This window comes from Aquila chrysaetos, chromosome 7 (assembly GCF_900496995.4).
Source record: "Aquila chrysaetos chrysaetos chromosome 7, bAquChr1.4, whole genome shotgun sequence".
Taxonomy (NCBI): domain Eukaryota; kingdom Metazoa; phylum Chordata; class Aves; order Accipitriformes; family Accipitridae; genus Aquila; species Aquila chrysaetos.
The window spans coordinates 45,081,401-45,225,579 of NC_044010.1; the positions used below are offsets into that span (position 1 = coordinate 45,081,401).

Genomic DNA, 144,179 nt, shown 5'->3' on the forward strand with positions numbered 1-144,179 from the left:
GTTCAGAAGAGCAAGCGGGGCCGCGTTTGACTTTGGGTCATTGCAACCGCAGCGTACCCCGATTCAGCCAACTTCAGTGGCGGAGCAGGAACACTCCCCCCCCCCCCCCCCCCCCAAATCCACTGTACTAAAGGACCACAGAAAGTGAAAATGGCATTTTGACACCAGTCTTTAAAAAGGACTTTGTCTGAGAGAAATCCTCTGCTGTTCGTCTGAAGCACTGACACGCGTATGGATTAGGGTGATTTGGTTGGTACGGTGTGCTCAGATTTTCCAAAAGCTTTTGATAAGCTCCTCAGTCGGAAGATCCTAAAGAAGCAAAACTGTAGCAGGATGAAAAGGAAGATCCCCTCTGGAACTGATGTGAGGGGTAAGAATAGACGGTCAGGTATTTCAGTGGGAGATAACAAGGGGAATCCCACAGGGATCTGCACTAAGATCTGTGATGTCTGGCATATCCATAAGTGGTCTGGAAAACATGCTAAATAGTGATGTGCTGGATTTTTTTTCAAATGGGTTATGCAGGATAGGAAAAGTAAAAATCTACTTTTAAAAATGTGGAAGAATCTCACGATACCGAGTGGTGTTGAAGTAAAATTGCAGCCCGCATTTGGTGCCAATAAGCACAAAATAATGCACATGGGAAAAAATAAGCCCGACTGTACAATGCTGAAGATGGGTTTTAAACTACCTCTTACCACTCAGGGAAGAGAGCTCAGAGCGGCTGTCAGTAATTTTAAGAAATGTTGGCTGAGGTCAGAGCAGTGCTCAAAAAAGCAAATAGATTGTCAGAAATTGCTAGGGAAGACACAGAAAACAAAATAATCATTTTGCTGTGCATTCACCTCTTGATTAGCGCGTGCCGTTCTGGTCTCCCCATCTGAGAAAAGGTATAGCAGATCCTGAAAGGGACAGAGAAACCTGACAAGTGTTTTCAGAAATAGAGAACGGATTCTGAATTGAGATTGATTAAATAGACTCTTAGACGGGAAAAGAGAAGGTAGAAAGACATGTGATAGCGGTGTTTAAAATCATGAGTGGCATGGAGAAAATAAGTAGCAAATGATTATTTGCGTTTCTCCTGGAACAAGAACAAGGGACATCAGTTGGAATTACCAGGTAGTGGCTTAAGCAAACAACAGCAAACAACTTGGTCCTTGCGGTGTTTGATTAAACTGGAACCAGTCTCACAGTATCTGCCGGGTGTCAAGAGGTTAGATGGGCTCAAAACCGATCAAACGAATTAATGGGAAAAAAAACCATCAGGGGCTATTAGGCAGCAAGATGACATTCCTGCCTGAGGAATTGCCTGTGTGGCAGGCTGCTGGATGCGGGGAGGAGAGAGCAGAGAAAATGCCTGCGTGGTTACTGCTTTTTAAAATTGTTTCCCTTGGTATCTGCTCCTGTCTGTCAGCGGCGGGATACTGGACTAAATGGACCTTTGATCTCATCCGATACAATTCTTCTGTGTGATGTTTTTATGAGGAATCAGTCTGGGAGAAAGGCACTTAAAATACCCCAGACATCCACAGGGTCCTGAGGCTTGATCTCAACTTAAAGAATTTAGACCTAGCCTGGATGTCCATTCGGAGTCTCGGAAGAGAAAGTATCCAGAAGGTCGCACTGATCCAGCCACCTGAGGAGCAGAGAGCCCTGAGGACTACTGTAATGAACCAAAATGACACCCATGCTTTTGGGTATCGAACTCCATTCCTTGTGGGATGAGGAAGTAAAACGAAAACCGGTGCTGCACCTTGCACGTTATCCCGTGGTGCATCTTGGTGGGATGAAGAGAGTCACTTGGGAAAGGTAAAGTGTGTTGAGTAATGCATGATACATGGCTTTCCTCATCCTGTAATTGGATGTTCTGTAGTTCTCTGAAGAGTTACTGCTCCACCTTTTGCATTGTACAGTTTATTGTTCTGCTTTCTGAGCTTGTGTGTAACACAGATGTGCAGGAGCAAGCCAGTATGTTGTCATGGGTTAGAGAATGCCACTGTAAAACAGTGACAAAATTACTCGAGAGCTAAAAGTGCAACCATGAGAACTGTATTTTGGTATGAGGATGATGTCGAGCTGGAGTTGAATTGAATGTCTGTTTCTTCGGGGAGGGTAAATTTAATCAGGTGCTCAAAATCAAATTATGGTGGAAATCAGTTTGGAAAAACACAAGAATTACAATCCAGCTAATGACCTGAGGTAATACTGGCAAGAAATTTGCTTTCACATTGTAACATGAAAAATCGTTTCTCTGAGAGGGAGCTGCTTGTAGCTCGCGATTACCCAGGGTAGTTCAGAGCCCCGCGTTTCCTTGAGAGAACAATTACAATGTGCTGCCCTTGCACCGTTTACTTCCCCTCCTTTATAGTGATACCAACAGTTACTACACTGTGATCAAGCCTCTCAGTGTTTCTATCATAGTGTTATTTTCTAACTTGGCCGTTAAGCTGGAAATGTTTTCCCAGCCCAGCCTGAAACAGCCTCTGTGGCTGGTGGCCCGTGAGCGATCCAGAAGTGTCATATCTTCTGCAGAAACGCAGGCTCTCCTATGGCACGAGTCCTTGTAGGAAACGTCTCTACATCTGGAAACAGAAAATGGATCCTGCATTTAGCTGCAACCTTGCTGCAGAGAGGGATTTGGATTTTAATGTACACATTATTCTGATTAACGTAGGTGAGTAGAGGGGCTTTATTCAGTGTGGTTGGAAGGGGCAAGGCCTTCCCCTGCCCATCTCCCTCCTGTGAAGAGGGAAGACTTTGAAGCAGCTGTGGCTCAAAGGTTCTGCTGCTGTTCTCATCCCTGAAGGTGTTCCCTTCTGGCATAAATTTGTCTCTCTTATTGACGGAGAATTTGGAGATGGTGGCCAGAAGCTGCAGCCATGATTCAATAGGAAGGGGGAAACTGCTGCTCTGATATCACCTGGAATTGCATTTAACTTAAACCAGCACGATCTTCTGTGACCTTTACCCATCAGGAGTTATTAGCTAATTGAATTCAGAAGGTAACTCCCTAACTGTTTTCAGACTAAATTAACTTGCTTCAAGGGACCAACTTATGTTTGTATTTCCACAGAGATAATGAGTTTAGGCTTCAACTGAAACCTTGCCAGATAATGAGGAAAAAATAAATCAATGACCTCACTCTTATCTGGTCTTAACAGGCAGGCTTTCCTTTGCTAAAAGTGACCCTGAAATGGTCTGGATTGATTCACACAAATACCGAGCCCTGCGTCCTGCTAAGCAGAGCTGTCCTGGGGAATGCTTTGCTTCACGAGGAGATCTAATCCGAACATCAGCAAAGGTGCAAGTATTTGAAATGCAGCTTTTCTTAGAGTCAAAACGAATGCTTCTGATGAATTCAAATGAGCAGTGAGATAAAGAGTTAAGGAGGAAATTAGCTTCAATACTAATTGGAGGAGGAAAAACCATTCTCACACTTGTGCCTGGGACTGAACAATCTTCACAGGCATATACTTCTCTGATTATCCACATATGTTTCTCTGATTATTTAATTATCTGGCATTGTTAAATAAGAAATGCTTTTCAGATGTTAAAGAGAAATCGTTGCCTGGTGAGAACTGGAGTAGCTGTATTGGTGGAGATCTTTCCTTTGGTGCCTTGATTAATGGAAGAAGTAGATAGCTCAGCAATGTACCCCTCCAACAGTGTACCTCCTTACTCTCTGTATGGATCTCTCAAATGAAGGCTTAAATATTCAGGTAATAAATGTGATTATTAATAGTTTAACAGAATATATGGGGCAATGTGTTCAAGTACGCAGAGGTAAGAGGCAGGGTTTTTTAACTACTGGTAAAAAATCTGGAAAACTTACTCTTAAAGCCCAGATAAGATGATTGAAATTTTGTAATAGCAATAGCAGTGGTACTAGTAGCCACCATTTTGGTCTAATAAGAGATGTGATGTTTTAGGGGGAGTTGGTATCTTTTGTTAAATCTGTTGATATAGGTTTTATAGTAGCACCGCTTCTTTTAATGTTGAACTTTATAGGGAAAAGTGGCCCTAGGCAAAGCTCATGCCTTTCTGCTAAAAGACAGGTAAATACTGATATTCTACCCAGAGAGAGATTTTTCAGTGCTTTCAGGTGATTGACTGGTAAAATTGGAACTGCTTCAAGAAGGGGGCATCCATATCCAAGGGTAGGTGGTTTGCAGACACTACAAAATTGGGAGCAGCGGTTGATACACCAGATGGTTGCGCTGCCGTTCAGCGGGACCTCAACAGGTTGGAGAAATGAGCTGACAGGAACCTCATGAAATTCAGCAAAGGGAAAGGCCAAGTCCTGCCCCTGGGGAGGAATAACCTCAGACACCAGGACATGCTGGCTGGAAAGCAGGCTTGCAGTAAAGGACCTAGGGGTCCCAGTGGACACCAAGTTGACCGTGAGCCAGCAACGTGCCCTTGTGGCAAAGAAGGTGGATGGTGCCCTGGGTGTCATTAGGGAAAGTATTGCCAGCAGGTCGAGGGAGGTGATCCTTCCCCTCTACTCAGCACTGGTGAGACACAGCTAGAGTGCTGGGTCCAGTTCTGGGCTCCCCAGTGCAAGAGAGACACAGACATACTGGAGAGTCCAGTGAAGGGCCTTGAACATGATTAAGGGGCTGGAGCATCTGACGTACGAGGAGAGGCTGAGAGGTGGGTGTGCTCAGCATAGAGAAGAGAAGGCTTGGGGTGGACCTCATCAATGTGTCTAAATACCCGATGGGGAACATAAAAAAGATGGAGCCAGACTCTTCTCACTGGTGCCCAGCGACAGGGTGAGAGGCACAAACCGAAATATGGGAAATTCTATTTAAACATAAGAATAATTTTTTTTTTTTAAATTTTTTTTTCTTTTACTGTAAGGATGATCCAACACTGGCACAGGTTTCCCAGAGAGGTTGTGGAGAATATCCTTGGAGATATTCAAAACCTGACTGGACACAGGCCTGAGCAACTGTCTCTTGCTGGCCCTACTCTGAGCACAGGGTTGGGCTGGATGATCTTCCTTCCAACCTCAACCAACCTATGACTTTGTGAACCCGGAATACATTTTTACTCAGTGGGTAGGACCTTCTCATGGGAACAGGAGCAGAGAACAGAGCCAAGGTGTCCTGTAGGGATAGTTGAAGACAACTCCAAAACCAGTTTCTTTCTATTGAATCAAACTGGGCTCCTTGAGATCCTTAGCTTTTTGCCCTTCTCCTGAAAAAACAAAGTCCCATGCAGCTTTCAGACAACTTTATTCCTGGGGACTGGCCGTGGTTCCAGATTTATCAACCTGCCACCCATGCAAACTGTGAAAGATTGGCCTTTGCCCATAAGTGACTTGCACTCAGAGCAATCTTCATTTCTGACAGATTTTTGTAAATACTAATGCCAGCTTTCCTTATCCTTTAAGATCATAGAATCATAGAATCGTTTAGGATAGAAAGGACCTTTTAGATCATCGAGTCTAACTGTAAGCCTAATGTTGCCAAGTCCGCCACTAAACCATGTCCCTAAGTGCCACATCTACGCGGCTTTTAAATACCCCCAGGGATGGTGACTCCACCACTTCCCTGGACAGCCTGTTCCAATGCCCAACAACCCTTTCGGTGAAGAAATTGTTCCTAATATCCAATCTAAACCTCCCCGGTGCAACTTGAGGCCATTTCCTCCAGTCCTATCACTAGTTACTTGATAGCAGAGACCAGCGCCCGCCTCACTACAACCTCCTTTCAGGTAGTTGTAGAGAGCGATGAGGTCTCCCCTCAGCCTCCTTTTCTCCGGACTGAACAACCCCAGTTCCCTCAGACACTCCTCATCAGACTTGTGCTCTAGATGTCACACGGGAGGCAGCAAAACCTTTCCAGCCCCTCTTCATCAGTGCTCATCAGGAAAATTCCTTCTTGGCCAACATGAGATCCAGTGACTGTCTCTCGGTGGTGCATCACCCGACTGTCACTGTCCACTTGGCGCGGGGGGAAGAAGCTCAGGCTAATCCGTCCTGTCTTGGACCTAAAGCAGGATGGTGGCTTCCCACTGGAGTGCGTGTGCGATCATCCTTTGCCCTGGAGCGTACTCAGCTTCTGTCGTGTTCCTTATTCCTGTGGGCTGATTTATCCTCAAGTGGCCCTGGTAGCACCGGCTGCAAACGGCAGAAGCAGTGAGGCATGCGAAAGGACAAATGCTGGGGTTTGTAAATCCAAGTTTGAGGTGGTCCCCGTCTGCTCAGCACTGTGTGGGCATGCTCAAGGACTGAACTTTAGGCACCGGAGGAGCTTTAAGGCTGAAAATACAGTCGCCTATAGACAGGCGTGTAGCACTAGACAGTGAGTGTGTGAGCGAGACCCTCACTCTTTAGTTTTTGAGGCTCTTGGTATTGGACTGAAGTGCCTACAGGGGCCAGTAGATAGCTAATTTCCATCTAATCCCATCACAGATAGTTTGGCATTGGGTTTTTTCCCCCCACGGGAAACACCTGCCTGTTCTGTTCTGCAAGTGCAGAGGTGCCCGAGCCGGTGAATGTCACATTTGCCACAGACAGGGAACTGTTACGGTAGTGTGAGCATCGTGTTTCACCTCACCTGGCCGAGGTACAGGGCTGTGCTGTTGTGGCCGCGTTGTTTTTTGGGAGCAGAAGGTGTTGCGCTGGCTTGGATGTGCTGACTCAGCAGTTTTGGCACTGTGCTCTGGAGCACCGGCAGTGTGGCCAAAAGGATAAACGAACCTATTAGGGATGTGGTTTGATCTAAGCTTAAAATTAATTCATTCCAACAATATCACGGGATAAAGTAAAATGGACAGAACACTCCCATAAAATAAATCAGATAGATACGGAAATTAAATATCATGACTCTGAGACAGAAGCTGAAAATGTTCTATGTAATGCAATTTACTTTTCAAGTATTTGCAGTGGAAATTTTTCTTTTGAAAGGGAGGCTTTTTGAAAATCTTTTGATTAAAGAAATTAAATTAAAATATCACCTGCCCTACTTAAAATCCTTTTATATTTTGCTTCTCTAGAAATTAAGATTATAAGAAATGTAAGATAAAAAAAGTAGATGTTTGAAAAGCTGCTTTCGGTCATTGTCTTCAGGCAGTTGCCATAGTTCCTAAGTCACAACTTGGAGACCTTTATGTAGTCAGAGTGCTGCAGGAGTGTGAGAATTGAGGCTTGAACTTTAGGGTAATTGTGGAAGATTTTCAGCCAAGGAAAGTGAAGGCCTGAGTCCCTGCATCTGGTGGAGATCGTCAGAGACCACACAGAATGCAACATGTTAACATACAAAAAAAAATCAAAACCATATTCACTGTGAAGAAGTTCATAAGAAATTGGCTGCTATTTGATTCTAAATTTGATTAAATAGATAATTTTATCAGAGTCAAAGCTGATCTATTCAGCTGGATAACATCTCCACACAGAAGCAGAATATTTATCTAGTATGTCAACCACAACCACAACTCCTATTATAAAGCTTTCATCTTAGTTTTATGGTAACCAAAAGCTTCCTTTCCTTTCCTGTAGGCTGTTGCCCTGCCTGTATAATATAGTCTACTCAACAACAAGGGCTCCATCCATTTTATCAATGGTCATCAACTATCAGCAGCTACAAATGGCAATTCCCCACTCTCAGGACAGTTAAAAATACACGAGTAATTTAATGTGTTATTTGAGGCGTGTTTCCTTCCTGCATGAGGCTTATGTGGACTCACAGATGCGCACACTTAGACCCCAAGGACAAACACATCTGGTCCCCTTCTCATTTCAGGTCCTGAAACTAAAAAAAGATCGAATTATCCCAAATGGTAAGACCAAATGTCGAGACATATGAAAAAGGAAAGTTTGGATTCCTGTGGTTTTGAGCTTTCTGCCTGGGTCCTCTGCAGACTACTAAGGTGAGAGTGCTCAGTGAAGTTTTTCCCACACTTGAGATATTCCTAACGGCTTGTTTTCTCTCTCTTGTGTGCAATCTGGTTTCTAAAGAGGTGGGAGTCTGTTCGACAGCCTTTCCCTCACAGGCAGCATTAATGAGGTCTTTCTCTTCCACCCACACCCTATTTTCTGGAAACTTGTAGGAACTTAATGACTTTAAGACTTCTTCTGGCTTGTCTTATTAGAACAAAATCGGCCGACGGGCTCACGAAAGTTTAGGGAAGAGACACCGAAACAAAAGACAAACAGGCACGGATGCAGACACCAAGAGCCTTGTTTCCTTAAGAAATGTGAACGTTTTAGCTTTCACTCTTAAAATGAGAACCAAAGCTGACTAAAGGAACGTCTGGAAAGAAACAGTGCTTTTCTGCTCACGCGGTTCTTGAGACCTGGGCACCTTCAGGACAGGTCGGTGGCTGAAGGAGTCTGGCTCTTGGTGTCAAGGTCTCCTCTCCCATGCTTGATCAGTCCGGGCAAGACTGAACATCACCCTGTCCCTGCTGACCCACGGCGGGGCTTCACGGATTTCCTCTCCCATTTGCAATCTTTGCTAACTCTCCCTTGCTCTCCATTTCCTTGGGGGTCTTGGTTTTAATGTCTGCCAGGGAATCCGCTCTGAGCTGAAGGAGGACATCATTAACACGTGTCAATGTGGAAAAATGTTCTACTAATTCAGTCCTTCAACAAATTATTCAGGGTTTTGCTTTCCTCAGCAGCTTGCTTGCAATGATCCTTCTTTCTCCCCCTTCCCACTCCCAAGTATGAAAAGCCTGAACAGATGAAACCCCTTGTGAAAGAGCTGGTGTCCAAATAGTTAGGTGAAAAAGACTTCCATAATTGCTGCTGGTGTCAAGCTTCTTCCCTTGGAGGCTTTAAGCTCCTCTTCCTCTTCCAGCTCCTGAGTTTCCAAGTGCAGATATCCCGTGCTGGCAATAACTCACTGCTTACAATCACACACCAGTGCTATAATCACTGATCACTTCTCTGGACAGGTTCTGGATACTCTTTCAGCCACAGCCGTGTCTTATCGCTGGTGCCTGATGAGTCTTTCGCAGGTACCTTCAACACTGTCCCCTAAAATACTTGCCGGCAAACCTTGGCTCCCTGTTGTCCTTGCCCGGCTGCTGGGGCTGGCAGGAGGAAAAAGTCCAGTATGGCTCCCAGCAAACCACTGGCCAAAGCGGCAGCCCCAAAGTCGGAGCAGTCTTGTGTCCCAACAGGGGTTCTCCTTTTATATAACCCCATGCTTAAAATAACAGTCACTTGAAATTTTATCAGGGGGTATAGAAGGATGTACGTTCTGGAAACAGCTGTGCTCTGCAGGTTGTGACTGCGGTGTGGGAAGTGTCAGAGCTTGGGCTCCGAGGTTTCATTTTGCTTAAAAATAATTGAAATGAAAGGAAGTAATAGTGCTTAAAATATTTTCTTTAGACTTTTTCCTTTTTTATGGGGGAAATTAAAAAGTATATTTTAAATTCTAAAACAGAAAGGATGTTTCTTTTCAGAATTACCTGAAGATGTGATTTTGGACCCATTTGGTCCCAAAGTCAAGATTACTTGTCTGGTAGTTCCTATCAGCTCCTTGTGCTATGTAAAGCAGGGACTGTTAGCTTGAAGGCAGCACGTAGTTACAGATGCTGTAATATTTAACTTTGAGTGATACTGTTGAAAGAAAAGCAGAGATAGTCTTACAGGTTGTTAGACTTTAGGTGGTTTAGTGTACCATCAAAATGACATCACAGCAGCTACCTACAACTTACTGAAGATGGAAAACACCAATTTAATGTGGAGTCGGTACTCATAATTATGTTCAAATTCTTCTTTAATAATGTTGTCCATATTTGCAATAATGTAAATGTGAAAATGAATTTGGCTGAAAGAGCGCCAGTGTGAAGCAGCATATAATTTTGTTTTTGTTTGTGCTGTACTCCGCATAATTACTGTAATTATGCATATTAGGCTGTTCTGTGTAATGGCACCAGAAGGTAGATAATTTTGTCAATAACTGGCTGTAGCAGCTTATATACATTTTGCACCATTCGCAGAAGTGCTTTGAAGATCATTTACTACCGCTGATTTGCCCATAATAGGTCAGAAATTATTGCTGCTGTTTCCAGAATGTGTATCTGGAGATGTCTTCCAGAAAAAAATCAGGTGCTACTAAAAAAATCAGAACTTTGTGTCTGAGAAAACAGAGCCAAAAAAAAGGGCACACATTTTTGAAGCGGGTAAAATCTTTAATTAGCTGGTAGGGTTACTATCAGTGTGATACGACAAGGAGCTGCAGCAGCTTTGAAATCCTTAGAGGTGTGTTTCAGTTCAGATTATACTTTGCACGAGAAATTGCAAATATGCTCAATGCCATTTACTTCTTTTTCAACAGAACAAGTTTAGATCAAGATACTTTAATGAACTGACATGAAAACTTAATTTTTAAATGAGACTAAGCAGAAGCACATTGATAATAGAGGAAACAAATCGGGGAAGGGAATGCAGGTGGGAAAACCGGGGTCAGGCAGGGTGAGGTGCTACCTGGGTAAACTCAGAGGTTTGAAAGAAAGGTGGTATTTAGGAGACGGTTCCTTCAAACGTTCAGGAAAAATACTTAAAAGTTGCCTTTTCCGATGTGCAAGATGCCGGCCGTAGCCGTTTTCACAGCTGCGTTGCTCCCTCTTGGCCCGATGGAAGTTGCACAAGGCTTTTTTTTTTCTGCCGGCAGAAACACGGGCGGGTGGGTAGTGACTCATTTGTTAGGAAAGTTTGGAAACTAGTCACCGAAAGCAGAAGCGGAGGTGTCTGGGGAGGTGAGCGGGGCACAGGGTACAAAGCTGTCGTGAGTCGCTTCTGCGTGTTATGCTCCGCATATTCGTCAAATTAGGGCTCAGTTCTGTGGGAAGGGACGCCTGAGTGACACTGCTGGTTAGATGCATTAAAAACGTCCTCAGCCCTGGCGAAGCAGGAATGCTGCTGCTAGATAAGAGCAGTTTCTCTGAGAGGATCCGCTCCTGCTTTATGTCTCCTCGGGTTGAATGGGTTCGCTCTGAAGTGCAAGCCGCGTGAAAAATTTCAATGTAATTTTTAGCTCTGCTTCAACAGGCGTGGTTTGGCAGGGCTGATTTAAGATAGGTGGTCTGTGTGGGATACACTCTTATTTATCAGGTATTGATCTGGCAATAATAACCAGTCCTTTCCTGAGATGTAACGCTTGTGACTCCCTTCTTGTTTGGTAAAACTGACCTGCCGCTTGCAATTCACTCAAAATGCAGCAGCACACCTTATCGGGGGGTTGAGCTGGCACATTCCTCCTGCTCTGTTTTCTTTTTTTGCCCCAATCAGAGTAGTTATAAATATATATAGCTCCAAAAGGGACTAGCATTGGTTGTACACAAGATCCTGTCCTTGATCTCTGTTTGATGGGACTCTGCACTCACATGCCATGTGGGATTCTGGGTTTTGCCATCATGCTAGAAGTCAGAAAGTAATTACGATTTTGCTATGGCGGCTCTGGCAAAAGGTCATTTATTCCCCTCTGAAATTTGGCTAAATTAATTTCTACTCTTAAAAGCAGCCACAGATAAACATATTTTTCCCTGAGTGATTTGAAATGATGATTGTTGCTTTATTGACTGATGTGTTTTTCAGTCAGCCCACTCTTACTGTGTTGACTTTGTAGAATATTTAAGTTAATAAGATATGTTTTGTCTTTGTTGGTCACCTCAAACATTTTTGTGCTCTTCAGATAAAATTGTTATTGCTTTGGCTAGTATGTAAAAAAAAAGATTACAGAAATTGCATAGCATTGTTTATCAGCCCAGGGAATTATTATAGTCCCAGGGAAGAATGCTGTAATAATTTAAAACTCAAGTCAAACTCTCTCCTTAATAAGCAGGGTGAGAAAGTCCAGTCAAATGACAGAACATTGGTAAGAAAAGATAAAATTAATCTGAAAATTCAGAATTAAATCAGATGGCGAGATTTAACTGTGGACTAGTCAGCTAAGGAAAGTAGCTGGGCTGTCATTGTGAGAATGCTGAAGAACAGAATTTGAGCTCTACAAGTTAATAAGTTGTCTATCAATTTCTAGTCTAATTAGAATTTGTAATAATAAGTTGTTTTGCTTTTTTATTTTTTTTGCTTTTAAATCACACTGACATCTAACAGAATGATAATTCAAATCCACATTTCAAAGTTACTCTCCAACAAGCAATGAAGGTGTTCCCTGAGTAGGTTGGTTCCTTCCCGATGCATTACCTGCGGTTGCTTCACAGGGATTTAAGCATGTGTTTGCGACGAGCTGGTGTCCAGTCCCGTTTCTTCTTTGCAGTTAGCAAATGTGGGATTTCGATTTAGCATTTGGGGGGGCAGAAATCTCTTGGGCACTCCTTCTCCGGGATGAGTGGGACCTGCAGTTGGGTACTGGGATGGAAGCTGTAGTTCTCTGTGGCCTTCTGGAGTCACTGGTACAGCTGGGACCAGTTTTGTTCAGATGAGCCTGAGGTCTGAACAAATTCCTCAGCTGCTGCCCACCTTATTTCCCCAGGAAGTTTGCTAATGGAAAAGTCTCTGCGCTGCTTTTTTCTGATGGCACAGTTTGTAAACTTTGCTAGCGGCTGCTCTGCTATTAAGGCTCTTGTTCCGAGAACATCTTGGCCCCAGTTTTTAATCTGTTCTTTCATTCCTGAGATAATTTTTATCATTCCTGTAGAAGTGTATAGCAAAGAGGAGGCCACACAGATGGAAGCATAGCCTCACTCTGTGCTGCACTTCCCTGGGTGATATAAGTAGCTCTCAGAGTGTTTCCCATGAGGTCGAGCAATCCAAGTGTACTTGAAGAGTTTAGACATACAGTTTCACTCTGTTTTTCGGGACATCTCAAATGAAAGTCCGTCTTGTTTTGATGCATGCGACTTAGTGGTACTGCTTGCCTAAACTAAATTCTGCAGCATAAGATCAATCAGATATTCAAACTTGTACAGTGGAAAGTCTAAATGTCATTCATTTACTTGCAGGGACATGACAATCTTTATTGACTTCTTAAAAATAGGGAGTTATTTGCACTCCTTGGAATATCAAAAAAAGAAGGAAAAAAGGGATCTAGGGAAACTGATGTCACCTCATTCTTGTTCTGAATTCTGGATATCAGATTATAGCCGGTACTCCTACCTAACATAAGCAAAGCCATACTGTGTCAGACCAGAGACCACCTAAACAGGTATCCCGTCTTTCATCCAGGAGCAGATACTCAGCGAGTGAGGAAGATCAGAGAAAGTACACCGTGATACTTCCCTGAACACTTTCCCCAAAACCTAGGGATTTGTGGCTTAGGGTCTGCCTCACCGCAAGCCTGTCGAAGTCTGCGGGCAGGTTTCGTACCCTCAAGCCAAAAGTCCCTCCAGACCTGCTGCAGAAAGAGCCCTAAGGTGCGAGGAGCTCTTGAGCCTCCTGCATGTCGCAGGCCATCCCGGAGACCTCTCCTGCCCACGGGAGGAAAGTCACCTCCAACTACGTGTGAAAGGCTGATCTTGGCCCGGTTGGAGGAGAAATTGGAGCTGCGAGGCAGAGAAAGCCAGACATTAAACATTATAAGCCACATCGCAGATGAGCGATTGGTCTGGTCGCCATCTGCACAGTGAAGTGCACGGTCTGCACGAACCCAACTCAGTGTCACCGCAGGTGGAAATCCTGACAGCATCGCTTCCAGCGTGCAGTGGGCCTTCTCTCCTCGTTTCATGCACAGTTGTTTATTACTGGAACTATAAAAATTGTTGTAGAATCACCTGTTTAAATAAATCAGTGCCAATTTTTAAACCTGAAGAGTTCCTTTGTGTTAATAATGTTAAATGATGATAGCAAAGTTGTCCTTTCTATAAGAAGTACAGGACAGGCTTACACAAGTTTTTAAAGAGAGTTGTGACTCTCAAACTAAATTAGGAGCTTTGGGGTACAAGCCCAATAGAGCTCAATAAGTAAAGACTTGATTATTGGCAATGCTTAAATTGATTTACTTCAAGTAAACAATAATATATGAAATAAGTTATATGCTGACTAGATCATGGACAACTAAGTTTCTTAGTTAAATTTGCCAGTGTGTTCCCAAAGAAGGACATTTTAGTTTTTGATAGAAAAGCATTTTAGTCTGGTTTTGAATGAGTCAGTTTATTTTTTGCTTACTGCAGCTTTGCTTGGAGTGGATGATAATCAGTTGAAAATTGGACAAAGTACCATGAATTCTTTTGTTGTCAGTCTTATGGATTATAGCTCTGACTTAATGAAGAAAATCAATGTCCCCACATTATCAATATGTGAGAAACATTGGCCTTAAAGCCCAATGTGCTCCCAAATAAGATTTACAGGGAGAAGTTTAGACAATTTTTCAGGAAAAACACTAGGTCTCCTCCATGTGTTCTTCTTGCTAATGTGATTTCTTTTTCTTGTATGTTGTGTATATGTATAGCAGTACCGTATTATGACTTGCTTAATTATTTTTTTCACCTTACTTCTTTTGTCTTCAGCTATTACATCAGCATGTCCTGGGTGACATCTAAGTGATTTCAAATGTACTATCAGTGACTGAATTCTGCTACTTGTTTGGGGTCAGTGGTGAAACCTAAAAGGTAAGAAGTTACTACTTTTTTTACTTTGCCTTTCATTAGTTGTTTTCATTTTGCAATGTTTATTAAATCTCAGGTTAATTTTGGACTGAGAGAGATCTCCAGATAGATGTAGAAGAATGCTGCCATGCATACATGGCTACATCAAGCACCCTCTGAACCACAGTTATACTTCATTAAAATATTTAATGTTTTCAGAAAATATTTTCAGATTCTTTAGTGCTGTGAGTCTTCACATGATTTGAAGGCTTTATCTATGTTTTCATGTAAAGAGAAAATCATCCCTTGGGAGATTTCTTTAATCATTTACCACCAGAATATGCAGCAGTATTCTAGCTGTGAGTCATTAATAATATCTTTATTTCATTATGTTTGTATATAAACACAATCACACACACACATATACAAACACACATGTATAAAAAATTGAAATTGTCATATGCAGTTATGCACAAGGGATAATTTTCTATGTCTATGCACACAGTTATAAACAGGATTTCCTCACTTTTATTTAATGAGTTTCTGAGTTACAGACTGGATGTTCTTTCAGGAAGGGCACTTGGGGAACAGTCTGATGTCCAAATGAGAAGGCATGTAACTCTACTGATACTGAGACACACAGGGCATTTTGAGTGAATAGGCCTTTGGAAGCATAAATCTTGTTCCACAATTTGTTAAGCTTTTGTCATTTTAAGAGGAATCATTGCTGTCCCTTCGTAGCTTCTGCCAGGTAAAAATGAAAATTATATTTAGGAACAATATACAAGAGTACATATAGTACAGGAATATTTGACTTTCTTGACCTCTTTTTTTTCTTTAGATGGTTATGTTCAAGGTTGAAAATGGCAACATGTACTGATGTAAATGTTTTACCAGTTCCCTAACAGATTATGTTGAGAAGAAAACAACAAATCCAACAAGGAGAAAAAGCAAGAAGGGAATAGATGCAAATTTTTATAGGCTCACAAGTGAATAGAGATACAGATAATTCATGTTGCACTCTGTCTTGCAAGAATTCGTATTAGAAAAGTTCAGGCAATATGGAAATCCAAGTGCTTTTGAACACTGTAAATGAGCTTCCTCCTCTGAGGCCCCGCTGAAAGGAAATTAAGCCTAATGTAAGAGTACCATATTATCATTAAAACAACTTCATAAAATAACATCACTTACATAGCAGAGGGCAAAAGTCGTGGGGAGGGGCCTGCAGATTTACCGAGGTCCATTCAATCGTGTACGGTGGAGATAACAGCAACTTGAGTTCCTGTTTTTAAAGCAGCACAGATGGTCAGATAAAGGAACAGAGAAAGAAATAAAAAGTCTAGACATTTTTAACAGATCTTAACAGCACTTACTTGATTTTTGACTCTTATTTAATTTTTAAATTAACAGGGCAAGGCCAGTGAGCCCAAATGCCAGTGCCATTCACACTGGTGATGATCCTGCTCTTTCTGACCGCTTCTCGAGGCACATGATCCTTTATGGGTTTTGGTTTTCTTTACTGTGCACTTGGAGTTCACTGTAGTTTGCTGGAGTGCTTCATGGCTTGTGGTGACTGGAAGGGAGCAGTGGTCTTCCATGGCACCTGTGATTGCTGGGGACTGGACTTGAAGTGATCCATAGCTGGATTATGTCTCTCCTTGAAGCTACCATCTCCATTTTCTTGTCCTGTGTCATCTAAGTTCCTCATTGGCTTTTCTGTCTACCAGATAGAAAAGGAACTTAAAGTTGAGGAACACCGCCAGGACCTGTTTTAAGGATAAGACCCAGACCCAGGAGGCAGCAAGACAGTGGTAGGCAAGGCTTATCTATCATCTTAACTGTTGTGTGTGTCAACTGCAGCTTTGGCTCTGCTAAGAAGTTGGATACTCTTCTGGTCCTGTCCTGTTGTGGCTCTGGATGGAAGAAGAGCGGTTGTCCCTGAAAACCTGCTCCTTCAGTCCCACACTGCAGCCTCTAGCGAGACTCAAATGCCGTGGAGGGTGGTTGTGCATCTCTTCCTTGTGTGTTTTATGTGACCTGTTGTCAGGTGAAGAGAAGTCTGGAGTCTTGGCCTGATCGGAGGCATGAGTTACAAATGTCCCACACGGAGTCAAACCTCCCACTCCAAGGTGTGCAGGAGATGCACGGAAATCAAAGCAAAATTTTAGCTCTCAGGCTGTGTCTTCTTCAGGCTTGAAAAGTAGGGCAACATTTTTTACTTTGATAACTTTTTTCTGTGAAGAAGATGGGATGAAACGTACTGAAATTATGGATGAGCTGGGGCTAGGGAGAGTCCTTGCTGTAGCATGAGGCGGTGCCAGTACAATCATTGCTGGTGCCAGCTCAGGCTCCGAGCTGACAAATGCTGACTTCTAAGAGGAACTCTGAAGACTGCAGAGAGAATTGAAGTTATACACAACCATAAATATTTAATTCCTATTATTGCATGCTGAGAATTGCAGCACTGTCTGCAAAACACTATAAAACACAGCAGCGTAAAACATATCAGCAATGCAAATATGCTGTAAATATTGTAGGGAAAACAGAAGCATAAAATTAACTCTTAAGCTTATTTATAACTATAGACCTCAGGATTCTCTTGTGCATTGTGGTGATATTTCGTAATTATACCAGCAGTTCAAAATGACCAATTTTCTCCTGGCATAAAATATGTTGCGATTTAATTAAAGCAGAAAGCTAATTTAAGTGGAATTGAGAAAGACTAAATCAATTATGAAGAATGCTATTATTAGATTTGAAAGTCTAGCAAAATTAGTCAAGTTATATAGCACCACATTTTCTCCTTTTTAATGTAAGAAGAAAGATTAGGCCATCATTGTTTCCTATGGTTCAAGGAGGGTAATTCACAAAATTTGAGGAGGTAACATTTTCAATCATTAAGATGTAATAAAATAATCACTCAGACTTCAATGGCGTTTTGACGGAAATAAGTACTTTTCATTGAAAACAGAGGTAGTCCAGCCAAAACCTGTGCCTTTGGTTTTGGAAGTGCTGTGCCAAATCCTGAGGAAAGCTGTCGTTTATTTTCCTCATGCCCCCCTTCTGCCCTGCAAGCCAGGTTTCCCAGAAGTAACGATTTTCATGAGTAAGGGGGAATGATGTCTTCAGGCATGACGGGACATGCAGTTGGACCACGGAGCTTGGCCTACAGCAGGAGCAACGCGAGTCACTCATATGACACTTACTAGTTCTGCTTGGGCAGTGTTTTTGCTGAAGATATATTCTTTTTTATTTGAGATTTTGCTTTTCTGTAGCAAAAGTCAGAAATAGTAACCTGCTTTTTGACTCTTTCTGTTTTCAATCAAATTTCTTATCAGGTAGTTTTAAAGAGTTCTCCTCCATCGCCCTTACCCCGACCTACACAAGCTGTGTATCTGGATTGGTGGTTACTTTTCAAATACATCAGTATGTTAAACCTATTGATCAAGTAGCCAGTGAAAGCGCTAGAGGTGCATTTATCATTCCTGAATGTTATGATGTGCCAGTCTTTCCACATTGCCCGAGAAGAACATTGTGTCTTCTCAATACACATCCTTTCTTCTGCTCTTCCCTGCCCACTCAGGGGCTTGCTCATAGAAAGCTAATGATTGCTCAACTGAAATAAGGACATGATCAACTTTGCTAGGTGAGGAAAACTCCCCAGGGGATAGTTTAAGAGGCTGGAGCTGCTAACCGAAGTCGTACCAGTGTGGCTTCAAAGAAGTCCTATGGCCAGGGAGCTGAGGTCTGGTCGGGTCAGAGGGGCAGGACCGAATCTTTGGTGATCCGTGGTTTGGGGGCTGATATTTCTACCTGTCCATAAGAGGGATGGAGAAGTGACCATAAATCCTGGCAAAATGATGCAAGTGGAGCCGTAGGATGTACCTTGTTGGGTCATGGCCATAGGCTGCTCTAGAAGACACGTAGTGTAGTGGAGTACCTTTACTGCCCAGCCCTCTTACGGTATCATCAGACAAATGCAAAATCCTGAGTGGTTCAGAAGGTTTTCAGCACAGAAGCTGTGACTGCTTAGCTTGCTCTCAGACTGAAAGTTGTTTGGTGTGCGGGTGGTGATTTCTACCTCAGTATCAGTGCTATCTCAAACTGTCTGAGTTGGAATAATCCAAGCCACTGCACTTTGTACTAAACTGGACTGAGGATATGTGCAAAAACCATTCGCTACATCTCAGATAATCGCTAGCTGAGCAGCAGTAATTTCATTGCTTACAGTTGTGTAATACAGCTGGACTCTTTATGAGCTTCTAACAGCAAAAATTACATTTGGCATTCTTATTTATACCAGGTGTATGAATAAAACAAGCGGGGTTAGCTAAAGTGATTTTCCAACAGAAATACATCTATGCTGTCAAGTCTAAAAATGTCGTATGATCTCATTTCTCCTCTCCCTTGTCTCTTCCCTCTCTCCCCTCCTCGCTCCCTCCTCCCCCATATATACGCAGGAGATGATTATACTGGCAAATATTGCAAGAGTGGACCTTGCCTTAGATGAGGTGACAATAAAACCCCACTACAGGGAAGGAAAACTCAAATAGGTATTCCCACTAGGCAATTTAACTGAAATGTCTGTATGCTTTCATTTTTTTGCAGTAAATCTGTGTCAGTCTGAGTGAACACTTTAACACTAATTCTGAATGGTCTTGCTTCAGATGGACAGTCTCACTTACCAACACCATTCTCCGGCTTCACTTTCAAGAGTTTCTTTCTCCTGTAATAACAAAAAAAATTCTCCCAAAAGTTTTTAAAATGCTATCTAATGATTGGTCGTACGAATTCATATGTTAATTTAAAAAACTGTGCTTGGAAGCTGGTGGATGTTCAATGACCATTTAATAGTCCAAGCTTAAGAGGGTGTAAGTTCTCAGTATCTTTTATCAGCAAAAAACTTTCCAGTATTCAGACAAAAACTGCTTTGCAGCACTCAAGCAAAGAGCCAGCCACGCTAAAGTGAAGCCTTACAGTGCTTTAGAAATGAATTTTAGAAATAATAGTGGTAATAATAAATCTTCTCACAAGAAACAAAAACCTTGCTCATAAGTTTATGTATCTTGCTGAGAAGTTGCTTTTTCAAGGCTTGCATGAAATCAGCTAATGGTGTGCTGACAAGGCTCTGATTTTACTTCGGCAATGGTTTATATTAATTTTTTAAAAATTTACTATGAACTGGCTTAATCTAAACTGAGAGAAAATGCTCTCAATTTAAATAACACTGTCTACAGATGATTGTGCAATAGTGCGATATTGGCTATGAAGTTGATTTAATTTAATTGGTACAGCCAGTCCTTTGGGGCCCTCATTTTAGGAGACAGCAATATGCATTTCTTCTGCACAGCACCCTCGACTTCCATTCCCCAGGACTCATTTGCTACATTTATTTGGCAGGAGGAGCAAGTTTCTCAGTTCAACTCCTGCTCTCCAACCACTAATCCTTCTGGATTTGTCTGCAATTTCGACTGCAAACCGCCGTCACGGTACCCAAGCCAAATGCGCTGATTCGGCACAGGAGACAGCTTTGCTCTAGCAGCGTGCAGCTCCAGGTAAGGTTGTTCGCCCAGCTGAGAAGCAGCTCTGGCGTGACGGAAGGCAGCACACCGATGTTGTGGACCCTGCTCGTATCTGGCATAAACTGGCTATGGTACTTTGGTATGCAGGTGCATTGCAAAAATGTCCCACTACGAGTAGGTCTATGAACGCATAATTAAACCTTCTCTGGTATTTAGAGTCTTTTATTACTAGAAAAAAGCCTGTAGTGTGCAGCACACTTCTAATGTCCTGAGATTTCTGTTAAATATTAATTTCTCAGCAGGTTCTGAATCTACACTCCAGGTAAAAACTCGAACGTTTGACATTACAACTTAAACTGGTGCTTGTTGCAAGTCACTCGGAGATGGTGGGTTTTTCTTTCTTCAGTTTACTTTCCCACAGGAAAACTGGTGAAGTTCTGGCCAGTGGTAAAGACAGGGGATATTTTTATGTCATTCTAAAAGCTCCCACCCAGGCTCTCCAAGGTTGCCTGTTGGGAGAGTCCTTGTTGCTGGTGATGACAAAATGATATTACATAGTTAGTCTTAAAAATTAGCGGAATATGTCTACTGTCTGCTCAGAGCTGTCCCTGCTTCAGGCTCTGCCAGGCTAAGAGCCATGGAAGGCCCTTTCGAACTGATGTGAAACCATTAGTAACAAAATTTGTAAGGATGAAAATGAACTACTGTGATTTTTTGTGGTTGGTCCATTTGTTAAACGCCAAAGCTGTTCAGGCTGTGGCTGGTTCGTGGTCCACCTGCCAGGTCCTCATGAGCTGGGATGTACCTGAGGTGCACAGCTGGAGCTGAGGAAGAGGGTCATGCTCCTGGTTTGCAGAAGAGATGTCAGTGCTCAGGTCTTCTAGTCTTCACTCCTTTTACCGTTTTAGCCTTTTGCTTCCTTGGACTCTCTTCCTGCTGGTAGCAACTCTCCTGCCAGCCTTAGATGGTCCTGTTTTTCCATACGCGCTCAGGGTTGTCAGCCTTTAGCTCCTGTGCTGACATCCTGCCAGCCCATTATTACTTGCAAAACTTAGAGGTGAAAGTCCGCAGTAAAATATCAAAGTAGCTAACGTTAAGTTTTCTCCCTGAAAAGCGTTTCCTCCTCTTGTTTTGAAATGTAATGGCTGTGCAGGTCCTAAGTGTTTACAGGACTCACTGGATGGCTTCAGGATTGCTCTTGTTCCAGGATAGGATCCAGTACCCCAATCCTTATTTGAAGGTTGAGATCTAAATTAGGAATACTGGCGTCTCTCAGTTCACTAATATTAATGAGATGTTTTCAGAGAGTGTCCCGGCAGCACCCGGTCTTTTCCCAGCAACAAGACGGGTGGATGTTTATTCAAGACACTCCCTGTTGGGTCTTGTTCCGCCACTGCCTTTTATTGCTGTTGTTTCTCCAAATTTTTCCTATTTCTTTTCCCTGCCTGTTTCTCTTCTGTCTTCCATCCACTTCTTTTTAAATTTCCCCTTCTCAGAGGGTTTCGCTGACCACAACCACTCCGACAGTGTTCAACCCCCAGATGGCTGGTGCTGACACTATGGTGTTATAACTAAACCTGGTTTTGCTAAAACCAAATGAACAAAACTAAATGCACGTTAGCTCACCATTTCAGGCTGCCTGTGGACTGCAGCTAACAGCTCCAAATCCATTAGTGCTCAGCCAGCAGTAAAACACTTTTCATCATATCCATGAAAGTTAGAAACGCATATTACAAAACATGTGGTTAAGGCTCCTGATGATCCGAATGCCTCCTCCAAGCCTCGTAAATACGTAAAGTTGTCACATATTTCATGCTCATAATTTGCAGTGGACATGAACTACCAGTTTTTGCTTATGTAAGTTGAAGCAGAAATGAGAACTTTCATTTTTTTTATTTCAATGTGTTTGTCAGGAAACAGGATGGAAAGAATGGCAAGAACACTAAGTGAAGGATGATTTGTGCTTCTTCCTTTTTTTTTTTTTTAACCTTACTTTCCTTCCCAGCTAACCCAGGTGGCATTTATTGGCTAATAGGCTGACTACTCAGTTTTATCAGCTGTGCTGTCATAGCTAAATACCTCCTCAAGTCAGGGTGGTGACAGTTGTTGTGTGATGTCTGCTGTGTTTCGGGGTGCCCTGGGGACCCAGCTGAACAATTTACAGCGCTTACAAGGAATCTGCCATTGCTGGTGGTGGAACACCAGGAGCTCATATAGAAGCCAGGAGGCAAACTGTAATATAAGCTCACCTGGGGGTTACACTTGACCTAATGTTTCATCCAGTTCTGTATAATGGAATCGAGAGAGAGGTGCTTGATAACACTAATTAGGAAGTGGGTATTAAAATGGATATCGCTAAGCAGCAAATGCAGTCGCAACAGAGAGGATTAGAGGAACAGGCACAGCTCAGAACTGAAATATTCATCTAATTATTTCAAATTCCAGTTATGCCCAATGTATGCTCTGAACCGAGTATTTAGCAGCACCTAGAGTGTCTGTTACCCACTGAGCTCCCCCCCTGCAGCAGTAGTTTGCACTCACTTGAGAGATTTTTTTTTTTTTTTTTTAGGAGATCCTAAACTCTATAGTGCAGCTGCCCGTGCTGTAAACCCAGGGACAGAAGAAGAACCCCAAAGTGTCAAATAATTTCCATGATATCTGTGTCAGGTGGAACCCTACAATGTCTAGCTTAACATTAAAAATCACAAAACCAAAACTGAAGCTTTTGTGGACAGGTGATAACCAACACACAATGACAGCAAAATAATAATGTTCTTAATAAAGGTTCAATTGAAACATGCTAAGAAAATATTGCATCTTCCTGGAAGCTGTACTAGTGCAAAAATGGTAAGCAAGTCTTCAGTATTTTGCATTTCTACTGGGGTATTATGCAGTTGACTTTGAAAACCCATATGCATATGAATAAGTTTTGAGAGTTTTATGTTTTGCACTACAGGTTTTATGCAAGTATGTTTTGAATATACATACACTCGTACTTTGTGGAATACTCTCCAAAGGTGATGCAGAGGACCCAGTATAGAGAGAATAAAATTTTTTATTGTGTGAATAATTCAAAAAGTGATGAGCCAAGCATTACATAAATGTTAATTTTAGAGATTTGCAAGAGATTTGATTAGGCAAGGTTTAAATGGCCTGCAGAAGAGCAGTGGGTCTTTTCACCATAACTTTTAAAATAAATTTGTGTTTTTTTCTATCAGGAAAGACAGATTTAGTGTTAACTAATGACAACACAATTGCTATAGGCACGATTCATCCTTGGAGAAGGGAATGGACGTTTTGATCCCTGGAGAAGTGAGCAGATGCATGTGCTTCTTATTGCCCATCTAGTGTGTGACTCTACTCATGTAAAGCGTGCTGTCTGCTTTGCTGGAGCACCACCTCCTTCCCAGGAAATGAGGAGGAACTGGAAGCTTCACTTTCTAGAGCTCTGAAGCCTCTACAGCTTTTGTGATTGCAGCAGTGAAAGTGTTTGTTACAGACATTTTTCCTTTCTGGTTTTGTTATCTTCTTGCTTTGGTATCCCTGAGGCAACTAGCGTGGTGGATACAACATGGATACAAACTCCTTGCTGTTCAAGACAACGTTAGGTTGAAAGACCGGGCTTGCAAAGCCAGTGTCGGACTGCGGTGTTGGTGATGCGTTTGCCCTCCGTGCTCAAGGCGGCTGAAGTGGCACTCGGTGAGTCGTGCCCTCCTGCGGGCCACGGAGCTGCACGGTGGCCTCGTGGCATGCACGCCGCGCTCAGGAAGGCATCTTCCAGTCATCTTGCTCGGCAGACGTTGCTTAGCCTGACCCATGTGGTTAAAGATCCTGGGAGACTGGATGATGAACGACCCAAATGGAGCTGGATTTGGCCAAGAGAGCGGAATATGCCCGAGGGGATTTGCTTTGTTTTGTTTTACTTATTTAGGTACAAATGAAAGTAGACCAAGTGTCGTAGAAGCCCATGGGAGCAACCTTCAGCTCGTCTGGGTTTGCTGTTTGAGACCTGATTAACCATGAAGAGTTACTGCAAGAGTCACCCCTTGCTTGTGGAAACACGATCTCTATTGGCATGCTTCACTCTGCCAGTTTGCACGTTAGAGAACTGAATGGGGGTGGAGAATATCTAGAGGCAGCGCCTGCCTAATGCTTTTTTTTAATTCAGTTGTGCCCCTGGTCCCCACAGCGTGCTGTGACGGTGGGTGGCACAACCCATTTGTCCATTTTTAATGGTGAAATTCAGTTCAAAATGAGAACAAGTTGAAATCCTATGCTTCCCTATGTCAATGAAAACACTCTCAGTAAGTTCAAATAACCTAGTATTTATTATCCCCCTCAGGCAAATGATCACTTTTTTTCAAATTATATCTTGCAGAATAATTTCCATATTCTATAGCTGAGATGTAAATGTGATGGACGTGACGGATGTACTGTGTTGACCAACACATTAAGTAGCCATAATGAAACTTGGATTAGTTGTTTGGGTATACTTGCTTTGTCTAATTTTTTTACTTATGATCCTGCCTTACCATTGTCTGTGTGCTCCTCTGTTCTTATTCTCCTATACCTCTATGGAGAACTTCTGTCCCTGACCCCTTAAAATGGGTGCTCAGTCATACACGCAGTTGGATATGTCCTGGGAAGGCTGTTGCTCATACAAGGAGCAGAGAGAACGGGAGAAAACAACCTGCAAACCAGAAGTGTGTTGAAGACAGAAACAGGAATTCACATAAATTAAGTGTATGTGAGGAAAATGTCTGTTCTCGGGGAAAAACGGTAACCAAGTTGAAGACAAACCTGTGCTGTGTTATTTCAGCCCATATTCAGAAGATGAGCTAACAGCTCATTTTGAGGGCCTGATTCCTATGCTGGGCAAACTGCGAGTGGTATGGAAACAGTGGGATGTTGATACCTGAGGCTGGAGCCAGAAATAGATACGAGTGGTTGTGAACATACAGAAATGCAGATTTACTATGTGTAATATTTTTGCAATGGTCCAAAATGATGTGATATGGAATCAATGGATTTAATAATTCTAATGAGAAAAGTGATAAAGATTACTGATTCTAATGAGTTCTTACAGGAGAGGCTGAAGGCTTTGATTCTACTATTTGTTCACATATTTTAGAGAACAGGCTGCTGCTTTGCACACACATGTAGCATACTAATAAGGTATTATTTTCCACCTCTCAGATCTCTTTTGAATTGAAATATATCTATTAGCACCTTTACAACACAGCTTATGCATATCACAAGCCTATACGATTAACTATTTCTACGGTACCATTTGGTGGGTGGCATTGCAAATTACAGAAAAATGCAAGGAGACAGAGTTTTCATCTGTGGGTCTTAACACCCTGGATGGAAAATGCAGGGAGAAAAAAAGAGAGATTTAAAGTCATTGGGATCTGCATTATTGGAGCTGGCAGGGATCCAGGCTTTGCCATTTTAAGGCTGTATGAATATGGGTCAGGACGGTGACTGGCAGAGAGAAGCCTCAATAAGGGTTTTAAAGGCTGTTTCAAGAGTAGAGGTCAGTACCAGTAAGAGTGGTGCCTGGTCTGGTGGAGGAAATGTGTGAGTAAGGCTGAGAACTGTTACCCAAAGGAAGATGCAAAGAGAGCGCTGGCTCGGGGCAGTCAGCAGGGTAGGCATTATATTTTGCTGACTCTGGGCTACAGTATTTAGCTGTTTGTGCTATGGCAAGATGATGGTAGAAGATGGGGACAGACCTTGCATAGGGAACCGAGGGAGGAAGAACAGGGGAAAGCTAAGAAAAAAAGCTTGTTTTGTTGCCGCTGTGAAATGCATCAGAGTGATGAGGCTCTTAGCCCATACTAGCCATCAGCCTGGGCACCCCGATGCCACCTTTGGGACCAAATGCCTGCCTGGCTTTTGGGGGCCCTTGATGCGGGTAAAAAAAAGCAGTGAGCTCTCTCTGGTGCTCCTGGTCATTGCTCTTTCTCCGCTTTGTGGAGGCCTGAGGGCTGTCCTCACTTGGCCTCCAAGAGAAGCTTTGATATCCGAACAGTCCTGTCGGGTTTTACATTTCCAGGCGACTCTGAAGGCTGCACTCCAGTCCTGGGAGGGCATCGGAGGTCTTTCTGCTGAAGACAATGATTGCTGAATCAGGCCTGCAAGGTTTTTCCTATCACATGCAAATTTTTCTAGCAGCTAAAATTGAAGCGTTGGCTTTTCTGAAAAAGAGAGCTGATGTGATGATCCAGCTCTGGCAGGAGACCTGGGGTATGGCAGTATTGATTATCAACCGCGGCATTTGTTCTCAGGCTGTTTTGTGGTTTGAGGGAGCGCTGCATGGATTGCTTCCTCGCAGAGGCATCTCTGGATTGAACATCCTTTTTTCCTGGATCGAAATAGGCTAAGCAGTTGCAACTCGGTCACGGGATGTGTCCACACCGGGGCTGTTTCTAAGTCCGTGCTTCAGCCAGCAAGGTACGTGGTAAGAAAGAACTCAGCACAGACTGCAAAAGCAGGGCAGGTATTTATGCAAGCTCTCAGACTCCCGACCACTCTCCTGCTAGTGTTATCTAGGCTAGCTGGCTTAAAACTGACCTGCCTTGATGTTTTACTGCTCTGAAATTTTGGCACTGGGGTCAAAGAGGGGAAGATCAGTCTGCCAGGTGGTGGTGCCTCTGAAGTGATGGGGTATGGGTCTGCACCGCTAACTGCAAGAGTATAAAAACGGACCGTTTCCTTACCTCTCTTTTGAATTTAGTACTGGGGCTACACTGTCTTCTGGAGCGGTGACCTGCTCTGCCTCTCATTTCTGAGGGCTGGCTCGGGCAAACATCTTTGTGACCCCGATCTCAAAGTGTTGCTCTTTATTACAGTCCAGATGGGACAAGGACAATGTGCTCTTCTGTGCTTTCTTCCAAAGGACTGTCCAGAAACTTCAGGGAAGTGTTGACTGTGGTTTCTAGCTACCTGGGTGGGACAGATGTTGTAAAACATTTGGATCCTGTCCCCAGATTATGGGGTCGTTTTTAAAGATGTTACTTTTTTTTGGTCCTAACACTCCTTGTTGCTGATGAAGCTGCTTGCCTTGCACCTTTTCTAGAGTAGTGTTGTTTTTTCTGTTGTAACATGCTGACTAGCTGTCTTCATGAGCTATTGCCATAGAAAAATGTCTGCCTTAGCATTTACAATAGTGATGCTTAATGGATTTGACAATTAACTGGAGTTGCAACATGAACAACTCCTGCAAGCTAGATAAGCCTGAGAGACTAATTGTTTTCCTAAACTCCATTAGCTGAGTTTAGCTTGGGTGCTCTTTAGTCACCTTCTGGTATAAGACTCTGAAGCCAGTGTCAACATTTTAAAGTATATCCAATTCATGACTTGTCAGATTATAAGAATAGACCCATTATGCTAGACCAAAGGCCCATCGAGCTCAGTATCCTGTTTCTGACAGTAGCTGATAATTAAGGAAAGGGTGTAACGGCAGGGAAAGTATTGAGTTATATTTCCCCAGTATGCTCTCCCACCCCTCAGCACTTTATGGCTTAAAGATTTTCTGATCTTTGTGTTTAATAACTCTTTGTGGACTTTTCTTCTGTTAATTTGTCAAATCCTACTTATGCTTTCAGCATCTGCAGCATATTTGTGGCAAAGAGCTTGGCAATTTAATGATTCGCTCTGTCAGAAAGTCCTTCTTTGCTTTTGTTTGTTTTAAAGCCCTGACTGAAGATTTCATGTGATGCCCCCCTAGTTCTTGTATTTTGAGAAACAAAATTCCTTATTCATCTCCTTCATGCCACTCATCATTTTACAGAACTCTAATGAGGACCTAAACTGAATGAGTGTCAGTGTATGATTTAAGGCTCTGTATTATGGCTTATGCTTTCTGGCTGTTTATATTCCAGTTGCTTTTGCTTTATGTTTATTTCAACTTTATTTCATTAATTTAATCAGTTTGAGAAGATTATTTGGTCTAATTAAGGTAGAATTAATCCAGGGACAGTGATAATTTGAGAGCCAGGATTTGAAGGTAGTTTATTTAATCTATGTGTCTTCAAATCCTTTGGATTCAATTTGCCCAGCTTTCATCCTGATGGATGCTGTATTAAATTATTTAAATAGATGAATTAAATTTGGAGCAAACAGAGGCTAATGCATTTCACCCTCAAATAACATGCTACTGTAGCCAGAGAGCTTTTCTAGAAGAACTGAGGAGACGGTCATGAGCTGGAAGCACTGTATGCAAAACAGGGGGCAAAGGCCACACGAAAACCCCTTTGATTTATTCTCTAGAATTAATTTGCCAATTCCTTGTGGTCAGATTAGCAGAACGGAGCCAAGAAAGAAACCTCACAGAGATCGACCATGAGAGATGGAATAATAAGCAGCTGTTGCTCAAGAGAAACTCGGACTAGACTTGCAGAAATGTAATTAACAGTGAACTGGCCGAGCTGTTCGCGTGCCCAGAGCTTGCACAACGCCCATCTGGTGGGCACTGGGAATTTTTAGTCTCTCACTCGGTGAGAAGAAAAATCCACCAACTTCCTTCTCACTAAGAATCAGGACGGCTGGAAAGGGATAAGAGATGGAAAAAGAGCAGAATATGCTCTTCAGGACTCAGGGACGCTAGATGGAGATATTTGCTCACTTTGCGACTCTTCGTAACCCATACAGCTTCGGCGTGGTGGTGATGTTAGTGAGACATTTAGGCGAGGAGCGTACCCTGAGGTGGTGGTAACTCCGGATTAAAGTTATCCCAAGGAGGGACGGTGACATCCCAAGGAAGGGATCGATCACAGCGGGTCGCATGGCACTCGCGGGGCAACCTACGCCTTTTGTTGCCCTTTCTCACTCTTCGGTCTCCGTCTCAAACAGAGCTGGTCTGTACAGCTCAGGACATGCTGAGGTCTCTCTTCTGGCTGTGAAACACAGCTCAGCATCCTGGGGGAGGGCATGACCATTGGTGTCCCTCTGCAGCTGGAGGAAAAAGGGAGAAATCTTTCCTGTGGAAGAGGGAGAGCCAAGACCACGGCATGTCACCTTTGTGGACCCAAAGCATTGCCGCTGCGGGTGTCATTGATGTATTTTGGGGGGCGGGGAAGGGGGACCTGAAGCTACTCTTTGTACTCCTTTCCTTTCCACATGTTTGGCTTGCCAAGGGGACGTCATTCAAAGCAGGAGACTCCTTCCCTGAGTCCGAGGTCTTGGCTGCTCGTCACGCATGACCCAGGGTGAAGCCGAGAAGGCTGGCTCACAGGGACAGCACTGCCGCCTCTGCAGGTCCTCGCGGAGCCGCTGGGTTAGGTAGGCTTCGGGAAGTCCCGGAGAAGAGCATGGGCACCAACACAGGGGACCCCCATGTCAGTGGTACCCAGGACAGATTTCAAAGGCGACCATGGGGTGCAAGGTAGATCTGACAGGTTCTGGCTCTGTGGGATGCTGGTGGCAGTGTTGGTTAATGCTGCTGTGCGCGTTTTGTGCGTTGGTCAGGCTGCAAAAAGGGCTCTAAAGAGAATAAGAAAGCCTTGAATTGTCTTATTAGGCTGATGAGTAGAAATTGAGAAAAAAAGTTGTGTTGTTGCCAGTCTTCAAAATCCATAAATGATAGACCATGGCTCTTAGTAACATCTGTGGGACAGATGTAATAGAAATAACTCGGTTGGATCAAATGTCTACACGTAGTGAATTAGGAAGCTCTGTTGATCTTTTTTTGTTTTGCTTGCTTAAGTGCCTGTGCTATGCAATATAGTGGAAATCCTAGAGGAATAGTACCAAATATTTAACTTAATGCCTTATGACTTTCCGCAGGCTTTAGGAGGGTTGTACGAGAAATTAAGTCAGTGCAAAAGTTTTCTGCTAATATAGAAAACTGAGATCTTCTCCAAGTTCCTTTCTGTATTCTAGAAATTTTAGAAAGTTTAGGCTTCATTGTAGTAAAAGGTATAGTTGATTTTCAAAAGCAGCAAATATCCTTTTTCCCCACGTACGTGTACTAGCTTCATTCTACTTCTCTTAAAGTTTGCCTGTTGTAGGTTTTGTGTACTGCCTAGCAGTTCAGCATTTGAATCCCTTTTGTGTAAAATTAACAGCGGATGTGAAGCCTTTGGCTGAACTAGTGGAGATTTTGGCATTTCTCTTTTCTCGGGATCGGAAGGCTGCCTGAGCTAGATTATTTTCTTGGTTTAGTATCCGACTCTTATTTTTTGCTCTTCTGCTTTTGCTTTGAGAGTAGATCTTTAGATGAAAAAAAGGGGTGGTAGAGGTTTGTGAGTGGCTCCTTTGATGAGGATTTGTGATGTGAAACGTTAATTGATATTAACATGTGCAGAATTAAGCAACTGCTGTTATTGAAATAGGATCTCTATCCTTTTTGGATAAGGGCCTGTATTTCGGAAATGGATGGATTTCTTAAGCTTATTTGGTTTGGATTTTTTTTTAAGTGGAAACAGAGTTTTCTCTTCAACAAACTCCTGTCTCCAATCCCTGACTTTGGACTTGCCTACATTTGGAAATGTACCAAAATAGCTATTCCCGAATAAGCTCCCGGGAGGATATTTTAGAACTAGATTAAATTAAATTGGAAATAGGAACTCTTATTTTGGAATAAGAGTGCCCGCTTTGGGATTTATATTGAAATAAACCATCTCGGAATAACTGTAGCTATTTTGGTATATTTCCAAGAGCAGACAAGAGCTTAGCAATGTTCTGAAATAATTATATTAAAATCTCACACATTTGATGGATAATGGAGAAAAATGTCAATACTGAGTTAGAACAAATAGCAGTGAATGCGTCTGATAGTGGCATACACTTGTTCAGTGGGTTTTTTTCAGTTTAAGCAAAAGGTCCCACCCTTTGGGCTATGTATATAATTTGTTATTAATATTGTAGTAGCAACCCCACTGTGCTAGGAACAGTCTTACAGCCACAGGTCCCACCTCTGCACGACCTGCAGTCTAGAAAAAATCCAATTACTTTCTAATGCTATAGATGTCAGCAAGTCTGTTTTGCAGATAAAATATAGGTTCTCAACTCTTTATAACACTCCTTGTTTATAACACTTGTTTATAACACTCCTTGTTCAGGCAAAAGTGCTACTTATGATTTTTTGCTTGAAGGAGAGCAGAAGAGGATAGTTACAAGAAGACAGAAATTATGAAAAACACATATTTGTTCCATTTTTGTAGTTATTGTGCCTCCCCTCTCTGCTTACTTTACTATACATAGTAAATGAGTCATTATTTACAATGGCAAATGCAACGTGCTTCAGTACAACCTGTGGCAAGGAACTAGTATAGATGTGAAATGAATATGTCACCCGTATTTGCATACACATAATATGTACAGAGAGATAGCTTAAAGTTACACTTTCTCATTCTATAAGGCATGCTCATGGCTGAGAAAGTTTTGCTGTCTTTTGGGTATGTTTTTTTTTCTCCTCTTGTTAGGCATTTTCATTTGTGCCTTGACTCCCAATGAGCAGAGGTTGCAGGGGCTTTCTCTGTGCAGAGAAAAGGTCACACTCTGTATTTACCCGCATTCTTCCTCAGTTTAATCTTCCGTGTACTTTCAACGCTATTTTGGTTCCATCCTGGAGATCTAAAAAAAGATGTAGAAATTCCGTGGCACAATTTCAAGGTTATCCCATAGGCCAGCAAATCCATAATGTGATTTTTTTTTTTTCCCCTTTATGGTATATCATAATAAAAGAAGTTGATATAATATGAAAGGGAAAGGCAGTTTCTACTTATCAAATTATCATATCTAGCATCAAGCTCGTGCTTGAAGGTAATTTCAGCTAATCTTTTGTAGCAATAAATATCTATTACATTTATCACATTGAATTTGTTTCCCCTTCACTTCATCCAATTACCTTTTCTATGACTGGAAAATATATCAGAGCTGTCTCCACACTTTTTTTATGGATGTTACCTCACTATTCTCTTCTTGATCTTTTGTCAAGATGTGCTTTAATTAAAATGTTCATGTAACTTGTCCAGGTTTATCCTTCCATATCCAGATAATTGTTGCGTTTGCTTTGAGAAGTGGAATACAGCAGTCCCAAAAGCTGGGCTAGGACTGAAAATCTGTGGGCGTAGGAACTTCTACGTAGGTTGCTATAATGCCACAGTTTAGGTTGTTATAGTCAGAGGTCTGTCAGCATTTCTATTATAAATCTCTTTATCTCATGGTTTGCTGTTTGGCTACTAAAATTTGCATAGGAAATACGGATATAAATAGCCTCAAGCAGGCAATGTTTTTTTAATTAAATACAGTTTCATAGTGTAAAAATGCAGTTGGTGCTGCTCACCAGATAGGTAGCTGCCACTCAATAGCTCCATATGGGAGTGACACTGTATCAGCTTCTTGGAGAAAACAGATTTTCCCACTATTTTCTTCCAGAGCCTGAGCTGTACGTTCCTCACACAACGGCATCTCAGGGATTCCCGTTTCTGAAGGGAGTGTGTTTGTGTGCACAGTGCGGAGACGGTGCTGCTTTCTTACCGGTTGTAGGTCAGGTTTCTTGCAGCTCCTTATCCCCAAACACGTGCAAACTATGGCGTTATAGAAAGATGTGTTGCTTGTTCATATCCCAAAGGGGATTTTTTTGCTGGGGTCGGTTGGAGCCAGAAGACGGATTAAGACAGAACGAACTGAGTGATTCAGAAATCTGTGATAGGTAGAGTTGTCATTAAATGGGCGAGTTTTTATTGGACTCTGCAGCCTTGGCTGCTTTCCTCCAAACTGCTCACCAATCCTGACAGTAACAAATAAGGTAAAAATCTTTGTGATAGATATCTTGTAGATATCATGGAGGCTTCCCCGTGCTAAGTAGCGATGAAGAGAGGGCTGCTGGGCAGAGCTATCCAAATTGCTTGGCTGTACATGTTGTTTCGCCAGGTGTACACAAAGCTATTCTGAAAACACGTTGGAATAAGGAAGGAAAACAGCTGGGGGCTATTTCAGCCAAGAGATCTTGAAAGAAACATCTACAACATCTTACACAACTGCCAAAAAACTAGCTCCTCCTTCAGAGAGGGGAAACAGTAGATGACCAAAGGCTCAACCATTGGAGGGTTGTCAGCCATCAATGCAAAAGTTTTCTCTTTCTTCGGGCCAGCCTGAGGAAAGAAGAAAAGGTATAGGAAAAAGGGCTAATTTCTTTGAACTTCTTTATTGCCTCCTTCTCAGTGTATGTCCTTTAAAGGAGATGATACAGGAGACTAATTTCTGAGGTTAATGTCCTGAAATGCTTCCTTACTCAAGGCTATTATGTTAATATCTGCAATCAGTCACAGATTCACAGGGAACATGCTGACCTTTTGGAGACTATGGGGTTTCAACAGAGTCAGGTGTTGCCCCAAATCCTCTCTTTTTATTTCAACCATCATGGAAATCTCAAAGGGGTTGATTGCAATCAAACATTTGCAATACGAATGCAAGAGAATGCAAATCCTGACTAAAAAGGGGTGCATCTCTCCATCGGTTCTGATGTTTATTTTGAAACATTCCAGTTTTGGGCAGATATTGGCAGCTTCTTTCAGCTGGGAGGACTCCAGGTGGTTACCGCTACCGCCCCGGGTTCATCCAGAGCACCGCGCCGCAGAGGAGCTCTGCTGCTCTGGGATGATACGCTGCTGGGGAAAGAAGAAAAACCACCCTAGGCAGGCTCCCAGTGCAACAGCCTAAAGGAAGATCTGGCATGTACCCCAAATGGCTATTCCCTCCTGCTCTCCTGATGCTTCATCAATCATGTCACTTGTGTATCGTGATTCTCAGCATGGAGAAAAATATTTGGAGTATTCCAGTTTCCTGTTACACTGGCAGAGTAGTTTGTTACTGGGGAAAAAAGCCCTTCCAGGGGTACTAGTTCTTTAACTCAGGAGCATCCGCCTGGGAAGAGAGGCCACAGAAACAGACTTACTATGGTAAATGTCTGTGAAGCTCTGCAATTTATACTGGTACTTTTTACAGGAAGACAAACATGGACATGTTAATCCACTTTATCGTGGTTGCATCAGGGAGACAAAAAGGCAAAACATATTCAGAATAATCTAATTTTCGTATGTGCAGACTCCCAGACCCGCTCTGGGTGCTGGGTGATAGTGTGCTCTGCAGCTGTGAAAGCCAGGCTCCAGGAGACTTGGTGGGACTCTTACGGCCCTGGTTAGAAACCACTGCCGCTCATACAAGAAACAAAACCTGCGTTCTTGATACAAAAAGGCCAGCAGAAAACAAACAAGCCAGACTCCCAACTCTTGAAGCTGTCTTTAATACACCAAGAAGCAGCAAGGAAAGGGCACAAGCACCCTTCTTTTTTTCTCCTCACAGGTCATCTTTAAACACTTAGAGGCACCAGGAGAGGAAAAGTGCTTAAAGCAGTCAAGAGCAAGCTAGGGTAATGCAGTCTACACCTTGTCTTCTTAAACTGCCTTAGCTCTAGAGCATCACGCCGATGCAGCCTGAAGTGTCTGAGTCAAACGTGCGGCTACTTCAGCTGCAGCACCCTTCACCTTAAAGCTACTGAACTGAGCACCTTCACACGGGAATCTATTTTTCTTCCCCTGGGAGGCCTATGCCACGCACTTACTTTGATGTTAGGACACTCGACTATTTTTTCTGTTACATAAATGGACAGATTTTAGTTGGAATAGGTGGGAAATGGTATTTTCATCTTTTCGAATTTTTCATAATTTTAGATAAGCCACCGCTTGGACTGATGCCAAATGTAGAGAATTAATAATTTTGAAACATTTCAAATATCAGAAATGTGTAAAATGAAAATTGCATTCAAAGCTTTTTTCTACCCTTTTACCACTCCCTGTCCCCCCGAGCGTTGAGCAAGGCAATAAGTATAGCTTCAAATTAGAACTTTTGTAGAATTCAATTTAAAATTCAGCAGTCACTAATGTTATTATATCCTTTCTGTAGTAAAGCTGAAATGCCTGGCGCTCCCTCCATGATTCCCTGGCTGCAGACAGCATTCACCATGTACTTTTCCAGAGATTAGCGATAGAGGCACTTTTGTAATACTGACTTGGTGCATCTTCCTTGTTTCTTTCCTCCTTGAGGGCAAAAACCAGATTATCTTGTTCTGAGGACATCTGACAGTGACTATTCCATGTCTGGCAGTCACTACAATCTAATTCTGCTGGACTTAATTACCATAATTTATTCCCTGTAGGTGGTTTCCAAAAATAGAAGTAGGTATGATCCTTGCCCTACAAGGCTCACACAAAAGACGGAGAATTAAAAAGACTGGCAGATGGTGGAGAAAAAGTAAAAGGAGCAATGGCTACGGAAAGCACACAGAAAGAGATAAATTAAATCCAAATTACTCCTTTGGTGTGATAGTGAGACTTAATAAGCAAGTTTATTAAAGGAAAAAAAAAAAAATCATTCAACTAAAAGATAGAGATGCACGAATAGCCCTCAGAATAACACGCAGAATGGCAGCATCCTCATGGTTGAAGCGAGTCCAGAGGAGGGCCATGAAGATGATCAGAGGGCTGGAGCACCTCTCCTACGAAAATAGGCTGAGAGAGTTGGGTTGTTCAGCCTGGAGAAGAGAAGGCTCCGGGGAGACCTTACAGCAGCCTGCCAGTACCCAAAGGGGGCCTACGGGAAAGCTGGAGAGGGACTCTTTAACAGGGAGTGTAGTGATAGGACCAGGGGTAATGGCTTTCAACTGAAAGAGGGTGGATTTAGATTAGATATTAGGAAGAAGTTCTCCACTGTGAGGGTGCTGAGGCACTGGAGCAGGTTGCCCAGAGAGGCTGTGGATGCCCCATCCCTGGCAGTGTTCCAGGACAGGTTGGATGGGGCTTGGAGCAACCTGGTCTGGTGGAAGGTGTCCCTGCCCATGGCAGGGGGGTTGGAACTACATGATCTTTAAAGTCCCTTCCAACCCAAACCGTTCTATGATTCTATGGTATAAACCCTACCCCACAACTGAAAAGGCCTTTTCTGCAGTTCAAATCACTTATCTCTGGTGTCATCCTGTCTGTGTGATCCAGCAAGTAACTCTGTCCTTCCTTAGTCACCCTGTCTCTTTCCTACAGCTGACTTTCAAATGTGTCACTGTCTCATTTTGTTGTCACATCCCAAATTATCTTCAGAGACTGTCCTGCTTTCCGCAAGTGATGTAGGAGCCCTGAGCACACACCCTGGTGTCCAGACCCCTCGGTGGGTCTTGGGTCGCATTCACCTTCCAGGCTTGATGCTCTTGTTGCTTGAGGTTTTCCCGATAGTAAGGTAGCCCTTTTGTAAGGCGGGGATAGGGATGCTGCAAGCCCCAAACCTGCTGCTTCTCTCAAGGTTTTCATATCACTTAGTACCTGCTGCTGCAGGCTCGTGTGTGCTCCCACGTATTTGTCTTCACCGCGTCCCCGTGATGCGTGGCCCCGCTGTTGTCCCTCTCTACAGATGACCGAAAAACTTGCTTGAGGTTTGCAGAGGAAACCTGTAGTGGAGCAGGCTTGAGCCTGGCTCTTCTGTGGTCTCTTGTGAGTGCCCTCAATACCACAACCTGCTTCCTCTCCTATGAGGCTTCCCACAAAGCGGTGGCTAAATAATCCAGCAGTTGTCAATAGATATATAGGGTAGCAATGCCCAGAAATACTTGGGATTGTGTCCCAGAGCTGGCCAGGTTTAGAAAGTGACATTTACTAGGTCAGTGGCTCCACCAGCCTTTAGCTTGGCGTGAATTGCCTGGAGAGAACGACGCTGCTGATGAAGACTCGCCAGACCGTACATAACTGACCCTCTTCCACAACAGCCTCTGGGGACCGTACAGCCCCTTGTGTGCGGGGATGGTGAGATGGGGCTGACGGTCCACTGCTGCCGTCTATCCTGCTGAGCTTTTTTTCCTGGGGTTGAAGGGACCCCGCTTGGAGAGGGAAGCAGGCGCTGTGTTAGGAAAGAGGTTAGCAAATTAGAGATTCCCCTCGGTGGCGAGTGCCAGGCTCACCACGGCAGTGCCAGGACTGGAGGACATTGTCCGCTGTTGTCACCTCGTGGTGGCTGGGCTGGAGGGGAGATCGTGTCCGGCTGGAGTAGCCGGGTGGAAGAAGGGAGTAGCACAGTGAAGGTACTCCAGTCTTGTCCCCTTCAGCTCTGGGTGCCATCCCCTGGGCTTTGCTGGTTGCTCTTGTGTTTTGCATTTCTACATCCTGAGTGCTTTCTGCTACTTAGGGGGTTTCAGGTTTTAGTCATCCTGTTGCTTCCTGCGAGGCTCTGTGGATGTGCCCTCGGCGGTGATGCAGCAGCTGCTGCCCGCGCCACGCGCGGCACTTTTTACCTGGTGGGACGGCCGGTGTCGTCAGTCTTGCTGCCTTCCTTGGCCTTTGGAACAGGCTGGTTTTGGGGGAAAAGTCTATATCGCAAGGAAACCCTGATGGGGAGGAAAAAGGTACCAGTAAAATAATGTATTGCTCCAATTCTGAAATCCCCCTGCATCCTGTACCCTAATATATCTCTCTGCTTGCAAGTGTGTCAGTGGTTGTCTCGTCCCATAAAGCCATGGAGTTCGCTCCTTTCCTTTGTGCACAGGAATTTCTGGATGTTAGGTTTACGGTTGGACTCAATGATCTTAAAGGTCTTTTCCAACCTAAACGATGCTATGATTCTACGATAATCTGGGGACAAGAAAAGGGACAGTGCTGATTTTGCTCTTACATTGAGTCGCTTGATTTATTTAGCGCTGTCTTTTGTGTGCTGATTTCAGAAGCTATCTCCAGGCCTCCATATTAAAATGCTGCTCCCAATGTTTCTGTTCTTTGTTGCTTCCTGGCTTCCAGGACAGTGAAACATCTGGCCCAAAGGTACAAGCTGCTACTCCATAGCGAGCATACCAATGAAGGCCAGATGGAAACGTGCCAGCTTGTCGTTTTCCCTGCGTGTGTCCCCCCCCCCCCCCCCCCCCCCGCATACTTAGGAATGCGACGTGGATTGCGGCTACAGCGTAATTCACACCCCGTAGCAGCGGGACGCGGGCTGCTGCGTTTGAGAAGTGAGCTGAGGGCACTGCATCCCGCGGGCGGCTACCTCGCAGGCGCCGGGCGATGGGAGATAACGCATTCAGCAAATGCACGCTTTCCCTCGCTGTTGACTTAGCGCGCGTGTGGGTGTATACGCTGTAGGTGTCTTGGGCTTGTTAATAAAGCTAAGGATATGAATAATACTTAACTGCTATTGCATGACGCTTCTGCCACTGCAGTTCTTTTGTAGCAGTAGTTGGGTGAGAGAAGGGATGCTATGGGTGCACAAAACTTTCATTCTCCTGCCACCTTGACTTTCTACTTCCATTCAGCTGGGAGTCAAACAGTTACAGTGTTTTAATCGGATGATATTTTGACTAAAGTCTTTCTTTAAGAAACAAAGAAATTTGCGTGATTAAGTAGACACAATTAAGGAATTAAAAAATAAAACGGCTTTTGGGGGTATGTTCCATTGATGGTAGTGCTGTTCACTACAAAGTTCAAGATTATGTCTGTCTTAATGTGGCATGTATTTTCTTACAGCTTTTATATGCAAGAAGAATGTTCTTTCTTTTATTTATCTTTTAGGTAAATAGATAAATATTTAGATAAATAAAAGAAGAGAATATTTACGTTTGTAGTTTCTTACTGCATGTTTGCCATGATAGAAGACTGTATATCAGCTTTCTGGAGCAAAGAAGAGAGCGACCGACAAATAGCTTTCAAGGAAAAGTAAACAGCGAGGAGAAAGGATGTGCTGAGCTAAGACCTCACCAAAAGAAAAAAGCACCAGGGAGATGGATCTGGCTACAGGTACAATGCACAAACACAAAGCAGTCTGATTAATCAACTAGTCTGCTTCTTAGGTTTATTAAACATGACAAGAAATTTAATAGAGAACAAAATCAAGGTATTTGTAAAACACTGAAGGTGACACTGCTTGCTGGTTGTAGCCAGTAATTTTTATGTTGAGTTTCGTAAGGATTACCTGTCTCTGTCCAAAGCAGAACCAAAAAAGAATAAAATAAATATGAAATGGTGCATTGTGATCGCAATCCTAGGCTGTTTATACATATGCTTCAAATTAAGGGTTTGGTGTCATGGAAACAGCTTCTTCATTTGGAAAGCTCTGCGGCAGCGTGAGAAGGAAAAGACTGGAGGGAGCGCGTGAGTGTGGCCGTGGAGTCTTCCCAACATCACCGGCTCCCTCCTTTCCCCAGAGAAAATGGAGCAAACAGGAGGGCAAGGCTCCCTTGCTCTGGAATAAAGCAACTCGTCCCCCCTTTGCTGTTTGTCATCTGCAAGAGTGGATGTGGCTTTATTTTGTACTTAGTACAAAGTGCAGTTCTAAATAATATTTAAGGGGATTTTCTGTACTGAAGGAATGTGTGTGTATATATATGTGGACATCTCATGGACTTTTGTATATGGACTTTAACTAAAAACAGTATTTCTCCACTAAATCTATATAATTACTGTTTGTTCTCTTCTGCTTGTGTACATATATGCAATAGTATGTTTTGTATAATTTTAGTGCTAAAAAGACATTTCCTGTTGCTCCACATCAAAGGAAAGCAGTCATTTGTGTAAAGTGCTTTCAAATTTTACCAGGAGAGAAATCTCTCCAATGAATACAGGATTACGATAGATGGTTGGGAATGAACACCACCGCTTGCATTGTCCTAGCTTCGATGCCAATTTATGCTCATTTTGTGGGCACAGTTTAGATTACTCCGTAATTGATTACATTAAGCAATAACACGAGAGCTTTACAGAGACTAAATTAAGGGCATGTACTATATTTCTGCTGTGTTGCTGTCATGCATATCATGAAGGAGCAGAAACAGACCCATCCTATACAACGGATTTTTTTTTTTTAAGGCATAGCAAAGCTGGATCTAAGATCCTGGGGTGGGATTGTGTGAAGCCAGTGGAGATGTTCCCCACTCCTTTGCAAAGCTCAGGTTGGCATCATGGAAAGACCCGGTCACGGGGCAGGGTGAATCCTTTGCTTCTTTCGCGGCAGAGCCGAACACGTCCCTTCCTTTGACTCCTAGATGAAAATGCCGCTCTGCTCCACACCTAACTTTATAATCTAGCAGGGTGTAAAAATTTTGGTGACGTAGCCAGGGCATTTCGTGGTGGTGCCCAGATGCCGGGAGACCTGTTAGACAAGCGGTTTAACGTTAAAACCAGAATTGAGCTATTTCCCAGCCCAGGAGGAAAGAGCCACCCACACCAAAGTGGGGGTTGAAGTTGGGTCCACGGCATCTTTGGAAGCAAACTGCAATTCCCAAGGGAAGAGCCCTTGGGGAGCCGGGTGCCGCCTGTGCAAGTTGGGGAGGCTGCAGGGCATGGTTCGTAACCAGCTTTCCTTCTCTTTGTTCCCCTCCGTGTCCTCACCCCCGGCCAGCGGCCGGCCAGGCTGGAGGCATCTGCCCACCGTTCAGCTTCCCGGCAGGGAGGAGTTTCTGTACCGACTGCCCGACCTTGCTCCAGCAGTCCGGGCATGTGGAAAGGCAGGAAAGAAGTTTTGGGGAAAAAAAAGCAAATGCATTTGTCTGAAACAGAATCACTTTGGTTGAAAGTTGTCATTTACCTTCCCTATAGCTGCAAGAAGTGGTGTAGCTGTGAGCATCTGGACTGAAAAAAGAGTAGTAGTCAGTTTTTTTTTTTTTTTTTTTTAATTAATTCCCAGTTTAAGAAAGGTGCAAAATGAAGTACCTGCCCTCACAACCAGCCTGGGAGAGAGAGACGCTGCAATTCTGCCCGCCCTTGTTACGGTTCCTGCACCAGAACGGGGGTCCCCCTGTTGCGCTGCGGGGAGGATGCTTCTGGAGCGTTAATTCTGGCGCAGCAAAATCAATGTGCGACTTTGGCACCGAAGGTCCGTGCAGAAGAGTTCGGTGTTGCTGTGAGAGGTGCTCAGCACTGCAGCGGCAGCGTCTACTGGAAAAACTGCAAACATTCTGTCAAATGCTCGTTTGAAAATGCAGCTCATCCTTGTCTGCTGTGCAGAAGTAGGTGTGTGGAAGAAACCGGAGGTGGAATGGTTATCTTGAGAAAACTGCTAAATTCTCAGAGAAAAATAAAATGAAACATGTCTCAATGCAGAGGAAAATTTAAAAAAAAAACTTTAAAATTATAGAAAATTTTCTGTTTTAGAATAACTCAATAGGTATGGTAGAAAAGCTTGAAATTTCTTTCTTCAGAACCAGGCAATGGAGTGTAGTTTTGTTGAACAGCTCTACCTCACACTTTCGTTCTCTTTATCATCAAAGCAACATGAAAGGTGTAAGAACTTGGGCAAAAGAGAAATGACTGTGCAACCTTTCTTCTCCTTGAGCTGTGCCTTTATGCATGACTTATTTTAGTGTTTTCAAAGGTATTAAGGAATGGGATGAAGAAGTGTGAATTTACATTAGTGGTTTTGTTCAGATCAGGAATGCATTTTGAAACAGCTCTTCCCGTTGTCTGCACTAACGTCATTTGGTTTGCATTACAGGGCGGTCTCAGAGCTCATGAACTTGGTTCCTCCCGGATGAAACGGAGAGGTAGCTACCCCACTGCTCCCTATCTGCATCTTTGGAAGATCTGTAGCTTTCCCTCATTCTGAGGATTGATAGTAGGTGCCTGTTAAGCTTTTCCGCAGAAGAAAACAGCTGTTTAAATAGCAATTATTATTGGTAAGTGTGCATGGTACAACCCATTGCCGTCTTTCTCCCGAATAAGCAATGCTCAAAATTCCCCTGAGAGGCATAGTCATTAAGGAGCTATCTAGACACACATGCTCTTGCAAGTCTTTCATCTAACTCAGAGGTGGGAATGCAAATTCTGAAACTTGGGGACATCCTGTGGCTTTGTAACACTCTCCGGGAGAGATGTGCTCGTTGAGATGAATAGATCTCATTCATATTCCTCGTTTACTCATGTAACATTTATAATATGGATAATGTTCCCCCTTTAATAAGTAATTAATAATAGCTCAGTGTGAGTTACAGACAGAACTTAAAATTATACTTCATTGTACTTAACTGTTTCGGATGAGGCTTTGCAGACCCGTGCAAGGGGCAGAGCAAAGCCGCTCCGCCGCAGCGGGAGCCCAGGCGATGCCGTGCCGCAGGCAGACGCGGACTCTGGGTTTTCTTCCACGTGCACACAGGGCTGATGGAGCCGGCGGGGACTCGGACCTGCCGGCTCTCCTGTCCCTGATCGCCCCAGATGCTTTGCTTTGCTCTGGCAGCAGAGCTTCCTCCAGGTCTTGCCTCCCATCCCTTTGTTCCCTTTCTAGCGTCCTGTCTTTTGGCTTGGGAGCCAGAAGAAGCTGCTCTGGCGATGCGAGGAGACCGTGGCTGAGGAACGCTTGTGCCGTGGGCTTCTTGCTCCTACTTCACTGGAGCCTGGCTCCGTATTGTTCTTGACACGTAGGGATACGTGGTTTGCAAACTCATAACGTGTGACAGGGTGGTTGGTAAAGAACTTAACATTTTTCACGCAAGAGGACGCAGTCAGCTTTCCCGCTGTCGTATCTCAAAGGACACCTCTCCCCCGCCGTGGAGAGGAGCTGGCTGCAATGTGGTGGGAGAGGTCTCCCAGGCTCCTCGTCGAGAGCTGGGCTGCCCTGGTGGCTTGGGGGGCTGGTTCAGGGCAACCCTTAACTCTACGCTTAAAATAAGGGACTGGGATGCTGCCCTGTTTCTGTCTCAAGGGTCTGCACTACCACCCATCTCACCAAAAATGTGCGTTTTTACGTCAGCACCAACAACAAACACCCTAGTAAATTTTATGCAGTCCTTGCGTTTCTTCTTTGTTGGGATGTGAACTCTGCTTCAGGGTAGTGTTTTCTGTGTTATGTTTTTTCTTCTTTTTTTTTGATTTGTCTCAATTTTTTTTTTTTTTTTGTCTGTCTGATCAGCACCTTTTGGAGGAAGATCATGGCTGCTTCATGGAATCAGAGCCCGTGAAAAGATTTCTTAGCAAGTGTTTTTTAGATATAACAGTTTTAATAAGCACTTTTCACAGACATTTTGAGACTCCTTCTTGCTTCAATAGCTATAGCACAAAGACTCAAAGAAGATACATCTGAATAGTGGCGGTCATAAAAATAGTTTTTTAAACTAGAGAACAAGAGCTTTCTTAAATTACAGTGTGATGTCAGGAGTGAAAATGATTGGTGTTGGTGACAGAGACAGGGAGAGAGGAGAGAGCAAGGAAAAAGAAAGCACCAGCGATAAAACCAAGCAAGTTCGTTTAAGAACTGCTGCTCAGTCCTTAGAGTAGATTTTTCAGTTCATCTCTAGGACTGTCAATATTGTGCCTGTAAAAATGATTTAAAAAAAAAAAAAAAATCCCACCTTGTTCTTCTCAAGACAAAAGGGAATGACTTGGCCGGCTTCACTGCAAGGCCAGTATAAATTGGGCAGTAAATACAAGGAAAGGAAATAGAAAAAAAGATGTGGACAAGACTTTGAGCAATTGCCTTGGGTCAGGAAGGAGAGAGGAGGAGCTTGGGACAGGACTGGTGTGGTGCTGTTCCTTGGGAAAAGGGCTTTCAGGTTGATCAGTATGCCGCATTATCAAGACATGCATGGGGAATGCTTCTGACATGACTGAATGTAGAGGTTTGACATATTGCTCTGGCCTTTGTCTTAGCAGAAATACGGGAACATTTTCTATTCCGAACCCAGCTCTTAGAGAAATGAAATCAATCTTTCTTTCCATCTACTTGAATGGGATTTAGACTGGACCCTAAATATTTGAAATAGCTTTGTGTTGAATTTCAGCATGGGCTTGGTCAAAATTAAAATATTTAATTTGGAAACAGAAAAGAAAGCATGGGTGTGGGCATAAATGACAGCTGGGGGAAAAAAATACCAGTCAACAAGTTTTTATTCTCAGCTTCCCTTTCAGTTCTCATTACATATCACCTGATACCTAGAAGGGATCAGTTTGCTGTTGGGAACGTAGGCACCACCTCAAAACAAAGAAGAATGATTATGAAATGCAGAAAGCCTCTAGCACATGAGTTCAAGATCTTGCTGTAACTGCAGTGTTTATTTTTTCTCTGAAAGTGGCTTGCATGATGGCACTTCTGTCAAATGCAGAATCTCAGGGTCTGTAGACTACAGTAAATAGAGAAGGATGATGCAGACAACTGTAGACACTTAGATAATCTACATTTTACCAGCTTAGGTCAAAAAGCATTCAAGAAAGACGTTTCAGCGAAAAAAACCCCAGTGTGATGTGACAAAATACATCATCATTTGAAGAACATAACTCAATATTTTAAAAGATAAGCTGTTTTCTAGACTAAAGAGGCACCAATTAGCCTGCCGTACAGGGAAATTACCAGTCCAAGTCTGAGTTAGTAAGGATAGCTCACATTGTTCCCCCAAAATAATAGAAGCATATTTGGAAAGTGTAAAGAATCTCTTGATTTAAGAAAATTAAATGTTTTGCTCAATTCCAATTTCAGTTGCTCCAATTCAAATGCAAAAAGCAACTTAAGTCAATATATGCATATGAAAAAGGAAGTAGTTCAGAATAATTATGTTGGAAAAACTCAGATTTGGTTTGATTATAGGTCTTAAAATGTCTAAAAAAGAGTAGTTCCTACTGTACGTTGAATGTATAGAAAACTTACTGAGAGAAGGGCTTAATGTGATGTGCATTTTTCAGATTAAACTGGGAAGATGAGAAAATAATGAAAGAATTTTACTGTACTATGGCAGATTTTTAAAAATTGGCATTGTGTGGTGTTGGTTTTTTTTTTGTTTGTTTTGTTTTGTTGTGTTGTGTTTTGTTTTGTTTTTTTTGTTTTTTAAATCTGTGTTTTAATTTTGGGGGTGCTTTGTCAGACTGTGTGTGTACATACAAATGACAGAGTGAAGGAACTTCCAGTGACTTGGGAAGCTTAGTTTAGGTTTCTTAAAACTATCAGTGCTGGTGGTGATGGTAGTAGTTCTCTTTCTGTGTACTCTTTCTAACATGATTCATTTGTTTGTAATTAAAAATTTAAAAAGCCTCTTCAGGCATCGTGCGAGGATTTTCTGCAAATCTCTGTATTTGTATCAATGGGCCTATAGGCAATTTTAGCTCAAAACCCCGCTTTGTAAATCTGGCTTCTGGCCCCTAGGTTGTTAATAAAAGACAAGGTCATGGCCAAAATTTGCCTCTTCTATCATTGCTGCTGTAAATGGGACACTAGCTTGTACTTTCAAAGCAGAATTTGGCTTTTAATTGGTGTTGGCTCAACCTGTGTGATCATGAAACATTATAGTAACACATGGGTTTTTTACTGTAATTCCTTTGCAATGGACATGCTTGCCCTTTTTGCTTCCTTGTAGACTGCTGTTTACCAACTCTGCCCAAAGGAGAATACCATTTATTCTATAATGATAACTCTTTCTCTAGCCTGATCAATGGACACATCAAGATTTGCTGGTTCATGATTATCTCAGCTAAACATTATTCGGTGAAACAGTGGAAACACTTTTCCCAAACCTAGCCTCCCTATCCATATTTTTTGTTGGCTTTCTCTCCGTAGGGCAATCTGAGATTTTCCCTATGTATTATAAAGGTTTTCATTAAATCTTTTCCTTATAGCACTTCTAATCCAAATCTGTCGCTTCTCAGCCAAAACAACCATTTATATTTATGACCTTGCTTTTAGCTTTTGAAGGATGTGGAGATCTGAAGAGGTGACTTTAGTCAGCTGCTTTTTTGCCTACAGGTTCTTCGTGGGACTCCACGGAGGGGCTTTTTTGGTATGTATTGCAGATTGCTGAGAGGGTTAAAAAGGGGCTGGTGTATTTGAAGTACGAAGGAGGAGTAATTGATCTTTTAGGGAGGCTGAAGGTAAGGCTGGGAAGTCAAGGGGGATAAGCAGATAGAAACTTCTCTCTGCTTCTCATCCGTGGTTATGTGGGCTGTCTTATACTTAATTTTGCTTCTGGTTTTGGAGTCCGAGGTAAAAAGGCTGTTCTACAGTGGAAGTGTTTAAGAATGAATTCCTCCTTTTTTTTTTTTTTTTTTTTTTTTCATTGTACAATGGTGTTGTGTGTTAATTTAGGATGAAGATTGTGCTAGCATGACTATGCTGAATTTTCTCAAGGGTAAACTGCTGCATATACCTGAAGCCACACTGAAAATCGACGTGGAAATCAAAGTCAGGGCAAGGCAATTTGCTTTATGAGCAGGGTGATTCACCAGGAGCAAATGAAAGATCCAGGGGAATCAGTCTGATGTCAGCAGAAGATTAGTAACACATGAGGATTTCTCATAAAAATCCAGTTCTGACTAAATGTTTTTGTTGTAAACAACTGCTGCTGAAATGATACACAAGAAGAAATACCCTTCTTCATTACAATGTTTGGAGTCTTTCTCTTTTCACAATATAAATGCACCATTTTTCTTTGGCTTTTATAGCTCTGGCAGATAAGGTGTAGAGGGTAGCTTGAAGGGTCATCTAGCTTAACCTTTATTAGCACATGAATGCATGAAACAGTATTAGATATAGAATAGAAACACATCAACATCATATCAAGTGCTCAGTTTGTATTTATAGGTCGGACTGAAATTTGTGAAGATACTGGATGTAATAAAGCCAAAAAAATCCTCTTTCATTGTTTTGATTTCTTCACTTTTTTCTTAACTGTATTTAACAGTTTCTCTCTCTCCTGGAATAAAAATTTGTAAATTCTAAATGTGTCATTTGGCTTTCATGTCATTTTATTCAGTGACAGAATGTGACAATGCTCATTTGTTTTTACCCATCGACATGATAAATATGAAGCTTTGAAGTATAAATCTTTTTCTGTAGATGCTGTGAATTAAAACTGTGTTCTAATTTCCCTTAAAACAGAAAGTTTAATTGGAATCAAGTTGAACACTGTGACAACATGCAGCAAACATGCCTTTTTTTTTCCATTCGTATCTTGTATACTGGGCTTTTGAAATCAACCTGTTGGGTTGCGTATGTATTCTTTATACTGAGATTTGACCGATGCGAGTAGGTTCTCTAGTGAGGACATTCACGTACACAAATTCCAGTTATTTCGTAAAATGCACTGGTAAGCTTTTTCCTTCCTCTAATAACCCTAAAAGGCAGATGTATAACAGTAGAAAGGGCTCCCCTATCAGCCGAAGCACATTGGTCTGCAACTCATGCATAAGCCAGAGGTGCTGAACAGAAGATTCCTGCTGTAGACACCAGGAACTCATTTTCCATGGGATACCAGGAAGCATTTTCCCTTTCAATTGGAATTCCATTCGCTGCAAATAATTTAGCTCTCAGCAATTCATAACTGTGCATTAACAAAACCAAAAGGGTGGTCTATAAATAAATTTTACCAGAAGCTACAAGCAGACTGGCCAAATACAACTTTGCAGAGGCAATAGATGTGGAGGAGTTTCCGTGCCAAACCAGGTTCAACCGCTTTTAATCCGCATTCTGCTGCAATTTAAGATCCACGTTCCCCTGCTCCATCGAAGTTGCTATATTCTTCCCCTCTGCTTTTCTTCCTTGTTTTCCAGGTCCTCATTGTGGGGAAGGGTAAAGGGGGCAGAGCAGAACTGGGAGAAGAGGGTCAACTGGGGCTTCTGAGGGGTCCCCGCTGCGACCACCAGTATTTTTGAAAGGATTATAGGACCACATCCTTGCCACGTACCCCAGTTTCCCAAGTTGGTGCAGCTAATTGTAATTGTCACTTACTCAGATCGATGGAAAAGATTTGGGATTTTTTTTTTTTTTTTTCCCAACTTTCCTCAGAGAGCCACACAGCTCATAGCAGACCTTTCTGTTTGGTATAAAAAAAGGGTCTTTCGCTTGGTCAGAGCCTCTCCTGCTCGTTGAGCTTTCCAGCTGGGTGACATGGGCGAGGTTGCGTTTTGGGTGGGTTTGCATTGTGTTTTGGGAGGGGGCTGGACGCAGCGTTCGGGTTGACGTGGTCACCTCTGGGACTTCACCTTCAGCGAGCTGAGCTCTCCGCCCTCCCGAGACCGCTCAGATGAAAAATGCTTTAGCGGGAACTTGACCTTTTCTTCCCTGGTCACCAGGAGTCTGGGAAAAACAATAAACTTTTATCAAAAGTGTTATTTTCTTGAGAAAAGGTCACTATTGTTTAAAAAAAGGGTATTTTTTTTGGTTTGTTTTTATTGGATGGTTTTATTGTTCAGTTATTTCAGGAGGGGACGCAAAGAACCCAGCTGTTTCAAGGCACGAGTCGATGTGCTATAAATCAAAGGGATGTGGGGGTAGGCTGGGCACTCCGTGGGAGTTGTAAGCTTTGATTAATGAACAGATTTCTTCGTTTCCATTAAACCGGTGGTTAGCCAGTTCAGGTCTTCCACCTTGTCTTCAACAAACCATCAGCCAGTGCGCCCTGAAATATTTTTTGATATTAAAGAAAAAAGCCCAGCAGAGGTTATTTCCATCTCCTTGGCTTTGGAGGCAGGGAGCTTTAGCGAGGGTCCTGTGTGAGTGGGTCCCATCATACTGCTCTCTTGACTTGGTTAAGATGGCTTCTCATATTGTGTTGAAGAATGGGAGAAACTGTCTGAAATTTTGTTTTCCGTTGGCTGACTGCTGAAAATCTGAATTTTGAAAGGTGCTCTTAGTGAGTAAAATAAGCCCAGAACCACTGAGAAGCCACCAAATGTTCAGTATTTGCATGTTTTCTCTTTCTCTGTTTTGACCTTGTCAATGTAGAAGGGCTTCAAAAAATCACAAAACTCAAAACATGGGCTTTTTTTTGACTAATTTTTAATTACTTAGCACTTAGAGCCGAAATTACTGTTTTTCCTGAAACACCTCATAAATGTCAAGTTTTAAAAAGAGAGTACGTGGTAAACATTTGAGGGTGATGCCGCGTGTTTCGCATGTTAAACAACACGATAAAACATAATGCAGCTTAACTATGGCATGGCAACAGGTCTTCCAAAATTAACTGTGCTAGTTGCAAATGAATCTCACCGATTTATTTCAAACTAGGCTGGAGCGTGAATGTTTCTTAACCAAAGCCCAGAGAAGAGGACGACCCCTATATGAATTATAAATATGCAAGAAAAATACAGGATGATAGGAAGTTTTTTTAAATTTTTTTTTTATTTTTTCAGAATTTTTCTTCTCTCAAGTTGTCTATTAACAACTGTGTGGCTGCTTAGATGAGCATTTAGTCTCATCAGAGGGATCTTCGCCAACACGAAGGCCACTTCAGAAGGAGTACCAAGTAGCTGCAGAGAACTGTCATTATTCAAATGTTTGTAAAAACGTCCTGGTTTCATGAGTGAATATAGTGAATCCTGTAGATGAAAAATGAATTGGAGAGTGACTAAGCAAATTCAAAGTCAGATGGATCTTTTCGGTGCAGAACCGTCCTATATTGCTGATGGTTCTTATTTAGATAAACTCTTCAATGCTTGTGGACTAATGCTGTGTGGTAGTAGGGCTGCAATAATACCAGTGCTTCCATGGGGATGAGCAGCACAGGCAGCCCAAGGCATTTAATGGCACCAGTGTTTCCTATAAATTAAGCGTGCAGCATTACATTTTATTGACAGGAAATAGCTAATTTGTCTCAAGGCATCTGGCTCTTGATTTTATTAACCTGCAGGATGCCTAAACAAAGATGCATATATATAACGTTATTTCAAAAAGATAATTATTTCCAGAAGGGCATCGCTTACATATGAGACACTCTAGTGTTTCATATAACAAGCAGAGGAATAATTGTCAATGCTGTACCTAATCAGAAAGTAACTATTTGAGAAGGGGATAAAAGCCAATAATTTTTCATTGGCTTCTTGAGAAAAAAAATTATACATACATACATATATAGATATTAAAAATATAATTTTTTTATATATATATATATATATGCACTTCAGCCTCTCTTTAGCTATTTTGCTGCATTTAATAACAGCATTTCATGTTCCGTCACCTTCCTTCCAAGCAGTTAACGGACACTTATTGAAATCCACGGTCTCACACCTGTCACTTTGATGAGAGACGGTGGAGTGGAAATGGCAGAAAAGCGAAGGGGCTGACGGCCGGAGGAGCGGGCGTCCCTCGGTGAACAGCGCGCCGACTCTGCCTGCGATGCCGTCCCCATGCTGCCGGCTCCGGGAGCTTCACCGCGGGAGTCGCAGCTTTTGGTGTTTTCCTTGAAGCTCCCCTATCCGAAGTCACGTCACTATAATACTATTGCGTATATGTACTATAATGCTATTGCATTATTAGCAGGCTTTCACAGCCAAAGGGACCAGCGTGGACAGGGGGACTCCAAAATCTCAGAAATCAGAGCGTAGCAGAAGACGTACGCTTTCTATTTAAAATATCCCGTAATTCTGAAGGACAATCTTATGTGGCCCGACGCGTGATTTTTGCGAGCGCGGGGCTGTCGGGACAATTTTCCCTGAGCCAAACGGGCAGTCACAAATCCTGGGATACTGGTCGCTGCCGGGGCCGGGAGAGGCTGCCTGCACCGAAACCTCGCGTTCCCAGCCAGGGGAGGTGGGACACCCTCCCGCGGCCACGGGTCCGTCTTGGGCTTTGCTGCTGCCGTTGCGGAAAAAAAATCCTCCTCCCCGCCGTCCTCGGATACGTGGACCAGCTGCCCCGGTGACACGCAGGGAGCTGGAAATCTCTCCTTAAATAACGTGCCTGTAGTGCTGGGGCACTAACCAGTAACTAATGGGTACAACAACCTTTCTTCATTTGATGGATTTGGCGGATTTGACAAAACTCTGTCTAAAAATACACGGAGCGCGCCCACACGAACCTCCTCCCCTCCTCAAGGCTCTCCGTGATCTCTGTAGCACCTGTGGTATCGGTAACTATGACAGACGGTACCAGGTAGCCTATAGTTGCCCCATACTTCTATATACACCTACATCTGTAGCTGGGCTAACAAGTTATAAGTTGATTATATAAAGAAATAAATAAAACCACTATATAATTAATTATTATATCATATTACTCTAATGTATTATTTATTAATTATAAATAAATAAATGCATACATACAAAACATTATATAAATAAATAGTATACAGTTGGGCTAACATTATAAAAATAATGCTTGTCAGTCAGCTGTAACCACTTTTAGGTGCGGATAGCAGGTATGATGTCTGCAGATCAGGTGCTGTTTATGTTGAGTGAAGCTGTCCGTCAAGTCCCTCCACAGTCCAGTCGGGCACAATCATCTGATTCAGTTGGGATTAGGTCCGTGTAATTTAGTATTGTAGAGACAGATGAAAAGATTTTGGAGAGGGTCCTGCCTGTTAGTGGAAAGGATAAATTGGAAGTGCTGCTAAAAAGCTTTGGGTTTTGCTTTCAGATAAAGAGGAAGGACACTATAGAGAGAATTTACCCTGCAATCTGGCTAGCAGATGATTGGCCACCTGAAAGAGAAAATGACACTAAATAGTGCGGTCATTTAGTTACTGTTTTGTCAGCTGAGGTTATCTGGTTATCCAGAGTCCACAGGTGTACTTTTTCTCTTTGTAAAAGCTTTCCTTACATAATGTAGCCAGGTAATCAAGCCTCACTGTAGGATAGAGCAATATCCATATAATTGTTCTTCGATGTTTTATAACTTTGCCAAAACTTAAGAGTTTATATTTAAAACTTTCACTGTCAAAATGTGTGCGCAATTTCTATTCTCTGGAACAATTTGGCTGTTTGCAAGAAAGAGATGACTGCCTTGCTCAAGTGAAAAAGCTCCAAACATTTTAGTACAGGTAGAGCTGTACCCCTGAAAGACTGCGGTTTCTGCCGTCTTATTTCATTCTGCGTGCACGGGGCCGTGCATGCTCACTGTGTGTGTTTCTGTGGTGGAGAGGGACGTGGGAGCGGGTAAGGGATGGGTCAGGGTAACGAGTGCAAGGGTAAAAATTCACTTTCTGCCATTGCAGGGTGTAGCTGCTTTTGCTAAGACGCCAGAGCAGCCATTTCCCATTGGGATGCGACCTGGGAACTTCCTAGCCCTTTCCTCACTTGTGGTAAGGGGTTGCTTACAGCACCAGAGGGAGACACGGCACAATAAAAAAAAATAAATCAGTTTTCAAGTTGCCTGTGCAAACCTGACTTTACTCTCGTGAATGGTGACAAGTGCTGTCTTGGGTTACCCGCTCACACACAGCATTTTCCACGGGCTTGCAAATAGATGAGGGCGCCTGGGCCGGGGGGTGTATGGCAGCTGTGGGGAGAAAGCGGCTGTCGCCTCCAGGACCTCTGCATTATTTACTGCAAGAACTGGGAAGTGTGCAGTGAATAAGATGGAGCAGGGGGAAGTCTCCTGGGATGGGCTGTTAAACGCTGCCTGGGAGAACTTGATTTTCTTCCTGATGCTGCCTGAATTCCACGGGGGTTTAAATCACATCACTTCACTGACATTTTTCACAGGTGATGCCTGTGTGCTCTTCAGTCTCTGGATTTCTTATCTGAGCCCTTCAGTCTAACTTGTTGAAATGAAATGAAGAACATTTGGAGTTTCCAGTGGAGACCAGGAGAGCTCTGCTTTGCTCTGGAGAAATGTAGTGCAATAAAACGCCAGGTTCCCTAAAAAACTCAAACTGTAAACGTTTCAAATGAGTTAGCCCTGTTGACATTATCTCTGTGCCTCAAGCCTCTATTTGTAAAATGGACGTAAGGAAGTCTCCTCATCTCCCAGGGCATTTGGGAGAACAAAGTCATTGTTTTTGGGAAAATGCTTATACGCTGAGGAGTAAGTAGGGAGGTGGATAATTCTGTCTCTGCAACGGAATCTGAGTAACTTGTAATAAGGGAGGCATCGGTGGAGCACCGAACAAAGACGGCGACAATATAGGGAATTAACTCTAAAGGCGTTGGACGCTCTTTCGCCATTCCCCAGTGAGGAATATCGGGTGAGCAGGTCTGCCCTGTCTATTCTGTGTAAAAAGAGGAAGGAGAGGAGCGTTACGCGGCGGGTAGCGTATGACCGGGCAGCCGAAGGGTACCACAACACCCATGGGATGGAGCGGAGCTAGGTTTGGCAAAGGCAGCCTTGCCTTAGGATCCCTGCGCTCGGCACTACCAGCTGCTCTGTGAGTTTTCGGCAGCGCCGGGGTAAAGGCGCCGCAAGAAAGAGCAAGGAGGGCGACGGGCGAAACGCCGTGCCGCGGCGCTCGCTCGCTTCTGCCAAGCGGTCTCGTCCGTGGGTGCTCTCCGAGCTGCAACGCGTTTGCCCAAAGGTGCTCGTGCACCTTAGCGGGAGAAGCCAGGGAGAGCTCCGGGTACCGGTAGGTAACGCGCATATGCGGCAGGGCTGAGTTGGAGAATTAATTTGCAATTCAAATGTAGTTACTGAGGTAGATAAATTTAATTATTTAGAGACATTCAAGCCAGATTTCCGAGTGCCACACTCATGTGTATTTGTCAAAAACGATCATTTGCTTCATTTACTCTGCAATGATTTTCATATTTTGAATTGTCACCTCAGCTCTTAAAGTTGTGATGTATGGCTGGCACCAAAATATCTGAGGAACTCCAGACAAAGAGTAAATGCTTGGGAATGTGGCCGAGGCTGTTCCTGCTCCAGTATGACAACAAGCAGGCTTTATTGCTTAGTGCTTGCCTTCAGAGCTAATACACACCACCATCTGGCAGGGGTACATGAAGAGAAAGTCGCGCATCAAAAAGTCGGATTATCATCGTGCCTAGGTGCTTAACCACGCGGAGGAGGCCAGGAACAGAAGCCGTACGTTTCAGAGAACGAAGCCTCAGCAGATGAATTCCCCGCGAGGTAAATGGGAAAATCTTGCTCGCCTTATTCACCTGGGTAATTTCATCGAGGTGAACTTGCATGAGAAAGGCAGGCGGGACCCGTGTAGGTCTGGTGGAAGATACAGGAGGAGCACACTTAAGACAGAGATTGCAATCACAACGCGTTGGTAGGGCAGAAATGGAAAGAAATTGGGAGTAGCCGTGCAGCAAATTTCCTGAGAGCATACCACTGATTTTACTCTTTTCAGATAAAACATTATGAACAGCACGTAATTTTCAGCCCTAGCAGATCTGGGACTAGCATATTTTAGAGGTTTTTCATGAGGAGTGGTACACTGCAGCTCCAGGCGCTCCGTTCCTCATGATTAATGTATCCTGCTTTCTGTGTACAAGAAACCTCGAGCTGCGCAGGTACATGACGGGCACATAAACGGGAAGAGTTTAGAAAGGGTTTTTCTCACAACCCCGGTGACCGAAAAATCCAGAAAATTTTGCTTATTCATTTCACCTGACCTCGTAGCTTTGGTGAGCGCTATCCCTCTCTAAATAAGAAACCTGCTTGTGCTGCTTTTTGATGGATGGTTCTGCTTTACTACCCGGCATTTTACAACTAATGCAGTATTTCTGGAAAGGCTCATATCGTGCAAATCAAAGATATGCTTTTGCATCATAACCAAAAATATTATGGGACAGTGTCCTTAAAAATAACCTTTATTCAGTATTTTTATTCTATCAGATTTGTTTTCTTGCCCTACCTGCTGTACATCATTGTGACACATTCTTTTGCTAAAAGACTTCTAAAGGGAAATATTGAGTTTTCTTTCCTTCAATATTATGTGCTTGGGGACCTTGATTTTTAAAAGGGAGACAAATCCTCCTCCTGTTTTAGGGCCTAGATATAGATATATTTGATTGTATAGGCCACTCAGGAACAAATCTGAATTTGTTCCCTTGCTTAGCTATGGTCAGAATTGAAAACACACAGCACACGAGACTGTCAGTCGCTCCTTCTGGCTAATTAACATGATTGTATATTGTCTGTCTTCCCACCCTAAATGAGACATATAGAGAAGCCCACAAGCCTGACGGCTCCCTGCGGATTGTCGTGCCTCTGGTATCTAGACTAACGTTAAAATGAAGAGTCATTAGGCTTTTGCACTGACGAGAAGTTCTCGAAGACCCAAGCCCGTTACACTTTAGGGTGCGCTTTCAAACGTTAGCGTTTCTCACTCATGCCGATGCCCGGGGTGTCATGTGCGGATCTCCCCGTGTTGCCAGCAGGCAGGCAGGGCGATCGGGCAGCCTGCCCGCAGCGATGCCCGCGGTGCCCCTACCCGTCCCACAAACTTCAGGAACCCTCTGGCCATCTACCAGCCTTTCCAGATTGCCCCGGACCTCATCGGCTCCCTGCCCATCGCCCCCGTGACCCTGTGCCCCCCCCGTGCTTACCCACTGCCCTTCACCACCAACACCTGAGTTCCACCGCTGCCTGAAAGGAGACCGACTCGCTCATTTGCTCTTACGATAGCGACGTTCGGTTTTTGTCTAAACTGCCAAGAAATCTTTGAACCGATGCCACCAGTGAAGCATTTCTCTAACTCTTATGTGACGGGATTGCTACCTCGTCTGGCCCCTGTGTGCAGGTTGTCTCATCAGACCCATCAGGTAGATGGATGGAAACACCAGCGGTCCAAGAAACGTGGTCTCAGTGTGACGATTCAAGCGTTTGAATACTCACTTTGTGTGGCATGTTGCAAGTCTGAAGAAGATGAAATGATTGAGTAAGTTTTGGCCGCTCATAAGTTTTTCAGCGCCCTTTGCAAAGGGGGTAGGGGAGGCTAGGCAGGCCTGGGGAGCAGTTAAAAGAAACAGCAAAAGAAGAACTATTGACGGTATTGGCGAGGTGTCGGCTCATTCATTTATTTGATTTTCCTGTACCACTTCCTGGCTAGTTTGCATTAGGCCCAGTGTGGATTCATGAAATTTGAATGAGTTTACAAAATTTTTCAGATAAGAGCAGTCCTTGTGCAGAAAAAAAAGAAAGGTAAGATGTAGTATTCAATTATGCAAGAATAGGGAGAAAGTACAGAGCAGCTGACTCAAGGCAAATAGACTAAGTGTTGGAGAAAGCTGCGGTGCTGCCGATCTGTCTTTTAATGATTATTTATTAAGAACAGACAATATGTGAGCTGTCCCTTTCTGGCTTCTCTTCGGGTGGATGCCATCAATAGAGGAAGGCTAACAACAGTGGTTTTGGAATAGACATATATTAGGAGTGCATTAGAAGCTACAAAGAGACGGAAAAATGGTGCAGGTATGGAAAGAGTATTGTGTTTACATTTTCTGCGATGAATTAACGTAGATTTGAATGCTGCTGTTGCTATTGATTCCCATTGACTTCATTGAGAAATACATGCAGTTAGAGACGTGGAGTTTGATTTTATGTGGCTAAACATTTAAGGAAATCTGTCACTGGTTTTTCAAGGCAAAAATTCTATTACTGGGATTTTGATATCACTTTCTATTTTCTCAGACTTACTTTAAGATCTTTAAGATCCTGGTTTAAGATCAGGATTTTAAATCATCCCTGCATTTTCCCAATATCCTTTTTTTTATTCATTGTTTTTTCCTTTCTACTGAGGGTGTCACTGAGGTACATTTTGCCTCCTTTTCTGCTTTTTTCCCATTCCACTTATTTCTTTGCCTCTCTTTTTCCCTCTTCTGTTAATCTTTCTTTCCTTGCATGCTTTCTGTTCTTTCATTTGCCCCGTTTTATCTCCAGCATGCAAGTTCTCCCACTTTTACATTTAATAGGTCAGCCACAAATAGTGAGCAGTTTTAGACGGCCTATCTTTTACAGTAAAGAAAATGAGCCTTTCCATTTGTGAATAAAAATGTTCTTGATAACTTTGAATGACTTTTTTCTAGCAGTTTGAAATGGTGAAAGAGGAAGTCCGAGGTGGGCTTTTGAGGAAGACAATTCTGCAAAGGCAAATGCTGTGGTGTATATGACATTCTCCATTCTGAAAATGTTAAAGAAGACGTGCTTGAAGAAGGCATTTGATGGAGCTGGACGCATTCAACATCTAATACAGTGGGTCTTGCTATCAAGTGCTGCTTGCAACACAAATATTTCATAGTGTTCAGTTACTGATCCCCTTAACTGTCTCCACTGAAGTCACAGGGAAATGTATAGAACTACCTCCATGTAATGTGATCATCAAAAGATCTGAGTACATCTGGAAAAACAACTGTAGTCCTGTCTAAGCTTCCCTTCCTCTTCAAAATTTGCTTGCTGAAGAATCTCTGCCATCGTTTGGCATCCTCAGTGTGTTATACAACAGAAACAATGCCTGCTGTGTTAGCTGGTCTGTCTGGTATCCCTAAATTTCATGACAGAGGTGAATTCAAAGCTCTCCACACAAGAATTTAATTCTTTGCTCCAGGAGCAGAAGGATAGTTCCTCCTGTTGGTCCGTGTACTGTATCCTACCATGCTCTTTGACCCGAAATGGGGGAGACTTCCAGTACAGTGATAGTGTCCTTTGGGTAGGGACTATTAAAATGAGATTTGAGACTAAGGTCATAATCCTTTTCCCACCACTTGTGTGCAAACCAAGTATAAGCATATAAATAATACACGGTTGGACTCACTGATCTTAAAGGTCTTTTCCAACCTAAATGATTCTATGATAATGGTGAATGAGAACAGCTCAGCCAAGACTATGGAAGATATGGGGGACATAAGCGGCAGAAATGGGATGCCTGGAGGAGAGTTTCTTCTCTTTCCCTGGTTAATCTTGCTTCTCTTCAACCAGCTAATTTGGAAAGTGGGAGCCCAAGAGGGTCCCTAGTTTGGCACCGGCAGTAATTCCCACTGGCCAACTTAATCCAGACGCCCGCATCTAATTCAGGTGCTCAGGTTAGGAGGTTAGCCTCCTCCACTGCATCGGTGGAGAGAGAGATCCTGCAGAGCCTGTTGAAAGCAGGACCTTAATTCAGCCTGAAGGAATCTCTGTGTGGAGGATAAAAGGAATCCGGTGGGATACTTGCCTCAGGTAGGTGGTATGAATACCCAACTGTGGAGCAAAGCAACTGCAGCGAAAACGTGCTCACCTAAAGCTGTGCTAACATAATTTTGAATAATGAATGTGTGAGAGGAAACCAATTTGCTTTTAGATATCCCACAAACAGAAAAAAAATCATCAGATAAATTATTCATAGTGAATTATTTGCATAGGCTGATAGGAACTCATTAAATACCAAAAGACTGATTTGCGAGAAAGAAATGGAGAAAGTCTTTAGTCTGGTATTTCTCTCCTCCTAAACTCCCAATAATTGTCTATCCAGCAAATGAACTTGTCTCTTTCTTCTGCTGTTATTCTGTACTTCCTGGACCATCCTTACTGAATGTTTTACGGCCGAGTTTTTCTGTGAGCCAAAGAGCTTGAATTTCACAGCTACATATTAAAGTGCATCAGAAAACAGTAGAAGACATCACATTTTCTCCACTTACTTGTGGCTGAATTGCTACACATTTTTAAATTGCCATACTTAAAAGTATTAGCTACAGATACATAAATCTCCCATTTTTTAAAACACATCCCAGCCTCTACAGGCCAAGAATCCAGCTTTTACATTAAGTAATATGACAAGCAGTCCTAGGTGCCTCTGTTTCTGAATACCCAATCTGAGCCAATTTAAAGGGACATAGCTTGGGGCAACCTAAATCGCTATACCATACTCGAGTTGGAAAATACTGGATTCTTGTAGAAAAAGGGCTGAATCAGTATCTAGGTTGTTTCAAGCAGGTTTTTTGTGTAACCTGTTCTTTGAACCCTGCTAAAGATGGTTCCACAGCCAGCCTAGGCGGCATATTCCCAGTGCATGCCTATTCTTGGAATTAGGATATGCAAATTGAATTATATTTGCTGCAAATTAAGCTGATTTTGTCTTGTCCCACCTTCAGGGGACACGAGAAACATTTGATACCTGTCCTTCTTATATATCCTTTTCATACAGAAAAGTGTTACTGTGGTTCTCCTCGAATTCATCTCTCCTAGACTAAGTGGGCTTTCCTGCAGAAGGTGTATTTTCCTGACTCCTTGTTCTCATTCAGTTCTGTGCTCTTTCCAAGTGTCATGCCCATGGTGTTCAGCTGAAGACTCATCAGCTCCAAGGTGAACGGAAAAAAAATGTCTTCCATGTCTTCCGTGTGTTATTCTTTTAATAAATTGGGTAAGGATTAGTGTGGCGGCTTTGTAGCGTTGCCATAGTTTGTACTCATGGTGAAACAGTGACCAAGTGCAACCTCAGATACTCTTCTGCAGAACTGCTGCTTAATCAGCTTTTCCACATCTTTTGTTTGCACCACTGATTTCTCTTCCCCCTGTGGATTTGCCTTTCTGAATTTCTTATTGTTGATTTCACATCATTCTTCCAATGGGTCAAGTGCATTTTGAATTCTGTCCTCAGCCTTTGAAATTCTGCAGTCCTTCCTGACTTAGACAGACAATATTTTATTAATATACTTTCCTTTCCACCATCCATGCTGGTAGTAGTGAAAATGTTAAATAGAGCTGGCCCTGGACAGCCCGTGTGGGATCTCCCTTTCACGTGTCTGCTAAGGGTAACACTGAGTGTGCAAAATGTACGCATACCCACACATACAGTGCAAATATGTAGCGACAGAGTACAGAGATGGAATTGAGATTTGACATAATAATTCCTATTGTGCCACAATATCTCTGGGATCTGAACACAATTAAATTTTATATTCTCTTTTTTTTTTTCCCCAAATAGTGCCATTTGACACTGTAATTGCTTCATATTCAAAGCACATATCAAAACTGCTAGCACAAAAAATACTATGATCGTAACCATTGGGAAAAAAAAAAGATATGGCCTCTCCACATATGATTTAATCCTGGCGCTCATTGTACTTACACTAGACTCACAGTACATTTTTTGTAAAAATTAGTAGCACGCTTGCCCCTTGCTCCCTCAGCAGTATTTTGGATATCAGTCGTTAGATCATCTTTCTCTTTTTCTGTGGTTTAGTGAGGAGAGCAGAAAGTTGTTCGTTTTGCCAGAATTACAGATCGCCTTCCTTCGCCAATGGAAGTTGTGTTGGCTTAGGCTGGAGGGACATGGGCTGAGATCACCCTTTCGCATCGGAATATCTTATGTGCGTGTGTGTGAGATAAATGAAGATGAGAATAAATGAGGAGAGAGAAGGAGGATGGCAGTGCGGGAGGGCAAGGTGCCAGGAAGATCTTTCTCTAAACAAAGACAGAGCAGTCTGGAAATGTGCGTTGTCACTCCAGTCCTGGAGACTTGGTGGGACCATCCGTGCATCCTTGGGCAAACTGGCAGGAGCCTGGCTTTCTGCAGAGCGGTGCGTCACCTCCCGGGTTTTAGGGCATGCCGGAGATTTACCTGTTCTCCAACCACCCGCGGAAAACATTTTTCCCCTCTCCTTTTCCCACAGGCTTTGTGGCCGAGGAGAGAGCCCAGGCATTAGAAACCCTTCAGTGTTTCATTACTGGCACGATGGGCCATAAACACATTGCTGGAAAAATGCAGTCCTTCAAGCAGTGACCTAGTTAAGGCTCCTACATCTGCAGGAATTTGGTTTTCCCACCTAGGCAGCTCTTAGGTAACCCCTGGTAAGCTGTTCCTTTCCTCTCCCACTCTCTCTGGAAGGCTGTAGCTCTCTCTTTGCAGGTGCAATTCAATCAGACAGGCATTGCATATTCCCCGCTAGTCATCGCCTAGTCCCCCAGGCACTGACCGAGTCATTGCCTACCCATCGCCTCGCTGGGAAATTGCATAATGCTGCAGAGACACAATGGAGAAAGGGATATTTTTAAATGTGTGCTTTATTTTTTTTTTTTTTAAACTTGTATAAATAAATACAAAATGACAAAGAGGTTCATGTTTACTAAACATTGCATTTGATTGTATGACATTACACAGTGTGTGTCACAATAGTTCACCTTGTAATTGTGTCCTTTTAGCTGTTGGTGCATAATTCTATAACTCATAGGATACAATTAGTCCTGAAGCTGCATCCAGCCACCCTTTTAGTGGAACCCCTGAGAGCTTACAATTGCAAGAGTGTATTAGGGGAGCGCTTGAGCCAATTGGCCGAAATTGGGGAATTTCCTAAGAGGGGTCTGGCATAGCAAAAGAAGAAGCTAATGGGAGGGGTAGGATAGATTCTCAAGAAAAGAAAAAGTGTTAAAGCTTTGGAGTATTTTTATTTCTGATTTTCTTCCCCTTAGCGGTTAACAGAAGTATATCTGAAGTAATCAAAGTCAGCAGAGATCACAGGTTCATTTAGGAATATGATTTTTTTCACGCTCACTGAGAGCAGGCAAAAGGACAAACCTTGCATGATCAGTTTTTACCTGAAGAGCTGGTTCATATTTTGATAAGGGTAAAAACATACTCAACCACTTGATGAAATGCTGATTCTCCAAACCACTTACCATCCTCACCCAGTGAAGGTCAACTGCCAAGGTTTTATAGACATACTCTGGTCATGATTTGCTTGCTTCTTTAAATTGCACTCCATGTGCTTTTTCACATTCATCCTCTCTTCTTCAGAAGGCTTAAATAGAGCTACTTTACCTTCACGTTTAGAGCTTATAGAAGTATTTGCTGGAAACAATTTTTGCATTGTTTGGCCTGTTTAAAGCAAATTGTTGTTTTCAGGTGGATTAGAATTTTGTCTAGATTTTTCCCATTATTCTGTGAAATACATATATTTCATACGTATTTTAGGAATGATGGTAGCTGTAAAGGATGATCCTTGACTACTTGAGATCTATGATTGGCCACCTAAGTATGGTTTATATTTGCTCACTGGCTGGCTTAATGTATATTAATGGGAACTATGTCTAAAGAAGCAATTGTGGATTTGAATGGTGTGAGAGCACCAGGGAACTGGTGACATTACACATAAGCCATAACAAGAAGTTAAAAACTGTAGAGAGGTTTGGGACTTTTACAATCTTTCCCTGACTTTATTTTTCCTGGACCAGGGGATTTTGGGTAACATTTAGCCGATTCTGCATTAAAAGCTGTGTTTCCATGCGAGTACCACGTTCGCTATTGTTTGCATTTGCTGTTGCCTTCCTGTGAAGTGCTGCTCGCTGGCGGTTCATCTGCTCCATCATCCCCGGCCGGTGGAGTTAGACCTCAAATCCTTCCTTCCTTTCGGCAGCATTTTGAAATAAGCTCGGTGGGTATCTGCCTTACCGGGGAACTATTTCCCACTTTACTGTTCCAGAAAATGATTGTATCCAAACACAGGTACCCCACTGCTTTGATACTGGACATACTGCTGTTACCTGGGTCTGTGACAAGGCTGAGACATTCTAGCAGTAAGTCAGAAAAAATATGTCTTTTCTCAGCTCACTTTCTGCCTCTCCCCTCCTGCACAGAAGTTTTTGTAAATGACATTATATGCTTTGAATTTGTCAGACTCAGTAAGAGTTTCCTAGCAGAACAAAGCTAAAAATGTGAACTCTTTTTAAAAAAAAGAAACCCCAGCATTTTCTGCTGAAAATCTCAAATCCAGCAACTCTATCCTCCTCTCCTCCCCCTTCCAATGTTTTGTTTCCACTGGGCAACATGTTTTGAAGCCAGCTGTTATACTCTGCTTGGAGTACACTGAAACCCCATAGTTCTTCCTGGCTTAGGAGTGGAATATTGAGCACCTTTTGAAAATACAGTAGTGAGAAATGAGGCTCACAAAATCACTGGTAATTGAGCCTCATAAAATCAGCTGCCACTTAGCAAAAATAATGGGACTTTTACTTGCGTTCCAATTTTCTCCTTCCCGCTGTGGCCACCTTCATTTCCAAATGTACTAACAGAGGCTAGAGATGGCAGGTGCAGAAAACCTTCTGGCATGAATAAACCAGTTCGTATCTAAAAAGATTTGTTTGATCTAAACAAAGTCTCTTTCACCAAACAGTTACCTCAATAAAACCCGCAATATGAATCTCAGATGGGCTGCGTGGCGTGAAGCCAAAGGCTGAGGGCTACCAAGCACTGGAGAAGCGTACGTACGCCTGGATGGCATCCATAGCACATCTATGTCTTAGCGCATCTACAGAGTACCACAGAGGCCAATATTTCTTATAAGCTTTTGAAGAACATTTAAAAAAGGAGTGCCCTCTTTTGCACAGCGCTCTGGTGAAGGAGGAATAAAGCTTTGCCCCACGGGGGCTCGGGTATGGGTTGTTTCCCATTACACCTGTGCCGGTCCGTGCTCGCCTCTGTGTCCCGGGTCCTCGGTCGCTCGGGCAGTGTCAGAGGGAACGTCTGCCTTAGAAAGAGGACGGACAAAACTCAGCTCAGCCTTCGGCTTCAAGGGGAAGAGGAAAACAGTCGTCTGGAATGTGATGGGCCATGCTTTAAACAAGTGTTATTAGCTATAACTCCTGTGAAGTCTGCGGAGAGGTGCTGATGTACACAAAGAGTACATCATTAAAGTATTTTTCCCATCATTTTTTCCATTTCTCCTTACCCAGGCTCCACAGTTTAAAGCTCTGTTGGTTGCAGTTGTCAATAATTTAAAACTCTTACCTTATTTTCAGCCTGGTGCTGGAACAGACCACCTGAAGAGCTCTCCAGGGCTGTGAGTACATTTGGGAGTTTTTCTGTGCAGGTTTTTATGGAGTTCTCTACAATAAATTTAGGCATTTCTCATCTGAGTCGACTTATTGTCTCCCTTGACTTTCCAGTTTCCAATATGTATTTGTCATTTCTACTTGTGAAATGTTCTCCATAAATTTATTATTTGCTTCTCACTTCAAACATTTTGTATTCCGAGATCTTGGCTTCTGAAGCACACACTGGGCAAAAAAAGGAACGCACCGATGTTAGCAATCCCTTCCATAATCCTGAAGTCACATATCTCAGCTCCTGATTTCCCCTTTCTAAGCCCAATTCTTTTAACCTTTTCCTGTAAATTAGATTCTTCGGGCTTGGTGTCACCACTGACTGCGAGGCAATAACTCTTCCTTTGATGGAGAGGTTTGGAGGGTGCCAAATGAGTCGTTTAAATGGTATTCTCTCTCTCTCTCTCGCTTTCTGTTTACTCTCCCCATTTCTGCAACTTCCATATTATAGATCTGCTGTGTAACATCCACAGAGATGGTGATATTAAATATAATATGATCTGACACTGAGCTTTGAATGCTTCTCCTTTCTAGATCTAGTAATATATGTGATGTCACTCGTATACATCAGAGGGATGTCAGAGCAGCAAAATGTTCTTGGCTTTGCTGTGATGGCTGCTGTAGCCACCCTTCCAGGAAGATCCAAGCTCTTGACAGAAATGGCTCCCATCAGAGGGGCTAATGAGCGGGAATAATACTGAAATTATGATGTGGGCATTGCCTCTGAAGCCAACACCAGGAGAGGCTCGGCAGAATCCCACCTCTGTTGCAGCCAGGGGTATGGTATGCTGATTGGTAAAACTGTCAATAGGCAAATCTGGAACAGCTTGCAATAGCATGCTGAGAGGAAAGGAAAGAAAGAAATTCAATTGCAGCTGCTCTTGACTCAGGAATCACCTTAAGAGAGCCAGCATTTCCCACTTCTCGCTGTAGGTAATGTGCCTGAGGGCTCACTTTGTCCAGAAAGAAAATTGATCGCATCTTCAAAAGAAAAGGAAAAAAATCCCTCCAACGCATGAGTATTTTAGCAGGAAGGTATGGCTATTTCAGAAACATTAAAAGTCAGCTGCCCCTCTCTAAGTAAGAGTTGTATTAAAAAAGAGTGAGGGTCCATTTGTTATTTTTCAGTAAGGTATGAGCCAGAATCCATCTGACTGATCCCTTTTTCTGTATGATATTGTATACATATCATGCTAAAGTCTCCAGCTCTGGCCTCCAGCTTAGATTATGAATGATATCTACCTTTTATTCCAAAGCAATGAGGTGCTGAATCTATATTTGAATTCATATAATTAGGCAACTGTGAATTTTTATTTTCCATACATGGATAGACCCTGTCTTTTATTAGACAGCCTTAATATACATTACAGCTGCAAATCTTACATAAGCTCATATAGCTTTGCTCACTCCTCATTCTACCTTAGACCTTCCTTCCCTTTGCAACTGAGAAGTTTTTATATCATTTCTCTCCCATCTGCCTGACACAATAAAACCTGAGTATTTTCCTTTCTCAACAGCTCTGCATTTCTGCAGCTCGCTTCTTTGTTCCTAAACTTCTTACCAACTTCTCTGGTGCTCCTCCCCTGCTGATTCATTACTAATTTCAGGACAGCTGAACCATTCTTCCTACCAGCTCTCAACTACCTTTCTGGGTTGGCTTTTCCTCCTCCTTATATGGAGCCAACTTGAGTTGGGCGTATAAAAAAATAGATAATTGCTATGGGGGTGTATGCACTAAATATATATTAGCGGGGCATCTCATTTTTCTGGAAATAGCTGACAAATATAAAATCATTTTTACTTGCAGCATCAGTGAACAGATTGCTTATTATGAAATATAATCAGTATGTGAAGGCATATTTTTTGCAAATTGCATTTTCTGGCATCAGTTTGTTTGTATACATTTAAAATTTTGTTTCCAGCAAACTTCACCTGTGCAACTCAGTAATTTCTAGGAAGATAAGTGTCAGTCTTGCTCAAAAGTATGCCTGCTCACAGAATAGAGCACATTTAAGGGGATTGAATGTGGCTAGAGAGAATCAGAATAGAATATTCTGCATTCATTTATAACATACTCCATTGTATATAGTCTGGATACCCAGCTACTAAGGTCTTTAACGTGCTGCTTGTATTTGCCATATGTATAAATTTTCAGTGGACTTTTTTATTTCTGCTGATGGGTTGTTAGATGTCTGATGCCTCAGTCTTTCTAGCCAGGTGCTTGGCATATATTTCAGTTATTCTCTGCCAGTAAACTGAAATCAGCAAAACAAATCCGGTTGTCCTCAGTAAGTTCTATATTGCCATTAACCTTTACATGTTTAAGTGATATTTACAGGATGAATGTAAACATGAGCACACTTCACCGTTTTGAGTCCATAATCCTGTCTAGTTTCTGTGTGCAAATAAGGAAATGTGGTATTTTGGAATGACAATATTCTGATTTGTATGCAGCAGCGTAAGAATTGCACGTGGAATTCAGACTTGTTGTTCGTGAACGTTTGTTGGGCTCAACTGTATTCCTTGATAACCTAAAAATCAGACTTGACATGCCTCTATTTTGAAGGTATACATACAGATGAATTTTCAGAATAAAACGTACTGATTACACACTTGGAAAGCCTGATTTTTGCAAATTAGATCTATGGAGAATTGCATGAAGGAGCTCTCGCTAACATAGACAAATGAGGCACACCAGCCTCCTACGGGAGTTTTGCTATTCGAGTTCCTGTGCGATCCTTAGATGTAGCCTCTCTCACATTAGATTAGCAATTAGAAAATGGATGTAATTTGATTTTCTGTTTCAGCCAGAATTTTTGCCAACAGTGCTTGTGGATCCTGAATTTAAGGCAACATGAGAAAGAACGACTGGAAGGGACAAGACCAGGAGCCGTAACAGGTGACAGGAGTCACCTTTAATTGCAGACCCAAACTTTGCATTAAACTAAAAAGTGGCCGACAGCCCTCGGCAGCCAAAAACCCACCAGCTCTCAGGCCTGCTACTGTTTGCAGTGACTCAGGCTTGGGTCTGGCTCTGCTTTTTGTAGTAAACTGATTCTTATCTCATTGCTGCAACCAGGTGCGACGGGGCAGCCGTAACTATCACCCTCGTCCCTTGGCGCGGTGGTTTGCTTCTCCATCTAAGCAGTTGGTCCAGGTGGGCCTATGGGGGTGCTGGTCCTCTTCCCCAAAACATTGGGAGAAGGTGTAAATGGGTGGTCGACCTGGGTGTGGGAAGAGGGTGATGGACCAGAGTCATCGGGAGATCCTGCGGCAGTGGCCGCGGTTCTGCTGGGGAGCGGGAGAGGTGGGTCTCTCAGCGATGATGGGGCTTCCTAAGGTGTTGGTAAGAAAATTTAAAATAGTAATAATTCTGTTCAACAGTAATACTTCAGGTCTACCTACCAGATCTCGGTAGGTCTCGTTCTTGTCTGAGCCGATAACCCTAGATTTTTGATCAAATCAGTTTGAGATTTTTACCTTAGCTGTTGGTTTGCCTGCTCAGGCTGGGGTTCTGCTGCTGGATTAGCTAGGAACCCCTCCAAAAAAGGACTTGGATCCCAGTAACATGGAAAGGAATAGACATGAAGCGAATGCATTTCCCCTGTGCTTGCTGCTGCTGAGCGGGGACAAGAGGGGCTACTGGAGAAGGAGCGCGCCCTTCGTCTCGGGGACGTCGCCGGCTCCGCGCTGCAGCAGGTGCCCCCGAACTGCTCCACCACCCCTCTCTGATGGGAGCTGGAGAGGACGCACGGCCTCGTTACTTGGGTTAGGCCAGGTAAATCGGTTTGCTAGGTTGGTGAGGGCATGGGACTTCTGTAGCAGTTTGGGAGCACAAGAAGCAAAGAGAGAGACAGCCATTTTATTTTAGGCTTATGCTATACATTGAGATTCATTATACAATTTTTTTTCCCTAAATTAATACAAAAATAGTAAAAATAGGTTAAAAAAAGCCCAAACGAAAACCCCTGACATCTTGCAAGCCATTTATTTGACGCACAGATTAAGACTTCTTGGAGCTTAAATAACCTAGAATTATTTATGCTGAATTTTTTTTTTTTTTTTCCTTTTCCCAAATTAAAAAAAGGTGATGACTTGCAGAACGCCAACGACATCAGACCAATTCGTGCCTGAGAAGGTGATGCTGAGGTGCCCCCTCTCCAGGCAGGAAGCTGTGCCAGGACCACGATGGGGCAAGTGGTGGCACGTCGGGGCACGCCGCTCTGCCCCAACCTACGCACCACGGGCAGGAATATGTGTTTGAATGCCCTCCTGGGATGCCTTTGCCATGTCTTTCTCAAAAAAAAACCCCAACCGAAAGTTCTCCCTTGAGCTTTCCTGGCCGCGGACGGGTTTCACAAGGGCTCCCTGGGGGCCCAACCCCAACCGAAAGTTCTCCCTTGCGCTTTCCTGGCCGCGGACGGGTTTCACAAGGGCTCCCTGGGGGCCCAACCCCACCACAATTTAGAGCTAAAGTTCCTCCCTGTTCTCTAATGCAATTGGGGAGGGAGTTGCAGAGGGGAAAAGGTTTCCCCTGCGCTGGGCTGGGGTCCCTGGGGGTGCCCTGCGGCGACGGTGCGGTACCTGGCCATGGGTGGAAGATGCTGCCCACCTTTGGGGAAGGGAAAGGGCTCTCTCCCCTCCATGCCCCCTTCTCATCAGACCTGTGTGCACCCCAGGAAGGCTTGCTTACTTCAAAATATTTATAAGAATATAAATGACAAGTCGTGTTAGTGATAAATGTAGGGGTAAAGCCATGGAAGAAATACTTTGCCCCCACGTAGCTAATTGTAGAATTTTATTTGTAGGGATTGGGGCTTTAACACCCGCGAAGGCAGGGGAGGAAAAGGCTCTGGGTAATCCTTTCTGACCAGGGTCTTCCAAAAAGTGGGTTCCCACAGGGCTCTTGCCTTACCACGAAAGCTCTGGTTCAGCAAAACCCATCAGCGCTGTCATAACCCAAGGCTAATTCCTGTTAACTCTGCTTCTCTTCCCTGCATCTCCTTGAGCACGCTGTCGGCTTCCAAAGTTAACAAATAGGAGAAACACCGGTTTGCTAAGCTTCAAAGCAACGGGTTCTCCTCCCACAAAACCCGCTTGCTAAAGAGCTGTTTCCGGCTTTCTTGCTGTTTTTAAGAGAAGTCATGGTTTTCCTTCTGACTCTCCTGAATTCTGCCCAGTCCTGCCACCACTCTGTTTTGTTTTCTCTTTGAATGCAAATAAAAAAAGGTGTCGGCTGAGGTGGGATTTGGTGGCTCACGGGGGGACAGTCAGCCTAGAGAAAAGCATTCAAAACTACACCTTTCAATTTACAGCACAGGTTTTACCTGAATTCGGCGCTGGCTCAGAAAGCCTCTGAGAGCAGATGCGAATCCTCACGCGGCTCCACGTAACCTCAGGCCACTTTGGTACTGTTTTCCCTCCAGGTTCATTCAGTTGACCATGATAAGCGTGTCTGCTTGTTTTTGGAAAAGAAGCTCTTTTTCTTTGCCGGACAGGTTTTTCTCAACCTTCACAGCTCTAATTTTAATCTAACAACTCGAACATTTTCTCTTAAAGCTTTGGGCAGAAAATTCTGGCTTCATCAATTAATTTTTATAGCGTAGTTATCCCAGCTATACCAACTTTTCTCTCGTCATTTTTTCCTCCAATTAGAATACTTGTAAATTGAAAATGAATTTGTGCTGACAGCATTAGGAATTATGTTACAAGAAAATTGGAGTGATCTTGATGGTCGTATGCACTTAGGTTGGTTCTTTTTCCCCCATGCTTACCCTGTAGTAAAAATATACTGTACACCATACCTTACCGTATGGAAATTTTAATGTTTGTAGAAGATATATGTGCTCAGTGAGCCACAGTCCTATATAGTCTTGTTAGCCTTAGCTAAAATTTTTGCTGTTAGATTTTAGTCAGTGCCTGACAGTGTATAATACTCTGTTCTACTCACTGAATTTATACAAAAATTGGGTCATCTATATTGCAAACAAAACCACAGTGATACCTGGGCTAAAAAGCCACTTAAGAGTATGACAAAAAACTGCTTAAGCCTAGGTAGTCTTCCAAAACGGAGGTTCACCAGTAAGGGTAAAATCTTATGCACAGTTAGCCACTGGGAGTGCTTTGGACTGAGAACGGAGCACAGCATCTGCACCTATTAATCAATCGGCGCAGTGAGGACCAATTGACTTTGGTGAAGATAATTGCTCCAGAGGAAAAAGTCAAAGAGGAGGAAGGCCAAAGTGGCTTAGCATAGTCTGAAACCTTGAGAACATGCCGTTTCTGGTTCATGTTGAGGTATTCAAGCTACCTGTAGAGAAGGAGTATTTGGTGCATCTCTCAGACACATCAGGATTCAGGCAGAAATCTCACGGACCTGGGCTGAGTACGCCTTGGACATTTTCATGGCTTTCCCTCGCCAAGCCTGGAGGTGGGGAGCGGAGTGGCGGCTTGAGGTGAAACTCGGTGAAAAATGTACGTAAGTTGTTTTTGGCTCTGGTTTGGGTTTCCTCTGTTCTGGGGATGCTTCAGAGACTGTCTCCTGCCTGTCCTGTCCTTCCCTGTGCGGAGAGGGGCACGGTTCCTCTTCCCCCTCCCAGTCCCGGGCGGCCATCAGGAGTTACTAGTTACTGGTGGGGTAACACGGCACTGGGCGGAACTGCTAGGGGGGGAATCTGCCCTTAAAAAGATTTTTAGGAATGGGCCAGACAAACACCCTTCAGAAACAATTTAAATGTTGTTGGCTCTGCCTTGGGGCAAGGGAGTGGGCTGCGTGACTTCTCACCCTGTCTTCTGCGGACACCCAGGCACGTCCTGCGGCACTTTGCCACCGGAGTGCCTCCACGTCCTTTTTCGGACAGGTCTGGAGATGAAGGAGTAATTTTACCACTGGTTTTTATTACCTTCCTTGAAGATCTCTGAAGGCCTCACATGCTGAGATTTAATGAGAGACCTGTGAAACTACAAGCTTGGCTTTGGACATCTCTTTAAAGATGCTCCTATCTATGCATTTCAATTAGATGTGAAGAGGTTTACAGTAGCTGTCTTTGCGTCTGGTGTTTGCAAGCGATAGCATCAGGGGTAGCAGAGGTGTAAAATCGGTGTTTGCCAGGTATTCCTCTCTGCAGTGTACAAACAACCTCTTTCACACATCTCCTGTTTCCAGGTGCCCCACAAGCCAGTAGATTGCTGCCGCCAAAAGTGGTCTGCAATTCCTCTGTAACTCTCAACTAATTTGCTAACGCTCTCAGAAGTTTAAAAGCCACTGCAGCTGCCTGTTGAACAGCCAGGAGATAGGGTGACTGTTATTTAAATGACGACCGGCACAGAAAATCTACAGTGAAGTATATTTAAGGAATGATTTTTGGCTGGAAAACATAGCCCCAAGCCTGAGTCTAAAGAAAAGAGGGGGAAAAAAAAAAATCTTTCACTTAGCCTCACATTCGTTTGGCCGTCTTCAAGGTGTCCGCCTGATTTCTGCCAAGGCTGAAGTTGTTGTTACAGCTTCCCAGCTGCTACCGCAGCAAATGTGGTTTGTTCAAGCAAAGAGCCTGTGCATTCCTGGACACTGCTTCCTTTCCTTCTGGTCGGAGAAGGGACTTATCCAGGGGAAAGTAAACGTTGCCAGCTGCACTGCCGACTTTTTTTGCTCGTCAGCGCGTAACATTTTGCTTCAGGGCAAAATATCTGGTTATCTTATTTTCTGCTAGGGAGGAAGCTTCAGAAGTATCTCTTTGCTTGAAAATTAATGTCCACTAGGCAGCATTTGCGGATTTTGCACAGGGCATTGGGGGGGGGGTCACTGGGGTTGGATGCTAAAGAGAATTCTCATGCAACGAAGCATACCCTGGGTTTGTGACCGCAGATGTGCTGATCACCGCTCCCAGCGGTCCAAGCCCCGTGGCTCCTGCAATATCCCTTTGCCCTCCAGATACTGTCATTGAGACAAACACCGTGCCAACTGCTGAAAACTTTTCAAGTACTCTTACTTTCCGGACGAGCTGTAAAAAGGAGTCCGGTTGCAATACATTCACTTTGCACTAGAAAGCAACAGTCCGTATATTCATGAGACCACCCGACACACCAGCGAGCTTCCCGCAACTGGGTTTTCGCAGGCAACATATAGTCAGAATACTCTCAGCAAAACCTACAGAATTGGCTTACGTATCCCCACTGGGGTTCAACTGCATGATAAAACCTTATAGTAATGAGCCTGTCGCTCTTAAGGGTGGAGGGGGTGGAGGAGGAAAGAGATGCTGCTTTATCTGTATTACTCCACATCACAGATGCTGACAGAATTATTGATTTAGAACTCACAGCTCCAAAAAGACTCAGTAATGTAATCTTTTTAAGTTGTTTTGTTGGTTTTTTTTTTTCTTCCCTCAGATGTGATGTTTTCAATAGACCCCTTAGATACGGGCTCTTTGGGGACGTTGTTAAACTTGCTGCTGCTAAACTGCAGCCCCAGCCTTTGGTTTGCTCCATACAACTCTCACGGTCTACTGTCTCTTGGAAGAGCCCATAGCTGCAAGGTCTATTGCTTTACAGGTACTCTAGGAAGATTGAGGGATTAAGTTATACATTATGTAAAACTACCCACTAATCCTCTTAGTGTGCATTACCAGTGAATGGCCTGAAATAGGCTCTCACTAAAAGAGCCCTAACATTCACTTTCTTGATGACATTTTACTATTTGAGGTTTGTGTCATGGATTTTGGTGCTGAAATATTCAGTACACCATCTTCTGTCTGCTGCTAGATCCACTCACACGTGTTAGTAGAGTGCTAACAAAATTACAGTTGGTAAAGCAGATTACATGTTTAACTAGTAGCGAGACATGTATAAAATAGAATTATATATTTTCTAGAGTGACAAGAGTCACTGGGATTTTTCTGTTCTTTTTTTTTTCTTTTTTGTTTTTATAAGAAAAAGAAACAGCTATAAAACCATGATTAAAAATGTTACAAGGGATGATTTACATTTTAAAATAACGATATTTTTAGGAAAAAAAAGTGATTTATAACGTAAAAGCATTTGGAAAGCATTTGGTTGCTGTGTACTGCCTTCTTTCCCAGTACAGTTTGCTATCTGTTATACAGTCTTGCATAAATGTTTAGATTAGGGGAGAAAAGAAAAATTAAATGTGATGGCTAAGACCTATAAGAGCTGACTCACTGACTTGAGTTATTGCTGTGCAGAAAGTTTGTAAAGCCTTTACATCCAGCGAACATTTAGTGCTACTTCAGCCTTGACAGTTGACCTTTCAATCTGATTGGGTTTAGCCACAATAATTGCAGCATCTGCAGTACAGGCGATGCAGACGGCTGCTTAGGAACCCAACTTCTCTCATTAGATCGTACTCCATGCATCTAAAATTCAACCCCTCTTTGCATGTGTGTGCAAATTCTCTCGTAATACCTGTTACAGGAGCTGAGCACGGTACAATCCCCCAGCTCTTTTTTAAAATTTATTTTTAGTTTCTCCCATCATTTTGAATATTCCTGGATTTAGCTTAGAGGGGGGAGGGAAAACCTCCAAACCCCTTCCTCTCCCCAGATATTTAGTCAGTACTGGTTTCTTTTTTTTTTTTTTTTTCCCTCAGTAAGACCTAGTGTAAAAAAGCAACAAACAAACAAGTTAGACTGTTGTAATTTGGTCAACCACTCGGGTGCTATCCATATCCACCATTTCAACACATTCTATTTCCTCACGGTTTTCAGGATTCTTCTTCTCTTTCCTCTTCTTCTTGGACGGTGGCAGGAAAGTCAGTATCACAGGTAAAATGGCAAAGCAGTGAAAGAAGGTGACTAATGCTATTAAAAACAAGCACCTGAACAGTGTACGGGTCAGATTTGAAGGCACAGCTGCAAGAGGAATCAGACCAACAATATAGCAGAGGTAGCTCTGCAAAATAGCTACCCCATGCACTTCCAGGGCATTTTTCACCCATTTAGTTCTTGTGAACTCTTTGCCCAGGACAAAGGTTGATAACAGTGGAGCACAGTTATCAATTGTATAATTAATTCCGTAAATTAAGCACAACACAGAAATACAATCTAGTTCCACTTTCCACAAGGTCATAAAACCTATAACTCCGAATTCAACCGAGGCAACAGTTAGAGTGAGCCAGACATTGATCAGAGAGTCTGCCACCAGGAATGCAGAGAAGAAGAGCAGAAATAAAGCACTAATGCAGGAGTTTTGTAAGGGCGCTCCCACTGAAGAGGCATAACGATCCATGTACACAAACGATGGATTGAAAACGATGAATTTCACCTTGGAGGTGAGAGAGAGCTTCCTCAGGGTCTCCAGGAGGTCATAAAGTTCTTCCCTCTTGGTTTCCATTGTCTTGGCCACCAAGAACATCCTGGAGGCCACGACATCGACTTCGTTGTTGTATTTCTTGGAAAAGATGATATCCTCTGAAAAATGGGCAAACTGAGGGGTCTTCAGGAAGGAGTTCCTCAACATATCAGTGAAGTTCTTCTTGGGCAATCCGGTAGATATGTTGAGTTTCCTAAGGTAATTTAAGTAGCTTTCAAACCAAGATATCCTCACAAAGCCCTTGGTATACTCCAGCACGTCCTCCTGGACACTGGTGTTCCAGTACTCGATCGACTCGTAGATGTAGAACCCAATCACCGGGCTGTAGTTACTGAAATACTTCTGCTGGGCAGTCGTATACTCAATGGTCCGTGTCGCGGTCGCTACGATGTTGCTCAGGTCTGACCCTTCACTGACCTGCAGGTAGCCCATTAAGGCAAAGGAAATATAAACAAGGTAAAAGAGAACTACAAAAGGCTTGACGTAAGTGTTTGTTATCCAGTCACAATAATAGCGTTTCAGGAACCACACCAAAAGATGACTCTCGTAAGTGTTCGCCTCCTCCGAATCCGCCGTGTCCTCGCTGAATTTGGCTGTCAGAAGAAACCTATACCATGCAGGCTTCTCTTGCAATACCTCTGGCTTTGGTACCTTTCTGCAGAAGATACTATGCTGGTAGTTGTTTTCTATGTAGCCAGTAAACACCAGGCTGGAACCATAAAAGGAGAGTACATAGAGGTAGTTGAAGAAAATTGCAATACAGGAATTGCAGCAGAAAATCCTGGCTGCTTCAATGTTAGTGAAGGGACTGGCACCTATTCCAAAAGTGACCAGGTACATGGCAGTGGTGAGAGAAAACGAGAGCATGGAGTCTGCAAATACGGCTGCAGTCCTCTCTTTAACGTGTTGGTCTTCTCTAGTTTTTCTCCAGGAGGACAACATTTCAAAAGTCCCATATAACCCATGACCTACAATAGAGAACAAAGCGAGTGTTTAAAGTACTCGAATCAACATGCGGAAAAACGTAACGTGGGCATGCTAAAAGCCTCAAAGGAGACACAGCTGGCCGTTACCAACGCTTGACGTAAACGTCCTGCAGAAGAGAGAAATGATTATGGAGGTCTAAGTCACAGGAGCGCGTTCGCTACCTGACTAGCAAATCTTACTGCCAGAGCTTGAGGAGAGTTCTGCATCGCTGGCGCAGGGTTGATGGGTTAAAGAAAAAGGATTTTTTTTTTCTGGTTGGCTGTTTCGTTTCATTATTTCGGAGTGCCTGTGATGGAAGATGCTTTGAAATTAGTTTTTCCTCGTGATGGGATCTGACCTGTGGTGAAAACAAAGAAATACGACCTTGAAGTGCCTATGCTGGAAGCAGAGCATTAGTTGGCTGCTTTGTAGAAAATCTGTAAAAAATGAAACTTTCATATAAGCTGAAAATTGTCAGTCACTGATTTCTCCACTTCCCGTACAAATTTTCCGTCAGGAAAAAGAAATCCTAGAAGCGGAACAAACAAAAAAAGCACAAATAAATTTTAGAGATGCAGAATGGGAGAACCGATATGGAACTGCTTAAGGCATTGGTCTTCTTACTTTAATATACCTAAGGGCTTGTAAAACCAAATGCAGCTCTATTTTTTCTTGGCAGTTCCCATGTTTTGTAATGTATTTAATTAACTCTTAAAATGGATATAGCATTCATGAAAGGAGATGAAGACCTGAGGACCTAAAATCCTGTATTTAACCCCCAAGCGCAGGTAAAGCGGGAAAAGTACACGGTTTTATCTTAATCCCTGCTTGGTCATCTTCCTCTTACGGTTTCTATTTTGTGATTGATAACCAAGGCGCATTTGGAGGACACAGACCTCTGCTCTCTCATAGTGGACCTGAGCTGGCACCAGCTATCAGGTGAGAGTGGCTGAGATAAAAGTAGGCTGATGTTTCACACAGAGATGAACGGAAAAACATAGTCTTTGCATCACACCTAGAATGTAAGACTGTAATATTTCCTCACAATAATTCAAATCATGTTCATCTTTACTTAACAGACCCTTTCCATCTAATCCCACCCTCTTTGCTGCCTTTTAATTACTCCTCCTTATTCTTTTGCCGTTATTGCTGTCCCCTGTCTACCTCTCTGGTCTGATCTTGCATTATCTCCAGAAATTCCCAAAAGCCAGTCCACGGTGTTTTGCTCTTACCCATTCCCTGATAACATTAGATAAAACGATCAGTGCTGAATTAGTTGCTGATGACACTGAAGTGCAATCACTGGACTTTTGAAGCTGATGCTCCAGTCAGGCAGGTCAAGGTAATTCACAGATTTCTGTTAGAATTTCGGGCTGTCTGCAGAGTACCAAAATTGCTGCATCGGCTCTGACCTCTCTGCCCGTAGATGATTATCACTTTTGCCACAAGGGCTATGAATATCAGCCAAGAAACCCCCAAACAAATGAGGTATTCTGAACAACCAGAAAATATACTGGGGGGCTGGAACTAGGTGATCTCTAAGGTCCCTTCCAACCCAAACCATTCTATGATCCTGTTTGCTCTTAAATGCCTCATGTGGGCTAAAAATTCATTAACTTGACAAAATAACCCTTTTGTGGTCAGTGCCTTTTACTGTAGGAGCAGCCGTAGCTGATTCACTCCACCCTTCCTGCAAGGAATAGCCTGTCTGTTTTAACAGATGTCACAGCTGGTCACTCTGCTAATGCTGAAAAAAATAGGTATGGGGTATTTTATAAAGAATTCAAAATACAGAGCTCATAAGATGAGATAATAGGACAGCTGGTGTATCTCCTGGTGTATTTAGAGTAAGCAAGACCGTGCTCTCACGTATATCAGGCATCTTACCTATGTTGTTATTTGGAGTCATGGCATGGACCACGAATGTCCAATTTGTAGCAATATTACAGTCCTGGTTTTGGTATGGCATTTGGCATTCATCTTAATTTTCCCAAACAATGTTTTACAGCTGCTTTCAGAGGCCAGGTCAAGACTGTCAATTTGATAACTAGCACCGTGCCCCCTCTTAAAGCTAATGGGGAATACTGGAACTCCCCAGACGTAAAATCAAGCAAAAAGCACAATCAGTGACTGGCACCCCGTTGCTAATTATCCTTCAAATAGTTATGTTCTAGGCTCAGTAGGGAAAGCTATTAAGCTTGCTTTCAGTGTGTTCTTTGTAAAGACAGACTGACCTTTATTTAAATGTAACTGATCACTTGCCAAAGCAGGGAGTGAGAGGTTTAATCCATTTACGGCTCCCATAAGTCCTGCAGACAGGCTCATCTGAGAATTTCACATGGCATCATATGCATTAGCTTCGAGTGAGCAAAACAGAATAAAATGAGGTCATTGAATATTACAAATTACTTCCATCGTGAGCTTTAGCTATAGCATGTTTTTGCAAAAAAACATTTCGGCGGTAATAGGCTCTTGCCTAAAAATACTCAAATAGCCGCATTAATTTGGAAAGCCTTTGACTTTGCAATGAAAAAAAAAGAACTTAGAGCTAATTAAATATGATGCTGAGCATGACTTTTTAACAGGTATAAGATTTTGGATAATGTCTGATAACATGACTCCTGGTACCACATATTTTCTTTAAGTAGGAAACGTAAAACCACAATTTGCTCTTACATAATCTTCGAGACTACCCTAAAATGGAATCTGATTTAGACAACTGCTCAAGTAAATGCACAAAGAGGTGTCACCCCATGTGCTCCACAAAGCCAACAGAAAAACATTTAGATACTCTTCTATTTTAGGATAGGTTCCTTTTGTTGTTTGCTACACAATCTGCGTGCTAGGAATTGGTATTTTCCTTCAATTGTACAGTTTGTGATTCCTCTGTCTGTTTGTATAATAGCTACAAAATTCTCATTTACCTTTAGGAAGACAAGCCTAAATGACAAACTTGCACACTTTTTGCATCAGTGGCACTATTGTCCGGATCCAGTATCTTCTGAGAAAAAGATTAAGCCCAAACTCGTGCACAAATTAGGCATGGCAGTCCAAAGATTAGCCTTATTTAGCTAGAATGGGATTTACCTAACCTAATTTACTCCTCTCAATACTGACTACAAGCACAACTTGGGGTGACAATCATCTCCAAAGTTGTCTAACTCACTGATGCTCACATAAGTCTAACCCACAGAGATTAGGGCAGATAGCTCCATGGAAGCATTTTGCGAGAATTTCTTTCACTTTTCTGTCATTTCAGAGTTTGCACTTTTTGCATCCCTAACTGATTTGCACTGATTACCTCTATTCCTCTCGCTGGTGCTATGTCTACTCTACATAATATTAACGAGAAGGTAAGTTTTTCCTTGCAAATAAATTCCATAATTGCTTTAACCGATTTTCCCTTTTTAATAGAGATTTAGCCACAAATCTGTAATGATTTAGAGCAATTTGTTCATTATTCACAGTCATTCAGTAAATAATAAATATGAACTCAAACAGCTAATGGGCTACTGGAGATCTTTTCCTGTTGACATTTGCTATTATGATTCACTGGTCATGCCCTACAGTCTGGCTGTACAACCATGAGCTAAGAAGAAGGAGTACAATGAAAGACGGGATTTTTTTAAGGAAAAGAGGTTCTGCAAGGGCAAAGGAAAATGTTAGGGGAATAGGAGAAAGGCATTGGACAAAATGGGGACCAAACTCTTTTTTTCCTTATTCTCTTTTTCTACTACTTTGCATTGTAGGAGATACTCCTACCACATGTCTTGGATGACTGAGGACAGGAATTCAGGCTTTTGTAGCCAGAAAAAAATGAAGAAGATAGATAGTTATTTCTGAGGAGCTTAATTTTTTTACAGGCTGAGGTGGGCTATCTTTAATTTTAGAAGCTAATAACAATACCAGCAATAAAACCAGTAAATTATGCCCAGCTTAAATACAGCGCTTTTATGAGTAGCCTGAAAAATGCTATAAAAAGTTTCATTTGCCTCCTTCAGGATCAAGTCTTGCAATTACACATGCTCTGCAAAACCAATGCAGAGCATGCATGAGAGGAAGAAAAAACCAAAACACTTGCAGGAAGTTGTGAAAACTAAGGCAAAATTTTCTGTTGCTTACAATTATCAAATTATTTACCTCATTTTAAACACTACTTATGTGCGGGCACTTAAACTGTTCTTTTTAGTACCATTTTAAACTCTCAAAAAAGAAATGCACCCTTTCCCCTGCTACGTGGTTGTTCAAGCAAGAGGCCTTTACCGACGGGCATCGGCAGCCTAGGCTTAAAGTTGGCTCCGCTCCTGCCCGGGAAACGGAAAAAAACGCTCCTGCCTGTCAAAAAGGAGAGTGGGGTGAAGGGATTTAAAGCAGCCCCGGAGCCTGTGGGAGGGCAACGAAGTGACCTCCCGGTCACCGGAGTCGCGGACCAGCTCTCTATTCACTTGGCTTAATTGCGTCCCTAAACCAAAGGCTGCTGCCTTAAAGATTAAGGGATACGTTCAATTTTACACTAAAATCATGTGAGCACATCTTATTGTGCTGAGGTTTGGGAGAAAGTAAGGGGAATGACTGCGGACAAGGTTTTGGTTCCTCTTCTTGCAGTTTTATGCATCTGTGAAAGTAGAGAATAATCGTACACTGTGGGTCTCGTTTTTTTGTTCTTACTGTTTTGACGGTTGTATGTCTCTGTGTGTGTTTGATGCTTGAGTAAAATCTCTCTGAATAAACTGCCACTTACAGGTTGTGAAGTTCCAGCCTTCTGTTTGGAAGGTCGCATTTTAGGGGTAATTAGTTTTATTCATCCCATTTTAACGCAGTGGCGCACAAAACTCTAATAATGATTGATCTCCACCTCAGCGAGGCTGAATGCTGCACCAGTACGTATGTTGCCCATTAACTGCTAGAATTAAGACTAATAAAGCACCAAACTGTCTTCCTAAAAGGGCAGACTTCTCTAGCAGCAAAGCTGGGTTAAGGGGAGTTTCTCCCCTCAGAGGCACTGGTTCCCCTCCCCTACCAAAGTTTGCTGCTCCCTCATTGCTACAAATTCACCTGTTTCTCATCTAAATTGGACTAAAGGAATAGGCGGGATTAGAAACATTAGCAACTGGGGTTTTTTTTGAGGGTTACTTTTTAATCTGAAATGTTTTCCTGACACTGATGGCACAAAAGACTGGCTGAAATTGGGAATGAGTCATGGTAGGATGTATGGGAGCCTTGTAAACTGGGTAGGCAAAAACTTGAAGTGGAAGCATGTTCTGACGGAGTTACGGAGGTTAAGTCTGGATTTTGATTTAAGGTTTTTGCTTGTATTGTAATGGCTGCATCCTTGTAACACTATCGGTTCAGCTGGACGAATGCTGTCTCTCTTAGGTTGATTTAAGCCTGAAATCATCCCACTGAATAGGAGCACTTGTCTGCAAAAGGAATTTAGTGTGCTGTAAAAAAGTGTGTGAATTTACAGAGGGCTAGCTATGTTGCACCAGCTTGCTTTGTGGAAATCTGTGAAGGACAGCTTGATTCACATTCAAAGTGCAGTGAAATATCATCCGCAGAAACAAACACCGGACGAATTAACATGAAATAGCTAGGATGCTATAAACCCATATCCCAGCTTTCTGCCAATGCAGGCAGGGTCTCAAGAACTGCACTTGGGCAAAATTAGTACATGGGAGATCAGAATCATACTGCAGGAATTGCTCTTTCCAAAATGATACCTGTAATAACATATGATATAATGAAGGTGCAATGAATTTTCCTAGCTGACAGTATTAAAAATAACAATGTACACTGCTCAACTCTGGGATTGCTTTCCACAGTAATGTCAACAAAGAGGCTGAGATAATTTCCCCCTGCTGACTTATTTTTTCCAGCTAGATCAGTGAGCTCATCAGCTCCCATCTTCCGAAAAGCCAAGTGAAACTGCTAATCCGGACTCCCTTTGTCACAGGAGTTGCAATCAACCAGTTGTTGACTAAATACATGACCTGTCTCACGTGGCCTCCCCCAGCAGGCACGATTTTAACCCGCAACATCTAGTAGGTTCAAAGCGTTACTGAATAGGCAGGCAGAGGAAGGGAATTTGCAGCCAGTTGAAGCAAACATCTGGCTTCATACCTTGTTCTCACTAAAATAAGAAAATACTACAGCTAACCAAGATCCTTCAGCATGCAGACAGAATTAGCACCAAGCCTAATTTATACGACACTTTTCACTGACTTTACAGCAATTTAGTGGCATGGGTTGAGCCGACCAGTTAAGTCATCGTTAGCACGCTGTTGCAACAACCCGTGGGTTACTTTAACCACCGTCCACCTTTGTGGTCCATAAACGGTGCTGCAACACTACAGGTTGGCTGCGCGCGTGTCAGACCTCGAAGAGGGTGCGTAGCGTTGGACATCCCACCGCGCGCAGACTTGCCCGTCCCAAACGTTTCTGCCGAGCAAAGAAAATGCACTGCAAATCCTACTCGCTTTTCCTGCACTTGCCTGAGTATTTCTGGGAGCCCAGTTCACAGCGTAGAGTAAAATCCTATAGGATACTAACATCCTATAAGGTACTCATCTGATCAACCGCGTGTCCAGGCAGCAGTGTTCGTCTCAGGAGAATTGTGGCAAGGGGACTGAGGGCTGTAGACAGTTGCGTAGTCTTAAATGCATCCTCATTTGCAAAGTGAGCCAAGTCCCAGCCACCCAAGCACAGCCTGACTTCATTTCATAGCTCCAAGCCCAGGTTCAAAGGCCAAGTAAGCCTGAATGCTACGTGCAGGTGTGACACATGGATTAAGAAGAACACACAAAGAGCAATACGGGATGGGGTAAGCGTAGGCTGCACACGTTGCATTGCTTTCTTTACCTCCTGTTACACAGACCCTAAATATCTGTAGTGTAACTGAATTACAGGTATGACAACATACCTCAAAAATATGATGACAGTGCTGTTGCGTAGGTTCAGTATTTGCACTTGTTGTTTTAAAGACTACTAAATTTTACGCATATTATTACTAAGGTATACTATGCCTGCAGATGTTAACATCCAACTTGGGGTCTTCCCAAAAGAGAAGGATACTGAAATTAGATATGTCAGTCTGTTAGGCATCTAGGCATGATACCAGCAGCTCAATCTCTGGGATTGCTTTACATTTGGGTATTAGCCATTCACCCTCAACTGTCAGGCTGCTCTCTCCAACAGCACCGGTCATCCCAGTCTGAAAGCCCCAGGCACGGCCATGTATTCCTCAACTTACTGCCGGGATCAAAACCACGAGCGTCTTGGCACATTCACACCAGATAAAAATCTGCCTCAGTCTCCGGAGAGAGCGAGCTGTGTTTTGTGCGGTATCTACTTGGCAACAAAACAAGAGAAACCCAAATGTTTAATAATACGCTCCCAGTATCTGCTGCGTTTCACAGCTGTGGGCGGCTGTGCCCACCGCTGAAGAGAAAGTGTCCCCATACAACACGCCGTATTGGTTGGTGCCTGCAGAGGAGAAACCTTCAACCGGTGCTCAGAGCTTCACGCTATGAGACCACAACGTTATTTTTAGCCGTAGATCCTGCAGAAAGACTCTCCGCGCTCAAACGGGCTAATGCACAGGCAGGAAAACAGGGTGCGCGTCTGGAAATCCAGCACAAGGTTTATTATGCCTCATTTAGGTCTCGCGTAGCGCTGCCAAGCACAGCTTAAAAAAGGGGCTAGGTTCCTCCTAAGACTCATACGGATCTGCTCTACCGGAGTCGTTTTGATCCCAGTCTTCTGGCAATTAATGTCTGCCATAATATCCTACATTTTCTACGTTTCTAAACTTAACTTTTGGAAGTGCAGCATAGGATTAGCTCTCTGTTCCCCTGTGAAACGCTCTGTTTTGGTCAGGCGTGGCCCTTTCTGAGTTACACTAAAAAGTACACATTTGCACAAAGAATGCACTGACAAAAAGAAATCACCCTCATGCTCTCGGTCTCACCCTAAATGGTCGGGACACAGTCAGCAACACTTGGGGTACGTGATGCCCCCCAATTATAAACTCCCCAGTACTATCTTTTATCGTGGCAAACAAGCAACAACGCATTGATGTTTTAGAAAACGGTACGCATCACAAGCTAATTTTAAGAGCGTGATCTACATACTACTATTGAAACAAAAATCATTCTACATATAAATCCCTAGCTCTGACGAAATACATACACACGCACAAGACACATGTAGACATTCCTGTCATTTTTCTACCTATGTAAGGGGAAAAGAAAGAAAGAGAAGTATTTTAAATAAGTAGAATTAAACAACGCCTCAGTATTCATAGTCCTAGTCTTCACTACGATCCTTAATCAGCAATGGCAGTAACATGGTTTGCCACTTTTTATTTTTGGAGTATGTGTATTTTAAAGCTATTTGTTATAAAAAAACATCTTCTCACTTAACATTGCATTTTCAAATTATTTTTTTTAAACCATACCAAATTCAATACAAACTAATAACCTGTTATTATAATGATTATATGCGTAATTCAGCACGTGTGTGATTAATCTTGAATAGTCCCATTGATTTCAACAGAGTAAAAATTACTGATTTAGGCTTCGGGAAAATGTTGGGTTCTGCTTGGATCACCCTTTTTTAGCATTGAACCAATGTAATATTTGAGATTTTGTTGTTATAGTGATAGCAAGAATGTCAGATAAGCACATTTTAAAAACAGAAGTACATTTGAGAGAAAACTTGAGTGGCTCTTTTATTTTGAGAAAGACAGATAAGCAAGGCAAGTTATAGTTCAAAATCTACTTTTATATATAAAGTGAATATTTAATCCCACTTAAGAATCGTTAAAGGCTTGTTTTGGCATTTAAATAGCAGGCTGTCAACTCTGTTCAAACGTGTGACTCGCTTTCCTCTGTTCTCATGAAAGACCTGGCAAAAGTTAAAAGTCATATTTCGTTCAGCGCAACAGAAGGAGCTGCGCGTTAGCGAAATCTGGGTTTAGCTGCTGGAATATTTACGATTGCACGGCGCGCTCATCTACCGACTACCCAGACCTGGTGCAGACCCGGACCGAAAGCATTCGAGCCAAACCTGCGCCGTACGTGCAAGCCTGCGGTTTTGGGGCAAACAGGAGGGGAGCATCTAACTCCCGCTGGCCTTCAAAGGGTCTCCCTGCCCGGGAGACCCCCGCTCCTCCCAGTAACGCCTCTTCGCCGTCTTTAACTGGGAAACATCAGAAAAATATCCCCCGGCTGGTATTTGAAGAGACGGGGAGTAAGGCTTAGTTTTGCGGCGCGGAGGATGAGGAGGGCTGCTCGCCACCGCGGCTGGCCAGGGGTACGGACCCCGGGGATGCGCGGGGGGACCCAGGACCACCCTCTGCACCAGGGGAGCCACGCAGGATGGGATGCCGGGATAGTAGAGGAATGACAGATGTGGCCGGCAAGACGAATTTCCCCCATGATGTATGTACCTCAAGCCTCACTAGCCACGGAGGTGGTTAGAGGTAGAGTTATATGTTAAGTACTACCGGGCTCGTCTCGCGTATGGCATGCTTAGATTCGTATCAGCAGGCAAGATTGCAAACTGACTTTCCCCACGAAGGGAGTTTTTGACAGTTTTTATGCATGCTGTGTAAAAAAAATTACTTAAAGGCAAATGAAAGCCACCTGCAACCATCTGTGCAAGGTTAATGTTTACCATGTTACAGAATAGCCAAGTGACATATAGTACATGATAGCTCCTGAAGACAGAATAAGGCACAGTCAGTACATTTGGGGCAAAGTCATGTTTTAAATCTGTCTTAAATTTCTAAGCTCACAAGCTAAAATATCAATTGCTTCTAGGAGTGTTTTCCTAGTGGAATATGGATTAGTTTACCACACTTCACGTTCCCCTTTTCTAGTGAGAAAGCTGCAACCAAAACAACTGTCATACTGTCATACCCTTAAATTCTCCTTTTTAAGCGATGTTTGTCATTACTCTTACTCATAATATACAGATGAACCATATGTGAAACACAATGTTCAAAAAGTTGCAAACTTCAGTTAAAGCATAAAATACCTATTATTTTTACTGACACAGAAAAAAAAAAAAGAAATCATTGCAAGTTTGGCAGCACTCGGCTTGGGCTTTCCACCAAGCAACCAGACTTAACTTATTCCAATTGAACTTAATGCATCTCTGCCAGTGTCCTCTGCCAGGACGCAGAGGTCTCATGACCCGAAAATGGCAGGCCCCCTCCCTGGCACGCGGGCCTCTCGGCTATTGCCTATTTTGGGGGGATGCCACCATTTATTAGATGCACAAAACGTGCACCACCTCTCTCACAGAATGACCTAAAATGAGAAGTCACATCAGTGTCTGCTGACCTTCCCCAGGTCTTCATTGACCATCTGGGTGCCGTACGCAAAGTATACCACAAACATATATATATTTCCTACATGTGTATATAGAGATAGTAAAAGGTTTCTTTTCTCTAACCTGTGAACTTCCAATATATTTTCATACACGTGGCAGTTTCTCTTGAGGGACTTCACTACTTGAAGAAAATCAGGATGTCAGAGCCAAACTCTCAGTAACTTTGACTGTTTGGGACTTCTCTTGACAAGCCCTTGCATTAAACCATCGCACGCACTGACTCCTCTGCAGTTAAAAGAATGCAGACAGTAAAACACCTTTCTGCTACTGTTTGCATAAATAAATGCTCCTTAAATGCACTGCATCACCTGTAACACACTTTTCGTATGAAGTAAGTGCAGATTGGAGGACCACTGGTCAAGAGGCAATGCCTGATCTCACTCAATGATTGTACAGTACTTGGTTAAAATATTAAACTGTTCTCTGGACTGACTTCCTACAGCTACAGCTCCTCTTTTCCAAAGAGCATTATATTTACTGAGTCATCGACACTCTTCGGAAGCCAAGAAGCACGTATGCATGCAAGGATTTCACCGGGGTTGTGGCGGTGAGGGGGCAACATGGACGCATGTTGGCCGTGTTGCCATCGCACGTGGCCGGCTGCATGCTCTACTTGCTTTTTTTGCACTGCATGGGAAGGGGCTGGTACAAGAATCTAAAATACTCTGCCACCATTTGCATTTTAAGCCTATTTCCTTCCCATGCATTAGTGGCTTCTTGGTGTTTGGGTTCCTCAAGGGGCTTGGGGCGTCATCCTTCAGGAGGAGAACTGGAGAGAGAGGGAGAAGTGGTTAATCACCTTGCCTTTGGGTGGAAAAACACTGATTTTGGTGAGCTGACTCGTTGGTACATTGAGGGAGGAGGGGTGGCCTGGGGGCCTACTTCTGCTCTTCCCCACGAGGAACAGAAATGCCGGGTGATGCCTGAGGGACTGCAGAAGATGCAGGGCTGCTTAGAGAGCTCAGGAAGAGACTGAGGGACTGGGGAGAGAAAAAGGAGAGGAAATAGGAATGACTAGGAAAATGACATGCCTGGGATTCTGCTCAGGGTAGATAAAACCAGATTAATTTTATTTATTTCTTAGAAAGGGAACGAAAGGAACACAACACAAAATGTTTGAGGAGTATAACTGAGCTGTGCAGGGTTGAACTGGGAAAGACGAGCAGATGGAGTGACAAAAAAGCAAGCGTACTTCCAGGGCACTCTTGGAGTCCTCCGGCAGCGTGAAAAAAGCAAAAGATGAATGGTGGAAATCACTGGGAAATTTGAAGCAGCTGAGATATGACGGCAGGGTACGGTGGAGACCTGTTTGGGAGCCAAGGAAGTTATTTGAGAATATAGGGAAAAGGGTAGGAGCAACGGGCCCAGCTGTGGCTGAGGAGAGGGGAGGATGGGAAAGGAGAGAAATTAAAAAAAAACCCAACAAAATGGCAGAGGGGACACACTGGCGGGAGTGGGGAAAACAGGAGAAAAGATGAAGGAAGCTTAGTGAGACCAAAAGATGCAGAGAGCTATGCAGGCGTCGGGAAGGAGATGCCGTGGCCTGGAGCAGGGAGACGGGTGAGACCTGGTGGAAGAGGCTGCCAGGGATTGCAAACGGGATGGACGAGATGGGAGAAAGGGGCAGGGAGAGAAGCCAGCGGAGGGAGGACACGCTTCTTCCCAGCACGAAGAGACGGCAGAGGGGCAGCCGGGCAGGGAGAGCGAGAAAACTTAGCTCGGGGGATGAAAACAAGAGGGACTCAGTAAGCTTCACATTTTTATTAACTGACAACAGGAAAATCGGTGGAAAAGTACTATACAAAGTCAAACATTTGTGTGTGTGTGTGTTACCTTTGTGTGTGGACTGAAGGGCACCGGGGAGACCTGCGCGGGGGCTGGTTCTCTCTCTTTGAAACTCTCTATACGTAACCAATGTTGACACTTCAGTTTTATTGAATATAGCAAACACTTGGGTGCTTGATAGGGAGGATAATGAATGCTTTTAGGGCGTACAAATTTGGCATATGTTGCAATTCCCTGCCAGCATGTTCTTCCAGAAAACTGAAGAAGGAGCCGGGCCGGGCACCTTATGGGCACCAAGGTGCAGCTCCAGTGGCCACACGTGCTGGTACGTGCTGGGCCCAGCACCCTCTCAGGGTTTTTGCGCTGGTTGTTACCTGCCCTGCTTGGTTTAGCTACCTCCTGCCTCCGTGGTCCCTAACCTTCAGCAATCCTCTCGCTTGCCCTCCTCTGCTTTTTCACTCCCGTCACCAAACGCGCTGACCTCCCCTCTTCTGCTGTCTCCTAGTGTTTTCCTTCCGACCTTCTTTCCCAGCTGTCTCCGACCTCCGATCCCATCTTTGCTGCTCCCATTGTTGCATCCCCCGTGCAGACACCTCAGCCCACTCCTCCACCAGCACGGCTCTCCCCGAGGCGAGCCACGTGCCAGATGCGCATCCAAAAATTTTGTGTTTCCGAGAAGCGATCGGCGCTCCTCTGCATCTGTGAGGTGCTCCTACGAGCCCTGGTACCCCCACGTACCTCCCAAAGCGTTCCGCACCTCTCTCCCGCTCCTGTCCCCCCTCCTGCAGCCCCGTGCCGTCTCCTTCTCCCCCCGACTTTCCCCCCACCCAGGACTGAAGCTCAGGAGGACCCTGCCTGGGTCCTGCCCGAAACTTCCACCTGCTCCTTCCCAGTCCTCCCTCCCTGGACCTGCTCCGTTGGCCGTTTTCCCCTTCTCTCCTCCCAAAAAGGGCGTACGGACAGGGCAGGACGTGATGGGAAGTCGGAGGGAAGCGGTAAGAAGAGGTTTTCGCATTCGTCCCTGTTTTGCTGAGTTTCGTCCCTGTTTTGCCGAGTTTCACCCAAGGCTGGCCATCGTTTCCCTTCACAGCACGCTGCAAGCTCAAGCCGCTCTCGTAACCGCTAACTGGTTTTCCCCTGCCAGCATCGGCGGCTAAATATAAGCCCGTGGAGCCAGCCCTGCGTCCCTGCCCGTATCTGGCAGCGCCTGGCATTCCACCGCGATTTCACAGAGCCGATGCTTTTCACGAACTTGGCAGCTGAAGAGAGCCGCCTCTCCCCGAATAAGCTGTAGGAGTTTCTGAAGGAACAGGAAACAGATTGCTAGTTTTCTCTTCAGTGCAAAGGGCAACGCTGCAATTTTCTTTTGAGTCCCCCAGTTAAATGCCGCGCTCCACCTCTGGGAAGTAAAAAAAGTCACGCCAGAAACTCGTTCAGCCAGCGCTGCTTGCTGTCCGACGGTTTGTTTGGTAACACTGTGGGGTGTTTTTGAGGAAACTGGTTGTTTTTTAAGGATTGGCAGTTATTAAACAGCATTTAATGTGTAAGGGAAACTTATGATGAATACGTTAGCATCTGTGCCAGACCAAACATCTGTAGTTTTTAACAGAGCAGGCAAAAGGAAATCAGAATTTTCATTCTGCTTTTCAGCTGACACTATAAATCAGCTATTTTAAATTCAACCAAATTGAAGAACTTAATTTTTTTGTTCTTAGGGTCAAAAATGGATAGTGAAGTATTCCACATGAACGAGACATGTGAGTAATCTTGTCCTTAAATTACTTGTTTACACACCGATAAATGTGGATGACAGTTTTAAAAAAACCACAGAGGCATACGCTAATTCAAAATACGCCCGGACGAACGGTGGGAGCCTGCCAAGTGTCACAGGTTTTAGGCTTCAATTTCACGTTAGAAGTACCGGTATAAATCCAGAGCTGAAGAAAACAAGTTCCCTGCTTGACTTGACAAGATACCCGTAGAGAAGAGCTGCTGCAGCCAACCTGCCCTGCTCTGCTTGCTCGCCCCTGGCTTCAGTTTTGGCCATTCGGTTAGCAACCAGCGAGGGCTAAAAGGAAACGTGCCACTACGTAAAAATTGTCACAGTAGTGACATACTCAGGCTACATACAGTCATCAATGCCTGAGTTACTCTGACTTAATGAGTTACCTTTCTTGAACCGAGTTACAGTAACCTGCCTTAATTAAAGAGTAAAATAAATCAGAATAAACTACCATGAAGGTGATTAAACCCAACGCACAAAGTGTTCCAACCAGTATGTCATATTTAACACGGGGGGTAGGCAAAAGATGTTCCTGTCTACACTTACACAGTTTGAGCTTAGGAGTGCAACTTGGTAAGCCACGGTAATTCAATAACTTCAAATTGTCCTACTGATGCAAAAGCTAAGGATTCAACACCTACAGAGGCTGGTACCCTTCACGATGGCTTGTTTGCTCTTGGAAATGGCTGATGCAGAAGGGATGTCACAGAAAACAGGATGAATGAAATTGAGCATTACAGAGCACATTGAACGGACTATTTTGCAGACATACTGCCTACATTATTAGAATGGCCTTGTGGCTGGACAAACTACTTGAACTATTCAGAGAGTAATTCTTGAAAATATGAAAAAGTCGGTAATTGCAAAACGTTGCCGACCAACTTTAGTCAATGCGTCTTGGAAAGGCAGTGATGGTCTCAAGATGAACTTAATGAAGAGGAGAGATGGTGTCAGATAAACAAGCTATAATTCAGCAAGGATAAGGGCAAACTTCTGCATGCTGGTTGGAATAACTGATTGTGCAAACAGGGTAGAAAGTGGCATGAAGGATCCGTGAATTACCACGTGCCACCAACCAAAAGCCAACCATTTCGTACTGCTGAGGAAAAAATGAATGTCATATGGGGATGTATGAACAGGAGTGCCATATGCAAGATGTGTGAAATCATCCTCCTACTCCACTTGCTGCCGAAAGCCTCAGCCTGAATCCTGCGCCCAGATTTAGGCACCGCACTCCACAAAGATGTGGAGCGGCCAAAAGCAAGAAGATTGCTGGAAGTCTGGTAGGCATAGTCTGAGGAAACCAGGGATGAAAGGGAAGAGGACCGGGCAAGTAAAAGTGGTCCCAAGTATGCAAAGGAAAAGAAAATAAACTGTTTTCCAGATGCAGTAGATAAAAAAGGACAGCTGAGTTGCAAAAGGGGAATTGAGGTTAGACATGATGCAACTGCCGTAGCGGTAGCGCAGTGAGACGGAGGGGGAAGCGGCCCAAGGAGGAGACAAAGTGCAGGGCGAGAAGTATCTGTCAGGAAAGACGTCATCTTGTCCTGCGGCAGAGGGCAGATGATGTCTGGAGAGTGTGTCCCCCCCGCCGGCTCCGCGATGCCGATGAAAAGTTAAAAATCCTCACCTCCTGTAAACCGGGGACACTTCATTAATGATTTATAGCAGTAAAGGGGCCTTGCCTGAAATGTGTCCAGTGTAATCATTTTTTCTATCTAATTTCTGCTTTTAGCCATGAGATTATGAGTAATAGCTACGGGGCTACAATGTTAGCCAGAAATCCTTTAGCTTTCTAAAGGTCAGTTAATCTGTGATCTAATCTGATGGTCACTGAAATTAAGTGGAAGCAGTTCAGCGGGCTATAATGGAGGGTGGTTTGTGTCTCTAGCCTTCAGTTACCTTGGGTTAAGCCATCCTTTATAAGCAAAACAACATATAGGCATGAAATAAATTTTGAAACGCGTGCTGAATCCTGTTGTACTGCGGGGAAAAAAAGGACACCCTGCCTTTCTAGCTATCTGCTGGTTTAAAACAGTTCTCATTAAAAACTCCAGAACTTCTTCAGTGCCTTCTGTTCACCTGTTGATATTCCTGTCCCTCGGGAGACTTTATGCGGGTGGGGAAGCAGGCAAGATTCACACAAACTTGGCTGCTCTGTCTTGACTTGTTCACAGTGAGAGCTGAGCTGCATATTTGAAACTTACTCCTTTTAAGAGTGGAATACTTCAGCTAAGCAAGACCAAAAAAAAAACCCCACCAAAAAAAAAAAAAAGGAAAAGAAAAGCAGAGTTGGCTATACAGCTCGGCAGTTAAAGGAGCACTAAAATAGAAGTGTGAAACTTTTCATAGTTATCTGTAAGTCTTAGAGGATTTCAAGTCTCAGCATAGTCACTATTAGCGAATTAAAGATCTGAAAGGTTGTCTCAGCGAGCAGATGCTTTGATCCCTAAACAGAGCTAGTATTTCCTATTTTTGAGTCGCTTTCCCCAGGTACTTCCATTTCATATGGCTGCACTTCAGACTGCTTTTCTACTACTCTTGCAACACATCTGGAAATCCCCTCCTATGTAATATTATACGCAACGTACACTACTTGATTTGAGGAACTGAATTTTATAATACATGCACAAGCATAAAAACCCACAAAAGAAAGCAAAGACTCAGGTCAGAAAGCTAGCCGCCTTTTGACTCCGACTTTCTCACGCTGCATTTCCTCTAGATTATGATACAGTTTAATTTTCATGGATGTCATCTGAAAATGAGAGCCGATATAATGTAGCTGAATCCTCTTTGTCACCGAATATATTCTGGACATTAACTGGTAGCGCGATGCACTGAAGCATAGTCTTTAATTAAAGTGCAACAATACCACAGCTACAGTATGGGCACGGCATAGGAACCTGGCGCTGGATATAAAGATAGCTGTGCCGAAACGTTTCGTATCGCTACACGATGTGAGTAAGTCAGCGGAGACACTCTTACACTTGAAACCTGAAGTATTACTGAGCACTGATTTTCAGCTGGGGAAGCTGCGATCCAATCAATGCATGTATTATTCTCCACAAATGAATAACGGCGTGAACGAGGGCATATTAAACACCTACAGCGCACAAAGCTTTTCACACCGGTTAGGAACCAAACACAAACAAAGAGGCTGCGAACCCTCCAGAGCTCTCGTTTTGTCTCCCGTGAAGTCCTCCCGCCTGTTTGGATAACGGTGCGCGGCATCCCCACAAACACCCTGGTGGTGCCAAGAGGAGAGGGCACCGATTTCGGGTCGGGAGCAAGCTGACCGCCCTTCTCTCCTCCTCTTTCTTTCCTACCCTCGAGGAAAACCAAACCAAACCACCCCGTACCCCACAGCGAGCGTAGGCGGTGCGAAATCCGGGGAGATGAAGACGCCTCTGCCGGCACCAGAGCCAGGGATGCGCTGGCACATACCGGACGGGTCCGTCCCTGACCGGGGGAGGCAAACCCCTCCACCCCAGGGCTGCGCAACCCTCCCTACGCTCGCTCAGCCGACAGAGGGGCTTCAGGAGAAACACAACCCAAACCCGACCACGGCCCTTATCCCGCGGACAGTCGCCTGCCAAGCCGGGACAGCACGGCTCCGCTCTCCGAAGGAGCCAGCGCTCTCTCAACGCCCAACGCACGCGGTCCCTTTTGTTTGCCGGCGCAGCCGACGCTGCCGTTGCGGCACGGGGAACCTCTGCGAAGGTTTCCGTCCAACGCCGGCCACCAAAACCAGAACCAAACATCCACAGAAAAGCAGCAGCCGGGCTCCCCCTCTGCGCAAGGCACGGCATTCGCACGTCCTTGCTCCTCGCTACCGCGCAGGCATCGCATCCTACGGCAGGGTGCTACGCCAGACCGGAGCCCCAGGCGTGATTTTAACGTCCCGGCGCGGTACAAACGGTTTAGGAAAAGATTGGGCAGCGTTGCAGGGAGGAGGCACCGGGAGCCATGCAGGGCAGCTTCTCCGCTTGCTGGGAAATGCGTCAGGGAGGCACAAACACACAAAAGAGAGAGGAGACAGGAGATAGTTACCTAACATGACGAAGGGGATTCCCAGGAAGGTGGAATTGTATTTCCCACCAGTGAGATTGATGATCCCAGCTGCAGTCAGGGTGGCAAGGGTCACGGTCAGCAATCCCAGCAGGCCAAGCCAGGGTTTGCTGCGGACACAATCCTGCATGGAGCAGCAGAGAATGGCCAAGGTGACCACAAGGACCAAGCTTGTGATCAGGTAGCGTTCTGACACCCTGCTCGTCTTCTGGAAATCCTCCTTCAGCGAAGAAGAAGTGAAAGGATACATTTTGACTTTCCTGTTGGATTTCTGGAAAAGTTCAACAGTGTCACAAAAAATGGATTCCCACTTCTCTGCCACCATGTCATTCAAGGAGTTGATTGCCTGCAAGTAGTAGGTGAGCTGAATGGCTTCTGCAGACTTCACCCGGTCTTTGCTGTGCACAGTAACCCCACCAAGCTGATGCCCGTTATATACTTCCCTGCCATCCTTTAAGTGAGTAATCGGATAAGTGATTGCAAAATTAGTTCGATTAGAAGAACGAGCAGCCTTTAATTCCTCCAGTACATGCACTATGTCGTCCACTATGCATGTCTTGTCATTGTTCAGGATACATATATGGGCAAACGTGTAATTGAAACCAGGTCTTTGAACTTGGATCCTGGTCACAGCAGAGTGCAACTACAAGGGAAAGAGAAATCACACACGTTACTCATCAATTCATCTCGCACAGTAGCAGCCAGAACAACAGCGTCTCCTCACCTCCGTCCCTTTCCTATTCGATCTAAGCAACGACAACAAAAGTTCTGGTGACTGCAGTATTAATAGCGCGCTCATTGCAAAAAAAAAAAAAAAAAGGAAACATGCACTAAAATAGCAGTATTATTCCCCTACGTCCTTTGCTGGTCACTCGGGTGTGCTGTGACTTGCATCTGTGCCATGGGCATCTGCCGCTTGGCCTCTCTAAATAAGCAAACTCAAAAGTTCCGCGCCTCCACTTGCACGCGATCTGGGCGGACATAAAAGCGAGAGCTACAGCCCGACCGTGTCCGGGGACGCCGTCGTGCTCGGGATTGCCAAATTCCTCTCTCGACAGACAAACTTCAGGTGCAGAAGGCAGAAGGGCACCGTGACCGGGGGTGCTGCCTGCGCGGTGCCCAGCTGGCAGCTGCACGGGACTGGGACTCACTGGGACTAAAGGGCAGGTCACAGCTGCACGTCCTAAGTGTAGAGACTGTCCCCATAGCAGGAATAAAACGGCTGGCATCGATGAATTTGCCCTCTTTTCCCCTCCATCTTTCCCCCATCAAATCCTCAGCAAATGCGAGAGCGGGAAGCAATGGCAGAGACTGACACTGGTTTTCTCTTCCTCTCTCTGAGACGTTCTGTTAATCGGGGTAGGCCCCCTAATTTTAGGGCCTACAGGTTATTACCGCTTATTTTTTTGTCTAGCAGCTCTTAGTGCAGCCTCCTTTGTAAGTTGTTTTGCATCCTTCTGAAATTTGCCATGCCTGAGCTCTAACCCAAAGTGCATTCCCTTAGTTTTGAGCATCAGAAGGGCAGAAAAATTACCCTCGTCTTGAAAAAATATAGAAAACCCTTGCAACTTTTTCTGAATTCCACACAGCCCGGTCGCTCGGGCGGCCACGTCTGCTGTCGTGGGGGGAGCAAATCACCGGGTCTGCTCTGAGGAACTGCACGGATTTATCCCTCGGTCCCTCTTACACCGAGGGAAATGGTCGTAGGAGCATTGCAAAGGTGTGGTAACAAAAGCAGGGCTGATAAAAGAGAAGGAGAAGCCGTCCTTCACCTGCAAAGCAGGGACGCCACGGCTCTTCCACGGAGCTGAAGAGCCAAATTAAGAACGACTCTAATTTCTTTTCCTTAAACAGGGAAAAGTTATTTTCTGCCTTCAGATTTTGAGCAAGACACAGAGAACTGGCTACAGGGACACGATTCCTTTTATTTCTACTTGCACATGCTGTTTTTCGCTGTAATCCAAAGAGGGCAGGAGGCTCTTATGCCCAGTAAAGAGGCTGGGATTAGGTGATATTTAATGGAACTGGTTCCTTGCTGAAGACAAACTGATTAAAAAAAATAGAAGATAGGGTACACGGGAGCAGTACAGCTTATATACTCATCTGGTGGCAGTGGACAAAACGTCTAATAATCATGGCTAAAATCCTGCGTCTGCTGAAATTAAATAGTCCTAGTGACTTTTGTATGCTATTTCAGACCTATTTGCAGAAAAAAAACCCATTAATATGATACTATGAATCTGATTGTTTTGTGATTACATTGCATAATCTGTGATGGGTATAAATTCAGTTATGTTCCATCCGTTCCTCAGGATGATGACATGATACAGGCAAAGATTACAAAATTCCTATATTCTCATCTTGTTTCTCTAGAAGCTTGGGGGTGTATTTTTCCACATTTCAGTAGTTTTTATTTTTGACAGAACAACAGTTCAATATTGACATTAGAAAGATAGGTTTGAGAAATGAACTGAACCAACAAATGTTTTCACAGTACTGCGAGAACACAATACCTGGCCATGGTGAGAAGCAAAATTCCCCATCGTGGTGGGAGAACAAATAACTGTCTCTGCAACAGATTAGGGGCTTTTGCACAACTTTCTGCTGAAATGAAACAAAAGATTTGCGTGCCAAAGAAATGAGCCTGTATGGGGAATTCTTCCCGTCTTTCCAGTTTGCATCTGCAAAGCTCCACTTTGCAAGAGCTGTTTTGGGGTACAAATTCAAATGTATGTCATTACAGTTTGGGGAAAATGCCCTGATTTACTGAATCAAAGACAGATACCTGGTTTTAAATTTTTTACAGTGGCAGCTGGGATATGGTTTTCATTGACAACGGTGGTAAAATCAGATGTCGTGTAACGCAGAACAGCTGAGGACAACTGGGAGGGCTAGAAGGAATTTCCTGCCTATATTAGACTCACAATACAACTCCTTCAGAGAGGATCCATCGAGTGACACGATGCCGAAGAAACTAAACCGTCACGCAACTTTTATCACACAATGTGCGTTGCTATTTACCTACCCTGCCTCACTGCTGCATTTGCTTCCTTCTCCCTCTGAAGCACTTTCTTTTAATATTTAGGTTATAAAATAACCTCATCTGTGGCAGCCGTTACTTCGTCCTTACCGAAAAGGCTAGAAGCTAAATGTCATCCCTAAAATACTCATTTCTTCTTGGAAACGATCATTTCAGGCGCAGGAGCCCGTTCTGCGGCGGTGGCCCGGTGCTTCTTGCGAGGTCGTGCCGGGCTGGACCGGGCACGGCGTGGGGGGGACCTGCCCATCGCCCCTCCCGGCGATGGGGCTTTGGGGACCGGAGGGGAGCAGGCAGCCGGCTCCGCGTCCTGCCACGTCCCCCGGAGCCGGCCGGCTGGAAGCTCGTGCGGTTTAGAGGAGCTACGAGATGTACCCCGAGCTTCGCCAGCGGCCACAACATTCGGTCTCGAGTTGGAGGCAAAGAGCCAAAGAGGAGGAAAACCTGCCGTCCCCTCCATCCCACCGGAGTACGCCCGGCGCCGCCCCAGCGCGCCCAAGGATTCAGCTCCGGGAAGCCCGACTCGGACTTTTCATCCTCAAGACAAACGCATCGCTTTTTACCTGCTTTTTCAGACCAGATCCTAGGAACCCCCCCCGCCGTCGCCGCAGGGCAGGGGTGCACGGCAGCGTGGCCGCAGGCTCTCTCTCTCCCCCTTCGCTTGCCCGTGGCAGCCCGCGAGCCCCGCCGAGCCCCGCAGTCCCACGGCACTCTCCCTTCTGCTGCCGTGCCGGGGATTCACCTGCGGCCACGCGGATTTTTCCACTCGCGTCCAGAGCCCCGGGAGACCGGCTTCCACAGAAGACAGAAGGTCCGACAGGTTACAAGGGCACGTCCTACGAGCGCGAGGGATTGCACGCGCCGCAATTCGGCTTGCCTGCGGTACGCCAGGAGGTCCCGCAAGAAAACTTCGGTTTGTTAACGGGAGATGGGAAAGGCTGTTGCGCGATGGGGACAACATTAGCGAGACGCTAATGCGTATTGCACTCCTCCTCAGCGCAGCGGATTTTAACAGCAAGTAACCATATTCTGAATAAACCTGGCACCTAGTACTGGGACAAACGACTGACCACCAGGTTCTCATTTATCCAGCTGTTTTCTCATCCCTACCGAGCCTATTAGGAGAAAGGGAGATTTAAAGGAATAACAAAAGCTGAATGAATGGTTTTTCTTGAAGGAAGATATGCACTGCTTGCTCACTGCTCACAGCTTTTCCAGCTAGCTAACGGTGCAAGGAACCAAAAAAGCGGTTTACCGCTGCGATGCCAGAGCACTGCAGTGTGAGAGCTGCACGGCATCGCCTAAGCTCCCTTGGCACGGTGGCACACTGTCCCCGAAAGCGCTCAGGCACAAAACAGTAACTTCCACCTCCCCCTTTCAGTGTCGTTTAAACAGGGACCACCACTTGCGATCCCCCTCTCCTTTCCGAAAATGGTGGTTATGTGTGTCCCGTGCCATGCCAGAGATTTCTGGAACAGCGTTTTCTCTTCCTTCAGCCTTTAGCCATCTGTATTTGGTAACATCTTGGTCTCGGTCTGAGTCCCATGCTCACTCAGCTATTTATTTTAGACAGAGAGGAAGGATGGCTTCGACGGACAGACAAATCCCTTTCTGCAAATACCTCCCGTTGAGGGCTGCATTGCTCTCGCCTCCACACCAAGCCACGTTTCAGCCTGTGGCGGAGCCGACAGATGAGAGGTGGCGAAATCGCCGTGCCCCGCCGGCTGGTTTTGCCCGTGGGCCCAGGAGGGGATGCCAGCAAGCAAAAGCTAAAATCCTTCCACTTATCCTGGGCTAAACCATTTGCTCCAGGGCCTCAGAGAGCCGCGGCTGCAAAGATTTCTTCAAGCTGTTTTTGGCTGCCGATCCTCCTACCTCTGCCATCAGCACAGGAAGGCAGGCACTGGGAACCAGAGCCGCCCCAGTAAGCTCAGTTTGGCTGCCCTGGGATGGCCAAGCCCCGCACTGGGCTCTGCGAGACAGCTCTACCCCGTACAGAGCTTGGCACAACTTTCAGCACTGGCAGCAAAGCTCAACCTGAAGGCAAAGGGGTTGTACTTGGAGACGTCTATTCGGGACCGAAAGGAAAGCTTGATTTTATTCTTAAGTCCGTGCAAAAGATGCAAGGAGCTACAAAAAGGGGAGAGGAAAACCTCTAGCCCCTTTGCTTTGTCGAGAAGTCCTTTCTTTAATTCAGAAGTGAGCAGGTATTACCGGAATTTTGTCAATTTAGGCAGGTAACACAAAAGTCTGCAGCCTCCCTGTGAAGCAAACAGATCCCATCGCAGCAGGGAAGGGTCAGAAACTGCTGATTCATTTGCAAAATGGCCCAATCCCAGAAATCCCTTAAGCCCACGTTACACAATCTGCTACCCCGATCAAAGCCACGGGCAAAGGGGACGAGGCACGAGGACCCAGCGATGGCCACCGGCGTCCCCGAGCAGTGCTGCCTCGCTGGCGGCACGGCGCTGCTCCCGGCGAAACTCCACGGTGAGAGCGGCAGCAACGCGCGACGGGGCGCTTCGCTCCTGCCAAGCTCCTGCTCCCAGCTCGCGGAAAGACATCCCGACTCCCGTGGGAGCTGGGTCAGAGTCGCAGCCGCCGTTTTTGATGTTAAGGACGTGTACGGCTGCCTCCTGCTTATCATACGTACCGCAAAAATGTGTTTGGTTTTGCTGCTGAGCGCTGACGTGCGGTGTTTTATAGGGGACATCGCTCATCGTAAGGACTTGACTACGCTTTGTTACTTGACATACAGTCAACGAATGGCCAGCTAGACAAAACTAGCCAGATATACGGATGTCCTCCCGAACTGTGAATGACCTGGCACATACAGAGACATGTTTTACTCAAAGGAGTAAGATCTTTGCAATGCCATATTACTTGTTGTTGTTGTTGCTATTATTTGACTCTATTCAGTCTTCCAGTCTACGGCTGATGGTTCAAATTAAAAATGAGCTTCACTTTAGTCAGTGTTGCCAACTCTTACAATTCTTTTTACTGTCATTTTCACCAAGTCTGGTTTTTCTCTGAGCCTTGGAGCCTGAAGTATTGTGATTTTTTTTTTTTTTTTAAAATCTCAGCTTTCATTAAAGAAACAAAAAAAAGTCAGATCTCACGGTTATGGAGGAAAGCCTGAGAAGGCTCAAAAATAAAGTGAAGAATGAACTCACTAGCTATTACTGCTTAAAATCTCATCACTGTTTTGGGTTCAAGACTGAAAAACTAGAAAGCAGGAGGAAGACAATGATTTCAAATATAGGCTTCATTTTCATGTGAAGCTGGTTTACTCTTTTGGTAATTTTTACAGGTAACTTGTGCCAAGGAAAACGAAGAGAAGAAAAAGCCCTTAATGGATAGCTATAAATTTCTCCACTTTTCCTGTGATCTCAGTAATCTCTGGCATTTCATATCTTTGCAGAGAGCTTTTTTATTCACTTTAAGAGATGGCGTCAGTCAAAACGTAAAAGGGTTATGAGGGAGAAAAGACTTCCACAGCTCCCAGCTTAACTCACGAAAGAAAACGCTGGAAAGAGAATGGATCCTAAGGGCTCAGGATAAACTTTAGAAGTTGCGGCTGGAGAGCGTGCGGCGAGGATCGCTATGGGTAGCTGGGCTCTTTTTCTAGCAGTCCTACAATCGGGTTTCCTGAAGAGACGCTAAGATACTAATTATGCAAGCTATGTCTTTTCGCAACTGATTTTTTCAGCTGTCCAAAACACGGTGAATTATGTTTTCTCCAAACAATTTTCATGTAAATAAAATCTAAAAATTGTTCAAACTACAAGCCATCAACTGTGGGACAACTATTAGTGTTCCAAGTGGCAGATGTGACTGCATTTACATTTCCATCTGCCTTCTTGGTAGCTACAGAAAATTGCTAGATACGATTTTTCTTTTCTGATCTGAAGCGGAGAAGCTTTTCTAATCAATACCATCTTAATTCTGACAATCGCCCAGGTAATCCTGCCTCAAATTTGTCCCACCGAGAGAATCCCACTCCGCTTTTCGGGCCGACGGCTGCCGGAGGACGGGATGCCTGGGCAGCAGAAACCACCCTCCGCGGCCCGGCGCGCGGCTCCGAGATGGATTTTTGCACGATGGGGGAAAAAAAGACGAAAACTTCGCTCCCGCTCTCACCAAGGGCTCCTCCAGCAGAAGGGTGACCGACGGTCCCTTCCTCGCTGCGGGGAAACCTCAAAAGCCGCCAAGTCCGCATCCCGTCGCGTTAAGGACTCGGCTCCTCCTTCTCCCTTCCAAGAGGAGAGAGGGAGTTCTCCGGCTGTAAACCCCGACTCGAAGGGCAGGGCCCGGTCACAGCTTTTGGGAATCTCACCGGAGAGCCCCGTCCGCTCTCCTCGAGCCTGCCGCGGGGCGGTAGGGAAGCATCGCAGCCGCGGAGGGAGCCCCGTCCCAACCGGCGCTGCCGGAGCGGGGCAGGGAGGTGGCGGGCACCGGCGGGATGCGGTCGTCATCCCCGACGCCGGCAGCTTCGGGACTTCTGCTCCGGCCACCGGCCGGTGCCGGCGGGAGAGATCAAACCCTCTCGCTCGCAGGCACCGCGCCGAGGAGCTGCCGCTGGCACCGGGAGCTCGGGGGGGGTGGTTTCTCGTCCACGCTCCCACGCTGTCCTTGCAGCGTGCTATTTATCTTCCTTCTTCCCTGGCTGTGCCCACATCTTACCTGCGTATCTTAATTCTCATCTGTTTTCGCATAAGATACGTTTTAGCCCTGCAGCATTGTGCTGCTATGACAACAGGCTTGCACTTCTGCTGCCTTCACACCCTTGTTTTTCTTGTGTTAGGACTCTTCCCCTCATCTTACAGCCTTGCTCTAAAGACATGACTTCATCCTTTTTTTTTTTTTTTTTTTTTTAAGCAGAATTCACTATTTGTTCTGTTGACTGTTTCCCTAGAAGTGTTTTTAGTGCCAGAGATACCTCGAGAAGGTGGAGACCTACTATATCCATTGCTAGATCCACAGTTGACTGCCTGTGTCCAGGCATTTGGAAGTAGTCGAAGTTTTAAAATAAAGGATACCTTGCGTTAGCCAGGATTGCGACAGACCGAGCTTTCGGCTCTGCTGAGCAACCAGAACCCGCTTCCACCCACTTTGAAAATAATGGCCTAAGCGTGCCATGTTTGTGCAGCAAAGCAATTGGAAACGCCACAGACATGGGAACATAAATACGGTTATTTCCTCCACGGGCTTCCTCACGTGTAGAGAGTAAGTGAGGAAATCCGGGAAGACCGTAGACAGAGCATGGAGGCACACACATTAACAGGGACTTAACAATTAAGGAGCAGAGAGAGGAAATAAACCCCCAACAAGTATGAGGTCTACAAAATTTTGAAGTTAAACTGTTTTGTTCTGCAGTAATCAGAAGTTACGCAGTTCTTAAATAAATATGTCCTTAAACACAAATACCTAATTTTACTATTTGTTTTCATCTTCAAAGAGATCTTGAATCAGTTATCTAGATCTACTGATGGCCAGTTTATATGAGAGGGGTGACGTATAACCGCTGTCTGAAAATACGCAGTTAGGAGAGGTTTCTTTAAAAAAAAATAACCCCTCATCTACAGATTTTCATAGAGGCAAACCGCAAATACAATCCCCTTCAGTAAGGAGCCATGTTACATTTCAATCCCTTTTCATCTTTACATCTTGTCATCTTAAGTGGAGTTTTTGCCAAAAAAAATATTAGTACTGTGTTATTGTTATAAACACAATAACGTAAGTGGAAAAGAGGATATTCTTCTGCAAAAAAAGGAAACCTTTCATTTAAAAAAAAAAAGTCTTTTGTAGTATAACGCAGTTAACTCACTGTAAGTATAGAGAAATGAACAAGCTCAAAAGGATGGGTGTCTCAAATTCCGGCTAAATCAGAATGTATTTTCTAGGGTTCAAAAACCTGGCTAGGTCTGTATTTCCAGTGAGTCTGTATGCCTTCAGCCTACCAAGTTTCTAGCTGCAAGTGGAAATACCACCACGAAATGGTAGGGGGCTGCTCTAACACTATTTTTAGGTGGGATTCTAGGCTTAGACGATTTCTACAGACTTTACATAATCACCTGAGCTTCTGCATGATGGTCCACACCAAATACCCCAAATATTTTTTGTTTCTCCAAGCAGTTCTTGGAAATACAGGGGTAAAAGCACACTTTCTTCAGTTAGGTGTTTTTACTTCCTACCTCTGCCTCTCCTGAAAGAGTGAAATCTTGAGGAAGAAAGGTCCTGCACGCTGACAGCACAGGATGCCCGTGCCCTGTGCTCAGCTACAGAGCAGGTACGGCAGCGAGTAAAATTTCGTTATTGCCCTCCCACAGTATCTCGGTCTCAGGATGCATCTCTCGCGTATCCGAGACTCCACCGAGGCTTTTTGTTGGATCATCTATTCAAGGCCAGAGATTCAGGATATGCTTAGGTTTCTCCCTTTCTTCTGCAAATGACTACGCCAGCTGGAAACGCAGCGTTGGGATGGCAGGCCTAGGATGGTTTAAGCATTTATGGGGAGTTGTGAGAACTATGGATGGAGATTTCTTTAAAGAAAAAAAAAAAAAAGGAAAAAGGGTACTTGGCATCATCTCCAGGTCAAAACTATTATATAAGGCAGCCACACACCTCCCCGCTGACGAGCAGGAGAGACTTTGTGTGGAGCAGCTTGTACATTCAGCACGACCTGCCGCTGTCGCGTGAGCAGCCAGCGTCGCGCTGGCAGGTTCCTGCTGTCACCGGGGAGTCCGACGGCAGCTCCTGCTCCGGGAGCTGCCGCTTGAGATCCGGGCCGGAGACAGTCGTGAGGCTGAGCCCTCCCCTAAATCTCTTCCCAGTCAGCCAACAGGGTATGGTGCAGCAGTGAGTTTCTCCGGCTGGTAACTTGCCCACGAGGAATTGCACTAAGCTAACCAGAGTGTTTTAGAGATGCCACCAGAGAAGTTATTTCATTAACTAACTAATTGATTAGGATGTTAGAGTGATTAACTTTTGACAGTACCAGCTGTGTTTCAATTGCAACTGCTCAGACCCCAAAACTTCGTATCCCTTTACTACGGGGACAAGAATGGAAGCTGACTTGTTCCTCTGCCGAAACCAGAGGAAATCTTCTCCTTCCCTTGCCACGCGACTAGGGTAGCTGTGGCTCTTCGGGGCTCATTCCCTCCCCTCCTCGGCTGATGAGGTGGGATACGGCAGGTAAGGGAAGCGAGAAGAGGTGCTGCGGGAGCGGCCGGCGCCTGCCCGGGGCGACCGTCCTCCTGGGTCTCCCATCCTCCTGCTCCTGGGTGCAGATGCAGCAACACCCACGCGGGAGGAGCCAGCGTCCACCCTGACGCCTCTTCTCAAGCAAAACCTCTCCCTCGGGGAGGTCATCCTTCTCCAGAACGGGAAAGACACGCAAACGCTGCCGTGTAGGTTCTCTGCCCTGACTGTGCCTACACGGCAGCGTCTTCAGGAACGTAGGTGGGATTACTCCATGGTTTCACCCAGGACGCTTATTTACAAGCACAGTACTTTGAGTTGGTTGGCTCTGGACTGGGGCTGGGGCTGCCTCGGCTCCCTTCTCCCCTTCATGCAACTCCATATATATATATATACACACACACACATTATAGGATTTCCTATATATATAGATATATATATATAGGAAAACCTTGATGGCCACCCTTCCCTTTCTCCTTCCCCCGGTGAGCCCCGTTGACACAAAATGATGTAGCCCTGCATCACCACGGATATAACAATATCGGGAGCTAGGAGCCCTCCCTCCTGTTTTGCTGTGCTTTGACCCACGGGGCCGTCCACAGGGTTGGACAGGCAGCTGCCTGAGCCTGGCTCTGCCCACAAACAGAAGAATAATTAGGACAAAGGACGTAATCTATTCTGCACAAAACATACTGGAATGAATTAGATAAGTAAAGAGTTGGAAATAATGCATCAAATATGCCTGACAGTGTCAGATTAACAGTAAGAGTAAACAGTCAAATGGCAATGGTGCTCATTATCTCGCTAAATGAAAAATAATCATTTTGTTGGCAAATTCTGTCTATTAAAAATGAGGCAGTGTTAAATACTGACAGAACTTTCTAAGTTATAGCTCTTCCGCTGATGTGATAAATCGTATGCAGAAGTTTGCTTGTGGAAAGATTCTGAGTACCATTTATTTGTGTGTCACTATGCTATTGATAAACTACAGATCTCTAGAGAAAGCAGTAGAGAGAAAAAAATCCATTACCATTATTATCCTATGACTGAGTAAATGTGCACATACTGGATGCAAATGCAATTCATGGTACAAGAAAATGAAGGAATGAAAATCGTCTCTCTGGAGTTTTCTCGTTCGCCAGTAACATTCCTGTTACTGTACTTAGTGAGTCGATGCTCATTAAATCTGTTTGCTGATTACCGTTGGGTAATATGTCAACAGCAAAAAAGGGAAAACATGAAATACTGAGTGGGTCTGTATGACAGTTCTGTATGTGGCTGCAGTGGAAATAAAATATAAATAAATCCACTGTAACAGTTATTTCCTTGTTTAGTAAAGAGTGAGGTCTCCCCAAATACAATAGGTATTTGCATCTATCTTCTCGTTTTAGAAGAGACACTCCCTTAAGCTATTAAAAAGAATTAACATTGGCTTTTGTATGGGCTGACAGTCTGACATTCAAGGGGAGGAAAAAAAAAAAAAAAAAGGCAATGCTGAGTCTCCAGGGTTTCCATAAGGCAACAGTGAAAACGTGCAGGACTGAGCTTGCCACACCTCTGGTTATTTGTAAACGCTCCTTTCCTTTTCCTTGGGCGAACTTGACCCCCTTAACACACAGGTTTTGCATCTGTCCTCCCTGTTTTTCCTTCCAAGATTGTTCGAAACTACCGGGGTGTAAACTAGAGCACCAGCTTCAACAAACGCAGATTTCCGACATGTTATGACATATAGTACGGCGAGATGTCCTGTTAGATTGTGACTCGCACGCTCCGTGCAGCTCAAGTGACAGGGAAAGATGCTGTCCGCTCTAACTTGAACCGGCAGCACAGCCTGCACCATGCCTGCAACCTACAGCTGAGCTGGGTTTTTCTTCATCTACGAAACCAGCGTTTTCTGTGATGGTGGGTTGGGAGCGGAGGGGGAAAAAAAAAAAAAATACTACCCGCTAAAAATAATCAGCTGAGTTATGTCATTTGCCTTCATGAGCCGCGAGAAGGAGGTTTTTTGCTCCCTCTCTCCGGGCAGAAGTGCAGTCCAGACGCAGCAGCAGCCCCCGAAAGCATTCTCGGCAGCTTGGCGGCTTGGTACCTAACTGTTTTTGAAGTTTGAGTTTATCAAAGCCCGAGTCGCCTTAACTCGGGAGCACGACTGCAAGGCGAGTACGGAGGCACGGAAAAAAAAAAAATCACTGAAGCAAGCAGCCTGCCCCTCTCGCTCACCCGAAGCAAATAAAACCAAACCAGGGGAAAAAGACTGAAAAAAAAAAATTTAAAAAAAAAAGGGCGAGGAGGGAGCGGGGGGGGGGGGGGCAGACAGCGGAGCCCGCGGCGGGCAGGCATCCCAACTGTTGCAGGGAGGTGACCCGGCGGCTGCGGTGGCGGAGGCCGGCACGCCACGGGTGGGTCGGTGCGGGGGAGCGTGGGGCCGGGGATCCGCCGCGGTTACCTTGAGGATGAGATCGGTGTGGTGCTGGTCCAGCATGTTGGCCTTGCGGAAGGAGGTGATGATCACCCTGCCGTACCTCCCCGGCGTCTGCAGGTCGGAGTAGAGCCGGTGCTTGGAGCGGTTCACCGGGAAAAGGCTGTCCACCAGGTTCCTCTCGATCTTAGCCAGGCTGTGCGTGGGGGCCAGGAGGTGCTCCACGCTCTCCTCCACCTGGTAGCGGCTGAAGCTGGCTCCCAGCAGGATGGAGATAAGCACGGGAGCCGAGGCGAAGAACACCGGGTGGCTGGCGACGAAGTGGCCGAGCCGGGAGAAGGACGTCCCCAGCCCCCTGTGCAAGACCTGCCGCAACATCCTAGTGCGGAGGGCGCGCAGGAGGGCGAGCGCCGCGCCGGGGCCCCCGCACTTCCCCCACGGCCCCCGCAAGACCATGGGGCAGCCCCGCCGGGGGGGGGGGGGGGGGGCCGCGGCCGCCGCCGCTCGTGTGCGTGTGTGTGTGCGTGTGCGGTGGGTGTGTGCGTGCGGGGGGGGGGCGGCTCGGGCGTTCGTCCTCCTGCGACGCCGCCGGTGCCCGAGAGGAGTTAGCCCGGCGCCTCGTTGCCTGACTTGCCAACCCGCCGCCGCGGAGCGGGGAAGCGGGGGGGGGGGGGGGGGGGGGGGCAGCCCCGCCGCCGCCGCCGCGGCCCCTTCGCCGCGGGAAGGGGAAGGGGCAGGGGCAGGCGCCGCTCGCCGCTCCCCGCCCCCGCCCGCGGAGTTTGCGCGGGAGCGGGGCTGCCCGCAGACTGCTGACTAATCCCCCGGCCGCGGCAGGCGGCGGCGGCGGCGGCGGGCGCGGAAAGCCCTCCGCGGCGTGGCGTGGAGCGGCGCGGCGCGGCGCGGCGCGGCTCCCCCCCCCCCCCCCCGCCCCCACGCCGCCGTCCGCCGCCTCCGCCCTCCGCCCATTTTTTCGCTGCCTCCGGGGCGGGCCTCCCGCCGGGGCCGCCCCCGGGACACGCCCCGCCCCGCCCCGCCGCTACCGGCACCGCCGCCACATCCCCGCCCCGCCCGGGCCGCCGCGTCCCGCGTGTGTGTGCGTGCGTGTCGTCCCCGCTCCCACCGTGGAGGGGGTGTTGGTGTGTTTTCCTGTGTGTGTGTGCGGGGGGGGGGGGGATTCGGCTCGGTGACCCGCCGGCCAAGAAACGTCTGGGCTCTTCCCCCGGTGGCGGGGGGCGAGCCGCCACCCGGGGTTGCCCGACGGCGCGCCCCACGCTCCCGCCGCGCAGCCTTAACCGCGGCGGACGCCGGTAGCGCGATCCGAGTGGGCATGTGCGGCTGCCGCACATGCCCATTAAGGGAAGCCCGGCGCCGGCGGCGGGGCTGCCCCTTGTCCGTTTCGCGGTTCCACGTCGGGCGGTAGCGTCCACGGAACCGCCCCGGGATGCCCCGGCAGCGCCCCGAGCGGGGAGAGCCGGCCGGGACCGGCACCGGGACCGTAGGTGCACCGCATCCCCGCGGGGACGGACACACACACACACACACACACACACACACACGATGGCCTCGTCTTTGAGCAGAACTTGCCACTAAATAACAGAAACGAGCAGAAATGGTGGTGCCAACTCTGGCCGTTGGCACATTGGGGCACGCCGACGGCCACCGCTGGCAGCTGGCCCTGGCTGTTATTTCTCGAAGCGGAGGTGCGGGTGTTCGGAGCGCGGTGGTTTTACAAATCAGCCAAAAGGAAGTTTCTCTTTGACGGCCGTTACACCTGTTGCTGCGTGAAAGGGCAGCAGCTCCCCGTTTTGGTTATCGATAGGCTGACAGTCATCCTTCCTTTTACATTTCAGTAGTGTCTGACCTAAGCTAATGTTTTGTCACGGGCGCTTCATGCACAAAACCTCCTTGACATCATTCCCGTCTCCTCGCTCGCAGCGAGGTCACGCAGCTTGAATGCTAAACCCCGTGTTTCACCGCTTCTAACGTGGCCAGCGAGAGAATAGCTTGATGGAGCAGAGCTGAGTGATGGCCAGCGAGGTCCCCCACGTCCCCTGGTTCTTCTGGATTTTGTGCCCAAGACCGGGAAATGCCACAGGCGGCACTCTGCCTCGCAGGGCCAGCGTGGCTGAATCTAGAGTGCCGGATCCAGGGATGCCGTGGTTTGTAACACGATGGTCCCCCTGCTCGGTTCCACTCCCACGGAGGTGCCTCCCTGCTGCTTGCATCAGTCCTGCATCAGTTTAAAAAAAAAAATAAAAATTTGAATATAATTTGAAGAAAAACCTCCAAGATGGAAATAGAAGCAGAAGCGTAGACACGGGAGAGGATGGGGCCCAAGTTTGGGTGAAGTTCGGTCTCAGGTCAGGACTCAGAGCTAGGCTCTCTTGTTTCCCAGCCCAGTGCTCTCCCCTCGCTGCCCGTTTCCAGCTGTGCACAGGTCACAGCGTGGGCTTAGTCACGCTGTTGTACATGAGGGGGAAACATCAGGACGCGCCTAGCGCTTTATGTCATTAGCGACGAGTAAAGAGCTTTTGTCATTGCTGCTGACAGTATCATCTGTGCTGGTTTTTTTTTGGTCTCCATTAAACATATTTTATCATTATTAAAAATGAAGGAGATTATTAATTATTTCAGTAACCATCCAGCGGCTGATTTGCACTTCTCCAGGGTACCTCAGGAAAACGAGTTTGAGGACCTGACATCCAGCCCAGTTCTCAGCTCATTAACACTGGGTAAGCTATAGGTGACCCCAGGAAGAATATATCCATTTTGCGGGGGCAGAGAGGAAAACTGATGTATCAGCAGTTCTGCTGGGTGTTCCTCTGTCTTCCCAGACCTGTGCCTGTTTTATTGCCTATTGTAACCAGCGTCAGACTGCAGTTAGCTGCGGTGGAAATGATGTCTTTCCAGAGGTAGTCATGGGTTTTCAGCCCGCAAAATTCGTCTTCCCCTTGGCCCAGGGAATTGCCCTGCCTTTGTCTGCGGGGTTGCCCATAGGGGAGGGACATACGGGGGTGGGATGTGAGGCAGCTTGACGTGCGCTGCCAGAAACACAGCTCAGCTGTGCGTGCCGTAACCGCACCGAGTGAGAATGTTACAACGCCGCGAGCGTCCTGCGGATGTTACCAAAGCGGAGGGGAAACCTTCTGCGTCCTCCTGACTCTGCAGGTAGTGAAGTCACCTCGTTACTGACTGGCACTGCTCTGGTACTCCAAAAATTGCCATCAAAACAGGTTTTGTGGTAATATGGTCGTCAGGAGCGGAGCAGCTGGAGGCCTCCCACAGTACTGCGAGGAGCAAAGCATGGCTGAGCTCTCTCCTCTGGTGTAGGGGAAAGCTCCAGGAACTGGAGCTCTTGCCGGTAGCACATGCCGGGCAGTCCGCGTTAACCTGCTGAACGTTTACGTGCTCTGCCTATCTTTTGGAGGAAATGGAAGGGTAGGATTTCTATCACGTATACGTGCTACTCTGCTACAGCTCTGAATGGCACTTTACAAAATAGATAATGATGTCTCATTGCTCTAGAGAGTTTCCAAACTAAATTAAGAAGAGAACGATGGGAAGAGATGACCATACAATGAGGTGCAGACGCTGGGAAGAGGGATAATGAGGGGGAGGACAATATGATTATGTCCTTTCAAAGCAAACGCCTCAGGGCAGCTACTTGTGGGGACAGAGTGTAAAAGGGAGATGGGGAAGACGTGACTCATAGACACGACATCTGCACAGGGTTCAGGTCTGCTCTCAAGAGCAGACCTGTCCCGCTGTGAAACCTTTGTTGACTCTCAGACCTGCGCAAAGAGACCGTGCTCAGGAGTTCTCAAGGCCAAACAGGTCCGGTGGCTTAGCAGGAGGCCACGCTGTCGTTCCCAGGGTCTGCAAGGCCGGGGTGGGTCAAGCACCCCGCAGCCCAGGACACAGGGCTTTAGCTCTTTGCAAGCACTAGCAGGATGCTTTGGACACCCAGAAACGAGCATGTCTCTATGCCTCTGCTCAAATCTTGTTACAATGGCAAGTTTTAAAACTAATGTGAGAGGAAGAAGTGGACAAGGTTTTATTTAAAATAACCTCTTTCTCCTACCTCCCCCAAAGGGGTCCAATGAAAGGCAAAGCTGAGAGAAGTGATGGAGGAGGGGATTCCTGATGAGTAACTTCAGATGAGTGAAGAGGGCCTAGGGGAAAGGAAAGGTGGCAGGAGCAGCTGGGATGGCTGTGGGAGGTATGCAGAGAATCAGGATTTTGCGTTGTTTAGTTAGGCATGAGGAACCAGAGAAGATATTTTAGGAGTGTGTGCAGGGGATTTAGTGCTGCAAATGGGGAATGATTTTTGCAACAGAGCACTGAGCAATGTGTGATGCAGGTTCCAGCTGGAGCTTGGAGAGAATGAGGTTACCCACAGTGAGGAGATGGGTAACAAAGACCTTTTTTTTTTTTTTTTTTTAAAGGGAACTAAAAAGAAAAATTTCAAGGAGAGTTTAATAATTATGGCTGGATTCTTAAGGGATGCAAAACCTTTTTCACTGAAGTTCTCTGTGTTACGCTCATTTATACCTGCTGAAAGTCTGGCTGGTGATGTGCAAAGACATCGTGCTTTGTGCCAAGGGATCAAAACAACATGTAGCCAGCCCGGGATGGCGGGGGAGACCAGTAGCTCTCATTGCATCACCCGACCAAGCCCTGCTCTGTATTCCTTGGCCTTAGGTCTGGGACCTGGGCCAATGCCAGTTAAATTGGTGAGGGCACAGACAAGGTTAATGATAAAGTTAATCTCCCATTGCTGATTGGTGAGGGAACCTCACAACTTGTAGCTTTTGTCCGTTGGCAGTTAACGGAGAAGCGAAGCAGAAGGAGGCCTCCTCCTTATTTCCAGCCTGGGTCCCATCACAGTAGGAAGATTACCCAAAAGTATCACTCTTTTTGCTGATATATGCAGCGCTTCTGCCACAAGGACAGCAATTTGCTTATATTGAAAAGGGCTTTCTAGAAGCAACCATGGGAAATTGTAAGCCGGTCTCAGTGCGGTTAATAGTTTATATTTAATCAATGGAACTGTTCCACTTTTCTCTTTTCGTCTCATCAGTCCCACCTTCTCTTGGCTGGCACAAAAGAGTGGGGCACCATGGCACGAACAGCATGATCAGAGTTTGAGAACCCTAAAACTAAGGTGATTTTTTTTTTTAACTCTGCAACCAGAGAAAGCAGAAATGAAATAGAGGATCAAAGCAGAATTTTTAGCATGTGTGATCTCTCTCAGAACAAGTCCTTCAAGGCATGAAGGATAGGGCTATTTGAGCAACAGCTGCCACCTTAACCCAATGTACAAACCATGAAGCAATACCCTGCCAAGGGATGGCCACAAATTTTGCAATCTGCATCCGCAGATTTCATTGCCGGAATTCAAGATGGCTGATTTCTTACCTCCTGAAACACACTACTGACAAAATCAATGGTGTTGAAATTTTTCCTTCAGCATGTGTAAGCCCCTAGCGTTCACCAAACAGAATGGAAGAGAGAGGTAAAGATGAAGAAAAGCTATGGCTGTGCATGCACTTTGGCGTTGCACTCCCCAGTGCCCTGACGTTCTGCCACCCGTGACAGGACATACATACTCTAATTGGACTTGCTAATGCAGATCTTGGGAGAAGTCACAGGGACTGGGATATCTTTTTGCATCAGCTAAAAGGAAAGTAATCCTCCCTCCTGCTCCTGCATGACAACATCTCTTTTTTGCAGCCTGTCCTGTAAAATGCAAATACGTAAATGCTCCTTGCTGGCCTGTTCCTCCTACTGGATACAGAGATATACAAAAAGAATGTAAATCACCAAGAAATGCTTTGACAGCTGGCACTCGATTCTTTCCCGAGTGCCCTGATGGTCACTCTTCGGCAGCTCTTTGCTGATTCATGAGGACTGCGAAGAGAAAGCATGTGTGACATCTTTTATAGAGTGTAATAAAAAGAGGGAAGTGCCCTGTGTGGCTGGAACTGCAGTTCTGTGGTCTGTCTCTGAGATGGTCCATTAGCCTGCTGCTGGCAGTGATGACACAAAAATTGGAGATCCCCGACTGTACCGTTAACATGAACAGATTGAAAAAACAAACTGGAATGTAACAGGGAGCTTGTGCTTTTTTTTTCTCTGCTTGTATGAAAACTCAGTAGAGGGGAAGGATGGTTCTGTTCCCTCGCAGATTGGCATAGGCTGCGCAGAAACACAGCTCTGCTTTTATTTAGGGTTCTCCCATACTATGTTAGGTCTAGATTTACTTCTTAGGCTGAAACCTTTGGATCATCGCTCTCTGGCTATATTTTTGGCTAGGCCATCTGATATTTGTGATTGACCGGATTATTAATCATGGCCTCTCACCTGTTTATTTTAAAACAGTGACTGCTGACACTTCTGTCAGCCTTAGGGACAGGTCTTTCCTTCACCATAAACAATAATGGCCTGAAAAAAAGTCCTTCCTTGCAGAAAGATGGATTAAGTTCTTATTTTGAAATGCAGTCTAAATGGTCCTGATGTACTGAATTGTTACAGCTAATACAAGCAGACGAGTCAATTTACAGCTTTCATACTATATTTTAAGAAACAAAACAAGCAGACAAGACAGCACAATAAATCTGCCCGGTGTCCCAGTCTGGTTGATGTTAATTGAACGCAGTTGTATCAGATAACTGGATGATGCAGCTTCCTGAAATAATAGGAAGTGCACAAATTTTGTCAAGATCATGAATTTGTCCAAAGAAGGAGAGGACAGATTTAAACAATATATTCTTTGGGGAAAAAGTCTGTGAGCCAATGAAGAAGCATAGCTGTGTATGTGCTATCCTGTGTACACAATACAAAGTTCTTATTAGAATAACCCCGACGATACTAGAAAAACAATTATATTATTCAGGATTCAAGGGACCAAAAGAAAAAAGAGGTATCATTTGTGGATAAATTATTTTAGGAAAATAGGAATTTATATTGTAACTATCACAGTTAAGCGTATAAAATATATGGCTTCTTTGCTTTAAGAGCACTGCTTTAAGAGACAAGTTTTAGTATAAAACAAAACATTAACTGGGAGTTTAGTAAATATGCCTGGAGCCACTGGGATTTTGTCAGAGCGTAACTCCTAGAATAGTGTGAATGTTTCTTTTCTGTTTATGTGCCTTCATACAAAACTGGGCAAAACAAGTAGGTTGCAAGTGAAAGCAGAAGAAAACACATGGAGCTATTGAAAGAGGTTAGCATCTGATTTCAGATTCAGGAATAAATACATACATATGCACACATGTATACACATGTACATGTGAATGCACACACACAGGTACACCATATATATGGCATATATGTAAGTGCTTATTTATATATATATTTACATAGACAGGCTTAAATGAAAGCGGGGGACATTTAAGTCAGATACTACAAAAACTTTCTAACAGTAACATCATTCTAATAGTAAAGTGGAGCACTAGGGTCACCTGGGAAGGGTGTAGGCTTTCCAGTATTGGAGGATTTTAAAAGCAAGCTGGATAAATGTGTAAGGTGTGACATAGGTATTGCTAATCCCACCTTGGGGTAGAAGAATGGACTAGGGGTCTTTGAGGACTCTGTCAGCCAGCACTATTTCCTATGACTCTAGGATATAGCCAAAGGATAGGTTAGGTGTTACACATCTGCATCTGATGAAGTATAAGAAAAATAGCCTGCGCTTTGCAGATGCAGAGACACTTACTAGTGAGCACAGAGGACAGCTCCTCACTAGCTCACCTACAAGAAGAGAAAGCATGGGTTTTGTGGTAGTCCCTGGCAGAGCAGCCAAGCTGCATAGACAGGGCAGATCAGCCTACTTCTCTCCCGCTTTACTGCTTCACATTCTGACTTATGTCCCCTTTATAGCCTTTGGCTAGGCTTTGTGTCTCTAAAGCTGTTAGTAAAGACAATTATCTAAATATAAATTACAGATGTACAGCTTTGGGACAGCACACTCTGACTCAGAATCGTCTTCATACTGCTCTGTCACGTTCTTCCACCTGCATCTAGATTGCACATTGAGTCATATTGACAGTGTAGTTGGCTATAAAGTAAGAGACCTTCAGTAAAGGACATTTAAAAAAAACAACTTAATTTTTTTCCAGTCTTTCAAAATGTGTGTACGAACTGGTATCAGATTGACTAGGTTTTAGACACTATCACAGAGGTTTTGTGTCATTTACAGGATGCAGCACAGACGATGGGCTGAGGACTGAAAGCTGCAGGAATCAGGTTCTACCACTGCTGTATGGTCACAGGCAATTCACTGTTAATCTCTCCTTGCGTCAGTTTCCCCATCTTTAAAACCGGGATGATAAAGGTTGTCTGCCTCTCACAGGGAGTGGAATGAGCATAATCAGCAATTTAACAGCACTTTGGAAATGCAGTGTGATATACCAATGTGGAGTTGTAGAGTACTGAGACTAGAGAACCCATATTTGTAAGACCATTCTTAATGTTATGCTTTGTTATGCTTTATCAACTGTTATTAAATGTCAAAACGAGCCAAGTAATACAACGAAAAGTAAAGGGGAAGTGAGTTTTAATCGCTCTTTAACCAGCCCATTTTCAGCTTCCCACAAAAATACAGATCCCATATGGCCATTGTCACAGTGCTGCCCCAGTGCCTTCTCAACATACACCAGGCAGTTGCACCAGGTACGTGCTTGGCAAGAGTTTGGGTGTACCTCCGTGCCGTTTCTCTGCTGTGCCTTGAGCTGCTGCTGTCCTTTCTGTCTGTCACAAACATGTCTCTCCCCTGCATGGCTGTAAGTACCCATGAATGAAGTCAGGGACAGGCTACAATCAGGAGAAAATAGTAGAAGACGACCAATTAGGATCTTAAGTAGCAAAACAAACCAAACAGCCACACTATTTTAAAGCAGGAGTTTTGCCATTCATACATCCCTTATGTTACATGTGGTCACTAAAAATGTACCACAGCCATATTTGAACAGCCCTTAAAAATGTCCCGTTACTTGCTTACCCCATGTTGCCATGTAAAGAATATGCAGGACGGTAGCTGAAGATTTCCTTGAGGACTGTGTTTAGGGTAAGACGTCTGCCTGGTTTTATTTTTAAGCACTAAAAATCTCTCATGACAAAGCACGGAATGTACAGTGCTGGGAGAAACCCACTGCAGTAAGTCACAGGTGTACGTTTTACAAGCAGGCGAAATGCATACAGCATTTGATAGAGAGCACTTATTCTTAAGGCGCACATTTTCACTTCAGAAGCATTAGCTATTTAAGCAGGTGTGTATTCAAAGTAAGAAAACATCAGATTCCTTTTTCTGTTACATGCTTTTCATAGGAGTGGCTTGATCTTCCGATTGTTCCTGATGTTCCTCAGATAAAACCAGAAGCAGGGAATTATCCTACTGTACGATGTACATTTGATCTTTATAGGGTTTTGGAGGTTTGCTTTCTATGAAAGCTGCATTCCAAACAGCGCTTTCTGCTCATGGATATAGAATTATATTATTACTGTAAATGTAACATGTTATTTTACATTTTAATCAAGGAGCTGGTGCTCTATCCGGGTAAGTGCCCATCAGCATTAGATGACACACAATTAAAGCAGAGTGTCAAAACCTAATTTTCTAAGGCAAATGTTTAAAATCGCATATGTGCCTATTTTTGGATCAAAACCCCTTATCAGGCCGTACACTGGCTTTCCTAGCAAATACAAACGTGAAGACCATGGCAGTATGAATCATCAGCTTGCCTCTGATCAGAATTCAGGGTATATTCTGGTTTGTGTATAATACTAATTGAGTTTGGCTTTGCACCTGAAAGCACACACTTTATTTTGACCGCATGGGAATATCGTACAAGGAAAGACTGTTTTATATTTCAATGAAATTTGAGGAGAATTTTCAATGAAATTTGGTGAAATCATTAAGAGTATTTTTTTTTCCTCAAGGCTGCTCCAAGCTTACATTTTGGTTCATGGGAGATGAATGTTGTTCCTAAGACTAAAAACAGTGTTTCATTATTCCGTAATATTTATGTCACAGTAGTACTTCAAGCCTCCTCTTGCTGTTCCTGTAAAATTCTTCCCAAATTCACTAAATCATAATAATCTCAAAAGTCACTATTTGCACATGCTTAGCAGATGGTTCCTAAGAGATGGCTGCTTAAACCACACCGTATTTAGCATGCTCAGTTTGGGGCTTTGCAATTGCTTTTTTTGGAAGCCAGGGGCTGCTCTGGTCCCTGGCAATTCTGCTAAGTTCAGGGAGACTGTTTTCCTGTTGGTTTTTTTTTTTTTTAATGCATCCTCCTCTGATATCATGGAAGGTGAATTAGTCTGACTGGAATGGAGAGGAACAGAAGTGCATGGAGATACAGAAATCTTAGGAAGCTGATGGGGAATAATGGTGCAGAGGCGAACTGGGACCAGCAGGTGGGATATAACAGTAAGAGAGCGATCCCAGGCTTGGGGAAGACATTACTTACAGGAGTGGTAAATGAACAGGGAGATGTGTCTGTAACCACCACCATACATCCCCCCCTCTTTGTATTCCTGGGTCTCTTCTGTTGCCAGAGAAGAGTAGTGACGATCACAGTAAAGGGAGTATTTCATCCTCCCTTGGAAAGTTTCTCTCTCAGCTTGTGAGGTCAAAGTCTGTATATTAAGAGTTCAGATCTGCCAATGGGTCCTCTGAGACAATACTGCATGCAGGAACTCATGTCAGGGAGGGGAAGACATTTTCTTTAAAATCCCTCCCCACCCTGTTCCAGAATTTATATACAGATATATATTTAAAGAGCATTCAGGTTGCAGAGTTGAGCACTGAAACTTTCAGCAACACCTAATTTGAGATGCCAATGTGACCTTAATTTGGCCTCAGGGTGCACATGTATTTTACTTACATGGTAACACATAAGCTTTTTTCAGGATTAAGCCCTTCTTTTTTAGGTGTCCAGGATCAATTAAGGAAGGAGTCAGAGTTGCACATGGAATGAATCTGTTCCCTGGAGGCCAGACCCTGCGTCATTTGCTGTAGGTGCTGGAAGGAAGCTGTGACTGGAACGAAGAGGAAAGAGGAAAAGAAGAGGAAAAATTCATGAGTTACATAGGTGTATACCTTCTTGCAAATCACATTTTGTCCTTGCCTCTCCCTGCTATGTCTGCCTGCCTGAGGACTCTGATACTTGAGGGCTGGGAAGCATGATTTTGTCTGGGTAAGAGTATGGGAGGAAAGGGCTTGAGTGGGGAAGAGCTGCAGTAAGGTGGGTGAACTCAGCCTCGGCTTCTGAAATTTATCTGTCTTCTTGTCAGGGCTGGGAGATCCTCTGAGTGAAAATCAAGATAAGTGACACTAATCCCTGGGTCGCTGATCTGCAGCCAGCGGTCCGGGTGGCTCGGAATGGCCTGGACAGAGGTAAAACCGGCTGCAGCTCGAGAGAGGAGGAAAGGGAGCACAATACGAAGAGTGGCCAGGCTTTGGCACAATCAAGCTCACAGATGTGAGAAAAAAGGTAATGAGAAAGGGGAACCTTCAGCAAGGCGGAGCTCAGGGTTGAGAGAGATTGCTAAACTCCACCGTCTCTGGGTAAAGCTTCGTAATTTTTTCCCATTTGCCACCGCTGAGGCTCTGCTGCTTTCGGCGGTCATTGGGGATGCCGCCAGCCTGCCGACGCATCAGCCGCGCCAGACTGCAAACTCAGAGGATTACCTGGGAAAAAAAAAAAAAAAGTCGATTAGCTCTTGCAAAGAAAACAGTGCCTTCCCATTTACACCGATGGCGATGCCGTGGATTCCCCTCGCCTCCAGTTCTTGGCAAGAGCCCGCGGAGGAGCTCGCCGGTGCCCCGGGGACGCGCCTGCCCAAATCCTGGCCCTGCGGCGAGGCGACCTCCCCGCTTCAGCCGGGCTGGTGCACAAGGCCTTGCTGTGCCCCATTTCCACGTCAGATCCCGAGTTTTCCGCTCTTCCTTGCTCTCCTTTACTCTGCCCTCGGTTTCCCTCTCCTCCTCACGCCTCCTCCCCTCAGCCCCTCTGTGAGCTCCCCACCGCGGGCCGTGCCCGCCTTCCCCCCCCCCCCCCCCCACACAGCGGGCAGCCCTCGGTGGGGAGAAGAGATAAAAAGGCAAAAAAAATAAAATAAAAAAAAAAAATAAAAGGGGGTGCCGGGGAGGGAAAGCGCCCGCGGGTGCCCGCCCCGACGAGGAGGCCGCGGAGGCCACGGGGCGGCGGTGTTGCGCAGCGCTCCCGCGGGCTTAGCGGGCGCGGGCGGGGGCCGGGGTTGCCGCCCGGGTCGGTGTCCGTGTTGTCCGGTGCGGGGACCGGCCCTGAGGGTCGGTCCTGGCCCTGAGGGTCGGTCCTGGCCCCCGCCTCGGTGGAGGGCAGCGCGGAGGGGCCGGCGCCTGGAGGGCCCGCGCGGGGCTGAGGCGCCATTTCGTGGCGGCCGCGGGTGGCTTCTCCTGAGGCGGCCCGGCGTGGCGGCGTGGGCCGGGCTGGGGCAGCCATGAGCGGCTCTCTGCTGGCTCCCGCTCTTGGCGGGCGTGGAAGTTCTTCGCCGTGCAGGCAGGCCAGAGGGGTGAGCCGATGCTTTCCTGCCTGCTAAGGGACGCCGGAGAGCGGCAAGGGGACCAAGGGTGGCCTTAGCCGCGGGCCGCGGGCTGTGGGGCTTCTTGTGTCGTTTGGGGAAAACGAGTCAAAATCTCTGGATCGGATGGTTCAGCTCCTTAGCTGAAAAAGCAGCTGGTGTGAGGCTGCATTAAGCATACGGGTGTTACCCAGCCAGCATATCAAATACGAAGCAGTACAGGATTTCTGCCCAAAATAAACGGTCAGGTTCTGTTCTTCGGTTGTCTGGTTTGTTTGTTTGTTTTTTCACCTTCCAGATACAGGTGGATGCTGCCGCAGGGAAGAAAGGCAAATCCAGTGCCATGGAAAAGCAAGACCGAAGGTGTAAGCAGCTAGGGACAGCCCTGGTTCGGCACCGAAGTGTAGGAAGTCAAAGCATTTCTGAGCAGCAGCAGCAGCAGACGAGTGTCTCTGAGCAAGTGTCAGAGTGTCTTGGCAACAGTACAAGATGTCTGCAACTTTCCTTCACTTATGCAGAAAACACGTCATGTAGGCAGTGCAGTGGTGCGTGAACACAGCAGTGTAGGCTTGGTTTTGAAGTATTTGCATCGAAAGCAAAGGCTTGTTTGGTCGGTGTAGGGAGACTGAAAATTTTGTGTCAGAGGCTATGGCATTTCTCTCTCTGGCCATTAATTGGTTGTTACAAATCTGCAGTGCAGTCATGTTGTGGGTTCCCCCCCCCCCCCGCCCCCCCCCCCCCCCCGCCTTTCCTCTCCTTCAAATTATTTATTCTAATAGTAATATTAGTTTTAAGCGGTGTAGAACATGAACTAGTTTCTTTGGTAACCAAGTCAGTTACACACCCACACAAAGTTAGAATCTGCTAGGTGCAGACATTTTCCCTTTTAGAAAAGATGTGGGTTTTGAAAACCACAGCAGTAGGGCAGCAGTATATGTTCTCAGGGAGTCATTCCAGAAAAAGTTCCATATACCATATGCAGATTTATATCTGAGTCCTGATCTTTTGTTTATACACACATATGGAACTTGAATATATTACCTATGTATTGATTTCTCCAGTGACTTCAGGATTATATACTTCTTTCTCGTCCCAGTATTTCATCCTTCCCACTTTCCCCCTCACTCCTCCCCACTTGTAGAGAATAGGTGGCTGTGAAAGAGCACGCAGTAGGAATACAGCACAGGTGAATAAGCTTGCAAATACATGCTGCATTGCTTCTTACTTTATTTGGTGTAAGTAAAAATTTGCACTGTTCCTTCATCAGCCCCCTGAAATTATAGAGGTGAACGGCAGTGGCTTTTGTAGATAGCTTCTTTTTAGGGATTTAAATATAAAAGTGGCCTTTGTGTTCTTGGTAGTTTTTTTGAAAGCAAATAGGCACATGCAGGAATAAAATTAATTTGTGAATATGAATTTTAACAATTAATATGACTAATAATCCCTGTCATATTGTCTTGCTCATGATCGGTAGTTTAGTCTATAGCAGAAGCTTGGAGACTTTTATTGCACTTTCTCTAGTGACACGTCAAATCCCCACAAAATTAAAACATGTAAATTTTTAAACATACTTCCCTTGTTCCTATATATGGGGGAAGATGGCACTAGTACCTGAGAACTGAAAGGTAGCCATAAACAGAGGCTGAGCCTGACAAGGCCATCTCATTGTTCTTGTCTGAATGAAGTGTTAAAAAGGAAACAAACAATAAATAAAGAAGAGTGAATTAGAAGGTTTTGCTTTCTTTCCTTTCCTGTTCTGAATCATCAGTCATAAAACAGAATAGCAGGTATGTTTTTAGTTAAATGTTGTTTTTATGCTAATGCAATGCCTTTTAACTGCAGTTCTTCCAGAGTGGGAAAAGCTTGAGACAAATATAGAGAGCACCTGAAAGTACTCTTATGCAGTACTTGTTATTTCGTAACACCCCTTCCTGCGCTACAACAAAGTACATAAGGTGCTGTGCCATTCTGCACTAGAAAGCTGGAAATGTTGGATTTCCTAGTTTACAGGAGCCTGATGAAGATTGAGCTGGGTGATGTGCAGTAAGCACTTTTTGTAGCACTGCATAGTTAAAATTTAATCCATTATAAATAAAAGGTAATGAAAACATTAGCTGGAAGAAAAGCCTGACTTGAAGAAAACAGGCATGTATTGCTATCCTCCTCTGGGTCACTTATGTCATCCTATGGCCACATCACTTTCTTAAGCCTGCAGGGAGCAATTTCCCTCTGGGCTTCTGCACATTCTGCTGTCTCCTCCTGGTGCCAGACACTGTCCTTTCTGCAGCATCTTTCTCAGGCGATTCCTGTCTCTCATTGCCATAGAGACAGCGTGTGCCTATTAGAGACACCGCAGAGATCTGCTCACTCCAACCCAGGGATGGCTGGAGAAGGCAGACCACGACCAGACCTGTAGGCTTAAGGTGCCGTGGAGAGGATTTTGTGGCCGGGTCTTGATCTGCGTAGCTGTTTTGGTACAGAAGGGCAACGGGCTCCAGGAATCCTCAGCAGGTGAAATGAGCTCATGGGGTGCAGCCAAAAGGCTTAAGGAACTCAGTCCCAGTGCCCTGGGTTATCTGAACCATGGCCTAACACTATTTCTGTTAAAGATGAGGCACAGCATTACTTCATATTCTCAGTAATAACCAAAATGCTGCGTAGAGCAGGAAGGCTGGGCTTGTAACGCAAGGGCTAAGCCAGGACTCGAGTCAGCCTTGATTGCCGCCTCTGGCCCAGTGTTTCTGCGTGGTCCTGACCAAATTGTCTCCCTTAGTTTCTTCTTTTCAGAATATGGGGATTATTTTCTTTTCCCCCTTTGTAGGGTAAGTGGGAGCCTGCGGCCATCATCCAGCCTAATCTCCATGCACATACACGCTGTCCAGTCTCTTTCACGTTTGCTCCAGAACAGGCCTACTGCATCCCCTGAGCAACTCAGCAAGCGTGAGCACCTTTGGTGCCTTGCCGTGGGCATGGAGTCTCCTGCATCCAGTTTGGAGAGGCAGGCTCCAGGCAAGGTGCCTCAAAGCGTGGTCCGTTCACCAGGTATCCTAAGTCCTGCTCGTAGTAAGTAACGTTGGCATTTTTGGGTCTAAACTGCAGTTGGAGTAACTGGAGTGTAGGTGCAAAATAGACGGTGGCAGTGTTTACTGGGTGTAAGCCTCTGCTTAGTCCCAAACTTGAAGCAGCACCACTCGTGTAATAGGAGCGTATATGCTTACTTTTACGGTGAGCAGCAGCTATAGGGCAGAACGCTGTTTCTGCTGAGCTGGTGCATGCGCTCTCCTATGCTTGTGTGTGAGAGTAGTGGGCAAGAAATGGGGAGCGGACTGAATCATGCCCCCCTTTCCCCCAGCTGGCCACTGCGCTGGGGAAACTGGGGCAGCACACTGCATCGGGGACGGACCCAGAACATGTGGCATGTCTGTGTGCAGGCGCCTGGTGCAAAGACCCTTGGTCCTGTGCTGGCCAAGCGGTGTCCCCAGGTGGTAAGATAAGGTTAACAAACATGCACTCAGGCTAATACAGCTTGACTCTCAATGGGGCTAATTAGCTTCTGTACAGCAACACGGCAAAATGAGTGGCAGCTCTGCAGCTAAATCACCGGGCATAGTCCCATGCAGCTCTGCTTTCCTTGTCTGCTTGGGAGAATCTTCTGCTCGTGCAGCAGTGGTAAAGCCACAAGGACAAGGGATGCAGCTGCCGGTAAGGAGTCGAGGTACAGAGGTGGTATCCATCTCTACTGTTGTTTCTATAACGACAGCTAAAAATAGCAAAGGCCATCATTTACAGATACAATTTCGTATCGATATTCTAACACTTTCAGCCCCAGTTAGCCCCATTTTCTGCTCTTTCTTCTTTTCTCTCTCTCTTCACAAAACACGTCTTAGTCCACAGCAGCCCTTAAAAATGTGTAAGTCTATGTTAGCATGTGGGTTGAAGTAAGCAGTACTGTTATCGACTGTGAAGAGAAACCAGCTTGTAAGAAAACTTGGTGTTAGCTTTACAAAGAAGCTCAAGACAACCTGTGCCTACAAGGTGAATGAGTATGCAAACTGCCGAGGGATGTCTGGGGAGGGAATAAGTTGCCCAAAAAAGGAAGCGATGGGGAACAGTTCCCCAGTTTTTATGCTCCCAGCCTTCCATTGTGAATTAGCAACTGAAACTGGTCATACGGCCCTTATTTAGGAAAGCTCCAGGGTGAGCATTTATTACTTCTGGGTTTGTGTGTACGTGCTTATGTTTGCTTATTTACTCAAGCCACAGCTGTTGTCCCCACCTTGAATGGAAGGGATGGAGGATGTGGCTCACCTACCCGCAGTGTATGGAAATCCTTCCGCACGTCTGGGTCAGGCCTGGGTTTCCTTTTATTAGGAGTCTCTCAGTGTTTGTGTTGCCGAACACCACCAGCTCTGAAGTAAAAGTGCCTCATGTCGCAAAGGCCTTATAAGAGCTTTACATTGCTTTCATCGAAACTTGGATTAAGCTCATAATAATGGCCTTCATGTGCTGCAAATACATTAACACACTTCTCTGAGACAGAGCCTGCTTCCATTATGCCCGTTCCTGTGGCACACAGGAATTATTGCCTACCAGAGAAGTGTTAAGTGAAATGTCGCCAGGGGATTATCACCTCCCTTTCCTGCATGGTTTTGCTAAACTGAGCAGGAGAAGAAGAGCTCCCACCGCCCTGCTAGGAGGCCTTGAGGAGGAGCCCTTGTTTTTAAGTTTTTTTTCAATAAGAAGGGAAGAAACATTGTTTTGCTGTATATTTTTCTGGTGTGAAGACCTGGCCTTCCACAGCTCATTTCCAACACTTCAAGCTGCCTTTGCAGAAAACATGGAACGGCCCAGGAATATTCACCTAATGTGAGGCTCTCCCTCTCCCCATTTCCCTGCGGGCTCCAAACGTGTCTCCTACGGGGTTTTACTGTTTGTACATTGCTTACAAGAACCAACCGTAAGTTTAGTCGCTTGTACCTTTTGAGTTCATTGTATTCCTCCTCTGCCAGCCTTTGCTGCCAGCGCAAGCAAAGGTTTTTTGACCTTAGTGTCTTTTTCTTACCCTGGTCACTCTCATCGTCCCTAAGATTAATGTGCTGTACTGTGAACTCTCGTTATTACTCACTGTGATTATTGCCTAATTGTGATTTATGCAAACTGGTGTCTCCTCAGACAAGGTGCATGTACTCCCTAGCTTGTGTACACACGCAGTTGATGGCAAGATGAAAATTGCTTGACATGTTGATATTTTATGATGCTAGACGGGTACATCCTGGGACGTATTTCAGTTGTGTAATGCTGTAGTAGCAGGTAATCATAAGACATTTTCTACAGCAAATACGGTGCCTGGGACAAAGACGCACGGATTTAGGCAGTGATAGATTAAAAACTAATTGTGGTGCAGTGCTGATGCCAGTTTAAAAGGTTAAACATTGAAAGCAGCGTTTGGGGTTTTCAAGCTTCTGTCATAGCAGTCCTATCTTTGCCAAGCTGAAGGGCTCGCCTCCTTTTCATTTTGCATTTTTCCGCACGCTCCCAAGCGTGCAAAGCACCTGATGTCCAGAAGCAAAGGTGCAGAACCCTGCCTGGGGAGGTCCTTGGACCGGGCACAACCTGAGCAGTCGTGGCCCCGGGCTGGCGAGAGGACCGCGAGCCGCTGCACCACTCGCGCCTGCCGAATACGGTCCCTCTTCTTGCCCTGAGAAAGTATTATCTAATCTTTGCGAGAGAAATAAAAATCGTAAGCAGGCGAATAGAAAGTGAGGGAGGAGAGAAAGGGAGGTGGGAAAAGCAAGGGTAACACCATTTCTCGCTGTAGCATGAATGTATCTTGGGGTCCATTTAGTCGCAGCCTTTCCTCCTCCCTGTCTTTACCCTCCCACCCCCTCTCCAGACAGCTTGCGTGGGCACTGGAGCGAGGCGAGGGAGATGCTTTGGGAGCAAACCGAATATAAAGAAGCGTGTGGAGCAAAACGCAAGAGCCTGGGAAGAGGGACACAAACAGGCAGATGTCCTGGGGTAGGTCCGCAGCTGAAGGTGACTTTCAAGTAGAGCACATCGAATCCTCGATCTAGACCTTTCCAGAATTGTGGCCAGGGATATTTTATTGAGGAAAAATTAAGGGTGTTTAGGTTGACAAAGCATTGGTGGCGGGGGGCTGCAGAAAAAGTCCATGTCAGAGAGGCGGCGAGGGGTGATGTGTGGGACCCACGGTGCTGAAGGTACAGCTGGGGAGTTTGAACTTGGCCCCCGCAGGGTGGTGGGAATCACCTGCTTGTCGAGTTGCAGAACCGACACCTAGAAAACTTTGGCTTCTTGTAAGGCCTCCTGTGAGAGACTTTATTTTCTGTGACTCAGCTTCCATAACTGCTAAACAGAACAACAGTCTATTTGTCAATGTCATGGGAGTCAGCGCATCAGTGCTGGAAAATTGCTGGGAGGTCTTTGGACGGACGGTACCATGAAAAGGACTTTAGTCGAAGGATCATCGTAAAAACACTTAGCCTGTTATCTTACCATTTCTGTTTTAAAAGAGATATTCTTAATACCATGTTCTGCAGAATGAGCAAGTGTTGTTGTTAACTTAAAAGTGACTTGCAATGTCTTTTCTGGGTTTGTGAATTAAAAAACGCCTGCTTTGTTTTGCTTGCTGACTCTTTTTTTAGAAAAGGAATAGGCCGTCTTTCTTTTTTAGATTTCCTGTTTGGGAGATGTAAGATTAGAGCTGGATGAAAATCGGAGGGTTTTTTTCCTAACATTAACTTTTACCCAGCCAAGAAAAAAAATGTTGAATTATCAAAATTTAAAAAAATAAATTCTGATAGGGAAACAGAGATGGGCATATAAAACAGTTTCTGAATTACAGTTTTCCTAAATTTTGTAAGCTACTAAAAATGTTACTGTCATTGTTTTGCCCCAATCAGAGCCAAATGTAGGTCTTGCTAGTAGTGGGAGAAGGCTATTTTGTAACACGGGAGATGAGTCTGTTCAGGAAAATTGGCCCAACCAAAGGTGGGGCATGGATTATAGCTCACAGCAGGGAAATGTACCGTTACAGTGAAATCCAGCCAAACTGCTTGGAAACATAAGCATTTTGTGTCAAAATATTTACATCTGAATGGGACTACCTAAACCAAGATACTTTAAAAAATTTTTGTAGTTAGTGAAAACAAAAAGTAACATCAGATACCCTCTTCCCCACTAGTATTTCATTATGTGGGATACGCACAATCCGCTGAAAAATCTTTCCAATATAGAGTTTCTAGTCCAATTCTACATAGGATGAATCCAAAATACAGTGGGTGTAGTGACTGTCTCTTAACCCCTCCAATACTTTAACATATTTGTTAGTCGCTACTGAGATTAAATGTGTTCTAAAATGTTAGCTAGTCTGATAACAGGGAAGGATAATGTTATGAGAAGCATCTTGCTAAATTAGTCACTTGGTATTTCAGTGAGAAGTATTTTAATATGTTACCTTACTCGTTCTATAATTTGTTCAATTAAGTTGGATTTAATATTGCCTGGCATGATACAACCATCAAGTTAGGTCTATACAGCAAGACGTGAGAGTTCAGAGACGTATGTATGTGATATACTCCTATATTTAAAAGGATTCTGTTAAATTTAAGACCCAGATTTTAGCCACCTGATATGATACAACACACTAAAAAAATCTGACTTGTAATTCTACCTACGTGTCACTGCTGAAAAACCAGAAGGAAAAAGTGGTATGACACCTAGAGTACACCTATAATGATTTCATTTGCTGCAGAGTCATCCATCAGCAAAACAATAACTAGCCAACCCTTTTGTCAACAGAGCACTATTAAATTTATCATTTAAGTTGGTAGGTAAACAAGAGAGTTAATGAACCAGACACAAGTTGGTCACGATGGACAAGAAATATAGGGATTCTGCATTGCCTTCTCCCTTGTTCATCCTTTCATGCCTGTGCTGTTTTGGTTTGGCACCAATTTTACTCCCGTTTTACACTTGTCTTGCACTGCAGTAAATAATTACACAAAGATGAAGACAATTGCAAATCAGGCTTGACATGTTTCACAGAGCAAATTGCAGGAACCATAGTTAGGACTCCTTAGGTGCTTGCCCTGGTTTTGCAAATCACTTCCTATGTGACCTTGGATAATTAACCTTTCTGTGTTTCTGTTTATCTAACTGTACTACCTCCTGGGGTGTTATTATGCTTAATTTATCAATCACTCAATATGCTCTTATAAAATATTTTGAAATCTCTGCTGAAAGAGACCAGGTAAGTGCAGAATGGTATTTAGAAGGGTAATTCACCTATTAAACTTGGTTTGTAGCTTCTTTGATGTACTAGGTTTTATCAAAAGAATTTGATCCAAAATATTTAGCAAGTAGAGATGGAGAAAACCAGGAGAGGGTTATCAAGATCATGGATATTTAAAAGATGAAAAATTTCAGAGGTAGTTAATGGGTCTCTTTAGGCATGATATGACACTGAGTCTTTCAAACAAGCTTAAATAAATTAATGTTTGCATTAATATGCATTACTCAGCAAGGTATTCTCAACATCTTTAGCTTGCAAGCCAACTACAAAAAGAGCAGGAAGATTTTAAAAAAAGTTCTGTAAGTAAAGGTAGTCAGAAAAGACAATTTCCAGGTTTTCTTCTTATCTTTTAAATGACAGTTTCAGTCACCTCAGAGAGGCAGAATTTGCAAGGTACTTGTCTGAGCTCATGCATTTCTGTGGCTGTAAGGTTTAAGATTGCAAGTCCGCACTTGAAGTAGGCAGAAAAGCTTTTTTTTTGCCAGAAATTCCTTCTTGGACATAGGAAATTGCCTTCATAGAATCGAATTTTCTATTGAAGGTGATTATTTTTGGTCGGAAAAATTCCCGTCTAGACTACTCTGTAAAAAATAATAAACTATGAACCCTGTCCGAAGTTTCATCCACTGGAGACTGTCCTTTGCTCTCCTTACACCAGTGCAGACTGGGAGGGTTTTGCAATGGCTGCTTGAAGGTTTACACCAGAGGAAGCGAGAGCAGCTGGAAAACTAACGCAAACTCACAGGTGCCAAGGGAAGGCACAACAGAAACTGGAGCCGTGATGAAAGTATGAAGCAAGGTGCAGGTGTAAATGCCAACTTTTCTGGTTACAGGAGGAGTACCCCAGCGTTAGCGGGGAGGAAAAGAGCAGAGCACTTTGCAGGTAGCCCGTTGGACATGTTGCATCGTAAGCGGGTAACGAGGACGGAGAAATGGATATGCAGCTGTCGGGGAAGGTAGCCATAGAAGTTGAAGCAACTAGTGTTTTATAACGAAGAAAGGTTTGGGGATGTATGTATTGTACATAAAATGACTCGAGACATGATGTTAAGCCTGCATATTGTTTCATTTAGAAATCAATCCCGCATGCTAAATAGCTGTGGTAACAGCCTTTCTTTCCTGATTAACGGGGCATTTCTCCCTCTTCTGAAGGCACAGCACTGGAAAAACCCCAAACAACCCCTTATTTTGCTTATTGCAATGTATATTCTAGGGTTTGGGGAACTTGCTTCTCCACCCAGGGAGAATAGCTGGGAGCCCAGCTCGATGCCAGGCTCAGGCTGCTGACTTAGCTTTTCTTCCGTGAGCACTGCAGCCCTTTTGCCTCCTACTCCCATCCCGAGCTGCAAACTGACAAGGCTTTTTCTTCTGCTGGCTGCAAAGAAAACAAGCAATTGAACAGTGAAACTGGGGAAGGGCTGGCATATTATGGGATAGGAGGGTCACAGTGCAGAGATATAAGAGGATAATTAAATTGATGTGAGAGTGATTTTTTCAGTTTGCGCATTCTTAAGCTGAAAGCACATCTTCATCTTTACATCTATTCTGGAAGCACGGTGGTTTATTTGTCTTTAGCGGGAGCCTAATTTTGTCTGATTTCAAGTGAATGTTTTTAAGCCCAGCAGATGAAGTGACACGACAGGTCTGATTCTCCGCGGCCTCGTGCTCCAAGTAGTCATTCAAGTTTGCGGCAAGCACCCCTCTGTGCTGCCAAATCAATCCCCACTCTTCACATTCGTGGCAGCATTTCTGGCTGGGCTATGGGCACCGCATTATTTTTTATTCTGCAAGGCAAAGGAAGCTCAGCCTCAACAGCTACGTTGCTGCTCTGTCCTCAGTATGGCACATCTTTATGCTTTTCAGCTTTTTCCTCTAAGCTGGGTAAAAAGTGGTTCAAGTCTACGTGAACTTCTGTTCAGCCATCACTAAATCTGGCTTAGCGGGCAGCAAAGTCTCTCATGCTTTCTTTGGGGGTGCAAGCTTATTAGGGACAGCTGCTGATAAAGAGATTTGACTATCCTTATAAGTTAGAAGCTTCTGAGAGTTATTGCTCGTGGGCTGCCCCATTCACCTTCTTAGAGTATGATAATACCGGGGTGACTGATTACCATATCTTGAGTCATTATCATATCTTGAGTGGTCGAACACAGGCAATTTCTTTTATTATATGGCTGTACAATATAAGGGATAGCGGAGGCCTGAATTTCCCCGGAACGAATGCACCGTTACCTCTATTAGCAGACTCAGAATGAGATAACTTTGCTGGTAGAGCAATGGTGTCCGGGAGCGCAGCGTCAGGCCTGATGGGTCACGCTGCTCTCGCTAAGTACCTTCACACCGTTCCAGGGTCCCTTACGCTGGGTTAATAACACTAGCACAGGGAAAGTTGCTCTCTTGCTGGCTGCTCAGGACTGGGCTCATCGTTATGCCAGTTTTTTTATCAGCCAAGAAGTTTTAGGAAGCAAAACCCCTTGAAAAACAAAAATTATTCATCAGTAGTTTATACATCAGTTGTGGAATAAATTATTTGTGAGCGTCACTGCACTGCTCCGTGTGGAAGAGTTATAAGCCCCTGGCTTTGCTTACTAAGTCCTGGCCAAGCTTTCCTTGGTCGTTTCCACTCTCTCTGGCATTTCCTTTTTTCCACTGCTTTATTCATAAGGTGGTGATTTTTATCGCTCTCTGCTCAGTAATAATGTGGTTCCTATCCTTCCTGCAAGAAGAAATTTCTTACTCTTTTTATTACGTATAATCATTCTTTCCTTAATTTATAGCATGTCATGTATTATTCAGTGACATCTCTTGGCTCTGATTACAGGTTCTATATAATCTTACACACTTCAAAAATGATTGTTTAAATTACAATAAAATAATATCCAGCTCATTTATCTGGTGAATTTGTCTTTCATTTGCAGTTATCGGGGCCAATGTTTTATACAAAAGAACTTTCTTCAGAAACCTTGCAGAGAGGTGGAGCTAATGTGCCAGGATTCCTTGAGAAAGAGGAAGAAACAGCCCTGGGGAGCACTACCTGCCTCGGGGGAAAGATCTTGAGGTTTGGAGAGAAATGGCACAGAATCCGTAAATTATTGGAGGCCTGAACCAGAGTGCATTGAAGACGGTGGGAGCAATGTCAGCTGATGGCAAATTGTGGTGTCAGCAGGTTTTGAAATTCTTCCAAAGGTGGAAAACTGAATGAAGCTTTTTGGTCCTCCTCACCACCTACAGACTCAGAGCTCATCCTAAGGGACATGTGGACACTGGGACCCTTGTGCCTCCATCCCTCCGCTCTCCTCTGGCGGCCTGAGCCAGCAAGAGCCAAGCGTGGTTTGGTTTGATTTGAGATGGGAAGAAGACTCGTACAGGAGGTGGGGTCAATGAAAGGGACCTGCTTTTAGGAAGTGGAGAAACCAGGAGAGGCTTGAAAAGCTGCTCTTCCTTGACCCTGATGAAATTAATTTTCACGCTGTTTCTCAAGATCAATGAAATCATCTGTGCTGTGGTATTTTCCCATCAATCCAGATACAAATTGCTTCTATTAATAGTTAAGTATTGTGGTAGTGTTATGCAAACCCTGTTGGAATTTGGGCTTCTGTTGTTTTTAGCAGTGGATGCACAGAGAGGACAGCATACCTGCTCCTTTTAACTACTAGTTTCAGCCAAAACTTTTTGGTCCTTCTATTTACCCTTTTCCTATGTATTTAGAATATCTCTGGTCCTCTCCTTGATCCCAGCTGCCTGCTTTCTGAGAGAGAGAATTTCCTGCTGTGCTGTTGAACAAACAATAAACTGCAGTGCAATCGTGCCTGGGCTAAAGCCTGGAATAAAGTTACTGGAAGTATCTGGGCTTTTTCCACGCTTGGTGAAGACCCCCTGACTCAAGGGAGGAGACCTTTGAGTGGGTTTTCAGAGTGCTGTTAGGAGTGAGTGCAGCTGATGGGTGTTGTGGGTCTAACCTGGCTACCCCTTCAGCTCCCTCGTCCTTATGAAATAATGCAAGATGTTCTTATGAACTCACCTTATTTCCCAGAAAGATCTATTTTTTCTTGCTCCTTCAGTCTACCTCCATTTCGGAAGAGGCTGCTGGATGCTCCTGTAGCTGGTGCAGCTCCTCTGACCACCTCTATGTTTGTCAGGAGCCATTTCATCACTCCTTCACACCTCAGCCTTCCTCCCAACCAGCTCCAGGTCCAGATGCCTTGAAGGGAACACAAATCCTGCCCAGGAATTTATTTCGTCTAACTTCATCTTCTTGAGCTAGTGGTACATCTAGGTCCTGACCCACTGGGCAGGCCAAACTGATATCAAGATTTTGTATCTTGGGCCCATTTCGAACCCATATTGTAAAAGCAGAAGGGCACATACGAAGGAGTGGGCATGTCTCTTCCAGGGTTACTTCAATCTGCTGCAAAGATACTGCTGCTGTGTGATTTCTGGCCAGACGTCCAGACTTCAGCTTCAGCTTTCTCTCTTTTGAGGGAGAGGGAAGGTGCTGGGTATCGGTGCCCAGTCCGAGCCCCTTAGCTCATTCTTTTTTGCACCCACTTGGGTTAGGTGTGGGGTCAGCGGCGGTGGGCAACTCCTTCCCAGCTGGCATTCCCAGGATGGCAGAGAAACCACTTCTAACATGAAATCAGTTCCTGTTAGCAAAACTGCCCACTGGAAGCTTTCATTTACACTCCCAATGCCAGGAAAAATAACACGTTTCTTACCCTCCTCACACAGACAGTTCCTACAAGCTCTTTTATCAAATAAAAGCAAGGGAGGTTTTCTTGTTGTTGCTTTTTGTCGAAGATTCCCGACTGAAAACCCGCAGTACCCACTCTTCTCTCTGGTTAGGATCCAGCACTGCAGAAACTCATTTTCACTATAGTTCAGCTGAAAACTTTAAAGGCTGCGGACAGGAGTTGGAGCAGTCTCTGGGTGCTGATTCTTGTCAGGATTATAGATGTATTCCTAAGCAAGTCGTTTCTGTTCTCTGCAGGATGTTGCTTCTGTCTCTAAGGGCTAGGTTATGTAAAAATAATGGCAGAAGCCTGCCTTAACCTGGCAAAAAATGGGAATCTTGATTGTTCAATGAAATGCTGCCTTTTCAATCAATCCTCCTCCCTAATTAGTGCTGCATGGTGCAGCTGATCTTTTAATAATAATGAAAGAAAAAGTAATTTGGTTGATGATTGATGGGAGAAAACCTGAATACATTATTAAAAGTACCAATCAGCTGCGTCTAGATGGGGTTTCGTAAAAATCACGTTTGACAAAAATGATGAGGCAGGTTTTTCAATATGAATCACTTGAGCGTCTCCCCCATGTAGGCATTATATCTGATGTCGTCTGGTGTGACCTGGGGGAGAGGCTGCCCCCACCGGCTTTACTTCCCACACTAGGAAAAGTTACTGTGGACCTCAGCAGGCCTTACTGGAAAAAATGCATTTCACTTGGGGTAATCTGGGTGTGCAGAAGAGCAGAGTGGGCCACGTCAGCCACGAGATGCGGTTTTGCAACACTAGGAATGAACACAAAGCTGAGTCGATACACCTTAATACAAAGACTGGTTGTGCCTAATAATTGCTTTTTGGTCTGACGCTGTTCTTTTTTTCATCAGTTCCGTTTTGAGGACTGGTACTAACGAGTCTGAAATTGTAGGCCTAAAACGTTATACTAGCTTGATGTGGCAAGTATTTCCTGGGTTAAAATTCTCTTACTTTACTGCAATATTAACTCAAGCAAATAGCATGAAGGGATATGGTCTTTTGCTTACTGACCTGCATTTGAGGCAATAGAGCTAACGAAACTCAGGCACTTATATCCCACAGGCCTCAATATGGAAATACACAAGAAGCCAGAAAAATAAATTCCTTTCATCTAGAAGAAAAAGGCAAGAAAGATCAGAAAGGCTTTCTTAGATGGTTAGATTGCTTCAGTCTTATAATGTCTTAGGGAACACAACATTATTAAAAATACCCTGCAAAGGTATGAGCTTATTCTCTCTTGTAGCTCCTCCTAGCATAACCTCCCTTATTAGGAGGTATTAGAGGTTCCCCGAAAACCCCCAAACCGAGCCTGTGAAGTCTCTCACCCAGCTTTCACTGCTGTGGTATGGCCTGGCCAGTTAGTGCCCGCAGCTGGGATGCTGGGAGCGAGGATCAAAAGGAAACGGATCTGAACCGTGCTATTGGGAATAGGACCGCATTAAAGATAGATACTTTCCTATGCCCTTTCCCAGGCACAAAGGGCTGTGGACGTTGGTTGTGTGCTATCCTTTTGCACTACTGTCTGTGAGTTTGGAGGTATTGACTGCGTCCAGCTTTAACTACTTTAACACAAGTGACCCGCTGAGGTCACGCTCCTTCGGTGGGGAATCCAGCATGCCCAGATTAAACTCAGAATTACCCTCTGGGGGAGCTTACATCTCTCCATGGACAACACAAGCAGACTAGCCTCCCGTTTTAGGCAGCTGAGTTAGCTGATGTAAATAGCCCCGTAGTGCTGTATATGTAATCTCGCATCACAGCCGTGGTTCCTCTCAGTGTGAGCCAGGGCAGAAGCTAACTGATTGCAACCAGGCTTTAAAAAGAAATGTAATTAGATGTAAGTCACCATTTCAGAGCAGTTGTGCTGACAGCTAGGGGATTAATTCTGCTCTTACTTATTAAGCATATGCTCCAGATTTTTGATATAATTTAAGTTGAAGAGAATATTACATGACAGGCATCCCTTTAAACTTTTACAACTTCTTGGATCTCCTTCCAACGTTAATTGTAATCCCAAGCGATGAGCCTACCCATTTAATACAAAGCCAGTGAAGTGTTCTGCCTCTGGTGAAGCGGTTGCTGGGTGCGGGGAGTCGTTCTGCTGCTCCCGGCCGTGCGTGCAGGCAGGGCTGGTTAAGGGACTCAGTCCTGCAGTGGCTGCCGAAGCTTTCTGGTCACAAGGAAAACAAAACCTCCCATCTTGGAAACTGCTTGGGCTTCCCCTCTGCTCTGCTGTGCCTGGCTCTTCTCCTCCTCCACTTATTGTGGAAGAAACTTTGGAGCTTCCTGACCCGGCGGGGCTGTGGCACCCATCACCCTGACACGCGTTACAGACTGCACTTACGAATTGTAAGACAAAAAGACCTCTCTTAACTGTGACAAGCAAGTATTAATGCAACACTGGGAGTACTGAAGCCCTGCGGCACGGGTTTTCAAAGGGCTGGACCAGCCTTAAAGACCCCAAAACCTCAAGTAATCAGCTAGTTTTCAGCAGTGCGTGCTCTACAGTGCTCATGGGGCCGGGACAAGCTAGGTTAGAGAGGGAGACGACAACGTGGGGATTTCCCTGGGTGGTTTTGGAGTTGGAGCCTCTGTTCCTCTTGAAGATATAAGAACAGAGGTGTTAGTTACCCTGCTGAGGGAGACTGGGGGGGTCCCGGGTAGCACCCAAGCCATGGCCGTCGGTGAGGCAGCGGAGGTTGGGAGATGCTAGCGGTGTCGGAGCAAGCGTGGGTGAGCAGTCACCCGTCCGTGGGCAGAGCGGTCTCTCCTGTGAGCGGCTCTGTGACTATTTCTCCAGCCAGGCAGCTGTCCCACATTTGTAAATAGTCACAAATGGCAGGCAGGCTGCTATCTGAGATAAGCGTAATAAGGAACTTGAAGCAGGCAAGAGAACTGCATTAGGAAAAGAAGCCTTGGCTTTTTCCCTCAGCAAAATGCTCAGCTAGTTAATGCTGGCGTAGCTGAATCTGAGCTGTGTCACCCACCTCGATATTGTATTATTAATTCTATAACAATCGTGTTGCTATTCTGTACCACGGATGGGGATTTTAACTATTTCATTAGCTCAGTAGGAACGGTACACAGAAACAGTTTAATTCTGTAGGATTATACTGAGTCACAACACTCAAAGGAGCAAATTCCAGGATACTAGAACAGATTTGGACGCCACCAGCCTCCTCACAGCACAGGCTTCAGCTAAGATCACTCTGACTAAAATATGCAGCTAAGGCACAGCTGAACGTGACTCATAGGAAATAGTATGCTGACCTGAATACACATGCTGAGTACATGCCGTGGGTGGGCAGCTTAAACGCTTTGTAAAGCCATTTCTCTTAGCCCTGTTTTCCCCCCCTCCCGATCAACGGTGAAACCCAAACTTTAATAATCCGAGTTTCTCCTTTGTCCTGCAAAAGCAATAAATATGCTGTCCCCACCCTCCCGACATCAGGGGCGCCTCTGTCACAGACTTATGTAGAAAAGCATCTGACAAAGCCGGCATGAGGCTTGCTGATGAGTCGGGGGAGAGATTTGCAGCTGGGAGAGCTGTCGGAGGTGGTGTGAGGCGAGGGAGGGGGTTTGGGTGAAGCGGTGGGCTGCCGGGGGGGATCTGCAGGGACAGACACAGCTACAGCTGGATGGAGGCACGGGCAGGTCCCTGCACGGACACACATGCTGGATGCTTTTTTTGGGGGTGTATTGTCTAAGGTAGATACAGAGTGCTCAATGAAGGCACTTACCAATGCAAAAATACAAATGCTGATAGGATTATGATGCCTGTTAGTTTACAATGGAAAGAAGGTCACCATTCCTAATCCCTACCTTGAGCTAGAAAAGGGGCAAACGGTGATGAAACTTCTTTTATTCATCCACTCAGGTCTTAAGCAGCACGAGCATTAGGCAGCCAGCGCGGTTACAGCCTCACACAGCAATTCCCACCGACTGCATTTGAGCACACATTCCACTACAGGCAAAACCCGCCTCTGTAAGGGGAATTCGGGGGAAAAGAGGAGCTTATGTTTTCTTGACATTAATGAGAAGGATCTGGCATTAACTGAAAGTAGCTGACAACATTAGGGCAATGATAAAGGGCTGGCCTTGTTGCCAGAAAGACAGATTAGAAGGGGAGACTTTTTTTGAGTCCAAGAATTATTCCAGAGGCAAGGAAGTGCATCCTCTCTAAATCCCTAGGGATATATAATGGATCTACTTAAATTTTCATATTGCTGCACAAAAACTTTCAGTCTTTGAAACAGTGAACCCATTTTTTTTCCCACTGTGGAAAAACATAGATCAGGATTGTACTGGTCTATTGGTAACCGTTCCATGGTCTGCAGCTGAGCTGTTGCTAAAGAAAGTGAATCCATGAACGTGTTACCATGACACTATAAGTTACTGTGTGCCAGCTGAAATGTGCTAACTGGGAGGGAAGATTGCACCAATGGATGAAACATTTTGGTTTTTTCAGATTTTTTTTTCTTTCATGTGCTTTTGTTCTAAAGACTTACAGAGGATGACAGTACTGTATGAACTGTAATTCACTGGTGTTCACCCACACTGGCATTTCTGCTGTGTTTCGGCATTTGATTATACTGCATTGAATGAACAATCCTAAATGTACGTAGGACTTCAGGTAATTGGGTGCCTTAAGACAGGGGCAGGACTATGCAGCTGGGACTTCATCACTGCTTAAGTACGGCGTGTGTGTATAGCAACAGGTCTGCTTGAATGGATACTTTAATTTAGACAATATTTTTGTCTATAGAAGTGGTGTAGCTTATCTAAAGACATCATGTTCATAAGTCTTCTCTTTCTTACAAATAGGAGTGAGACATGTAAACAACTTTAGAATATAATATGCTTTGCACCTAGGTCAACTTTGAACTTTTGAGTCACCAAAAGTGTGTGACTGATTTTGACAAAATGGATTAGAACAAAATAAGGAAAATATGCAAAATTCTGTACAGAAAAAATATTGATCTAACTCTAGTCTTTTTGGCATCGGTATTAAAACCCACACTGACCTCAGCACAAAATGAAATTAGATGAGTATCGGGGAACGTTTTGGAACAAAGAGACAAAATGAACAACAGCGAATCACCGGGATGAGATGGTATTCACCCCAGCATCCCGGAGGAATGCGGGGATAAGCTGAGCTACTAGCTGTGGTGTAGAGCCTCTCTTGCAGAACTCCTTGGTTTCTGCAGTTTGTAAGGAAGTAAATAGGATGCTGATTTTTAAGGGGACTAGGGAAAATCTGATGAGAGACAGAAGACATCTGTACCGAGCAGCTCTTTTGCAACAGTAAAGAGTAGAATCCATGGAAAGAAGGATGAATATCATGTATGGAGGAAGAATCTCATGTCTTTTGTAGCAGAAAGGCGTGTTTCCTATTGGTCGTCTTTGCACGTAGCTGCAGCAGACCTGGTTGATACTATCTACATGAATTTCCAAGTCTTTTGACAAAGTTTAGAATAGAATAGAATAGAACAGAACAGAGTAGAATAGAATAGAATATTTCAGTTGGAAAGGACCTACAATGATCATCTAGTCCAACTGCCTGACCAATTCAGGGCTGACCAGAAGTTAAAGCATGTTGATAAGGGCTTTGTCCAAATGCCTCTTAAACACTGACAGGCTTGGGGCGCTGACCACATCTCCAGGAAGCCTGTTCCAGTGTCTGACCACCCTCTCGGTAAAGAAATGCTTCCTCATGTCCAGTCTGAACCTCCCCTGGCGCGGCTTTGAACCATTCCCATGTGTCCTGGCACTGGATCCCAGGGAGAAGAGGTCAGCACCTCCCTTTGTTGAGTTCCCCCAGCAAAGGTCCCTTTAGGAAATTAGGCAGCCAGGGATAAGAGGGGAGGCCCTTGTAAGAGTAAATAGTTGTTTAAAAGATAGGTAACAGAAGGTAAAAATAGCCAGTTCTCCCAAGGGAGAGAGGTCCAGAATGCTTTGTGCTGAGACCTGTGCAATTCAACGTCGGAATTTATGAGTTCATTTATGAATAAGGCTCTGTAAAAGTGGTTGAATATAAACCATTGACAAACTTGTACTGATGATACTAAATTCTTCAGAGTAGTAAAGAGGAGAGCTGATCATGCAGAACTGCAGGAAAATATTGCGTGGCTGAGGGACTGGGCAGTAAAATAGGAAAAAAGGAAATTTAATCTAAAATGGTGCATATTGGAAATCAACAATCCTGATTTCATACATAAGAATGATGGACTGAGCTGGCCATTACCGCTCACCAATCTATGGAGGTTACTGACTACACGGAAAGCACCTCAGGCTCAGAAAGTCCCTGAGCTGCGAATTGGTGGAGGCTGGAGGAGTATTCAGAGTAAGTAGCTTGTATGGCTCCCCGTTACACTCCGCTTTGGATGTCTGCTTCTGGCTGCCGTTGAAGGCAGGATCCTAGCATCGCTGAACCATCAGTCAGAGACAGGACTGCTGTATTCTTACTTCCTTATGCTTTCAAAAATGTCTCTCTTTATAGTGTTTACTGTCTGAGCCACTGAGAAATACTTCTCCCTTTGGACAAAGAGTTCATAGGAAATAAAAAAAATCTCCAAATGTATTGGCTAAATCCAAAACATTTAATGGGTTTTCTTTGTGTGTGTTTAGAGAAAAAGAAAAATGAGATATATTGAACCCGTGGTACTTAGAAAAGTGCCACTGTTGTGAACAAGTTAATGCATCCTTAGGTCAAGATACATGAAACTGTGAGTTACGGGTTTATTATAATCCATCTGTGGAAACAAAAAGATTTATTTTTAATTACTTTCTTGAATCATCCAGCATAATGCATGCTTATATTTTTCTCTTCTATATTTTTTAGAGGTATAGTCATGTATGAACATATATTCAGACTTAGTGTTTTTGGAGGAAAAGATGTTCTTATTTTAAGGGAAAATACCATTCTGTATCTCAGCATCAATAAAAGGAAATGGTTTTTGCCTGCTATTATTTCTCATTTTGATGATAGCGAACACAGTTAAAATAGAAAAAAGAAATTTTAGATCCTGCATACTGCTTAAGACCCAGGAATTTCTGTATATGCAAATGAAAACATCCATATGCAAATGCCACTAGAAAATGCCTCGACAAAGTCTGCCAAAAATTTATGTGCATTTAAATCCTTGTATAGGGAGAATCATACAATGATAGAATTACATAGGCTGAAAGGGACTTCTGGAGATTGTCTGGTCTCACCCCCCTGCCCAAAAGCGGCCAAATTCAAAGTGGGACTAGGTTGCTCGTGGCCTTGTCCTGATGAGTTTTGAATCGCTAAGGCTGGAGATCCCATGAGCTTTCTGGGCACTGGTTCCAGTGTCTGACCACTCTCATGGAGAAAAGTTCTCCATATGTCTGATTGCTGCAACTTGTGCCCGTTGCCTCTTGTCCTTTTACTGTACCCCTGAGAAAAGCCTGTCTCTGCCTTCTCTGTAAGCACCAGCTGTGGACACGGACATCGCCTCCGAGCTTTCCCTTCCCAGCCTGAACAGCCCCAGCTCTCCCAGCCTCCCCTCAGACGTCCTGAGCTGTGACCCCTGACCATCACGGTGGCCCTCCACTGGACTTCATCCAGCATGTCAGGCTCGCTCTTCCACCCCAAACTCCAGCCCTCTCCAATACCCCACCTACAAAGCCACTGGGCATGAAAACCTCGGGACGAGCTGAAATAGGTGTTTCGTGTCATATTTACTGAGTACCAATCTACAGCAGCAAGCCTTGAAACGTTTGACCTGCCTACCTCGACATGTGCAATTTTTAGCGCTTACGCACCAGCTGAAGGATGGTCACAGATCATATTTGTGAATATAGTTTAAACATAACAACGTGTGAATATTATGGAAAGAGTATCTGGTCACCTAAAGGTAATAGTCAAGAAGTGTGCGCAGACGCGGCGTACTTTCAAACCAGTTTGGTGTCCATGTGGCCACCTTTTCAGAACTGCCTGTGGCAATGCTTTAAGCCTTGCAATAAGGAGCTGGCTTCTAAGCCCTTTTGAAAAACTAGTCCTCTTTCACACCCTACGTTGGGAGACAATCTGGTTTTAGTCCCCAAATCTAGAAACTAATGAGGGCTTTCTTTGAACATTTATTTCCCAAATCCCTTTTACTGCTGTTTGCTTGTGTAATAAAATTGTTTGAAAAATCAGCCTTGGGCTTACTGAGGTGCTTAAACATATGCCTAACGTAGAAGGTATCCTACGGAAGCCATCTACTTAAAGTCAGGAATGTGATTGTAGTCTGGGAAGAGCTGGTCTTCATCCTTCATATTTAACGAGAACAGGGACACGTACAGAGAAGACAACCCTTTGCTTTTAAAGTATTTGGGCTTTTTGTCCCTTGATATAGCCATTTCCTCAGTCTTAGCAGGATATTCCCTTCCAGAAGTAAATTGTGGCATATTTTTGCACAAATATTCAAGCAAGATTTCAAGCTTTAAATGTCATTTAATTTGTCAACTTTATTGCAGAATAGGGAAATGGTGCTGAATGCAGCTGTCACCCTCAGTGCTTGGCCTTGGCAGGTTTTCCAGCAAGAATGAATCTTACAGCTTGTCTACCCTCCAGCCTTTAGTTAGCTGGAACTGCTTTTTACCATTATAGCTGCTCAGCTGCAATTAAGAGGGCATCTGAGTATTTGGGAATTCCTTGGACCATTAGTTTGAGCAACTCTAATTATGCTAGGAAAGTTTTTTTTGTATTCTGTCCTTTTAATTACCTAGAAGCAGTTTATTTGAGAGGAAGCTATCTGGATTGTTGAGAAATTTGCTATTTTGTAAACCCAGTATTTCGGCGACACAGCTGTAGCTTTTACCTAGAGCTGTGCAAAACCCATCAGTTTAGTTTCAGTGGACTGTGAGACTTTCCACCATTTCATGCAACTCTGAATGTTTTTCTCTTTGTTTTTTTTTCTTCATTTAGAGTTACCACAAAATATATCTGTATTTGTACCAAAGTACAGGCAGACAAACACCCCGCACCCCCAAAGCCAAGGATTCCTGTGGCCCAGCTCTATGTCCCTGAAGTAGATAGGAGAGTGACCGCTGATGTTTTGACCAGAAAAGCTGGTGGTGGGTTTTTTCCCACCTGAAAGTGGCTGCGGGCTCCTGATCTGCCCTGCTCGGGAGAGCGCTGCCGCGGGCATCTGCAGCTTCTTGCTTTTGCTCATCGGCATCCAGCCCAAAACCGTGTTGCTGGCTGCAGACTCCACCGGTCCTCGCCAATCCAAGGCTACACAAGTTAAAAGGAAATTCCTGCTGTTCGGAAAAGACCACCTTGCTTTTGATTTTTATTACATGGTTTTTGTATTCTGCCAAGCCGTTTCTGTCCAAAGGCAAGACTTCCCCTTTGATTCTGATGACTGTAAAGAGTTTCTAAGCCTCCAAAAGACTACTTAGAGGAGCCTTCCCATTGACATCAAATAGCTTTAGATCCAGGGAGGCTCATTCGGAAGACACTGAAAACAATTCTGCATTTTTTTCAAACTCTACATTGTAATATTGATGTTTGCAACCTATCTGCTCCTTCCAAACTGCTTTTCCCCAGTTGAATTTAGAATTACTAGGTTCTTCAGCTATAGTATACATATATAATATCTATAAAAAGAATTGATGCTCTAGAATCACTTGTGGGAACATTTTGTCTCAATATGCTTAATAGCTGTAAATATTGCTAATAAAATTTCTTGTAGATAATTATACTGAGACCATTTGTCTTGAATACTATTTTTTATAAGTTTGAGTCTAAAATCACAGGTTTCTATTAGAAGTCATTAGTGTCTTTGTAGAATGGCTTTTTCTGACAGTAGAATTTCCTGCAAATCCCGACTCATTTGTCACTGTTTTGGCGATTGTCGTGGTTTAACCCCAGCCGGTAACTGAGCACCACGCAGCTGCTCACTCACTCCCCCCCTGCAGTGGGATGGGGGGAGAGAATCAGGGAAAAAAACAAGTAAAACTCATGGGTTGAGATAAGAACAGTGGTCCAAGCAGTGGCATCTCATGGGCTGCGTCAGTATGTCCCTGACATTAGAATCACCCTAACCTGTGTGGTGCATGCTGCTACTCCGTTACTTTAACCCCTGCTCAAAGCACTGAGTGTCAAACTTCAAATAAAGCCAGCTCTTGGCTTGGAAAAGAATTAATTTTTTTTTTTTCTGCAGATAACTTTTATTGCTAAATCTAAACCATTGCAAAGCTAGATGTGTAATCTAAAACAGGCATTTGGGGCGCCATTTCCTCTATTTCCATCATCTGTTTCCGGACAAAACGCGTTGCCCTCTGGAGCGCGCCCATCTATCTCAGTTGACTACACAGGGACAAAACCCGCTGCGTTTAGGCTAGACTCTTAGACAGCTTCGTGTGATGAATCTTGCCCTTAGTGTAGTGGCTCTCGGTTTGAAGAAAATGGTGATACGGCAGGCAGGGGCTGGAAAATGTCTAATATCTACTGAGCTCATCCATAGACTAACACATAAAAATAATTATCCCTATGACCTTTTCCTTTTAGAGGACTCAGTCTTGCAGAAAGCCAACTCTCCCCAGTTGCTGAATGCTTTCAGCAGCAGTTGGGGTTTCTGTGCAGCTGACGGGGAGTACAGAGCCCTTCCCAGGATTAGGACTTTGGTGATCTCATGCTGCTTCTGACAGCCCAAAGCATCTCCTGTAATGAAGGGCCAGAAAAGCCTGGAATTGATGTATGGGCAGGCGGAGTATATAGACACACTTCCAAGAGCAAGGCCTGTTGTTATGGCTGTAAACTAGCCGATAAAACATTAATCCTGACCACGTGGGACCTGGCTCACCAGAGGTGTAATTATTTAATCTGTAAACGTAGCGGCTTTGGATATGTAAAGAACTGCGCATTTACTTATAGACAGATTATGCAAACTACAATGATGAATTTATGCTGTGAATGTAGCCTGTGTAATGTCCGAGTTCCATTACAATGGACTAGAAGTTCGTTTGTACATATTGCGTTGTCCCTGCTACATGACGTGTGTTCTTAAAATTGAGCAGAGTGAAATGGTAACACATCTATGCAGCTAAATAACATGACCTCTAAATGCCATCTGCAAGTTGGGGCAACAATACCAAAACCCTATTCGGTTAACTACAACCAGTCAAAGAATGGGAAAACTTTTTGTGGTGAAAACGGGGCACCTTTTTTGTGTGAACAGGGGAATTTTGCATTTTTTCAGCAAGCTCTTTCAATTTCTGCTCACAAATGTAACTTCTTCTGGCCTTTTATAACCATGCTATAAAACTTGTAACTTAATTCATTTGCAGAAAGAGGAGAAATCAGCTTATTTTGTTCCTTGCATTGTAGCTTGCCATCTCTCTTCTGGACTTAAAAAAATATAGAAGTGGTCTGTCAATAGGAATGACTTCTTTTCTTCTGTTGTATTTAGGGCAATTTTTTTAAAGCGCTCTCTCTCTCTTTCCCTCCTAGCTTTAACTTGCCTATCTTAACCAACTTAGTGTCACAAGTATTAATCTACAGGCAGTCTTGTTCTGTCTGAGTCTGCATTTTTTTTCCTGCATAGATGAGGGAAATGCACCCAAAATATCACAGTTTGAATCACGAGTATAGAAGAAAAACTGGAAGGGGCAGAGGGCAGCAAACTTCAGAGACACAAAGGACTACTGCAGAAAGCAAGGGAGCAGTCTCTTTTCCAAGTGTGTGGTAGACATGACAAGAAGTAATGAGCTTAGCTTGTAAGAAGATGGTAAGAAAACTTTTCTAAGCGTAGACAAAGTGAAAGACTGGGATACATTGCCTGAGGATGATATTATTGGAGATCTGTAAGAAGAAATTAGATGGGCACCTGTTAATTGTGAGATAGGTGTGGTTAATTGGACATCGGGGGCTGAGGTCCCTTCCAGCTCAGTTCTTTGGGTTCTGTGATGTAGAGCTTCTTCCTTGCCATCAAATCATTACTGTGTGGATAGGGCCAAATGAGTGAGACCTATCGATTGTAGTTTCCTTTGTGGTAGTGTCCTGTTCGGGAGCAGACAACAGAAGCTGGGATGCTGGAGACACGCTGGGCAGGCTGTTGGCGTTGCAGTAGGAGTTTTCTCCGTGTGTGCTCTCAGAGCTCCAGCTGTGGCTTCTCTTGGTCTCTACAGCACCTTCTCAGCCCTGTGCCCGAGGGCTGGGGATGAGGAATTACATGTTACTGTACGGGTAGGTCCCCATTTATCAAGCAGAGCGTTTACTGGCTATCAGTGAGCGGATTGCAAAAATGTTTATTTTTTCTGAGGTTGCCTGCTTCTGAATTTTCTGCAGCTTAGATCTTATGTTGCTCAATCAGCAGATCTGATAGAGGAAATCTGCACAATTAAGATGATTAATTTTCCATGCCACCTGTCTTAAAGTATATAAAGTCTACCTGTTCTGCCATGAATGATTACTACAGATGATGAATCAGCAAGGATGGGCCCATGTTTAACACTTTGGTTTGTGATTTTTGTTATAATCTCTGACATGACTGATTATGCTATGGCCTGGAGCAATTTATTGAATTAATGAATTACTTACTAATACATGAGTGTGATTAATTGAGATGCCTGTTTGGATCCTATTCTGCGTAATGAAGCTTGAGTACTGACAGGTGCAGCCTGTGGGCCTGATTCTGTCTTCCAGGAAATGATGGGGAGTCACGGCGACAATCCACACCCAGCAAAGGCTGCAGGACCGTGTTGAGTAAACTCCCACGGAGAAGGTAACAGGCACCTCTCAATTCAGCGATCTGGAAGATTTACAGCCATGCAGTTCCCATGCGTGAAAACACGCTGTCCCTTCCTACCACGTTCTCTGCCTTTTCCTCCTTCGGCTCTTACTTTTCTGTGTACTTATGGTGATTTATTGCCACCACCTGCAACGACCAGTCGAGAGTGGCAGGAGCTGGCTTCCTCTGGAAAGCTGGTGTGAAATTAAGACCCGCTTTCCTGAACGTCAGGTGCAGAAAAGAGAGACCTTGTAGTGCCTGGTTGAGTTGTTATAAATGCTCTGCTAGGGTTTGTCCTTGAATGTGGGTATGATACATTAACATTATGAGTGTAAACAGCACCCGGTCACCTGTTGGATGGTGACTCCTTCTGAGCTAAGTTTAAGCAGTGACC

General features: G+C 44.6%; 1 protein-coding gene and 3 long non-coding RNA genes across 6 annotated transcripts; 2 read left to right on the forward strand and 2 right to left on the reverse strand.

Annotated features, from left to right (window-relative positions):
• The first annotated feature begins 3,464 nt into the window (after positions 1–3,464).
• On the forward strand, positions 3,465–13,507 carry LOC115344126. Its single transcript, XR_003924442.1, has 3 exons — positions 3,465–3,665; positions 10,299–10,411; positions 12,925–13,507. It is a non-coding gene; the product is annotated as an uncharacterized LOC115344126 (long non-coding RNA).
• A 921-nt stretch (positions 13,508–14,428) lies between these two features.
• Positions 14,429–46,584, forward strand: LOC115344124. Of its 3 annotated transcripts, XR_003924441.1 has the most exons (5): positions 14,429–14,529; positions 16,366–16,634; positions 19,906–20,060; positions 41,493–41,673; positions 42,279–43,291. It is a non-coding gene; the product is annotated as an uncharacterized LOC115344124 (long non-coding RNA). The 3 variants fall into 3 exon arrangements; XR_003924440.1 differs by lacking the exons at positions 16,366–16,634; positions 42,279–43,291 and adding an exon at positions 46,554–46,584; XR_003924439.1 differs by lacking the exon at positions 16,366–16,634.
• A 15,696-nt stretch (positions 46,585–62,280) lies between these two features.
• Positions 62,281–106,311, reverse strand: PTCHD1 (patched domain containing 1). The gene is made up of 3 exons (XM_030020360.2): positions 105,429–106,311; positions 92,728–93,388; positions 62,281–74,716 (listed from the first exon to the last, which is right to left on the reverse strand). The coding sequence occupies exons 1-3, from the start codon at positions 105,855–105,857 to the stop codon at positions 73,062–73,064; spliced, it is 2,745 nt and encodes a 914-aa protein (XP_029876220.1). The 5' UTR covers positions 105,858–106,311; the 3' UTR covers positions 62,281–73,061.
• Positions 106,312–114,004: 7,693 nt separating this feature from the next.
• On the reverse strand, positions 114,005–117,077 carry LOC115343837. Its single transcript, XR_003924296.1, has 3 exons — positions 116,924–117,077; positions 116,297–116,450; positions 114,005–114,218 (listed from the first exon to the last, which is right to left on the reverse strand). It is a non-coding gene; the product is annotated as an uncharacterized LOC115343837 (long non-coding RNA).
• Between the last annotated feature and the right edge of the window lie 27,102 nt (positions 117,078–144,179).

Coding starts and splice junctions, on each gene's coding strand:
- PTCHD1 (XM_030020360.2), bottom strand. CDS start 105,857: ATGGTCTTGCGGGGGCCGTGGGGGAAGTGCGGGGGCCCCGGCGCGGCG. Junction 93,389..105,428: donor ACACCGATCTCATCCTCAAG/GTAACCGCGGCG, acceptor TTTCCCTTGTAG/TTGCACTCTGCTGTGACCAG. Junction 74,717..92,727: donor AATCCCCTTCGTCATGTTAG/GTAACTATCTCC, acceptor TCTCTATTGTAG/GTCATGGGTTATATGGGACT.